Here is a 139,064-nt window from a genome sequence, read left to right on the forward strand (position 1 = left end):
AGTGCTTTGTTTATAAGAAGGAATACGTGATATCCTATCAGACTCTTTCTATTCACAGTGGCAGTTATATTATTGTATGACATTGGTGAAAGGGTCGTTATATATATATTTAAGTGCACAATAATTATATTAAAATAGGAGGGTTTTGGACCAATGATGAGGGTATATTTGTGAGGTTCTTCCATGTGTTCCTAATTGGGAACCATGAAAGCCAATGAGTTCTTTTTCCCTTGTCAAGTAGTAATGATAAATGTTTGTAAGTTAGCGGACATTTCTACAGAAAGTTAAACAGGTTTTATATTTTTGATTCTATGGTTACTATTTTAGTTTGTTTCCTGTATTTCCGTCATTTTTTGGATAGTATTTTAGTTCCTATATGAGACAGGCTTGAGGGTTTTATTTTGGTTGGTACTGGCATGAATTGCAAAAATAACCTGATGACATTTTAGTAATTCTCTCACATTAAGTCTCTGATTTTGCTGCTCTCTATCTGTTCTCTTAACTCCGTTTCCAGGGCTTCCTTTCCATGTATTTCCATCCACCCTCCTCTCCCCTCCAGCCACCCATGTCCAGCCACCCTCCTCTCCCCCTGCCCTCCCTCCCAGCACCAGGCAGCCTTCCCTCCCACCAAGCACCAGCCCTTCCACCAAGCACCAGGCCGCCCTCCAACCCAGCACCCAGCATCAGGCCGCCCGCCCTCCCACCCAGCAGCACCCAGCATCAGGCCGCCCTCCCACCCAGCACCAGGCCTCCCTCCCATCCAGCACCAGGCCTGCCTGCCTTCCTTCCTCCCAGCACCAGGTCTGCCCGCGCTCCCTCCCACCAACCAAAGCACCAGGCCGCCTGCCCTCACTCCCTCCAACCAACCAAGGAAACACCAGGCCGCCCGTGCTCCCTCCCTCCCAGCACCAGGGCCCCCCTCCTCCGAAATTTAAAAGGCGTACCTCCGGGTTAAGGTGGCGTTGGCAGCGAAAAGCGTGTTCACGTGTTCTTTGCTCGGCGCGCCTTCGGCCTTCCCTTCTGTCCCGCCGGCGGGACCAGAGCTTGAGAGACAGAAGGGAAGGCCGAAGGCGTGCCGAGCAAAGAACACATGAACACGCTTTTCACTGCCAACACCGCCTTAACCCGGAGGTACGCCTTTTAAATTTCAGAGGAGGGAGGGGGGGCCCTGGTGCTGGGAGGGAGGGAGCCCGGGCGGCCTGGTGTTTCCTTGGTTGGTTGGAGGGAGCGAGGGCGGGCGGCCTGGTGCTTGGTTGGTGGGAGGGAGGGAGGGAGGCCAGCCTGGTGCTCGGAGGGAGGGAGTGTGGGCGGACCAGTGACGGCGCGCGTGCCAACAGAGAGGGCTCTGCGTGCCCTCTCTGGCACGCGTGCCATAGGTTCGCCATCACTGTGCTAGGATTTTCATTTCTTTATTTGTGAATATTTTTCCATTAAAATCATCGTGAAAATGCACAACTAGATGTGTTGTTGTCTCTCTCAAGCCTTCATACCTTTTGGGCAGATAAAAATATACTTTTCCCTGTGTCCACTTTTTCCAGTGAGCAGAGTGAAACGTTTTCAGATAGCTTTAGATCCTGGGTAAATGTATCATGAAAAGTGGCCTCCCCACATTTTTCCAAAGCACATTTGCAGTCTGATGCTGTTTTGTATTGAATTACTTTAGATATCCACCATACTCTCCATGAAAGAACAAATTCAAATCTTTTTTTTTCAGGTTCTCCCCTTCTTAATTCCTTTGACATCCTGTTAATATTGAGCTTTTCATTCTTTTGAAAATACTACTTGTTTGTACCTTATTCAAAGCACATAAGTATTTGAAAACTTGCATTATATCTTCCTTTTGCTTTTCTTCTTCTGTCGAGTATTTCTTTACCTCCTTCAGCCCCTCTGTGTGTGATTTATTCTTCAGACTGTACAACACCTTGCTCATTTTTGTAGGAATGACCTCCATCCTGATCTCCTTTTGTACACAAACTTTACTTCTGCTGAGGTCGCCATTCCACCTACGGTGGATATCTGATCCTGAGCATCCTAGTAGCCACAGCACTGGATTTTCACTCTCACCAGAACGCCACAGCATTTTGTGGTTCCCTCTTTGTCTTCTGTTATCTGAAAAATGGTGGCACCTGACAGGAAGGGAAACATGTCCGATGCAGCAATCCGTAGAGTTCACTTTTTTTCTATCATTGTACATTTTCTAATACAGCAGTAGTTTGCTTGTCATTAGTTTATTGCATCGACTAAAGTTCTGCATGTACATTAGAGCATTTTGTTCTGAAGCTCAGTGCAATGTTCTAATGCACAGATTATTACATCCGACGCTTGACAGCACATAACCAGTAAGATTTTTGGAAATTTAATTGTATGAAGAGTTTTCAGGCACTGAGGTAGTAACCTAAGGGGTTTCCTGTGAGTTGTCTGCCATTTTGCACAAAAGTCAACTACAACTACCCATAAAAATGAATTGGATAGTGAACATTTGCATGAAACTCTAAAATAGTCAATTTCATTGAGGTTTAGTGATCGCTCACCTCCCTTCCTCTTCCTCCTTGCTCTTAGCCCTTTCCTTTCTCTTTCCTCCCCTCCTCCTCCTCCCCTTCCTCTCATTTCTTTCTACTCGCAATCTGGGACACATCACCTGTGGTGGATGTGAATTTCCACTATAATGTGGAATGATAGAAAAATTACGGATTGCTGCATCGTGCGTGTTTGTTTTCCTTCCTGTCAGGTGTCACCATTTTTTAGGTAACAGTAGACACTTAGTAATTCATACTTCCAGCTGTTCCATCATGGGTCTGGCCTCATTTTTGTTGCAGGGCATTGGGTATTTCCACCTGTACTTCAAACCATGCCATGTCCCCTGATAGCATTTCTTCATCCTACCTCCTTTGGCTCCTGAATAATCTTGGGTGGGGAGTTTATATTGTTGGTTCTGATGTCCAGTGGCGTAGCCAGACTGCCAATTTTGGGTGGGCCTGAACCCAAAGTGGGTGGGCACAAAATTTTCTCTCTATCTTCCTTCCCCAGCAAAATTTAGTCACACTAATCAGATGCATTTGTCACACAGGGTAAAGTGCTGCTTTTCAGTGCATCAGATTTTAGAAAATTTATTTAATAACCTAATCCTTTTCAGTGAGCTTTCAGAGGCCAAAACCTCCTGCCTCAGGTCAGTATAATGCTGTTACGGTATCCTCGCCTGACCTAAGGAAGGAAGTATTGGTCTCTGAAACTTTATTAACACCATATTACTTTATCCTAAATTAAAAATAAAATTATTTTCTTTACCTTTGTTGTATGGCCATTTACTTTTTCTCATTGTGTCGCTCCCAGTCTCTAGATTCTGCTTTCCTTCGTTTTCACTTAACTCTTCTGACACGGTTTCCTGGCCATTTCTCATTTTTCTCTCCTTTTTCTTTGCTTTCTTCAATATTTTTCTGCCTCTCTCTCTCTCTCTCTGCCCTGATTTAATTCATTCTTACTATCCATTCTTTAATTTCCTTCATCTACTTATGGCTTTTCATCTTTTTCTCACCCTTGTTCTCCCCATGCCCCTTCCTCTTATTCTCCAGTCTTTCACTACTCCCCTTTTCCTTCCAGCAGCTCTCCTCTTTCTCTCCCCATCCTTCCAGTCTCCCCTCTCTCGCCCCATCCTTCCAGTAGTCTCCCCTCTTTCTTTCTGCATCCTTCCGTCCAGTGTCACCTCTTTCTCCCTACCCTTCCATCCAGCGTCTTCCCTCTTTCTCTCCCCATCCTTCCATCCATCTACCCTCTCTCCTGATCCTTCCATCTAATGTCTCTCTCTCCTTCTTTCTAACCAGTGTCTCTGTATCACTCTACCCTTTTCTGTTCAGTGTCCCTTCTCTCTCCACATCCTTCCAGTCTCTCCCCTTTCTCTCTGCATCCTTCCAGTGTCTCCCCTTTCTCTCCCCATCCTTCCATCCAGAGTCTCTCTCCCCATCCATCCGTTTTCCCTCTTTCTCTCCCCATCCTTCCGTTTCCCCTCTTTCTCTGCCATCCTTCCATCTATTTTCCCTCTTTCTCCCCATCCTTCCATGTTTTCCCTCTTTCTCTGCCATCCTTCCATGTTTTCCCTCTTCTTCTGGAGTTGTCTTCAGAAGAACCGTGGAGATCGGAGTGTTTTGCAACCCTCATCACTCAGAACGATCTGAAGTACTTGACCTGGAAGGTCATTTTCTTGGTGGCTGTTACTTCAGCTCGTAGAGTCAGTGAGCTTCAAGCTTTGGTAGCCCATGCTCCCTATACCAAATTCCATCATAACAGAGTAGTGCTCCGCACTCACCCTAAGTTCCTACTGAAGGTGGTGTCGGACTTGCATCTGAACCAGTCAATTGTCTTGCCAACATTTTTTCCCCATCCGCATACCCGCCCTGCTGAACATCAGTTGCACACATTGGACTGCAAGAGAGCATTGGCCTTCTATCTGGAGCGGACAAGCCCCCACAGACAGTCCGCCCAAATGTTTGTTTCTTTTGACCCCAATAGGAAGGGGGTTGCTGTCGTGAAACACACCATCTCAAATTGGCTAGCAGATTGCATTTCCTTCACTTATGCCCAAGCTGGGCTGACTCTGGAGGGTCAAGTCACAGCTCATAGTGTTCGAGCCATGGCAGCGTCAGTGGCCCACTTGAAGTCAGCCACTATTGAAGAGATTTGCAAGGCTGCGACGTGATCATCAGTCCACACATTCACATCTCATTACTGCCTCCAGCAGGATACCAGACATGACAGTCGGTTTGGGCAGTCGGTGCTGCAGAATCTGTTCAGGGGTTTAGAATCCAACTCCACCCCCCTAGGCCCTGTTTTATTCTGTTCAGGCTGCACTCTCAGTTAGTTGTTCTTCATAAGTCAATTATTGTTATGTCCTCGCCATTGCAAGGCCCAATTGACCATGTTTGTTGTTTTGAGTGAGCCTGGGTGCTAGGCATACCCCACATGTGAGAACAAGCAGCCTGCTTGTCCTTGGAGAAAGCGAAAGATACATACCTGTAGCAGGTATTCTCCGAGGACAGCAGGCTGATTATTCTCACCAACCCTCCCTCCTCCCCTTTGGAGTTGTACTTCTTCCTATAATTTTGCTATTCATTTAACTGAGCGGTCACGCACGGGCGGGAAGACAGCCACAAATGCGCAGTGGGCGTGCCCCACGCGCGGGACCTCCCGCGAGACTTTTGAAGTTTGCTAGGGAAACTCTTCCGGTTGGAGGGGGCTGCCGTGGACGTCACCCACATGTGAGAACAATCAGCCAGCTGTCCTCGGAGAATACCTGCTACAGGTATGTATCTTTCGCTTTATCCAATATCACAATTCCTCCTGTACAGCCACATAACAACTTTTTAGGGTGAATAGTGTTCACAATTATCGAAGATAGAGATAAGAGATTTCTGTTTTGGTACAGTATAAGTCATGACAAGAACAGAACATAAGAAAACCTATGGACTGCATTAGGGGCTTCTAGCTCATTTAGGCCCTCATGATCCAAAGCCCCGCGCTGTTCCGAACAGCGCTCTAAAAATAGCGCTGGAACAGCGCAGGGCTTTACTGCATAGATGGTCAAAGATAATGCATGCAAATCTAAGCAGCGCAATTATTTTTGATTATCATGTAGAAGTGCGGGCGAATTGTGCCGAGCATGCGCTCAGCACAATCCTCCCGCACTTGTTTGACAGGTCTGGGCTGTCAAAAGCCCAAACCTGTCAAACAGCCTGCCCCGAGGCCCAAACAACGGGGGCTGGAGGTCCAGTGGGTCCCCAGCCCCTCCCCAAACCCCCAGAAAACATCGTGGCCGCCGGCGGCCAAACCCTCTTCCACCCAGCGACAGGGGGGGCTGGAGGTCCGGTGGGTCCCACCCCCTCCATGTTCAGGGAGGGCTGGAGATCTGGTGGGTCCCCAGCCCCCCCCCCCCCAAACCCCCAGAAAACGTCGTGGAGGTCCGGACGATCCCACCCCCTCCATGCTCAGGGAGGGCTGGAGATCTGGTGGGTCCCCAGCCCCCCCCCCCAAACCCCCAGAAAACGTCGTGGCCGCCGGCGGCCAAACCCTCTCCCACCCTCCCACCCAGCGACGGGGGGAGGGGGGACTGGAGATCTGGTGGACCTCCAGCCCACCCCAACTCCTCCCCCCCCCCCAGCGTTCTTCTTTCAATCCCTGGTGGTTTGTGGTGACAACCCCCCTCCCGGCCCCCCTACCTTTCATTGGAGGAGGGACGCAGCCTGCCTCCCTCCTCTTCCAGTTGACTCCACCGCCACAAAATGGCGACGCCCAGCCCTGCTCATTGCATCCTGGGATGCGCTGGGCGGGGCAACAGGCCATGTAAGGAAATCGCTCCTGTAAATGGTCTGTAGCCCCGCCCATCGCATCCCAGGATGTAGTGGGCGGAGCTGGGTGCCGCCATTTTGCGACGGCAGCGTCGACTGGAAGAGGAGGGAGGCAGGCTGTATCCCTCCTCCAATGAAAGTTAGGGGGGCCAGGAGGGGGGTTGTCACCAGGGACCACCAGGGATTGAAAGGAGAATGCTGGGGGGGGGAGAAGTTGGGGTGGGCTGGAGGTCCACCGGACCTCCAGCCCCCACCCCCACCCCCGTCGCTGGGTGGGAGAGCGTTTGGCCAGAGGCAGCTACTTCACAATTTCTGGGGGTTTGGGGGGGATCTCCAGCCCTCCCTGAACATGGGGGTGGATTGTCGGGGGGACCGGAGGTCCACCGGACCTCCAGCCCCTTTCGCGTTTGCTTTGGGGGGGAAAGGGGGCCTGCCAGCATGCAACTGCATGCTGGACAGGGCTCACCATTCCTCCCTAATGATCCGCAAAATCTAACACCAGCTCGGAGCTGGCGTTGATTTTTCTGTGGCCAGCGATCCAATCTTTAGCGCGCTGGACGCTGATCATTGGGGGATGAATGCATTAAGCTCTGATTAGCATGCAGTTGCAAGCTACTTGCGCCACGGGCGTATCTGCGTGGGGCCACAGGGGCCTGGGCCCCCGCAGATTTCGCCCTGGCCCCCCTCCCCGCCGTCAACCCTCCCCTGCTGCTTACTTTTGCTGGCAGGGGTCCCAACCCCCGCCAGCCGAGGTCCGACCCGAAGTCTTCATATTTCGTCTTCCTCCGACTCTTCCGTGGCCATGCTGTAACACTGCTGATTCGTTGAATCCAGTTTGGAGTCTGATGTCACAGCACGTTGTACGCGCGTACAATGTGCTGCGACGTCAGACTCCGAACTGGATTCAACGAATCAGCAGCGTTACTTACAGCATGGCCACGGAGGAGTCGGAGGAAGACGAAATATGAAGACTGCGGGTCGGACCTCGGCTGGCGGGGGTTGGGGCCCCCCGCCAGCAAAGGTAAGTAGCGGGGGAGGGTTGACGGCGGGGGGGGGGGAGGTGGAGAGTGGCGGCGGCGGTGGGGGGGGGGAGAGGGAGGCAAAAATGTGCTCCCTCTCTCTGGCTCTGGCCCCCCCCCTACCGTCGGATTCCAGATACGCCCCTGACTTGCGATAAGAGCCCTCGAGTGCGTTGTTTCAGGCGCTCGAGGGCTCTGATCATGGGTCGGCAGCAAACTCCGGCGCTAGTATGGCGTTAACAGCATCTAGTGCCGGAGTTTGCTTTTGATCATGAGAGTCTTAGTTATGTTTAAGCAAAAGAGATCTGCATGAAATAAAATATTTATTTTTCTTTTGAGTTATAAAACCACTTGTCCCTGAAATATGCCTAAAAATAGAATAATCCATTTGTATATCTAAAATGTCAACATCTCCGTGACAGATGAGATGAAGATGTGATTCCATGTGCTCCAATTAAAGGAGAGTTTTTTTATTCCATCTTTATAACACCAGGCTTCCCAAGGCAGATTCCAACAACAATTAAGATGAACCAATCAGGAAACAGGAGTTCTATGAAATTTGGCCATCTGTATCCAACTGGATTAGGTTTAGACTATACAGATGGACCACGCATAAGCATAACCAGTCCGTTATTTCTAATAATCTTTATTTATTTATTTGTTGCATTTGTATCCCACATTTTCCCACCTCTTTGCAGGCTCAATGTGGCTTATAATACGTCATGAGTAGTGGAAATGCATGAGAAAGTATACATTTTGCAAGTGTTGTCAATTGCTATTGTTTTGGTGAACTAAAACGGCGGCATGCTCAGTGTAGTACAGGCAAGCTCCACCTACTGGCTTTAGTGGTCTACATAGGAAGAACCCGTGTCCTGTTTTATTCAACCTCCGAGAAAAACAGATCCTGCTAAGTCCCGCCCCCTGTGACGTGACGTTACCTTCCTGCGGAGAGGAACCAGTACGGAGGCTCGCCCCTTTTAAGGTGGACGAGATTGTGCGCAAATGGCAGGGTCAGGGAGAATAATCAATAATCTCTAGCGCTAAATACAATCAACAGAGAAAACAAAAAAAGATTCGTTGAATAGATGTAAAATGTCCGTATCTAAACGACTGCCCCCCCAAAAATGAACTTTTAAAAGCTTTCTGATCAAATCCAGGAAGATCCTGAGGATCCCGCGTTATCCGTTTTTTACCTTTTGCTGGTTCGGGCAAAGGGTAAAAAACTGATAAAACGGGATCCTCGAGATCTTCCCGGATTCGATCAAAAAACTTTTAAAAGTTCATTTTTTTTTGCCAGTCGTTTAGATACGGACATTTTACATCTATTCACCAAATTTTTTTTGTTTTCTCTGTTGATTGTATTTAGCGCTGGACATTATGGATTATTCTCCCTGACCCTCCCATTTGTGCACAATCTCGTCCACCTTAAAAGGGGCGAGCCGACCCTCCCATTTGTGCACAATCTCGTCCACCTTAAAAGGAGCGAGCCCCCGTACTGCCGTAAATTTGATTGGTTCCTCTCCAGAGTTTTTACCTTTTGCCGGTTCGGGAGGGTCAGGGAGAATAATCAATAATGTCCAGCGCTAAATACAATCAACAGAGAAAACAAAAACAAAATTCGGCGAATAGATGTAAAATGTCCGTATCTAAACGATGGCAAAAAAAATGAACTTTTAAAAGTTTTCTGATCGAATCCGGGAAGATCCCGAGAATCCCGCGTTATCCGTTTTTTACCTTTTGCCGGTTCTTCGTATAAAAGTATATGAAGATTTCCACTGAATAAATATGCAGGAAAGTAAAGGTTAAATTATTTGAATATATATACAAAGAACCTCCATAATACCTGCACTAGATACAGACATTTTACAGCTGCTTTGTTCAACATATTTTCTGTTTAAGCTGCAACTTTTAAATGCCTTACAAGGTGGAGGAGAAAAGACAAAATTGAATATCACAAAAACAACTTCAAAAATTATTGTAGCTAGTAGAAACATGAATTATAAATTCTGTAGTTTGTGATAATTTTTATTCAGTGTTCTATACCATACAGATGTCAGATTTCAGTGAGAATATTCGTTTTCCTGATCGGTTCATCTTAACTGATTGTAATATGCCTTGTGAAGCCTGATGTTTATGAAGACGCTGGAACATATCGATAAGTGACGCCCCCTGGCCACGCCCCCTGTGATGCAACGTTATCATCATCTGGAGAGGAACCAATCACATTTGCCCCCTGGCCACGCCCCCTGTGACGTAACGTTATCGTCCTCTGGAGAGGAACCAATCACATTTACGGCAGTACGGGGGCTTGCCCCTTTTAAGATGGACGAGATTGTGTGCAAATGGGAGGGTCAGGGAGAATAATCATTAATGTCCAGAGTTAAAAACAATCAACAGAGAAAACAAAACAAAATTAGGAGGATAGATGTAAAATGTTGATATGTATACGACTACCAAAAGAAAAATGACGTTTTGAAATGTTGACGATCGAATCCGGGAAGATCCCGAGGATCCCGCTGTATCCGGTTTTTACACCGTCCCCCATTTTAGGGTGAGAGAGGCTCTGATTTGTGGTGGGAATTGTACTACATGAGAAAGCCTATAAGGGTGTCAGGAAAAAGTGTGTAAGGATTTTAAGTGTGACACAGGGGAAGGACTGAGAAGTGAAGTTGATATTTGGAAAAAGAAGCCATTAAGCTGTGTCTGTGGGAAAGGTGTGTTGTTGGTGAGAGTTCTGAGTTCAGTACAGGGTTTGGAATCAGACTGCAGATTAAAGAAAATCCAGCACTGTTTTTGTATGAGTATGCTGTATTCTCCAGATTGATCTGATAGCTGTGCAGGGAAATGTTATGTTTATATGTGAAGTATGTGAGATGCAATGTTGAATCACCATTTGAATATGGAATGGGTTACTGTGTGAGATCTCTGAATGCAGTGTGAAGCCTGCTGGATTTTAGAACAGGGAATCAACAGTGAGAAATAGGTTTTGTAGTGAGAAAACCTTTAACTTATTTTATTTCAATTAGAAAGTTTGGCCACAGTATTGAGAACTGATTAATAGTCACCAGAGCCTGGACAAACAGGGAGTTTTAAGGTTTTACTTCCCTGATTATTTTCTTTATAAGTGAGGTTTAGGGAGAAGAGATGGGTGAATTATCCTCTGCCGGATTTCCAGCTGAGCTCCAACGCAAGAAAGACCTCACCTAAATCAATTCAAACACAGCTAAGTGACATATGCAAAGGGTTATTGAAGGACATATAAGTTTTTTTGGTTTACAACATTTTAAGGGAAAACTAAAGAACAGAACAACATCAAATATAAAAAATCCATGTTTTCCGGACTTGCTTAAGTGTTCTGGGTTCACCATAATACCCATAAAGATTCAAATTCTGACATCAATAGCAAGGAAAGAGTATAACAACAAATATCTGATTTTGATTAAAAAGACAATTTAAATATTTATCTGAAAAGGTTCTTTTATGCCTTTTTAGGTGATTTTGTTGAAAGAAACAGACCAAGTTAAGGGTATACATGTAAAACTACATTTGAATGTTGAATATGTTATTGCAGTTCTATTAAGCCTCACACTAATTGTGAATTTGAGTTTATTTGAATGAAAATTTGTTTGCATTTGTATTCAATAAAGAAAAAGATAATTTGTAAATCTGAAGGTGCGGTTCTTCCAGTTCAGGAACAAATCCTAAATTTAGCTTCTTTTCCTCCTTTATTCTTTGAGAGTAAAGGACAAGGTTAGTTTATTTGTTCTACTCCCTCGGCTGTGAGTGTGTGTTCCCTGGATATTCGCCACGACTACAACCATCAGGTATCTGGGAGCACATCACTACAGTCCAGCCGAGAGGGGTGGTAACACAAGCACCTCCGGTACCAGAACAGACGGTCACAGCAGCCTTTTCAGGATCCCTGGAAGAATGGCATTGAGGCGCTTGTCAAGAGTGACAAGAAAAGCTGTGGCATCGGTACAGGAGTCAAGGCTAGAATCTGCTGAGGAGGAGGAGGCGGTACCGGGCTGTCCGGAGACCGGCGCATCGATACCTCTTGTATAGAGGGTGAGCGGTCCTCCCGGCGTCGACACCGCCGCCACCGACCTCAGTACCACTGTTGACGCCAAAGTACCAGGCAAAGCTCCAAACAGGCGTTCCCGTTGAGCTTGTCTCGACACTTGTGTCCGCTTTTTAAGGCTAAGACACAACTTACATGCGTCTGGGCGATGGTTGGGCCCAAGGCACTGGATACACCACACATGAGGGTCGGTGCCTGAGGTTGCCCGGTTGCACCGAGTGCACTTCTTGAAGGTACTGGCGAGTCTCGATGTCATTGATGGAAAAATAGCGGCGGCGAAATCAAAATTCGCGATGGTGCCAAGGGAAGGGCACAAAAAAGGGAGAAAACACATACGGGCGGCCAAGGAAATTTGAGGACAAAAACCAAAGAAACTAATGGAAAACCTCTTTTTTTTTTTTTTTAGAAAAACTAAACAGCTCGTGCACGACGAAGAAGAAAAAACCAGCAAAAAACTGACTAAAAACGAAGGCTCTTCTTTTCTGGGGCACAGAACCGCCGTAAACAGCCACTCTTGACTGCGGAAAAAAGAAGACTGAAGCGGGACTCTCGCGCGAAGGGCTGGAAGATGGCCTCGCATGCGTGGTGCGTGCACCAGCGCGCTCGAAGGCTTTAGCAACCTTTGTTGCTAGAAAGATTTTCCGGACCTGGGGCTGCCGTGGACATCACCCATATGTGAGAACTAGCAGCCTGCTTGTCCTCGGAGAAATGATTCTACATGTGCCCAAAACACTCATCTACACTACCGCAGGCCATTTTTCAGCGCGCCTTTGTAAAATGGCCCCTACATGAAAATTCAGCACTGGCTGGTTAAGTTAATAGCCGGTAAAGATAGAACTGCTATTTATGCTGTCTGATTTACCTGCTAAATTTAGCCAGCCAGTGCTTGGATATTCATGGATAGCAGGCTATATCATGCAATATAGCTGGTTAGCTGCTATGCGCTAAGGGGGGATTCTATATATGGTGCCTGAAAATCCACGTGAAAATCATATCCACCTAAATGTGTTCTATAAGATTTAGGCACGGTATAGAGGATACACTTAGTTGATATCCTAGTGCCTAAAACTATGTGCATCCATTTACACCAACGAAAGTGTGGTATAAATCACTGCGTGTAGATTTACGTGGACTGGACCATATTCTATAACTTGCTATAAATCCCAGGGTAAGCAGTTGCTTCCCCTTGTCTGTCTCAGTAGCAGACTATGTTTAAGTTATCACTCATTTGTCCCCTCATTCCTGTTTGATTTTATGTATCCTTTTTTGTAAATATTTTATTTTGATTATCAGAAAACAATTTTAGTTCCCGTTATAAATATATTATATGTTATATGAAAAAAAGGTTTAAAGATTTATCTAAAGTTCCATAAAAAGCTGTTATATGGGTGTCCTGTCTTTTCATCTCAATGCCTATGGCTACTCTATCTGATAGGAATGCTTTAAGCTTACCACACAGGTTTCAAGAGCACTGTGAAGAGCTGAAGAGAGAGCTAATGAGGGTTGTCATCATGTCCTGTCACATGTATATGTCACCTGCAAGACTAGCTATGGGGTTGTCTTATGGAAGATATATCTAAGTACTGTACTGCTAAAGGCTATTTTCTCTTGGGGGGGGGGGGGGGGGAAACTAATCCTGTTCTTGATTATCATAAACATTAAAAAGAAATGAACGGTGCTGGAGAATATAGATACATGATAAGACTGATCCACACATCAAGCAGAAGATCTGCACTATGAAATCTGACATTCTCATATTAAAAGAAACCAACAGTAAGAATATCAGGAATAGTTGAACCAGGAAGAAAAAGGTACAAATCCCAGAGTTTCCTGTTGACCAAGGGAGGGAAGTTTTACTAAAATCCATGAAGTTCCCATGTGTTTGAACCATTTGTATATAGCATATAGGGAATGAAAATTACAATGCAGTAGTTAATGGTGTGCTAGCTCACTGAAAGCAGTGGCGTACCAAGGGCGGGGCAGTGGGGGCGGTCCACCCTGGGTGCACGCTGCTGGAGGGGTGCAGAGAGCAGCCGCGCGCCTGTCGGCTCCGCTGGTTCCCTGCTTCCTCTGCCGCGGAACAGGTTACTTCCTGTTTCGGGGCAGAGGGAGCAGGGAGCCGACAGCCACACGGCTGCTCCTAGCAGCTAAGAATGCACCCGGAAGGGGTGTCATTGCACCGGGGGGGGGGGGGGGGGGGGTGTTGTGCTGCATCCTGGGGGGACGGACGCTGCTGCACCCAGGTAGCAGCTGACCTAGAATCGCCACTGACTGAAAGTAGGCAGGAAGAGTGACAGAAACCAGACAAAACAGTTTGATCACATTTACTAAGTCTATGTATTCCTATTATGATCTGATTTTGTACTTCCCACCACTAAAAAATGCCAATCAGAGAAAAAAGTGCCCAGCCCAATTTACCTTTTTTGATTAAAATTCAAGTGAACAGTTCTGGGTTCTCACGTTGATGCCTATAACTGTCCAATCTGACATCAAGTTTCAGAGCTCAATATGCAGGTTTCAGGATCGCAGTGAAGAGCAAGCGAAGGAGTGATGATACAATGTCTCTGAGCAGGCCTTCCTACATAGGGTTACCACATTTTGTCCTCTGAAAAAAAGGACACATGTCACGCCCCCTACCCCACCTCCTGCTTTGCCCACACCACGCCCCTGCCCCACCCACACCATGTCCCTTTTGGATCCTCGCCCCGCCATTTCTCGCTGTCACCCTGCCCCCTGTCACATATTCCTCTCCCCCCGGTCACATATTCCCCTCCCCTGCCCCCCTGTCACCTCCCCTCCACCTTGTCACATATTCCCCTCCCCTCCCCTTACTTACTATCTACTGCCCTGGTGGTCTAGTGTCCTCTTCGGGGCAGGAAAGAGCCCCCTCTTTCCTGCCCGGAGCGCTGCCTTGCCCTGCATCCTTCTCGGTCTCAGCTCAGGATTCAAAATGGCTGCCGAGAGTTGAAGTCTTGCGAGGCCGCTTCAACTCTCGGTGACCATTTTGAATCCCGAGCCGAGACTGTGAAGGATGCAGGGCAAGGACTGGCAGTGCTCCAAGTAGGAAAGAGGGGGCTCTTTCCTGCCCGAAAGAGGTCACTAGACCACCAGGGCAGATAGTAAGTAAGAGGAGGGGAGACCCATGACGCCTCTTGCCTACCCGTCCGTTTGTCCAGAAATCCGGACAAATAGGCGGGTGGGCAAAACCCGCCGGACGCCCCTGACATGTCCTCAAAAAGAGGACATGTCTGGGGAAATCCGGACATATGGTAACCCTATTCCTACAGCATATGATAGAATGAGGAAGAGGTTATGAAGCCTTTATAGGCCTCCAGCAATCACATCTAAGAAAATATGCCTTCATACAAGACTACAGATTCAGTGCAGTTCAGCCAATGTTAAAAGGCAGATAACAATACAGTCCAACACATACACGAACAAAAGTCCAGCTTGAAATATGACAAATGATGCAGCCAGCCCACTGCCCTGTATCCCCTCTATCACTTGTTTAATATTACAGTAATCCTGGGAGACTCAGGGCCTATACCTACACACCCTTTTCCCCACAATTGTAAGGCAGTTTCTACACTAGAATCTTCTTTTAGGCATTTTAAAACTGCATCATGGCTTTTTCAGCTTGACACTACCCTGTATTATTTGTTTGCTGGGATGAATGTTTGACTTCCCTACTTTTAAACTGTAGTTCCTTTTATTTATATTTTAGTGTGTACATCACTTCCCCCTACTTGTTAGTTAAAGCGGTATAGCACGTCTCAAATAAATAAATAAATTAACTAATTACAGTATACTAGCGTAAGTCTGTTTACATGTCTAAATATAGGCATGGTCCCTTCTGCTAGCTCAATGACTGGAATGGAGGAGTAGCCTAAGCAACCTGGGTTCAATTCCCACTGCAGCTCCTTGTGACCTTGGGCTTATCTTCGGAAAAACGCGATTTGAAAGTGCAAAACCCTTACGCGAAAAACTACACTGGCTCCCAATCAAAGAATGCATTGCTTTCAAAATCTGCTCTCTGGTCCACAAAATTATCTACGGTGAAGCCCTGGGACACATGACAGACCTGATCGACCTTCGAACCAGAAACACATCCGAATCTACACGGACGTACTTAAATCTGCACTATCCAAGCTGCAAAGGACTCAAATACAAATCAACCTATGCATCCAATTTCTCCTACATAAGCACACAACTGTGGAACGCATTACCAAAAGCCTTGAAAACCACGTTCGACCACCTACACTTCCGGAAAAAACTAAAAACTTACCTGTTTACAAAAGCATACCCAACTAATCCATCATAAATGCCTGATCTCTGCAACACAGCAAACCTAAAGTACGAAATGGACATAACACAACCCAGGCCTCCTTCTTCTCCTCTTTTCCTGATATCACCGAAGAGGAAACCGCCCATCTCCTCTCCTCCTCAAAATCCACCACCTGTTCCTCAGACCCCATCCCCACCAACCTACTTAACACCATCGCTCCTACTATCACCCCCACCATCTGTCATATCCTCAACCTCTCTCTCTCCACTGCAACTGTCCCGGACACCTTCAAGCATGCTGTGGTCACACCACTCCTCAAAAAACCATCTCTTGACCCCACCTGTTCCTCCAACTACTGCCCCATTTCCCTCCTACCTTTCCTCTCCAAGATACTTAAACGCGCCGTTCACAGCCGCTGCATTGATTTTCTCTCCTCTCATACCATCTTCGATCCGTTTCAATCCAGCTTTCGCCCCCTACACTCGACAGAAAGGGCACTATCTAAAGTCTGCAATGACCTGTTCCTCACCAAATCCCAAGGTCACTACTCCATCCTCATCCTCCTTGACCTATCCGCTGCTTTTGACACTGTCAATCACAACCTACTTCTTGACACACTGTCCTCCTTTGGGTTCCAGGGCTCTGTCCTCTCCTGGTTCTCCTCTTATCTCTCCCATCGTACCTTTAGAGTACACTCTCATGGTTCATCCTCCTCCCCTATCCCGCTCTCTGTTGGAGTTCCTCAGGGATCTGTCCTTGGGCCCCTTCTTTTTTCAATCTACACCTATTCCTTTGGCTCCCTGATCTCATCTCATGGTTTCCACTATCATCTTTATGCTGACGACACCCAGCTTTATCTCTCCACACCAGACATCACTGCGGAAACCCAGGCCAAAGTATCGGCCTGCTTATCCGACATTGCTGCCTGGATGTCCAACCGCCACCTGAAACTGAACATGGCCAAGACTGAACTTATTGTTTTCCCACCCAAACCCACTTCTCCTCTCCCTTCACTCTCTATCTCAGTTGATAACACCCTCATCATCCCCGTCTCATCTGCCCGCAACCTCGGTGTCATCTTCGACTCCTCCCTCTCCTTCTCTGCGCATATCCAGCAGATAGCCAAGACCTGTCGCTTCTTCCTCTACAACATTAGCAAAATTCGCCCCTTCCTCTCTGAGCACACCACCCGAACTCTCATCCACTCTCTCATTACCTCTCGCCTTGACTACTGCAACCTACTCCTCACCGGCCTCCCACTTAGCCACCTATCCCCCCTTCAGTCCATCCAGAACTCTGCCGCACGTCTTATCTTCCGCCTTGACCGATATACTCATATCACCCCTCTCCTCAAGTCACTTTACTGGCTTCCGATCAGATACCGCATACAGTTCAAGCTTCTCCTACTAACCTACAAATGCACTCGATCTGCAGCCCCTCCTTACCTCTCTACCCTCATCTCCCCTTACGTCCCTACCCGTAACCTCCGCTCTCAAGACAAATCCCTCCTTTCAGTACCCTTCTCCACCACCGCCAACTCTAGGCTCCGCCCTTTCTGCCTCGCCTCACCCCATGCTTGGAACAAACTCCCTGAGCCCATACGCCAGGCCCCCTCCCTACCCATCTTCAAATCATTGCTCAAAGCCCACCTCTTCAATGTCGCTTTCGGCACCTAATCACAACACCTCTACTCAGGAATTCTAGACTACCCCAACTTGACATTTCGTCCTTTAGATTGTAAGCTCTTCTGAGCAGGGACCATCCTTATTCGTTAATTTGTACAGCGCTGCGTAACCCTAGTAGTGCTCTAGAATTGTTAAGTAGTAGTAGTAGTAATAGTATAAAGCATTTAGTCAGCTAAGCGCTAATATTCAGTGTAAGATAGCCGGTTATCTCCGTTGAATATTAGCACATAGCAGGTATCCAGCCACATCACACGATATAGCTGCTATCCATGAATATTCAAGCACTGGCTGGCTAAGTTTAGCGGGCAAATCGGACCACCTAAGTAGCAGTCCTATTTTTGGCCACTGTAAACTAAACTGGCCAGCGTGGAATATTAACTTGGCCAGCCAAAAAAACATGGATATTCCATGCTGGTCACTGGAAATGGGCTGGCATTGAATATCCAGGCCAGCTTGATTTTTTTTAACCTAATAACAGATATTGCACCCTTACAATTTATAGCATAAAGAGGCAACTTTCAAATAAAACCTTAGCCGGCTCCATTTCTTTTGGATAACCTGTCATCCTATCACCTGGGTCACTTTTTTTTATGTTCCATTTTTTCTGTTTTGAAATATACAATACTATACTGTACAAACTAAAGCTAAAGACTGGAGGAAGAGAGGTCTATGGGAAGGAGGACTTCTGGAGACTGAGCTATGGAAACTTGAGATACGGGAGAATTGTTGAGTATAGCTAATGTCCAGTCTATGTAGAGGAGGAAAGCTTGGCAGGAAGTGACATCATACAGCATTCTGGTTAGAGCAGAGGTGTACAATCCTGGTCCCTAAGATTTTTTTTATTTTAGATTATTTTATTTATTATTTATTTCAATTTAATTAAATGCCTTAAATCAAAACAATTATCAAGTATGGCACATGAAAATAACAATGTAAAAAGAAAGCATTATTCACATTAAAAAAAAAAAAAAAAAACCAACCATCCTAAACCTAATAAAAAGTAATCGGAAATTCTCCTAATATCCTCCTGGACTGGCCACCTCCCTTTCCCAACAGTTTTATCAACCACTTTAAGTTTGAAATAACCATCTGTTGACCTGTTTATGAAAATTCAAATATTTCTTCCCTCAACATATGGTAAAATGTGGTAAAAGCAGTTAGCTCAGCAGGGTTTAAATAAGGTTTGATAATTTCCTGAAAGAAAAATCCATAAGCCATTATTAAGATGGACTTCCAAATATCCACTGCTTATTTCTAGGATAAGCAGAATAAAATCTGTTTTTTACTCTTTTGGGATCTTGCTAAGAACTTATAACCTAGATTGGCCACTTTAGGAATAGGATACTGGTCTTGATGGATCTTTGGTCTGACCCAGTATGACAATTCTTATGTTCTTATGTTTTTACCAGAAGATAATTGTTGAAATGAATGTACAATAGCAGCTTATTAATTTATATGTCAACAGCTAATGACACTTACCTCTGAATTCTACGAATAAAGGCCACCAAAAATTGTGTGCTCTTAATGTGCATGGTAACTGATACCGCACCGCCACGTTAAAGGGTTTTGTGGTATTTTTGCAATTAATGCACTGTAAACAATGAGTTACGTATTTGTTTGCGTTAGGGGACAATTGATGAGTGGAGAATGGCCATGAAAGGCATTTTTGCAATTAGCACAGTGCAAATAAGATGCTAAGTGGCTCTGTGCAAATTTAACATGGCCCCTGTAACGCCCCCAATATATGTCACCCTAAGAAGCAGTAAATGCAGATTTTACTGGAATTTAGTAGAAAGGCCCCTTAATATATAGGAGGAAATATTTTTTTCACTCAACAAATAGTTAAATGAAAATTTGTTGCCAGAGGATGTAGTAACAGCGCTTAGTGTAACTGGATTTAAAAAAAAGGTTTGGACAAGTTCCTGGAGGAAGCTATTGAGATTAAGATGGACATGGAGAAGCCACTGCTTGCCCTGGGATTGGTAGCACAGAATCTTGCTACTATTTGGGATTCTGTCAGGTACTTGTGACCTGGATTGGCCACTGTTGGAAGCAGGATACTGGGCTAGATGTGAAACTGAGTATGACCTCGGCCAGAGATCTACTTTCTAGGAAAAGAACATATAATTGGACATGGAGTTATTTAACATTCTAGCTACTTGTTGGACATCATTTGCACAAATATTAATGATTCAAGTTTTTTGTTAGGTATTTCCTGCTGTTCCTTTCAGGTCTCAGCAGAATAATGTAGCACTTAGGGAAAAAGATACAGCTCAGAAGTCCAGCACTGGAGGCCAGAATAGCAAATATCTCCACTGCCACCATGTATTTGCCCTTGGTGCTCAGATATGTTGGGATGAAGGAGACCCAGACGCTGCAGAACACCAGCATGCTGAAGGTGATGTACTTGGCTTCATTGAAACTGTAAGGTAGATTTCTTGCTAGGAAAGCTACTATGAAACTGATACCAGCCAGAAATCCTAGATATCCCAGAACACAGTAAAATGCAACTATTGACCCTTCATTACATTCAATTAATATTGTTCCAACTTCTGATTTCATATTCAGATATGGGAACGGGGGAGCAGTGAATAACCAGACAAGACACAGAACAGTTTGAATAAGGGAACAGGAAAGGACTATAGAGTTTGAGACCCTGGAACCCATCCATTTCTGAAGCTTGCTTCCTGGTTTGGTGGCTTGGAAGGCCATCACCACAGTGAAGGTTTTTGCCAATACAGAAGAGAGGGAAATGGAGAAAATGATCCCAAAGACAGTCTGTCTGAGAATACAGGTCACCTTTTCAGGACGGCCAATGAATATCAAGGAACAGAGGAAGCAGAGCATGAGGGAGATGAGAAGAATGTAACTAAGGTCTCGGTTGTTGGCTTTCACTATAGGAGTGTCTTGGTAATGAATAAAGATTCCCAAAATAGAAGCAGTGATGAGAAAGAAGAAAATGCTGATCAAAGTCAAAGTTATCCCCAAAGACTCTTCATTGGATAGGAAAGTTATCACTTTTGGGATGCAGGCGTCTCTCTTCTGGTTGGGCCATTGGTCCTCCAGGCATCTTGTACAGGTATCCATTTCTGAGAATGAAAAATATTATCTCACAAATAGCATCATTTACAAAACAGTTAATGAACACTTTTCTCTTATAATTCATTTTGAAACATGTATTTAATATTTAACAGGCTATGCCAAATACTAAACAAGTAATGTACAAAGAGCTTAAAATGCAAATCAAATCATATATTATGTTAGATGTGCTTGCACCTGAAATGTAAGCTTTTTATGGATTCCGTATCTCTCACAAAATAGAGGTGTGATTAGGTTTGCAGGTAGCGTTCAGTTCATAGTCATGGATTATACATTAGGCTGTACCACTAGAACATGTGAAAACCCATTTTAAACAGAACAATGAGATTGCAACTTTGATGTCCAGGTTGGGACTTGCTCAATTCCAGCAGCGTTTTTGTTTTTTTTGTTTTTTACAAAAGGCTCTGCCAAATGTGGAGGCTTTTGGAAAATACCTATATGCATACGCAGGAGTGCATGCATATTTGCTGGCCAAAATGAGCATTTTTAAAAAAAAATGTGTGCATGTCTTTGAGCTGTTGTAAAACTCAACAGAGAAATGTCCCCATGTGTAGGTGCATGTGTATATATATATGTACATATTGTATAGTGTGTTTCTCCAGATGTAACTAGTGTAGGGTTACCATATGGCTCCAGAAAAAGGAGGACACATTGATACAGTCCGGGTTCTGCTTCCATTGAAAGCAATGGAAGTAAAACCCAGACTGGCTCAATCTGTCCTCCTTTTTCTGGAGCCATATGATAACCCTAAAATAGTGGCTCTCTAAATTCACCATTTACACGTGTCTGTAATCTATTCATGCAAATACCACTTTTTTATATGTGGAGATGTTTCTACAACAACCCTTGAATTGTATCTCTTCACAATTTTCCCAATTGTTAATTATTTATTTAGAAATTTCTATTCCGCCTACAACTAAGCAAATCACATGATTACATACATAATAAAATCACAAAAACAGAAAATACTCTTAACAAGTCCTTAACAAGGGAATCAACCCCATGTCTTTACAAACACGTGTGTTTTCAAATCCTTGCAGAATAGTTCCATACTTCTGCACAGTCTTAAAAAAACAGGTAAATTGTTACAAACCTATGGACCAGCACTTGAGAATGCCGCTTCTTGAGTGGAGGCATATTTCACAGTACTCATAGAAACATGATGACAGATAAGGGCCAACTGGCCCATCCAGTCTGTCCTTCCTCAGTAACCACTAACTCCTCCTTTTCCTAAGGGATCCTATGTGCCTGCCCCGTGCTTTCTTAAATTCTGACATAGTCCTTGTCTCTACGACCTCCACCGGGTGGCCATTCCATGCATCCACTACCCTTTCCATGAAAGAATATTATCCTAGATTCCTCCTAAGCCTATTTCCTCTTAAGTTCATCCTATATCCTCCCATTCCAGAGTTTTCCTTCATTTGAAAAAGGCTCACCTCCTGTACATTAATGCCACTGAGGTATTTTTTCTGAAAAGAAAGAACAAAATTGTTCATATGAGTTGTGCTGCAGTTAGATCTGATGATCCCCAAATAAAATAATAAATACATTGTGCAGTCTATTGCAGTTACATGGTATCTGATATAAAGTTTTTGATGTTTGGGACACTGAATGAAGTTGTATAATTGGCAGTCCCCACATTGGTCATTTTGGTGGGTTTCAATTTGAATGCTTCTTGAGAGGAGGCATATTTCACAGTACTCATAGAAACATGATGACAGATAAGGGCCAAATGTCCCATCCAGTCTGTCCTTCCTCAGTAACCACTAACTCCACCTTTTCCTAAGGGATCCTATGTGCCTGCCTCCAGAAGCGTAGCCAGGTGGGGCACAGGGGGAGCGGTCGCTCCCCTAAACAGCTGTTTAAAAAAGTGGCGCCTATGCGCCTCAACTCAATATTTTTTTTCTGCTCCCTCCCGAGTCTTGTTTAATCTTCTTTTCCTACCTCTTCTTCTGCCCACGCTCTCCCGTCCGCGAGGTCACTTTTACTTCCCGAAGCGTTCTCCCTCCAGCACCGGCGATTATCAGTGAGCCTGCCAGTGTCGGGGCTTCTGCTTCTCCTCCTCAGGCGCATCCCGCCCACTCTAAGCAACTTCCTGTTTTGCGCAGAGGTGGGACGCGCGCCTGAGGAGGAGAAGCAGAAGCCCCGACACTGGCAGGCTCACTGATAATCGCCGGTGCCGGAGGGAGAACGCTTCGGGAAGTAAAAAGTGACCACAGACGGGAGAGACGGGCAGAAGAGAGGGTGAAGCCAATCGGAAGATGGCAGAGGGGACAGGAGCTGGATGGGAGGGTCAGAGTGAGAAAGGGAAGGGACACGTGCTGGTTGGAAGGAGGAAGAGAGGGGCTGGATGGGATCTTGAAAGAAAGAGTCAGAAAGAAGGGGAGGAGAAAGATCTGGAAGAGACAGTTACTGAATGGAGAGTGGGAAGGGACAGGTGCTGGTTGGAAGGAGGAATAGAGGGGACAAATACTAGAAGGAATGGTCAGAGAGAAGGGGCAGGTGCTGGAAGGAAGAGTCAGTGAGATGGGTTAGAAAGGGGACAGATGGTGAAAGGAAAGTGGAAGAGAAGGGGTAGACTCTGGAAAATAGGGAGAGAGAAGGGAGAAAGGGGACAGACATTGGATGGAAGGGGAACGAGTATAGGCTGTAAAAAGTAGAGGAGGCACACACTAGGTGGAAGAGGGTTAGGGGCAGACACTAGATGGAAGGGGGGAGAGAGGGGCATCCTATTATTTCACAGGTTTTTTTTTTTTGCTAACTCTCCCCCCTTTTCCAGCACCTCTTTCCTCCCTACTGTACAGCACCCTCTTTCTATTTTCACTCCTCTGCCCAGTATATTCTCTCTTGTTTTCTCTCACCCCCCTCCAACATCTCTCCCTAACACTCCATCCAGCTGGATGGAAGGGGATAGGCCTCTAAAGGGGTTGAGTGAGGGCAATTGCTGGCTTGGTTGGAAGAGGGAGGGAATATTGGAGGATGCTAGACATGAGGTGAGTAGGAAGACGGGGGAGATGCTGGACAAGGGGGAATAAAAAAACAGAGGGGGGTACTGGACATTATTCAGGGATGAGGACCAAGAAGGGGTATGCTGGACAAGGGAGGAGTAGGGATATAGGGGAGATGCTGATATGGAAAGGAGAGAAGGACAAGGAGGAATGCTGCATACAAGGGGGGAGTAAGGTGTCAGGGAGAGATGCTGGATGGAAGTGAGGGAAAGAGGACATCCTGGATGGAGGGGGGTAAGAGAAAACAAAAGAGAATATATTGGTCAGAGGAGTGAAAATAGAAAAAGGGTGCTATACAGAAGAGAGGAAAGAGACAGTGATGGAAGAGAGGGGATAGCAAAAACAAACAAACTATGAAATAATAGGATGAAGAATAGGAGGGCTGGAGTAAGGGAGATAAAAACTGTAGGCAGATGTGGTTAAAAATAAAAAGGAAGATTGAAGACTGAGTAGTAAAAATGAATGAAGACTAAGAGGCAGAAAATGAAATGAAGGAAAGCTGAAAGGAAAAGATCAATTCAGAGGTGGATATAGGAGAGAAAGTGAAAAAGGCAGGAAGGGAGAGAAGTGGCAGATGAACTGGAGATCATGTGAAGAAAGTTAGGAAAAGCCAGAAACTGGAGACTGAGACAAACATGATGGGAAAAAGAAAACAAAATGACCAAACAACAAAGGTAGAAAGAAAAAATTTATTTTTAATTCACTGAATGGAAAATGTCAGTTTTACAGTAAGTTTACACTGCTTTCTTTATATTTTGCAGAGTGCTGTTTTGATTTCTCTTTCTCTAGTGTTGCAGTGTGGCTTCTTGTACATGAGATGAAATTGGTAACCAACGCAGCGATTGAATCACTGGCGACACATGTTTAGACCGAGATATTCCGGCCAACAACCTGGCTGTAGCATTCTGGATAGTCTGCAATGCCTGCATCCTACATTTCTTCATTCCCAGATACAGCGCATTGCAGAAATCTATCTGAGAAATTACCAGACTCTGGACCTAAAATCACAACTAGATAACGTAGGCTTCAATCTGATCAACTAGTGGAAGAGAAAGAAAGCAGACTTCACTATACTTAAAATCTGATCTTTCATAGACAACTGAGAATCCAAAATAACACCTAATGCACACATACCATCTCTCACAGGCAAGTCAACCTTACCCACCCGCACAGAGTGGCACTGAAGTAACTCTTCATCTTTTTTAAAAATCATCAGTTCAGACGTACTTACATTTAAAGCTACTCTATTACTTTTCTTCCAGTCCCCTACTGTGGTCATACATAACTTCAATTTACCTCTCAACCAATACAGTCCCCCTTGTAATTGAAAGTGAACTGAACATCATCCACATATATCCTATGTTCTGCTTGTAAATCTTTAAACACCTTACCCAATGAGGCCATATAGAAGTTAAACAACATACCTTGTGAAGCTGTGCCATCACTAAAAACCTGCACAGAATGGCCTTTCAAAAATGATGCAAACCAACTCCATTCCATCACCCATCCCAATCCTTTTCAACTTCTCAAGTAACAAATCAACATCTACAGTACGGAATGCTAATGAAACATCAAGTGAGACCAGACAAAAAGTCAGACCCTTGTCAATTCCCTGTATCTTCACATCCACTAATGACAACAACAATGTTTCAGCACCATGCCCTGTCCTGAAACCATATTGATGATCATCCAGACACCTCACATCATCAACAAAATCAATTGCTGTAAAACCACCTTTTCTATCACTTTCAAAACAGTAGGAACTACTGAAATCGGCCTATAATTATCTAAAGCCGAGCCATCCAAGGAACTGTTTTTTTTAAAGAGCAGCTTCACAGTTGAAATCTTACAGCTTGGAGAAGAGATGGCTGAGGGGAGATATAATAGAGGTCTATAAAATAATGAGTGGAGTGGAACAGATAGATGTGAATCACTTGTTTACTCTTTCCAAATATACTAGGACTAGGGGCATGCAAAGAAGCTACTAAGTAGTAAATTTAAAACAAATTGGAGAAAATATTTCTTTACTGAATATGTAATTAAACTCTGGAATTTCTTGCCAGAGAATGTGTTAAAAGCAGTTAGCTTTGCAGGGTTTAAAAAAGGTTTGGATAATTTCCTAAAAGAAAAGTCCATAAGCCATTATTAAGATGGACTTGGGAAAATCCACTGCTTACTTCTAGGATACAAAATATCAAAAAATATACACAGAATGTATAAATGCAAATATAATAGTCTTAAGGGCTGTTAGACTAAAGTGAGGAAGAGTCTCATATATAATACACGATGATATTTATTTCACTCAACAGGTGAATCAATTGCATGTGTTCATGTCTTAATCATTGACTCAGCCTCCACCTTCTAGGATAAGCAGCATAAAATCTTTTACCTGGATTGGCCACTGTTCAAAACAGGATACTGGGGTTTATTGACCTTCGGTCTATCCCAGTATGGCAACACTTATGTACTTATGTTCTTACACTACATGAGTCTAATGATTTACTAACAAAGTCAAAACAGGAACTGCAATAGAAGCCAAACCTCTAATCCAATTTGCTGTTGTACATTCAGAATGGAGGGAGGCGCCAAAGTTTATGCACTTGATAAGTGCGTAAATATTTTAAGAACATAAAAGTAGCCATACTGGGTCAGACCAATGGTCCATCTAGCTCAGTATCCTGTTTTCCAAACAGTGGTCAAGCAAGGTCACAAGTACCTGGCAGAAGCCCAAATCAAGGCAACACTCCATACTACAAATTCCAGGGCAAGCAGTTGCTTCCCATTTCTCTCTCAATAGCAGACTATAGACTTTTCCTCCAGGAATTTGTCCAAACCTTTTTTAAACCTTGGAGAAAAGGAGAAACAGGGGTGACATGATACAGACGTTCAAATATTTGAAAGGTATTAATCTGCAAGCAAACCTTTACCAGAAATGAGAAGGCGGTAGAACTAGAGGACATGAATTGAGGTTGAAGGCGGCAGACTCAGGAGTAATGTCAGGAAATATTTTTTCACAGAAAGGTGGTGGATACATGGAATGCCCTCCTGCGGGAGGTGATGGAGATGAAATCGGTAATGGAATTCAAACATGCATGGGATAAACACAAGGAAGCCTGATTAGAAGGAACGGATCCAAGGAATCTTAGTGGAGATTGGGTGGCAACGCCAGTAATTGGGAAGCAAAACCAGAGCTGGGCAGACTTCTAGTCTGTGCCCTGAGAATGGCAAGGACAAATCAAATATAAAGTATCACATACCATGTAAAATGAGTTTATCTTGTTGGGCAGACTGCATGGACCATACAGGTCTTTATTTGCCGTCATTTACTAGATTAAAATGCAGCATCCAGGTAGGTCCCCCCAGGCCTACCTGTATCCTGGTGGTCCAGCAGTGGTCATTGGTGGCAGGAACACTGATATGAAATAGCAGTAGCTGGATAACTGCCCAGACTGGACCACCTTGGTACTAATGCAGACTGGCAAGGCACCGTCTGTAGGATTTTGAGTGGCACTATCCAGTTATGACCCAGTCAACCTCTCCTACTCCTCCCATAGTGTATATAATACATATAAATATATGTACTAACTTTATCTGCATGTTCTGATCTAATCTAACAGTTTATATACCGCATAATCCAAAGAGGTCCTTGACAGCACTGAACATCTGTAATTTTTATAGCCACAGTAGCCAGCATTTGAAAAAAATAATCACTGACTGATAGTGACTAACTATAACGGTATCATTCACTCACCAGTGTGGTTGGAGACCTCTCCCTCTGGACAGGGAATACAGTCATAGCAGCAGACAGCCTGTCCTTCCCTGGTTAATTTCCTAAACCCAGGAGGGCAACTTAGGCTGCATTTGGACTGTGGAGGTGTCTGAGGATTGAGAAAAAAAATCCGAATAACTTGAGATAACTCTGGATTATGTCTTGTCAAATGCAATGTTACTTTTTCTGTCTAAACATGAGTCAGTTCTGTCCATTTAGTTTTTTGAGCTCATTACTAAGCTATACAGTAGAACAGAGTAAGGAAGTTTTCCAAACCTGATCCTGGAGGCACCCAATGGGTGACGGTAAAAGCTCCCTCCCAAAATGGCCGCACAGCAAGTGGTTCACTTCCCATATGGTCATTTATTTAAGAAAAGAGAAACCCGCCTTTTACTCGCTGCGGTAAAAGGGGGCCTCAGCGTGCATCAAAAACATGCGCCGCCAGTGCAATCCCCCTTTTCCTGCAGCTTAGAAAAAAGACCCCTAAGTGATCCAGCGTTAATTCAGCTGTTATTTCATTACCGCGTGTCACCTAGAAGATGCTAACAGTATAATGTTTCCATGTCCATACCATGCATTCTCCAAGAAAAATTCACTAATGCACATGCTAATGCCTTAATACCATCATGTGGTAGCCCTTTTAACATAAATTAAGGGCTTAACACCTTTTAGTACACATATCTCTAAATCCCATTGCATAAAATGAGACCTGTGCTAAAATAGCACGAGTTGAAATAAAATAATCCATTTTAATGGGAGCCCACTTTGATAATTTCCCTCCTAAGGTTTTTAGGTGCCTAAATTTAGTTGAATTTGTACCTGAAGAGTGGGTTCCTAAGGGATCCTTTTACTAAGCTGCAGTAAAAGGAGGCTTGCGCTACTGTCAGCATGTTTTTGATGCGCACTGAAGCCTGGCTATGCAGTAAATGAACCACTTACCATGTGGCCATTTCGGGGGGGGGGGGAGGGGGCACTTACCACCATCCACTGAGGTAGACCAGGCAACGTGCAGTGCTGCCCAACTACTGCAGGGTAAGCACCAACACTACAAAAATAGACAATATTTTTGTAGTACCAGAAATAGCGCACGCTGGGGGCGGTAGTTACGGATTGGCACGCGCCAACCCTTTAGTAAAAGGGCCCCTAAGTTTGGCTACAATTAAGCACCTAACATGGGGGCCTAAATTTGAGTATTGTTTTTTTTTTTTAATATTGGCTTTTTTATTGTTATACTAGTAAAAAAGGCCCGTTTCTGACACAAATGAAACGGGCGCTAGCAAGGTTTTCCTCGGAGTGTGTATGTTTGGGAGAGTGACTGTGAGAGTGACTGTGAGAGTCAGAGTGAAAGTGTGAGTGTGTGAGAGAGAGAGTGTGTTTGTGAGAGAGTGTGTGTGTGAGAATGAGAGTGTGTGCAAGTGTGTATGTGAGACACAGTGTGATAGAGAGTGTGTGTGTGTGTGCCCATCCATGCTCCTCTGTCCCCTGCCCCCTCCATTCATCCCTATCCAGCATTTTCCCTCTCTGCCTGAGGCCTGCCCTGCAATCCATATCCATCCATGCCCATCTGTCCCCTCCATTCATCCCTATCCAGCAATTCCCCTCTCCATGAGTCCTGCCCTTCCAATCCATGCCCATCCATGCTCATCTGTCACCTGGCCCCTCCATTTTTCCCTATCCAGCATTTCCCCTCTCTGCCTGAGGCCTGCTCTGCAATCCATATCCATCCATGCCCATCTGTCCCCTCCATTCATCCCTTTCCAGCAATTCCCCTCTCCCTGAGTCCTGCCCTTCCAATCCATGCCCATCCATGCTCCTCTGTCACCTGGCCCCTCCATTTTTCCCTATCCAGCATTTCCCCTCTCTGCCTGAGGCCTGCTCTGCAATCCATATCCATCCATGCCCATCTGTCCCCTCCATTCATCCCTATCCAGCAATTCCCTTCTCCCTGAGTCCTGCCCTTCCAATCCATGCCCATCCATGCTCATCTGTCACCTGGCCCCTCCATTTTTCCCTATCCAGCAATTGCCCTCTCTCCCTGAGGCCTGCCCTGCAATCCATTTCCATCCATGCCCATCTGTCCCCTCTATTCATCCCTATCCAGCAATTTCCCTCTCTCCCTGAGTCCTGCCCTCCCAATCCATGCCCATCCATGCTCCTCTGTCCCCTGCCCCCTCCATTCATCCCTTTCCAGCAATTGCCCTCTCTTCCTGAGCCCTGCCATCCCAATCCATGCCCATCCATGCTCCTCTGTCCCCTGCCGCCTCCATTCATCCTTTTGCAGCAAGTCCCCTGTCTCCCTTTCATGACCCCCCCTTGCATCCATGCTCCTCTCTCTCCCATGTCCCAGCCTGGGCCGCCCTCTTCTTCCCCCCCCCCCCCCCCCCCCCCCCCCCTTCGCATCCATGCTGTCGTTTCTCCCCTGCCCTCCCGCTCCCATTGTTGTTCTTTAGTGGCCACCCTCTTCTCTCCCCCCAACATGGTTGTTTTGTTTTTTTTTTTTCTTGTTTTCAAATTTACCTCCGTGCCGGTTACGGCAGCGAAGCGTCAGGGAAGGAGGCGGCGCTCCCGACGTCTAGGTTTCCCTTCGCTGTGTTCCGCCTTCTTTTGACGTCATCCTTGACGTCAGAAGAAGGCGGAACACAGCGAAGGGAAGGCTAGACGTCGGGAGCGCCGCCTCCTTCCCTGACGCTTCGCTGCCGAGCGTTGCGATTGGTTGAGTGTCATTGCTCCGCCCTCGACGTCATCACGTTTGACGCGTGGGCGGGGCAGACACAATGCGATCTCACCCCCTTCACTTTAGAATGTTGGCTAACAGAGGCTTCATTAGAACGTTGGAGGTGCGTTTTATATAGAGAGATATTTCATAACAATGGGCCAAATTTTAGAAATGATACCGAAACCTCAGTGCCAAAAAAAACCCCATGCTAAGTGCCCTTTATAGAATAGCGCTTAACACTGGGATCCTTACCTAACTTTAGGTACGAGGACTTACACCAACTAACACCAGTAGAAATCCTCACACCTAAATTAGACACAGATAACAATGCATGCCCCGATCTGCCCATGACCCTCCAGTGGCCACATCCTCTTTTTCAAGCTGCAAGTAAAATTTATGCACAGATCCCAGTGCATAAATATGTGCGTGTACATTTAAATTAATCACAATTAGCACCAATAATTGATTAGGGCCCAATTATCAGCGCTAACTGGCTAGGGTTCTAGATCAGTTCCCACCTGGGCAGTTACCACCCACCAATTTCCATCTGGACAATTCCCACCTAGGACAATTCCCACTGAACCAATTCCCACCACACCATGGAGGACAATTCCCACCCATAACCCAAAAAACACACTAGGACAAATAATATCCCTCCCTTTTCTCTTCCACATCATTTGGGAGGCCGCTACACCCTCACCCCCTCCACAACATTACCTTTTACACATCCCTTTCCCCTTCCAGACATGCAGTTCATGTGGGGGCAATGCCCCCCACACCTCCCAAACTAGGTTTGAACCTAATTCATGTTTAATCTGGGATCTAAATGTCATAAATAAATAAGTAAATAAATAAATACAAAGTGCAGTTCATGTGGGGGGGGGGGGGGGGGGGAGGCAATGCCCCCCCCCCCACACCCCAAACTAGGTTTCAACCTAATGAGGCACGCTGATTACAATTTATAAGAAATTACTACTCTACCTATGAAAAGTTATTCCATTGTTATATGTCCTCTGTGTACATCCGTATGCTGCTCTAGCCTTGTTTCAGACGCTGTTAAAAAAAAAAAACACTGCCAGGACTTATGGGACCTGATACAAGAAAGAAGCTACAGGCTAGAGAGGGTGGAAAATGTCCGGAGGGGAAAAGTCCTTGATGAGAATTGTCGCCTTAAGTGGAAATTGTCCCGGTGGGAATTGTCCCTGGGGGAATTGATGGGTGGGAACTGTCCGGGTGGGAACTTGCTCGCCCAAATTTGTGTGTGCAATTCTGAATGCCATATATAGAATTTGGGAAAAGATGTGCATGGTTCAGGGCCTTTTATCTTGGTTTTTGTGTTACTTAAATCTGACCTCGGTGAATGAGCTCTCCCACACGATCACCTCCTCATAGATGATAAATTCCTGCCCTGGTGGAGCATAAGGGTTATAACTTCCAACAATGTCATTACTCCTCGTCCCATCAGGTAGATAGGTTAAGCTTATAATGTCGTATCCAATAGCGAAGTCACCGTTATCAAAAAAGACTTCCTCACCCAGAGCGTTCTGAAAGTGGAGGTTCTTCATATAATGATGAAATTAATGAAAAAAGGGAAACATTTTTTAGTGAAACTAAGAGATACACTCCTAATGTCAAGCACATGGAATCAGCTCCTGATTGTACGAAGGGCTTTCATTTTGAAGCAGCTCCCAAACAGTGACATTTGTTTAATGTAACTTTGAAATGAAACAACAGAGAAAACCTACGTAGGACAAGGTGGTCAATATGCATTTAATTTCCTAATATGTACAAATATGAGGAATGTGCACAGCAAAAATTTTCAATTTAATTCCTCTTTGGACTTTTAATCATTTGCATTATTAAAGTAACTAGGAAAGTAATTTTTGCACTCTACTAGTGAGATTTTCCATTTTTTTTTTTCAAATTCCTTTCTACTTGTTGCTCATCTTTCATAGATGCAACACTATTTTAAGGGGCCCTTTTACAAAGCATTCGTAAGCTTATCGCATGCTAACTCAGGACTACCACTGGCCCAATGCAGCCGGCGGTGGTAGTTTTTGTTTGATCGTGCGCCATTTCTGGCGCTCTAGACAATTATTTTTTTTATAGTGTGGCGCTAACCCAGCAGTAATTGTACACTGCCCAGTTACCGCAGGAGCGTTTACCACCACCCATTAAGGTGACGGTAAGTGCAAGAGTTATCTTGCCGCATGGCCATTTTTTTGTGAGGGGGGGGGGGAAGCTTTTTACCCACTGCAGTAAAAAGGGCCCTGGTGTGCAGGAAAAATGGGCCCCACCACTACCGCAGGGCCTTTTTTCCCACAGCTTAGTAAAACAACCCCTATCAGGCTCATTTTCGAAAGAGAAAGACACCCATCTTTCGACACAGTTGTGGGTAGTGGGGTTTGTGGGGGGTTGGGGGGCTCAGCAGACAAGGTAAGGGAGCTATGTTCCTGGGAGCATTTTATGAAGTCCACTGCAGTGCCCCCTAGGGTGCCTGGTTGGTGTCCTGGCATGTCAGGGGGACCAGTGCACTACAAATGCTGGCTCCTCCCACGACCAAAGGGCTTGCATTTGGTCATTTCTGAGATGGGTGTCCTTGGCTTCCATTGTCGCCAAAAATCAGAAACGACCAAGTCTAGGGATGATCATCTCTAAGGACAACCAAAATTTCAAGATTTGGGCGTCCCCAATCGTATTATTGAAACGACAGATGGACATCCATCTTGTTTCGATAATACGGGTTTCTCCACCCATCCAACAGGATGTTTTGCGAGGACGTCCTCAAAACTTGGGCGTCTCTTTCGATTATGCCCCTCCAAGTCTTTAAGATGATCCCATGGAACAAGAAATGGGGCAAAGGGCAGTAACAATTGCACGAAGCCCCTATCAAAGGGGCAAAGAGGCAGAAAGAGTGAAATGAAGAACCCAAGGCACAGAAACAGGGTCAGGGCAACACCAACGACAGCAGGCCACTGGAAGAGGGTTAACGTGTCACCAGCACTGGCAGTGCTTCTGATATACTTGGAACATGTGATTTATTCCAATAGATGTTTAAATCAAAATGCCTCCATAGATCTGATGTTTTGTGATACTTCCTCTCTGCCTTTCTTTTTTTTTTGGGGGGGGGGGGGTGGCTTCCAGATGCATCATTCTTATTTCTCCAATACTTGTTCTACCTGTGGTAGGTTCTACTTTAACACTTAACACTTAAGCAGCCACATTTTGTAGACCATCGTCAACTAAGGCATTTGCAAATCGGCTGACATACATACTGGCTACAAATTTTTATCGTCATTATATTACACATCAGTGTTATATTTCGTAAAAGCCTATATAGTTCTATGCGGATAATAAAAACAATAGACTGAATCACAACTCGAGAATTACAGCTTTAGCAACATTAATTAGAAAAATCAGCTCACATGTTTACTAAATAAGAACGCTTTTAATTATTTTATAAACTGTAAATAATCATGCAATGCCCAAATTGAAGTAGGAAGGGAATTCCAAATTGAAGCAGCCTAATAAGACAAGGATGTAGACAACTGTCTAATAGATTTAACTACAACCATCTTCTGTATTGAGGTGGTTGTTGTATTGCTACCTTGATTGGTTGTATGTTCTTTGCAATTTACTTCCTTTCTGGTTTGGTGATGAGTGGTCTTGTGTGAATTGTTTTGTGTATCTGAAATTTTGGCGCTCTTTTCTTCCCTTTGATTTAGTCTGTATGTTGTTTTGGCCTGCCTACCAGTAATGGCGATATAGAAAGTAAAAAAAAAACTTTAAATATCTGATGCTTCTAATGGAAATCCCTGAAATAGGAATCAATCAGAATCTGTATCAGCCAGAAGCTGCTCCATACCATTCTCAGCAGGGAATAGAGGGCCTCTTATTCTGCTCTGTTGGCTTTACTGTAAACTCTATTGTCTCCTGTACCCTGACCCTAACTTGCTTCTTCCTTCCTTCACCTCTCTGTAGAGATTGGAGAGAAAACTCATCTTTCATAGCTGTACTAGATTTTTCAGATGTGGATACTTTCTTCTTCAGAACAATCTCTTAGGCTTGACTAGTCATCTGCTGTAGATTGTAGACCATTTTCTTTGTTCTTCACTGCTAAGTCTGCTGCTTACCTTAGATCTCTCGTTAATAGTATCAGCTGAGTTTCCTCCTCTACTTCTACTGCCATTTTCATGCTTAACCTTCTCGAGCACTGCAATTTAATCAGATTAGATTGAAGGCTCTTTGGAGTAAGGATGTGTCTGACAGCACTGTGCACTAACTTTAGGTCTGTACTACAGTGTGTGATCACTCCCTTGTTTGATTACTGTAACGCATTGTATGTTGGGTTACCTCTAGGTAAGATCCATCCTTTACAATTTACTTGTTTGCTCATAGATACTTCTCACTTGGTTTAATGAGCTGCACAGGTCACCCATCCACTGGAGAATCAAGTTTAAAATCTTGTTGCTAATTTTTAAGGCTTTAATCAACGATGTGCCAGTTTCTGTGGCTAGTTCTTTGAAGTTTTATCAGCCTGCTCACGCATTGCATTCTTCAGATAAACTTTTGCTTGACATTCTTTCCTTTCATTATATTAAGCTGAGTACCATTCAACTATTTTTTATATTGAGGGTATGAGGCAGTGAACTTTGTTGCCCTTTAATTTAAGAGGTATGACTTTACTTCTTCGATTCCGTAAACATTTGAAGGCTTTCCTTTTTGCTCAAGCTTTTTTGGTAGTTTAAAGCTGTGTGTTTAAGCTCCTTATTGTTTTAGAGACGGATTTGTTTTGGTCAAGAAACTTCTATTGCATATGTGTGTTTATGTCTTCCTTTAAAATTATATTATGTATGTTCTGCTGTGATCTGCTGAGAGTTGTACAATCGTGTGGACTAGACATTTTTAAAATAAATTAAATAAATCAATTATTGGTAGATCTTCAGCAATAATGTATAGTACTAGTAATACCAGATGACTGGTATTACTAGCATTCTCGAAAGAGAAGGACGCACATCTTTCGACACAAATCGCAAGATGGGCATCCTTCTCACAGGGTCACCCAAATCGGCATAATCGAAAGCCGATTTTGGGCATCCCCAACTGCTTTCCGTCGCAAGGATGACCAAAGTTCACGGGGGCGTGTTGGAGGCATAGCAAAGGTGTGACTTGGGCGTGCCCAACATATGGGTGTCCTCGACCCATAATGGAAAAAAAAGGGTGTCCCTGATGAGCACTTGCACAACTTTACCTGGTCCTGTTTTTCTTATGACCAAGGCACAAAAAGGTGCCTGAACTGACCAGATGACCACCAGAGGGAATCGGGGATGACCTCCCCTTACTCCTCTAGTGGTCACTAACCCCCTCAAAAACAGCTTTAAAAATATTTTTTGCCAGCCTCAAATTTCATACTCAGGTCCATCGCAGCAGTTTGCAGGTCCCTGGAGCTGTTTTAGTGGGTGCAGTGCACTTCAGGCAGGCGGACCCAGGCCCATCCCTCCCCCCCCCCACCTGTTACACTTGTGGTGGTAAATGCAAGCCCTCCAAAACCCACCTGAAACCCACTGTACTCGCATCTAGGTGCCCCCCTTCACTCGTAAGGGCTTTGGTAGTGGTGCACAGTTGGGGGTAGTGGGTTTTGGGGGGGGGTTGGAGGGGTTCAGCACTCAAGGTAAGGGAGCTATGTACCTGGGAGCAATTTCTGAAGTCCATGCAGGCTACTCCCACAACCAAAGGGCTTGCATTTGGTCATTTCTGAGATGGGTGTCCTTGGTTTCCATTATTGCCGAAAATCAGAAATGACCAAGTCTAGGGACCACCATCTCTAAGGATGACCTAAATGTCAAGATTTGGGCGTCCCCGACCATATTATCGAAACAAAAGATGGACGTCCATCTTGTTTTGATAATACGGGTTTCCCCACCCCTTCACCAGGACATTTTGCGAGGACGTCCTCAGCAAAACTTGGGCGTCCTTTTCGATTATGCCCCTCGGTGTGTCCTATTTATAGTGTAGTTGAGTTTCCTTTCTCTATGTTGTCTCTTCAGTCTCTGGATCCAGGAAGTAAGATATTTTTAAAATAGTTCTTTGTTTCTGGCACGTATGTTCGCCACTTGATCTTTGGACTCTTTCAGCAAACGTCCAAAAGTGGATTTAGATATCATATCGAAAATGCCCTCTCCCATGTCTGTTTGAAAGACAGCTTTCACCAGGTGGATCATCGGTGAGACACAAGCAGAGCTTTCACTTACAGTACATACGTAGCTTAAAGAATACTTTGTAAATTACATAGGGTGTCTTTTACTAAGGTGCACTCATGTTTTTGGCATGCACTAAAATTGTGGGCGCACTAAACATTAGAGATGCCTATGCATTCCTATGGGCGTTTCCAACATTTAGCGCGCCTACAATTTTAGCACACACTTAAAACGTGAGCACGCCTTAGTAAGATGCCCATAGTTTCCTCTTGTACTTAAGTGTCTGCACTTGCAGAAGCTCTATGGCTGGTATAAATGTGAGCAACTAAATTTTAGGCATGTTGATAGCTGGTTATGATCATATTCTACAATGGAACCTAGGTTCCTTACCACACACCCTTTCAGCTTCTAATTGGAAGCTCCCAGTTATAGAATTGATCCCATTGGCACATTTATTACATCTTATAAATTACCAACTAGTGGAGAAGATGCCACATACGCGGGTGGAATTAGCACTCATTTCGGTTCACAATTAGACACCTGGGCTAGCAATCTTTAAAACACCATAAAACCTTACAGAGAAGTGCATAACCATGGGTAGGACTGAACACGGGCCGTGTTCTAGCAGCAATGGCTGCTTCAGGAGTCCACAGTATACAGATCTCAGGAAAAACTAAATTAGATCTTTCCCTTAATGAAATGTATAATTGTAACATACATCAAAAAAGTCAAGCAGCATTTGTCTTCCACTGACTGGGCAGAAGAATCTGATGCCTAAACACAGGCCGTGTCGAGTCCTGCCCATGGTTATGCACTTCTCCATATGGTTTTATATATATATATTTTATTAAAGTCTTTTAAGAAACATTTTGGCTATACCCTGGTCTCTGGCCATCTCCACTGTTGGTTTGCTGCTGTTTCATTTGTGGGGATTGCTCCCTCTTCCTTATGTTTTGTTATTTCCCATTGAGGGTCATGTCAAGGCTCATAATGTTAGAGCCATGGCTACCTCAGTAGCCCACTTGAGGTCACATCTCATTACTGCCGTTTCGAGCAGGCAGTCCTGAAGAATTTGTTCGGTGTCTAGAATTCAACTCCACCCCTCTTAGACCCAGTTTTCTTTAGTTCAGGGCTATACTTTGATAGCTAGCATATAAATATTTTCAGGTTAATTGACTTCCAGACTTCAATGTTTCAAGTACCTATTGTCCTAGAATTGTTGTTTTCAGTGAGCCTGGTAGTTAGGGATTCCCAGTTGTGAGAATATGAAGGCTTGCTTGTCCTTGGAGAAAGTAGTTACTTACCTGTAGCAAGTGTTCTCTGTGGACAGCAGGTCAAGTAATCTCACATACCCTCCCACCTCCCCTTGGAATTGAATTCTTTAGCTATTGTATATGACTGAGGGACCCGCGCTTATGTGACTGGCGGAAAAGCACCAGAGCATGCACAGTGGAATGCTACTAGAAAGTTCTTAGATTCACTAGCGTTCCTACTGGGCTCTGTTGGACCCAGTAGTAAGAATACTTGGCCTACTGTCCTTGGAGAACACCTGCTATAGGTGATTAACTTTGCTGTCTCAGATCAGCCCTGGAACTCTTTTCAAAAATCAGCATTACATTGGCCACCATCCAATCTTCAGGTACTACAGACGATTCTAACAACAGGTTACTGTGGATCGGCAATTTCATGTTTTTCTTTCAGTGCCCAGGGTGTATACAGTCCAGGTGGTTTTCTACTTTGCCATGGGCTGCTTCACAAGCTTTCTTTGTGATGTACCTGAAAATATTATTACTATGAGTTTTTGCCTCTGTTGCAAATTTCTCATCATATTCTCTTTTAGCCTTCTTTATCAATGTTTTGCATCTAAATTGCCAGAGTTTATGTTCCTTCTTACTTTCTTCAGATCCTTTCTCCATTTTTTGAAAGATATTCTTTTGATTCTAATAGCATCTTTCACTTTATTTTTTAATTATACTGGCTGTCATTGCCTCTTCTTTCTGCCTTTTAAATACATCTCCTATACATATATTGTGCTGCCTAGTTGAGTAGCTGCCATTGAGAGCTCGTTCTTGATCATTAGCTGATTTCTATATATGTTTCTTTTATTTTTTTTTTCCAAAAGATTTTGGACTTCTGCAAAGTAATTTTGAAATCTAGCATCTTTCTCTCTGATCCTCTCTGTCTCAGTGCAAAAAAGTAATGGTGGCCGGCGCTGCTTTCTTTTTCTTTCCTAATTAGGCGCTGGTGACATCATTATCCGTGGAGTGGTGTAGAATGGGTATATGTGAATTGATTTTTCAATCTTTCAAAAGGTGCAAAGACCAGGGGACACTCAATAAAATTACATGCAAATACTTTTCAAACAAATAGAAGGAAATATTTTATCACTCAATGAATAGTTAAGCTCTGGAACTCAGTGCCAGAGGATGTGGTAACAGTGGTTAGCATATCCTAGTTTAAAAAAGGTTTGGAAAGCTTCTGGAGAAAAAGTCTATAGCCTTTTATCGAGACAGACATGGGGGAAGCCACAGCTTGCCCTGGGATTGGTAGCATGGAATGTTGCTACTATTTGGGTTTCTGCCAGGTACTTATAACTTGGATTGGCCACTGTTGGAAACAGGATACTAGGCTAGATGGACTATTGGTCTGACCCAGTATAACTATCAGTGGCGTAGCCGAGGGTGGGCCTGGATGGGCCCAAGCCTACCCACTTTGGACTCAGGCCCACCCAATAACAGCACACCTATGATGTGGCTGGCAGGGATCCCCAAGCCCCACCAGCCAAAAACTCCCAACAACTGTCCCTCTTGCATACCTTGTATATAGCAGATCTTCACCTGCAGCGAGCAGCGACTAATACATACTGCTCACACCAGCCCCACAGCCTTCCCTCTGATGTATTCTCATCTATGCGGAAATAGGAAGTTGCATCAGAGGGAAGGGTGTGGGGCCAACATGAGCAGTGTGTATTAGTTGCTGCTCGCTGCCGGTGAAAATCTGCTATTTAAAAGGTATGCGGGGGGAGAATGTATGACAGACCATATGGTATGCAGGTGAGAAAGAGAGAGACCAAATCACTTGTGGGACAAACTGGAGTTCTTATGCCCACCCATCTTGGGCCCAGGCCCACCCAAAATTGTGTGTCTGGCTACTCCCTGATAACTATTCTTATGAAATTTGAGGGAAAGATCATGGGCATAGGCTTACTTAGCTGCTTATCAAATAGGGGTTTTTTTTGTTTTGTTTTTTCATGATTGCTGAAGTGCCTTGTTCTCCTGTCTTCTCCTTCTCACAAACAGGCTCCAATTTGTCTGGCTCTCTCCTGTCATGTTCCCTGCTTGCACGGGGTATGGGCATCTGAGGATATAGTGGCCATCTTGGATTTGGGCAGGGCAGCCATCTCAGAGGTGGGCGTCTTAGGACAGGGCTGCCATCTTGGAGTTGGGCAGCCTCAGGAAGGAAGCCCATATTTGGGCTTGAGGGCGTCTCCGGTTGGGGCAGCCATCTTGAAGACAGCTGTGCATGTTTGGGCCTGATTCCTGTCCTATTTAAAGCCCTGCCACCAGTCCTTTCATGCTTCAGCTTCTATTCAGTTTCCTGGGTAGTTGTAGTGCTTCTGGTTTTGCTACTATTTGCTGCCTGGTATTGACCTCTGCCTGATCCTGGACTTGCTACTGCTTGCTGCCTGGTATTGACCTCTGCCTGGTCCTGGACTTGCTACAGTTTGCTGCCTGGTATTGACCTCTGCCCGATCCTGGACTTTATTATTATTATTAGCAGACTTGCTACAGTTTGCTGCCTGGTATTGACCTCTGCCTGATCCTGGACTTGCTACTGTTTGCTGCCTGGTATTGACCTCTGCCTGATCCTGGACTTGCTACTGCTTGCTGCCTGGTATTGACCTCTGCCTGATTCTGGACTTGCTACTGTTTGCTGCCTGGTAGTGACCTCTGCCTGATCCTGGATTTGCTACTGTTTGCAGGTGGAGGGGGCGCGACGCAATGCGACCTTGGGTGGGGGGGGCCAGGGGCGGGCCTTGTCCCGGGCCCGGCCTCGGCGGCCCTGGATGGGGCTGCCATCATGGCATTGGGCAGCCTCAGGAAGGAAGCCCATATTTGGGCTTGAGGGCTTCTCCGGTTGGAGCAGTTTCCTGGGTAGTTGCAGTGCTTCTGGTTTTGCTACTATTTGCTTCCTGGTATTGCCCTCTGCCTGATCCTGGACTTGCTACTGCTTGCTGCCTGGTATTGACCTCTGCCTGGTCCTGAACATGCTACTGTTTGCTGCCTGGTATTAACCTCTGCCTGATCCTGGACTTGCTACTGTTTGCTGCCTGGTATTGACCTCTGCCTGATCCTGGACTTGCTACTGTTTGCTGCCTGGTATTGACCTCTGTCTGATCCTGGATTTGCTACTGTTTGCTGCCTGGCCCTGCTGTTGCCCATTGCTTGGCTGTGCCCCGTGGACTTTGTTCTGGACTCAGTTCTCTGCTGTTTGCTTCCCACACCTGGGGGCTCAACCCCTGGGGAACGGAGGGGGGCACAGGGGGAACTCGGATTTGGCCGACAACCCGGCGAGGAATCCTCCTCCCTCGCGCACAAGGGCTCACATCTCCGCTGGGCAAGCCTGACACTCTCCCATCCTCTGGCCTGTGTTTGAGCTGAAAATAAGTGCAACAGATAAGGATTTGGTTCAAACTAGCGCCTCAGTATCTAGATCGTTTAAAGGTATAGAAAGTGAAAATGACCTAATTTCTTTCATTTTAACAGTTGTCCAAAAAGTAAAGGCACGTTCTGAACAAATTAACTAGAGCTGCAGATTTATTACAGTTTTGCACTGCGATTGAAGTGTTATTTTAGTCGTAATTAAAAAAATAATAATCATGGCTATGAAAATTAATCATCCCATGTATCTCCGCTAGGGATCATAATCTTCTACTCGCTTAAATCGCTTTGAATATCAGGCTCTCATTTTTAAAAAGACATACACCTAAGCCTTGAAGCCTATTTTGAAATGTAAAAAATTATATCAACATTTTCCCTGCAGAGGAAGCCAAATTATCAAAGTTTTCTTGTGTAAGATCCTCATATTTGAAAAGCAGGTAGGTGTCAACATTCAACATTATTTACCTGGGTGACTTTGCATATCAACTCTGATGGCAATATCTGGTTAGTGCCAGGTCAGTCCAGGAGCAGAATCGAGACAGACCTGGAAGTTATCCAGTCACCTGTAATATTTGGTTCTTGTACCCAGATAACTAACTGATCACGCTTAACCACATATAATACTGTCTTAACTATGCCTGGTTAGTTATCGGAGCACCACCCTCCTCCGAGCAAGAGGGTGCACAGAGCAGATGTGAGGCTGTCACTGTGCCGGTCCCCTGCCCTGGAACAGGAAGTTGACATCAGAGGAGGCAGGAGATGGGCAGAGTCGACAGCTGTGCGCCTGCTCCATGCATCCCCTTTCTGCCCGCCCCACCACCCCACCCTTGGTATGTTACAGGACACATAAAACTTCTGGCAGCCTACAAACTCCTGGAAATTCAATGCTAGATTGCCTGGCACTGAATACCCATGTCTAGTTCAGGCACAACAGTCAACATTAAAATAAAACAACCCTGACAGCTGCGGATAAATACTACTCCTATAGTTTTTCTATGTGCTTTACATTTCACTTTTATCTTTGCAATTAGGTGCATATCTCTGAGGGTGAGCAGGAAGCATCTGTGTGAGTATACAGACTTCACTGCATCCTGCTTCCTTGTTTCTGAAAAGAACATTACTCTAACAAAGGATATTACCTTCCATGGCAAAAATTCCAAAATGCTCTCACTTTCTCCACTCCCCAGGATGGTATTTCCAGAACCAGAGGTAAACACATCATGCAGTGCATGTGCCAGGCCATACACAGCGTTATATACATTATAACTGTTCCCAGAGTTTATGATGTCACAGTGTAGGAGGTAGGCAGATGTTTCATTATTGCTACAGGATCTTTGGATGCTCTTGGGGCACTGGTTGTTACACAGGTCTTTCCACCACATTGCTATGAATGAATCGTTTGGAAAAATGTCAGGATTCACCTCACGGACAAATTTGTGAAAGCTTGGAATAGTCTTCGTTGTGACAGCAAAAGCTAAGGTGTTTTTCCTATCAATATTGTATGAGGGTAAGACAAATAACCATTTGGCTGTGATGATCCAGACTTTTCCAAGTGGTTCCAAAATGGCTGTATATTTTATCAGCTCTGTGTTATCTGTATTACAATACAAAATAATCACTTTAGTTGAAGATGTACGGATGGTTTTGGAAATAGCCTCCAAATCATGAAGTAGTATCGATTTGAACTGACTGAAGGTTTCTATAAATTCAATGCAACCTCCACTCTCCTCAATCCCTTCTTTCAGGATCTGCACACCCTTCATACTGTTTTCATCATCAGATGCAAAGATACCAACCCAAGTCCAGTCAAAATGTTTCAGTAACCTGACTATTCCAGCACAGAGGTGCAGTTCAGTGGGGACAGTTCGATAGAAATAAGGAAACTTAATGGTGTCGCTCATGACAAGATTCCCTGAGGAGTAGCTGATCTGTTGAGAATAAAATATTGAATTCATCACCATTTTGTCATGAAAAGTTCACATCCATTCACATATCAAATGTTTTGAACATAATTATACTATAGAGAGTGGAGGAGAAAAAGCACTGGTGACAAAGCTAACTGGTATGACATATCAGAAAAGCTGTACTAAGCTTTCAGGGAGAGATGGCAGAGAAAAAGGTGGCTGTACACAGGAAATATTTCTGGTTTTTTTTTCTTTTTCATTCATTTTCATTTCATATTACAGTTGCTTCTTTTCCTTAAAGCCAATCCAAGAAAACAAACAACAACAACAATAATAAAAGAATAATGAAACAGAAGGAAAGAAAATCTCTGACTTCACCTAAGTGACCTCTGTCACTGGGGTCAATGAAATTCTTAACAAAAGCCCCACCCTGAGATCTTCCTCCAGCCCCTCTATTTATTCATTTCTTGTAAATATAGGCGCGATCAGAGTGTAACAAGAGCCACGATGACGTCGTGAGTGGATGCTCGAGTAGGAGCTCCATCTGTGACCGCATTTAGGGGCCCTGCTGCAGATAACTTGAGCTAAGCCTTAGTAAAGACCCCCCCTTACCCGACTTATGATAGGGAAAAGGAGAGGGAAGACTAAGCAGTTGCCCCCACTGCCGGGTGAACCCTGCTGGATTATTTCAGAGTACCTGAATACTCAGGGTTACTTTCTTCTTTGACAGTGCCACTGAAAACTGGCAGCGATGCAAGCAGGGTTTCTCTCAGCCCTGCTTCCAGGCCACACCACCACAACCTGGAAATTCTCTGCTAGCTGGTATTAAGGTGGACCTGGAGGAAGGAGCTTTTCCGTCTGGCATAGGCGCCCGGTATAAGAAGCTTGGGGAGGCTATGCCTCCCCAGCCACAGCAGGATGGATCAGCTGTTTCTATAGAAATGCTAAATAGTAGTAGCAGTAGTTCTCCAGCGAGTCCCTGCTCTGGGGGGTTTAAATAGCAGCAGCTGTGTTTAACCAGTTGTAATTTGATTACCTTACTGCTGGGAGAGCAGAGCAGGGAGGTTGGCTGGAGGTGTCCTGGGTTGCCAGGGAGATATTTAACTAGGATGAATTCCTGCACATGAGCACTTCATACCAAAGAGACTTGCACTGACCCCTGAAATTTTAAAACTGCTAAAAATAAGTTTTAAAAGTATTTGCATTAAATCTAATTGCAGAATTTAGGTGCTAGGAAGTGGGATTGGTATGCTATGTACTCAAATTTGCTCAAGCCATATGCAAATTAGTCTGTTTTTGGGAGGTTCTCATTTGCATATTTATGGGTAAAAATTGTTGGAAATGTTTACAGCCTTAATGTTAGGGCATGGCTCTGATCAAACTTGTGAAGTTTGATCCAAAAACGAAGGGTTTAGCTAGTGTTTTTGACTAAAAATTCCCATTAGAGTGTCTGTATGTTAATCTGCATTCAAATAGAGCTCTCTGATTGGATGAGCAGCTCCTGTTAGAAAATCTGCCTGGGAACAGAGAGGAGAAGAGAGGAGAGAATCAATGGGTGGGTGTGGATGGTTGGAGGGGGGCATGGGAGAGGAGAGAATCAATGGGTGGGTATGGATGGCTGGAAGAGGGGGGCAGGGGAGTGAAGAGAATCGCTGGGTGGGTGTGGATGGCTGGAGGGGGGGCAGGGGAGATGAGAGTTGCTGGACATGGATGGAGGAGAGAGAAGGGAGAGAGAAGAAATGCTGGACATGGATGGAGGGGAGGGAAGCGTGAGGAAGGAGATGAGATGAGGGAAAAGGAAGAGAGAAAAACTGCACATGGATGAAGAAAATAGGCAGAAGTTGGATCCACTGGACAGTCAAGTCTGCGGAGGACCCAGCTTTTACTTACAGATGTAGGACAAGAAGTGAAGAAGAAAGGCAGAAAGTAAAGAAATAAATGGAAAGGAAGCCCTGGAAACAGAGTTAAGAGGACAGATAGCAGCAGAATTGGATGCTGGGCCAGCATGATCAGAAAAACAAAGTCACCAGACAACAAAGGTAGAAAAGATCATTTTATTTTATTTATAGTGTTTGGAATATGTCCTCTTTGAGAATCAGGTGCTCAACATTAAATGTTTATATTTATTTATTTACTTATGTATGGCATTTTATCCCACATTAAACATGAATTAGGATGTTTTGTGGCTCTACATGAGAATTGTGATATTATTATCCTTGTTTCATATTGTTGACAGTCTGCATTTTCCGTATGGGTGGTATATTGGTGTATTAGGTTCTGCCCAGTGTAATATTTATGGTACAGTAAGGTTCTGAGTGTGTTTTTGCACAAAGTTGTGCATAGTGTTTTGTAGTTGAGCGATTGTGGTTAGTATATGCTTTGAGCAACCACTTTATTCTTTGACATATGATGCATATCTAATATCTAAATTTAATAAAAGGTATTAATTGTGACTTTTATTTTTATTTATTTATTTTTTCTGTGTGTTATCAGACAATTATGGATTTAAGCTCCACCCCTGGCCCCAACCCATAACCCTGCCCCCTTTAGCCTCCCCAAACAGTTGGGCCACTGACCGCCTATGCCGTCTGGGATTCCGCAGGAGGGCTTCCTCCCCTGGTGTAATTTCTGGCTCTTTCTCATTGCAGCAGCAATTACAACAACAAACTGTGAGTAGGGAGCCTGATGTGGGGGAAGGAGCATGTATTGAAATGTCTATACGCAAATGCCAGGAGCCTGAGACATAAGATGAGAGAGCTGGAGTACATTGCACACAATGAAAAATTGGATATTATTGGCATCTCTGAGAACTGGTGGAAGGAAAATAACCAATGGGACACAGTCATACCGGGCTACAAATTATATCGTAGTGATAGGGTGGATAGGATAGGAGGAAGGGTAGCACTGTATGTAAATGAGAACCTTGTCTCAGATAGGCTGCAGGAGACAAAACCCCTATTGGAATCTTTGTGGATTGAAATTCCACGTGAAAAGGGGAAAAGGACGTTGATAGGAATGTACTACCGACCGCCTGGCCAGGACGAGCGGCCGGACACAGCAATGTCAAAGGAAATTAGGGAAGCGAATAAATTGGGCAATGTAATATTAATAGGTGACTTCAATTATCCACATATAGACTGGGTTAATGTAACATCGGTACATGCTAGGGAGGTGAAATTTCTTGATGAAATCATGGACAGCTTCATGGAACAGCTGGTTCAGGAGCCCACAAGAGAAGGAAAAATACTAGATTTAGTCATTACTGGAGCTCATGATCTGGTGCGGGGGGTAGCGGTGTGAGGGCCGCTTGATAACAGTGATCATAATATGATCAGTTTTGATATTGGCATTGAAGTAAGTGAACTTAGGAAATCAAATACACTAGCGTTTAACTTTAGAAAAGGTGATTACGACAAAATGAGAAAAACGGTGAAAAAAAGACTGAAAGGTGCAGCTCGCAGGGTAAAAAACTTGCATCAGGCGTGGATGCTGTTTAAAAACACCATCCTGGAAGTACAGGGCAAATATATTCTGCGTATTAGAAAAAGGGGAAAAAAGACCAAACGTCAGCCGGCGTGGCTAAACAGTAAGGTAAAGGAAGTCATTAGAACCAAAAAACAATCATTCAGAAAGTGGAGAAGAGAACCGACTAAAGGTAACAAGATAAAACATAAGGAATGCCAAGCCAAATGGAAAGCGGAGATAAGGAGGGCAAAAAAGGACTTTGAGAAAAACTTAGCGTTAGAAGCGAAAATACATAGTAAAACTTTTTTTAGATACATTAAAAGCAGGAAGCCGGCTAAAGAATTGGTTGGGCCACTGGATGAAAATGGTGTTAAAGGGGCGATCAGGGACGACCGAGCCGTAGCGGAGAAATTAAATGAATTCTTTACCTCGGTCTTCACCGAGGAGGATTTGGGAGGGACACCGGTGCCGGCGAGTCAGAGAAACTAAATGAATTCTCTATAAACTTGGAGGATGTAATGGGTCAGTTCTGCAAACTGAAGAGTAGTAAATCACCAGGACCTGATGGTATTCATCCCAGAGTATTAATAGAACTGAAGAATGAACTTGTAGAGCTACTGTTAGTAATATGCAATCTATCCCTAAAATTAAGTGTGGTACCAGAAGACTGGAGGGTAGCCAATGTTACACCGATTTTTAAAAAAGGTTCCAGAGGAGATCCGGGAAATTACAGACCGGTGAGTCTGACGTCGGTACCGGGCAAAATGGTAGAGGCTATTATCAAGAATAAAATTACAGAGCACGTACAAAAACATGGGCTGATGAGAAAACGTCAGCACGGATTTAGTGAAGGGAAGTCTTGCCTCACCAATCTACTGCATTTTTTTGAGGGAGTGAGCAAACAGAAACGTTCAAATCGGTATAATCGAAAGCTGATTTTAGACGTCCCCAACTGCTTTCCGTCACAGGGACGGCCAAAATTCACGGGGCCGTGTCTGAGGTGTAGCGAAGGCGGGACTTGGGCGTGCCTAGATGTCCTTGACCCATAATCGAAAAAAAAACAAGGACGTCCCTGACGAACACATGCGTGACTTTACCTGGTCATGTTTTTCTTAAGAGCAAGGCACAAAAAGGTGCCCAAAATGACCAGATGACCACCGGAGGGAATCGAGGATGACCTCCCCTTACTCCCCCAGTGGTCACTAACCCACTCCCACCCTCAAAAAACATCTTTCAAAATATGTCCTTCCAACCTCTATGCCAGCCTCAGATGTCATACTCAGGTCCATCACAGCAGTATGCGGGTCCCAGGGGCAGTTTTAGTGGAGGAAACAGCAAGCCCTCCAAAACCCACCACAAACCCACTGTACCCACATCTAGGTGCCCCCCCTTCACTGGTAAGGGCTATGGTAGTGGTGTACAGTTGGGGGTAGTGGGTTTTGGGGGGGGGGTTGGGGGGCTCAGCATACACGGTAAGGGAGCTAAGTACCTGGGAGCAATTTGTGAAGTCCACTGCAGTGTCCCCTAGGGTGCCCGGTTCGTGTCCTGGCATGTGAGGGGGACCAGTGCTCTACAAATGCTGGCTCCTCCCATGACCAAATGGTTTGCATTTAGTTGTTAGTGAGACAGACGTCCTTGGTTTCGATTATCGCTGAAAATCAGAAACGACCAAGTCTAGGGACGACCATCTCTAAGGACGACCAAATTTCAGGATTGGGTGTCCCTGACTGTATTATCGAAACAAAAGATGACTGTCCATCTTGTTTCGAAAATACGGGTTTCCCCGCCCCTGGATGGGGACGTTTTGCGAGGACGTCCTCATCAAAAGTTGGATGTCCCTTTCAAAAATGCCCCTCACTGTCACCTTTAGCTAACTACTTGATGATACCTGGAGTCATACAAAGAGAAGATAATCAAAATGCTAATTTAACAGATTTCTTGGAGTCATCATCTTTGGAATTTGTTACTCAACATACCACTTTACTAGCAATTTTTGCCTTGGAACCAAACAGATAGAACTGAAAAATGAACTTGCAGAGTTATTGTTAGTAATATGTAATTTATCCTTAAAATTGAACGTGGTACCAGAAAATTGGAGGGTGGCCAATGTAACGCCGAATTTTAAAAAAGGTTCCAGAGGAGATCTAGGAAATTATAGACCGGTGAGTCTGACATCGGTGCCGGGCAAAATGGTAGAGACCAGGGGCATAGCTACGTGGGGCCATGGGAGCCTGGGCGCCCATAGATTTGCCCCTGGACCCCCCTGCCGATGACTCTCTCGACCCCCCCCCCCCCGCTTCGTTCTGTTTCTGTGAGTCTGATGTCCTGCACATACAACGTGCAGGATGTCAAACTAGAATGACGCCTTGCATGGGATTGAGAAGAAGAGGACCTCGGCTAGTGGGGGTCCCCTGCCAGCAAAGGTAGGCAACGGGTTGCCGGCGGGAAGGGGGGTCGAGAGGGTCGGCAGCGGGGAGGGGTAAAAGTTGGTGGCGGGGGGTTCGGCAATGGCAGGGGGGTCAAAGTTGGTGGGGGGGGGGTTCGGCAATGGCAGGGGGGTCAAAGTTGGTGGGGGGGGTTCGGCAATGGCAGGGGGGTCAAAGTTGGTGGGGAGGGTTCAGCAATGGTGGGGGGTTGGCGGCACCGGGGGGGGGGGGGACTAAAATGTGCCCCCTCATCTCAGGCTCTGGACCCCCCTCCCGCTGAAGTCTGGCTACGCCCCTGGTAGAGACTACTATAAAGAACAAAATTACAGAGCATATTCAAAAGCATGGATTAATGAGACAAAGTCATCATGGATTTAGTGAAGGGAAATCTTGCCTCACCAATCTACTACATTTCTTTGAAGGGGTGAACAAACATGTGGATAAAGGTGAGCCGGTTGATATTATGTATCTGGATTTTCAGAAGGCATTTGACAAAGTACCTCATGAAAGACTCCAGAAGATATTGGAGAGTCATGGGATAGGAGGTAGTGTTCTACTGTGGATTATAAACTGTTTAAAAGATAGAAAACAGAGTAGGGTTAAATGGTCAGTATTCTCAATGGAGAAGGGTAGTTAGTGGGGTCTGTGCTGGGACCGCTGCTTTTTAACATATTTATAAATGACCTAGATATGGGAGTAACTAGTGAAGTAATTACATTTGCTGATGCCACAAAGTTATTCAAAGTTGTAATTTTTCACAATCCTAACGCGATTTAAGTCGTTAAATCGCGGGAGGATTGTGAAAAATTACAAGAGGACCTTACAAGACTGGGAGACTGAGCGTCTAAATGGCAGATGACATTTAATGTGAGCAAGTGCAAAGTGATGTATGTGGGAAAGAGGAACCCGAATTATAGCTACGTCATGCAAGGTTCCATGCTGCGGCTAAGAAAGCAAATAGAATGCAGTGGCGTTCCTAGGTCGGCTGCCACCAGGGGCAGGTCGCCGCTGCACACACTCCCAGGTGCCGCAGTGTCCGTCCCCCCAGGGTGCAGCATGACACCTCCCCCGGTGCAATGACACACCCCAGCGCATCAACCCCACCCCAGCCCCCCCCCCCCCCCCCGGTGCATTCTTAGCTGCTGGGAGCAGCTGCATGGCTGTCGGCTCCACTGGCTCCCTCTGCCCCGGAACAGGAAATAACCTGTTTCGGGGCAGAGGGAGCAGGGAACCAGCGGAGTCGACAGGCGTGCGGCTTCTCTCTGCACCCCTCCAGCAGCGTGCACCTGGGACGGACCGCCCCCACCGCCCCGTCCTTGCTATGCCACTGATAGAATGTTAGGTATTATTAGGAAAGGAATGGAAAATAAAAATGAGGATGTCATAATGCCTTTGTATTGCACCATGGTGTGACCGCACCTCGAATATTGTGTTCCATTCTTTTCGCCGCATCTAAAAAAAGATATAGTGGAATTAAAAAAGGTGCAGAGGAGGGCGACGAAAATGATAAAGGGAATGGGGCGACTTCCCTATAAGGAAAGGCTAAAGCAGCTAGGACTCTTCAGCTTGAAGAAAAGGCGGCTTAAGGGAGATATGATAGAGGTCTATAAAATAATGAGTGGAATGGAACGGGTAGATGTGGAGAGTCTGTTTACACTTTCCAAAAATACTGGGACTAGGGGGCATGCGATGAAGCTACAATGTAGTAAATTTAAAACGAATCGGAGAAAATATTTCTTCACTCAACGTGTAATTAAACTTTGGAATTCGTTGCCAGAGAATGTGGTAATGACGGTTAGCTTAGCGGAATTTAAAAAAGGTTTGGACAGCTTCCTAAAGGAAAAGTCCATAGACCATTATTAAATGATCTTGGGGAAAATCCACTATTTCTGGGATAAGCAGTATAGAATGTTTTGTACTTTTTTGGGATCTTGCCAGGTATTTGTGACCTAGACAGGCCACTGTTGGAAACAGGATGCTGGGCTTGATGGACCTTTGGTCTTTCCCAGTATGGCAATACTTATGTACTTTTATTCTGAAGTTATATTTTCGATATATGAATTGTGATTTCTTGGGGTCAAAGTTAAGAATGTTTCCTGATTTATCTAGGAATACCCAGAGGAGATGCAAGGTCTGGGTATGTGTTTTTTGTTTTGGTTTCCTTGTGCTTGCTGTTTCACTTTTCAAAATAATTCCTGTCTTTACTGACCCTAAGCAATTATTAGAATTTATGTTTTCTAAAGCGGAAACAAAGGTTCAGACATAAATCCCACAGTTCTAGGTGCATTGTTATGCCGAATGAGGATTGTTCCTGATATTGGCATATATTCTGGTAATTAATTTTTTTTCCTTTATCTTAATTTCTTGGCTCAGTTACCTAATAATTGTGGACTAAAGATTACAAAGTTTTCATGATATATGATGATATATATTTTTCCTTTTCTGTTGTTTTCCTTTATTTCCTTAGTTGCATTGTTATAATGTGATTATAATATTTTGAAAATTGATAAATAATTTGTTTTTTAAATGAAGGAATGATCTAGATTTTCTATCTCAAAATTGCCAGAGAACTTGAAGGTGGATGGAAGTTTTATATACAGTAGGTCGGCTAACTCCTGCTTTGATCTAGGAAACAGGGCTGCTGAGATGTGCACCTGTGTTTTATAACTATTGCAGCAGGAATTACACCTGTCTCAGTCCATCCCCAACATATGCTTGACCAGGCAAAACATACATTCATAGAAATTTAGAGGTCCTGTTACTCGACTACATTGATACCAGTAGAGGGTGGTGCTTCAATATTATGTTTTCAATCACTAGTGACAGGCAGGCTTTCTGGACGTCTGCAGAACTTTCCTGTTCCTCTTTATTGAAAATGTGATAGTGAAACAGCACCCCCCACTGGCAGGACTGTAGATGGAGGACTCCCGCTCAGCTTAGAGGGAACTGTGTGCTTTTACTAAGCTATGGGAATACATGGGCTTAGCTGGCCATAGCTAGGTTTTTCCCATGAGTGAAGATCATTTTCACCACAGCCGTAAAAATGGGCTTTAAGTATTTTTTGTATTAATGGCCATGTGCCATTAGACCACGGCTATTAAACATTTCTTACCACATGAGCTCTTATCACCCAGGGGCATAGCCAGACTTCACAGAAACAGAACAAAGCCTTGCAGATCAGCAACGCAGCCGCGCCGGAGAAGAGGACCTCGGCTGGCGGGGGTTGGGGTCCCCTGCCAGCAAAGGTACCCGATGGCAGCGGGTTGGCAGTGGGAGGAGGGTCGAGAGGGTCGTCGGCAGGGGGGGCCAGGGCCAAATCTAGGGGCGCCCATGGCCCTACATAGCTACGCCCCTGTTATTGCCACCTGTGTTCCTGTACGAACTAGTTAGCACACGGTAATGTAGCTACGTTAACTGATTAGTGCAGGAATGCCCACTGTCTACCCCCTTGCACACCCCCTCAAAAAATGTTTAAATAGTTTTTGCGCATTGTTAGTATACGCAAATTTGGCAGTTACCACAGGACGCCTGAGCACATCACGTGGTACAACATTTTAAGCTACATTACTGCCAAACACAGTTTAATAAAAGGGTGTCTTAGGCACAGAGATTTGTATTTGTACATTTCCAATCTTTGGGAGTAATTCTACAAGGCATCACCAATTGATTACATCAAGGTCTGTAAATAATTGTAGTCTAGTCATTGACGCAAATGAATGACTTCTTATAGAATAGCGACTAACAGAAATGTACAAGCTGTGATTTTTTAGTGCATTTATTGTAGTGGGTATGCGCATGGTGCAATCAGGTGCAAATCGTCATTGATCCTGTGAAGTGTATTTTTTTACCATATTAACAGGATCAATGACGATTTGCACCTGATTGCTAGAAAACTAGTGATCAAACAGTTTTGTTGCATTAATTCTGAAAATCCTTCACAACATAAAATAATATGTACAAAGAGTGGATTTGTGCTTGGGATGGGTTTAGAGGTATAGACATATGAATATTCCCGCACAGCTATAAATACAACTGTCCCGATCTATTTGAACATCCATACATAGGCATCTATACCAGCTAGAGGGCTGGCATTAGTGATTGCGTCTTAAGGGCTATATTCTATAAATGGCGCCTAAAAATCAGCACCAAACTCCCCCCACCCCCCGGATAAGTGGTATACTATAAGCCGCACCTAAAGTTCAGCGCAGTTTATAGAATAACGCATAAGCGGAGAGGTTGCATGTAAACTTAGGCACCACCATTTGAACCAATGAAAACACAGTGCAAATGCACATGCCTAAATTTACCCATATTTTATAATTATGCATAAAACTCCTCCCCAAAATGTCCATGCTCTTCCCATTTCTGTGTCCCCTTTTTCAGGCGGTGTGTAAATTTTAGGCACGGATCCTGCACCAAAATTTACGCATGTAAGCCCCAATTAAATCTAATTAGTGCCGGCTCATTATTCTATTAAATTGCGTGCACAGATCGGGGGCACGCCTAAATTTGCATTCACTATTTTAGCAGCTTTTATTGAATCAGGGGATAAATGTGTGCATATTGTAAGCTATATAACTATAAGTAGAATATCTGAATATCAGGGAATTTTTGATGGCGGTCACTTAAGCTCAAAGAGTCAGAGAGTTTCAGGCTCTAGTAACTGATCCACCCTATATAAGTTTCTTCGCACCCATCTAACTTTCTTCCTAAGGTCGTGTTGGAGTTCCATCTTATTCAGTCAATCGTTCTACCAACATTTTTCCCAAAGCCTCATGCCCATCCTAGTGAAAGTACACTAGTCTAGACACCTTGGAGTGCAAGTGAGCCTTGGCCTTCTATCTGGAGCAGAATAAAGCCCATAAACAGTCCACCAAGCTTTTTGTTTCTTTTGACCCAAACATGATGGGGGCAGTCATCGGTAAATGCACTTTATTCACTTACCCCCAGACTGGGCTGACTCTGGAGGGTTATGTCATGGATCGCGGTGTCACAGCCATGGCTACATCGGTAGACCAATTAAGATCAGCCTCCACTGAGGATATTTGCAAGACAGTGATGTAGTCTTCAGTCCACACATTCACATCTCATTACTGCTTTGAACAGAAAACCTGACATGATGGTAGGTTGGTCAGACGGTCCTGCAAAATTTGTTTGGTGTCTAGCATTCAACTCCACCCTTTTAGGCCCATTTGCCTCTGTTTCTTACTGCACCTTCACAACAGCTAAGTTAAGTTAAGGTTGATTGTTTTTTTTTTTGAGTTAACCTTGCCATTGCAAATCTCTATTCTCTTATTGTTGATGTTTTCGGTGAGTCCAAGAAAAACAGCAGATGCTGCTGCAATATAGAGGACCATCCACCATCAGATGGAGATTATATATAGACTTATGTTCAATTGGGCAAATATTGAAAAGTGTTATAACCCCTGATGAAAGCTAATGCTGAAACGTGGCCAAAGAGGGTTATTCTTCAACAAAAATGTGTTTGAGAACTCTCAGTTGTTTCCTTCTTTCCTGGACCACCTCTGCTATTTCTCTTGGACTTGACGTTTGTGCAGATGTTTTTAGTGAGCCTGGTAGCTAGGGATTCCCACATGTGAGAATGGATATCCTGTTTGTCCTTGGAGAAAGCGAAGATACTCATCTGTAGCAAGTATTCTCCGAGGTCAGCAGGACATGTATTCTCACATACCCTCCCTCCTCCCCAAAAGTTGTATTCTTTTAGCTATATTACAGTACTGATGATCCTGTGCTTGCAAATGAGCGGTGGGGCACTGCCAAAAGCATCTTAAAGTCATATTATGGTGGGCAGCATCTGCACCTGGGCTCCGTCGGAGAATACGTGTCCTGCTTTCCTCAGAGGACACCTTCTACAGGTGAGTAACTTTGCTTTTCACCAGAGGCAATGAAGTGTGAAGTGAATTACTGAAAGTCACAAGTATTGTTGTGGGGGGAGGATAGGATTTGAACCCTGACTTCCCTGGCACTCAGCCCACTGCTCTAATGAGTAAATATTTGCCCCAGTGATTATTTTCTTCCATGCGTTTCTTTTTACAACTTTTTGACTGTAAATCACCATTTGAATTCTGTAGCTTGTCACACTTAAGGGTGAGGGGTTAATAATTTGGTTTAATTTTTCTGCTTAAGGAAAGTTTATAGAAGAGGGTATGAAGTAAAATCAAGATATTCCCTGACCTGTGGGTAGTGGTATATCCTGGACAGGCTGGAAAACTCACTCGATTTCTCAGCTGGAAGACCTTCAATGACAGCACCAGTGGTCCAGATGTTTTGCAGCTGTAATTTGGGATCCCAGCATCCATTCATGACAATATATTCATGGCAGCTCTATACATGAAGAATAAATTGTTGCAGTGCTGTAGCGAGGGTGGCTAACAACCGGGGTGGTTTGCCGCTGCGCACCCCCCCCCCCCCCGGGTGCAGCACGGCGCACCCCACCCTCGGCATGCGCACTCCCCCTGGAGCGCATTCTTAACACTAGAGTAGGAAAGGGGGCGGGCGGGAGGGCTGGCCCGTCCCAAGTGCACGTCGCTGGGAGCTGCGTCAGCCGACACCCCCCCAGCGGCGTGCACCCGGGGCAGACCGCCCCACCGCCCCCCCTTCCTACGCCACTGAATTGTTGTAAGGGTCATAAATGTGGAACCCCAGTGTGAGTTTGGGTAAGAGCTCCGAGCTGTTGTTAATCTCCTCCACCGCAGACACAAAGGCCAAGAAGTTGTAATAATTCAAGGATACAGGATTTTAAGAACAACAATAACACATAATATGAAATTAGCATCAAACTATAAGATACAGAGATGTACATAAATACATAAGCATAAGTACATAAGCACTGCCACGCTAGGAAAAGACTAAAGGTCCATCAAGCCCAGCACTCCGTCTCCGACAGTGGCCAATCCAGGCCCCAAGAACCTGGCAAAAACCCAGAATTTAATAATGATCAATGGACTTTTCCTTCTGGAATCTGTCCAGACCCCCTTTAAATTCAGCAAAGCCAGTTGCCGTCACTACCTTCTCCGGGAATGAGTTCCAGAGTCTAACTACGCGCTGAGTAAAGAAAATCTTTCTCTGATTTGTTATAAACCTACCACATTCTAATTTCATCTTGTGTCCCCTGGATCTATTATTGTTAGAAAGTGTAAACAAATGCGTTCTACCCCACTCATTATTTTGTAGACATCTATCATATCACCCCTCAGCCGCCTTTTCTCCAGGCTAAAGAGTCCTAGCCGTCTTAACCTCTCCTCATAGGGTAGTTGTCCCATCCCTTTTATCATTTTTGTCGCCCTTCTCTGCACCTTCTCCAATTCCTTTATATCTTTTTTGAGATGAGGCGACCAGAACTGAACACAATACTCCAGGTGCGGTCACCCCATGGAGCGATATAACGTCATTATAACATCCTCATGCTTGTTTTTCATCCCTTTTCTAATAATACTCAACATTCTGTTTGCCTTCTTAGCTGCCGCAGCACATTGAGCTGAAGATTTCAATGTCCTATCCACGATGACTCCCAGATCCCTTTTTTGGTCCGTAACTCCTAAAGCGGAACCTTGCATGACATAGCTGTAATTCGGGTTCCTCCTTCCCACATGCATCACTTTGCACTTGTCAACATTGAACTTCATCTGCCATTTGGACGCCCAATCCCCCAGTCTCATGAGGTCTTCTTGTAATCTTTCACACTCCTCCCGCGATGAGACGACCCTGGATAACTTTGTGTCATCTGCAAATTTAATTACCTCACTAGTTACTCCCATCTCTAGGTCATTTATAAGTATGTTAAAAAGCAGCGGTCCCAGCACAGACCCCTGAGGGACCCCACTAACTACCCTTCTCCATCGAGAATAATGACCATTCAACCCTACTCTCTGCTTCCTATCTTTTAACCAGCTCTTAATCCATAATAATACACTGCCTCCGATCCCATGACTCTCCAGTTTCCTTTGGAGTCTTTCATGAGGCACTTTGTCAAACGCCTTCTGAAAATCTAGATATACAATATCCACCGGCTCCCCTTTGTCCACGTGTTTGTTCACCCCCTTGAAAAAATGCAGTAGATTTGTGAGACAAGATTTCCCTTCACTAAATCCGTGCTGACTTTGTCTCAGTAGCCCATGCTTTTGTATGTGCTCTGTAATTTTATTCTTAATAATAGCCTCCACCATTTTTCCCGGCACCGACGTCAGACAAAAATGATAAAAGGGATGGGACGACTACCCTATGAGGAGAGGTTAAGACGGCTAGGACTCTTTAGCCTGGAGAGAAGGCGGCTGAGAGGTGATATGATAGAGGTTTACAAAATAATGAGCGGGATAGAGCGGACAGATGTGACGCGTTTGTTTACGCTTTCTAACAATAATAGAACCAGGAGACACAAGATGAAATTAGAATGTGGTAGGTTTAAAACAAATTGGAGAAAGTTTTTCTTTACTCAGCGCGTAGTTAGACTCTGGAACTCATTGCTGGAGAAGGTAGTGACGGCAGCTGGCCTTGCTGAGTTTAAAGGGGGTCTGGACAGATTTCTGAAGGAAAAGTCCATTGATCGTTATTAAATTTTGGGTTTTTTGCCAGATTCTTGGGGCCTGGATTGGCCGCTGTCGGAGACAGAGTACTGGGCTTGATGGACCTTTGGTCTTTTCCCAGCGTGGCGGTGCTTATGCTTATGTTTATGACATTGGTAGTAGACATGAGCAAAATAGGGTTAGGACGAGGGTTAGAAACAATGTTCTTCTCATATATATTTTTTCAAAAAACAAGATAGAAAAGGGCATATTCCAGGTTTAGCACAAATTACATGCATTTCTTTCATCTCTCTCCCTATCTTCCCATATTTGTTCTGTCCTTCAACAAAGGGAGGTGGCATGGGGGGAAGTTCCCAATCCCTACCAACAAAAATGAGGCCATACCCATGGGGGAACAGTTGAAAGTGTTAGTGGACATTCCTATCCACCACAGGTGAAGACATGTCCCAGACAGCAAGGAGAAGAGACAGGTAGTGAGAAGAGCAGACACAAGGGACTAACCAAGGAAGAGACGGGAAAAGAAAGGAATGACAAATTGGCCCCCCTCAGACCCCTCTGCAATAGTCCCCTTGAATGCCGACCCTTCTTATACTCACACTACCTCCATAGCATACCACTCACATAACATGCAGAAAATGCACAACTGCAGAAAAATGTTTTGACCTTTGTCGTTTATATCACTTTTCTTGGACTTCTGTTCCGATCGCGTAGTATTCCGGCCAGTTCCTTCCTATCTCTCCAAGTGGTATTTTGCTTTTATGCTTCTTAGCTGGTGGTCTTGCCTGGGTTACGTTCCTTTTTCGGCTCAGAGAAACAGCGGCATTTGAAGTGTTTGGATGTCAAATGGGGGTTCATCCACTATTTTGATTTTTTTTTCTGGTTACATTCTGGGCCGGTCCGGAGGGACGCTAAGGAAGGGTAAATTAGACCTTACCTGCTAATTTTCTTTCCTTTAGTCCCTCCGGACCGGCCCAGATCCCTCCCTTCAGATATCTGTGTTTGTTCGGAACCTTGTTGTTAGTTTCTTGGTCTATATTAAAATAAATAAATAAATAACAAAGAAAGAATCTTACTGAAATGTCCTGTATGAAGGACCATGATGTGTTTGAAGGCACTCACCCGTTGTTGGCAATGTGCCGGTAGCTGCTCAGGTTTTTGGATGCACAGGTTTTCTATTTCTTCTATGCCTTTCCTTCTGCTTTGGTACCTTATTACTGGATCTTTCTCTAGCTGGCAAGGGCTCTTATTGGCTGGCTAGAGTCACAGTATTTTTCTCAGTCTCCACCTGCTGGAAGGCGTGCACAACCTCTCAATGAGCAGGGACTGCCAATTTGTATATGTTGTACAGCGCTGCGTATGCCTTGCAGCGCTATAGCAATGATAAGCAGTAGTGGCATTGCAGAGAGAGCAATGCAAAGCGCTGCATGACCTGCTAGGTCTTGACCACCTTTACTCAACTGGTAAATACCTTATGGGAGGCCCATATAAGAAACATAAGCAGATACAAGGGACTAACCAAAGAAGGGACGGGAAAAGAAATAAAGGAAAGGGGAAAAGAGGTGAGTGGAGAAGAGAGGGGAATAAATGTTAGGAGGGGGAAGGAAGAAAGAAGGAAGGAAGAGAAGGAAAGTAGGGAGGGACAAATTGGGCCCCCTCAGACCCCTCTGCAATAGTCCCCTTGAATGCTGACCCTTCTTATACTCACACTATCTCTGTAGCACACCATTCACATAACATGCAGAAAACGCACAACTGCAGAAAAATGTTTTGACCTTTGTAAACTTTTGCAAATTTCAAGAGGTGGCCAATCTCTGTAGAAAGCTTTCATATCTATTTCACCACAAGTGAAAGGTGATTTAAATTCAGAATTCATGAATTTCTGCGATAGAAAAATAAATAAAGTAGCTCAATGTCTATGAAGTTTTGGAAAACCAGCAGATGCTATAGTCGGGAGAAAGAGACTCCACAGCTAAGTATTTAATAATATGATCAGATTTGATATTAGCTTTGAAGTAAGTATACATAGAAAATCAAATACTCAAAACTCAAAGTCCTGGATTTCAAGCGTGCTGACTTTAGTAAAATGGGGGAATACCTAAGGAGGGAGCTGATGGGCTGGGAGGACGTACGAGAGGTGGAAGGACAGTGGTCCAGGCTGAAAGAAGCTATAAATAGGGCCACAAACCTTTATGTAAGGAAAGTAAATAAAAGCAAGAGAAAAAGGAAACCGCTATGGTTCTCCAAGAAAGTGGCTGAGAAAATAAAGGCTAAAGAGTTCGCATTCCAGAAATACAAAAAAACTCAAGACGAGGAACACGGGGAGGAATACCGGAGGAAACTGAAAGAAGCCAAGAGAGAGGTACGTCTGGCGAAAGCGCAAGCGGAAGAACAAATGGCTAGAAAGGTAAGGAGGGGTGACAAAAATTTCTTCAGGTATATTAGTGAAAGGAGAGTGACTAAAAAGGGAATTGTGAGACTAAAAGATACTGCAAATCGCTATGTAGATAATGATGAAGAAAAGGCAAATTTGCTAAATAGATACTTTTGTTCTGTTTTTACTGAAGAGAATCCGGGAGAAGGACCACGATGGACTGGCAAAAGTTCATTTGAGAATGGAGTGGATATAGCACCGTTCACGGAAGAGAGTGTGTATCAACAACTAGAAAAACTAAAGGTGGACAAAGCCATGGGACCGGATGGAATCCACCCCAGGATACTGAGGGAGCTCAGAGAGGTTCTGGCGGGTCTTCTTAAAGATTTGTTTAATAAATCCTTGGAGACAGGAGAGGTTCCATGGGATTGGAGTACAGTGAATATGGTCCCTCTTCACAAAAGTGGTGATAGGGAAGAAGCTGGAAACTACGGGCCGGTACGCCTCACTTCGATTATTGGAAAAGTAATGGAAGAGATGCTGAAGGAAAGGATAGTGAATTTCCTGGAAGAAAATGAGTTGCAAGATCCGAGACAACATGGTTTTACCAAAGGGAAATCGTGCCAAATGAATCTCATTGAATTCTTTGATTGGGTGACTGGAGAATTGAACCGTGGACGTGCTATAGACGTAATCTACTTAGATTTCAGCAAGGCTTTTGACACGGTTCCCCACAGGAGGCTCTTAAATAAACTGGATGGGCTGAAGATAGGACCCAAAGTGGAGAACTGGATTAGGAACTGGTTGACGGACGGGCGCCAGAGGGTGGTGGTGAATGGAGTTCGCTCGGAGGAGGGAAAGGTGAGTAGTGGAGTGCCTCAGGGATCGGTGCTGGGGCCGATTCTGTTCAATATATTTGTGAGTGACATTGCCGAAGGGTTAGAAGGTAAAGTTTGCCTATTTGCGGATGATACTAAGATTTGTAACACAGTGGACACCCCGGAGGGAGTGGAAAACATAAAAAAGGATCTGAAAAAGTTAGAAGAATGGTCTAAGGTTTGGCAATTAAAATTCAATGCGAAGAAATGCAAAGTGATGCACTTAGGGAGTAGAAATCCAAGAGAGGCGTATGTGTTAGGCGGTGAGAGTCTGCTAGGTACGGATGGGGAGAGGGATCTTGGGGTGATAGTATCTGAGGATCTGAAGGCGATGAAACAGTGTGACAAGGCGGTGGCCGTAGCTAGAAGGTTACTAGGCTGTATAGAGAGAGGTGTGAACAGCAGAAGAAAAGAGGTGTTGATGCCCCTGTACAAGTCGTTGGTGAGGCCCCACCTGGAGTATTGTGTTCAGTTTTGGAGGCCGTATCTTGCTAAGGATGTAAAAAGAATTGAAGCGGTGCAAAGAAAAGCTACGAGGATGGTATGGGATTTGCGTTACAAGATGTATGAGGAGAGACTTGTGGACCTGAACATGTATACCCTGGAGGAAAGGAGGAACAGGGGTGATATGATACAGGCGTTCAAATATTTGAAAGGTATTAATCCGCAAACAAACCTTTTCCAGAGATGGGAAGGCGGTAGAACGAGAGGGCATGAAATGAGATTGAGGGGGGGCAGACTCAAGAAGAATATCAGGAAGTATTTTTTCACGGAGAGGGTGGTGGATGCTTGGAATGCCCTCCCGCGGGAGGTGGTGAAGATGAAAACGGTAACGGAATTCAAACATGCGTGGGATAAACATAAAGGAATCCTGTGCAGAAGAAAGGGATCCTCAGGAGCTTAGCCTAGAATGGGTGGCAGAGCTGGTGGTAGGGAGGCGGGGCTAGTGTGGGCAGACATATACGGTCTGTGCTGGGGCTGGTGGTTGGGAGGCGGGACTAGTGCTGGGCAGACTTATACGTCTGTGCCGGGGCTGGTGGTTGGGAGGCGGGGATAGTGCTGGGCAGACTTATAAGGTCTGTGCCAGAGCCGGTGGTGGGTGGCAGGGATAGTGCTGGGCAGACTTATACGGTCTGTGCCAGAGCTGGTGGTTGGGAGGCGGGGTTGGTGGTTGGGAGGCGGGGATAGGGCTGGCCAGACTTATACGGTCTGTGCACTGAAGAGGACAGTACAAATAAAAAAGTAGCACATATGAATTTATCTTCTTGGGCAGACTGGATGGACCGTGCAGGTCTTTTTCTGCTGTCATCTACTATGTTTTACTATGTAAATAGATTAGCGTTTAACTTTAAAAAAGAAGACTATGATAAAATGAGAAGAACGGTGAAAAAAAAACTTAGAGGAGCAGCTGAGAGGGCCAAAAATTTACATCAGGTGTGGATGCTGTTCAAAAACACCATCCTGGAAGCCCAAGCCAAATCTATTCCGCGTATTAAAAAAGGAGGATGGAAGACCAAACGACAGCCGGCATGGTTAAAAAGTGAGGTGAAGGAAGCTATTAGAGCTAAAAGAAAATCCTTCAGAAAATGGAAGAAGGAACTGACTGAAAATAATAAGAAACAGCATAAGGAATGTCAAGTCAAATGCAAAGCGCTGATAAGGAAGGCTAAGAGGGACTTTGAAAAAAAGATTGCATTGGAGGCAAAAACACATAGTAAAATTTTTTTTTTAGGTATATTAAAAGCAGAAAGCTGGCAAAAGAATTGGTTGGACTGCTAGATGACCGAGGGGTAAAAGGGGTGATAGGAAAGACAAAACCGTAGCGGAGAGATTAAATTAATTTTTTGCTTCGGTCTTCACTGAGGTAGATTTGGGTGGGATACCATTGACAGAAATGGTATTCAAAGCTGACGAGCTGGAGAAACTTAATGAAATGTCTGTAAACCTGGAGGATGTAATGGGGCAGTTCGACAAACTGAAGAGTAGCAAATCTCCTGGACAGGATGGTACTCATCCCAGAGTACTGATAGAACTGAAAAATGAACTTGTGGAGCTATTGTTAGTAATATGTAATTTATCCTTAAAATCGAGCGTGGTACTGGAAGATTTGAGGGTGGCCAATGTAACACTGATTTTTAAAAAAGGTTCCAGAGAAGATCCGGGAAATTATAGACCAGTGAGTCTGACATCAGCACCAGGCAAAATGTTAGAGACTATTATAAAGAACAAAATTACAGAGCATATTCAAAAGCATGGATTAATGAGACATGGAGGGGCATTTTCGAATGGGGATGCCCATCTCTAAGGGCGGCCATCTCTGAGGACATCCCCGTGAAGGGGCGGGGCATCCCGTATTATCAAAACAAGATGGGTGTCCATCTTTCGTTTCGCTAATATGGTCGGGGACGTCCAAATCTCAACATTTAGGTTGACCCAAGAGATGGTAGTGAAGATGAAGCAGGGTCTGAAAAATTGGTAAAGTTGGTAAAAGTGCTGAATACTAAGGTACTAAGGAAGAAAATTCCTTGGAGCAAAGGGAAAAAAAAAATGGATATGACTACAGGTCAAAAGCAAGGCCGGAAGGAATTGATGACCAGAAAAGAGGAGTAAATATCAAGTCTGCATTTTCTCTTAAGGGAATCTCTATAAGAAGGGTAATGAAGTTGCTGAGAGGAGGATTGGATCATGGTTGTTGGAATTTTAAGAAAAGAAAGAAGGAACCAGCAGATGAAACAGAGGCCAGTTACCCACAACATATACCACGATTGGCTATGAGAGATGAAGCTCTCAACTGGAAAAATAATGAAAATTGAAACTGATATTTACCAAGGGAAAAAAAAGGTTTCATTCCAGATGGGAAGTGGGTCATCTGGAGGCGAATTTGGTTCCCTTTGCTTTTGCTTGAGATAAATATAAAAAATTGGAAATGGAAAAAAAGTGAGGAGATGATATTAGTGAATGTGTCTGAGTTAGTACGGGAGTGGTGGTACAATATTGGGGACAATATTGATTTTCAGCAAGGACGAATTTAACCCAAGGGGTTAATAAAATAAATAAAATTACCCAAATTGTCCCAGAGTTCCATTGTGGCCAGCAGCGCAAGTCTTTAGAATTAGCTGAGAGCTGAGCTTCTGTTGGCTTAGCAACAGCTTTGCTGACTGTTACAGAGAGGATCTCTGGCTGGCAGTTGGAAGAGAGAAGGTTGCAGTTTGGATGGAGAGAGGATGTGTTTGATTGAGCTCTGATTGAAAGGGAAAATAGAAGTAAAATTAATTGGAGGAAATAGGATTTCTGGAGCTGCAGTGAGTAATTGGGTATAGCAAGTGTGGGATTTAGTGGGAGAAATGAGTGAAAGGTCTATTTGAGTAATGAGTAAGTGAAATTGGTGAGTAGCACAGTAAAGCATGGGAGTGTGAGATTGGATGAGACTGAGAATAGGGTGAAGGGGGTTCAGATGTGAGAAGAGGGAAATTTGGTTTTAAAATTGAGTGGCTGTTTAGTAAACAGAACACTGAATTCAAGTCTGAGGGAGAGAGATTGCTAAGCAGCATAGTCCAAAACAGGGCAAAGGTTATGCACACAGAAGAGAGAGCAGGAATAAAATTAAGAATTTTTGAGTAGATTTAGTCAGGTTCTCTTGATTTTAAACTGACAAAAGAAAAGTTTTATATAATTTCACATATAGTCAGGGAATAGAATGCTGATCAACTGGTGCAGGGTGGAATGTTGAGTGAAGTGAGTGACAGCAAAGCAGTGCAGCGCTTTAGTTTAGGGAACTTCAGTGCAAGATAGGATGCTAGAAAGGAGCCTTTACTTAATTTTATTTTAATTAGAAAAGCTGACCACAGTATTTAAAACCTGATTAAAAATCTCATTGAGGTTTCGGAGAACTTGTAGGAAGAGAAGGTTTTGCTTCCAGTAATTTTTTTTTAAAGTGAGAGGTTTAGGAGGAAGATTTCGGAGGAGAAGAGGAAAACCGCTGTGATCCAGGAAACAGAAGTTATGGGCCCCCACGCATGAGAGCGATCGTTTCACCTAAATTGGTAGCACAGCTAAGTGACTAAGAAGAGTTTGTTCAAACAAATTTGAGAATCTAAAGGAGAAAAACATTTACATACTTACCTGTGAGATCCTGTTCTGGAAAAAAGTGGGAACTGAAAAAGATGAATTAAAACACAAAGTATCAAATTCTAATATTTGACCTACTCTAATAGAAATTCATTAACTGAAGTGAAAAAGAATAAGTTGATATTGATAGAGATGTAAGATACTTATCTGAAAATTATCTGTTTTAGTTGAAGAGGGATGAACCTGTAAGGAAAAACAAAGAAATCCTAGGTTAAACAAAGTATATGTTGTTTAAGAGAAAACAGTAGTATATATTAATAGAAGGTGTATTTGAAGCTAGAAAGAGGTATAATTCTCCCGATTATTTAGTGCTTATTTAAATCAATATTTGTTTTAAAAATTTAAGTTTGGTTCTTTCTAACCGGTATAAATCCAAAAATTTAGTTTTTTTCCTTCCTATTCCTGATCAAGGTTTGGGACGAGGTTAGTTTGATTTAACTTGTTTCCCCCTGTTCCGGAGTTTGGTGATAGCTCTCTTGGTGCGACTACAGATAAAGGGAGTCCTGTATCACCTACTAACTAAAGAAAACATCTCTTCAGAACAGGGGGCAGGTTACATAAAGATGGGAGGATGACCCATTATGAATTGAAGTCTACTGATGGAAGGAGATGTTTAAGAAAGATTAATCTGATGTGAAGAGAGCTGGCACAATAAAGAACTTTGATTGCTTTTAACTGCTTGAGTTTGTCAGAGTTTCTTAAAAATCAACAAGGAAGCAAGAGAGAGAGGAAAGTGCGGTGGCTGGCTAGCAAGGCTCATGGAAGGAGGTGGAAGCTAAGCAGGGATGACCTTGGCCACACCTGGAAGGGCGACCTGGTTATAGTGGGTATTGTGACAACCATGGTTGCATAGTGGTTAGGTTGACTGGGGAGGGGGCTTTATATCTGTTAATGGTCTTACAGTTGGGTGGCAGGCTTGTCAGTGTCAGTGGCTTTCTTTGTGCACTTGTTGGCGGGATGTGGGGCCCCGCAAGTGAATCTGCAGTTTGGCAGGGAGCAGGCGGATCGGTTAAAACACCAACACCAACAAATCCCCTCCTGCGCCCCCGTTGTTCTCCCCGTGCCATTGAACCCCCCTGGTCAAAAGGGTCTGCCCTGTGCTGTCCCTCTGTTGGTCATGGTGTACAACCACAGGTCGAGGTCGACATCCTTTGACCCCCCCCATCCCAGCGAGGCATCCTCCTCCATCCTGTCCCTGTATTCCTCATCGTATTTCAACCATCTGTAACCCTCATAGTCCTTGTATGTCTGCATTATGCTGTGAGTGTACGCCAGCATAGGGCTGTATTGCGTTGGGTCAGCATTACCGGATGCATCTATGACCCTGAGGAAGGCTCAAAGCCAGTTAAATAGGGATCTAGGCGCCCCTTTAGCCCGTATAACTGCATTCTCCTTTCTTTACTACTACTACTATTTAGCATTTCTATAGCACTACAAGGCATACGCAGCGCTGCACAAACATAGAAGAAAGACAGTCCCTGCTCAAAGAGCTTACAATTTCTTTCTTTATTCCTTTTCTTACCCCTTTTCCTTCCTTCCAGTACCTGAAACATGTCAAAAAACCTTCTCCTCTTTATCTTTTTTCTGGTCAATTTGGGGACCATCCTCCATAGGCGAGGCAGGGCAGCGAGCGGCGGGGGACATTCATCCCTGGCACCGACAGCCGTCCCACCTGCGCCCTGCGTTTCCTCCTCCTCATCCGATGAGGAAGAGGAGGATGAGGAATCGGAACTGCTCTCACTGCTAGAGTCTCTCCGCTTACTCTTCTTCTCCCCCTTTTTCTTCTTCTCTTTCTTGTCTTTCGCAGGCCTCGCATTGTCATTAGTGGGCATGACCTGACCCCCACTGTCGCCCTCTCTCCTTGAGTGTGGGCCCTCTCCCCCCCACGATCGCAGCGCTACATCCTTCAATCCATCCCACCCCCTCCCCAACATTTACATCAACGTTTGCATTGTATTGTGTGTGTAATCCGCTGGACGTACCTGCGGTATCTGTCATCGGGGGATATCTCCACTTTGTGTTGTCTGCCATGCCTCGCGGCTCCTCCTTGCTCGGTAGCATTGGGTTCAGCCCTAGGGTGCTGCCGTGCTGACTGCCCCTGAGTGCGGGTTCCCGTCCTGCAATAGGCGGTTTAGGGCATAGGTAACCAGGGTCTGGGGTGGCCAAGGCCGTTGTGGGTGACGGGAGCAGGGCAGTGCCTTTTGTGAAGGCTGGTTGCCGGGGTTGGTAAGGGGTGGCACCGTAGCCTGGTCATGCGCCATAGTATGGGGATTGCTGGGGGTAGACCCAGCTCTGGCCATATGGTAATAGGGCTGGACTCAGATGTGGCCATTGTCCAGCCATTGGCCTCGGGTATTCCGTCACCTGTGCTACAGTACTTTGCATCATTGGGTGCAGTGTTATCCATCCTGGGAATGGCGGGGGATTCGGCCAAAGGCCTGGTGTGTCCGGTCTCAGAAGTATCGGCTGTATCACTCGTCGACTCGGGGGGAACCATGTCTGCCTTTGCCTGCTGGGGTGCTGCTTGTGCTTGCAGTCCTATGGCATTCTTCTTGTGTCCCCTCTTCTTATTTGTTCTCGCCTGCACTGCTGTAGAAGCGGCTTGGCTGGTAGCATTTATGTTTGCTTTCTTTTTGTGGCCTTTTCCTTTGCCCGATGTGACCACCGCTCGTGCCGTCACTGCTGAGATGTTGGTTGTGCCCTCGGCATTCAGCGGTGCTGCGTCTGGCAGCTTGTGGGGTACGCTCTATCCTTCCTCCACTCTGCATTCTGGGACGTGGTATGCTCCTTTGATGTCGGTGCCCGTTGCCGCTTCCATTCTGCTCGAGGAAGGGGGAGGGTAATAAGGTCGAGAGACAGAAGGATCTAAATAGACTTAAAAGATAATAAGTTAGTACCATATCTCAGAAATTCTGGTTTTATAATTTTTTTTTTACCTTTCCCAATATGGATGCTCTGGGGAACTCCCATAATTCCATGTCCTGCCTTACCAAGATGGCCACTATCAGTTTGCCCTCCCCAATATGGTTGCTGAGGGAAGTCCCCATAATTTTGTGCAGCAGCATCTCCTGGAATTGAACTCGTGACCTCCTGTTCCTAAACTTCTACTCTAATCACTAGGCCACCATGGGGTTGGGTTTTTTTTTTTTTTTTTAAATCTAGGCAAAGGAGGGAAGTAGTGACAGAAGAGGACAAGGCTGGGATCAAACTCCTGACCACATGGTCCCAAGTTGGCCATTTAACCGGTCACCCACTAGTTGGGTAGGGTTTTTTGCAGGGCCGTGCCAACACGGTAAGCGAGGTAAGCATGGCAGGGGGGCGCTTCCCTCTGGGGGGCACTGCCGCACCATGCTCACCTCGCTCGCCCTCCCCCCAACATCCCTTTTCTTTTTTTTTCCTTTTTAAATGTACCTCCGTAGCGGTTCCGGCAGCGCAGCGTCAGTGAAGGAGGCGGCGCTCCCGACGTCGCTAGCCTTCCCTTCGCTGTGTTCCACCTTCTACTGATGTCATTTCCTTGACGTCAGAAGAAGGCGAAACACAGCGAAGGGAAGGCTAGCGATGTCGGGAGCGCCGCCTCCTTCACTGACGCTGCGCTGCCGGAACCGCCACAGAGGTAAATTTAAAAAGAAAAAAAAAGAAAAGGGATGTTGGGGGGAGAGATGAGAGCATGGATGTGAAGGGGGAGGGGAGAAGAGGGCGGGCCAGGCCAGGCCAACTGGGACATGGGAGCGAGAGGAGAGAGAGGAGCATGGATGCGAGGGGGGGTCATGGAAGGGAGAGAGGGGAATTGCTGGATAGGGATTAATGGAGGGTGACAGAGGAGCATGGATGGGAGGGGCAGGGCTCAGGGAGAGAGGGGAATTGCTGGAAAAGGATGAATGGAGGGGGCAGGGGACAGAGGAGAATGGATGGGCATGGATTGGGAGGGCAGGGCTCAGGGAGAGAGGGGAATTTCTGGATAGGGATGAATGGAGGGGGCAGGGGACAGAGGAGCATGGATGGGCATGGATTGGGAGGGCAGGGCTCAGGGAGAGAGGGGAATTGCTGGATAGGGATGAATGGAGGGGACAGAGGAGCATGGATGGGCATGGATTGGGAGGGCAGGGCTCAGGGAGAGAGGGGAATTGCTGGAAAAGGATGAATGGAGGGGGCAGGGGACAGAGGAGCATGGATGGGAGGGCAGGGCTCAGGGAGAGAGGAGAAATTGCTGGACATAGAGGGGAGGGAAGAGAGATGAAGGAGATGAAATGAGGGAAAAGGAAGAGAGGAGAAAAACTGCACATGGATGAAGAAAATAGGCAGAAGCTGAGGACCAGAAATGAAGAAGAAAGGAGGAAAGGAAAGAAATAAATGGAAAGGAAGCCCTGGAAACGGAGTTAAGAGGACAGATAGCAGCAGAATCAGATACTGGGCCAGCATGATCAGAAAAAGAAAGTCACCAGACAACAAAGGTAGAAAAAAAATCATTTTATTTTCATTTTAGTGTTTGGAATATGTCCACTTTGAGAATTTACATCTGCTATCTTATTTTGCAATGTATAGCAATTTGTTTCTAAGAATATTGCTGACAATTCCTGTCAGTGTGGCAAGTGGTGAGCGATCATTTTCACGGGGGAGGGGGAGGGCCACCGCCGCCGCCAACTGATAGTCTGCAGGGGGGCGCCAGAGACCCTAGGCACAGCCCTGGTTTTTTGTTTTTTTAAAAATATATCCTACCTTGATGAGGCCCTGCCAGGAAACCCTAATCACACTGCCGGCCTTCCACGTCTTGTATAGAATTGTGCAGCAACGCCGGCTGCACTCGGATCAGGCAGTGTGTAGCAGTTGGCGAGGCGCACTCACGGCCATGGGAGGAGGTCGCTCAAATGAACGACTATTGTTCAGAGCTCGCACAGCACCGAGTGGTGGGCCTGGGCTGCGCCTGCTTGGCTTGCCACTTATCTGGGGGTCGGGACTTTGTGCAGAGATGTTGAGCGTATCCGCGCGGCCTCAAGCAGGGCTTTCTCGCGGCTCAGGTGATGTTGCTGCAGGCTGATGCCCGGACGCCAGAAGAGGACGACCAGGCTCTGCTTCGGGGTTATAAACCCCTTTTGCTCCCCACCCTCCTCAGCAGGATGCTGCTGTGCGGTGGGAAAATCCCGCCGCACCCAGCTCGCACCCCGCTGGGATCTTCATGCATGCCCGTCGGGGCACGGCGCCATGTTAGTGGCGGCTCCGTCCACCCGGGGGCACTGCACCTTGCTTTTTTCTACATGTGACCATTCCATTCTGTACCCTCCAGGAGTTCATTGCTGTGTGTGTTGTGCTCCCTCACTGCTCCCCATTCTCTCTCTCCTTTGTTGAAGCAGGCAGCCTCTGGTCCCTTGGAGCCAACAGATTCTTGCACCACAAGTTCAAGGTAAGCTCATACCTCTCAGTCACCTCTTCCCTTTCTGCTATGTAGGTGCTAAACAAACACTTCTTGCATCTTGCAGGACACCTGGTCAAGAGGATTGCAAGAGACAGCAGTGGACTATAATACACTGGACTCTGAGAGCCATGATTGTTTCTACCCAATTCATTGTACAGATGTCTTCTTCTCTATTGGACACACTCAGTTGTGGCTGCCTGTGGTGAGGGGGGGGGGGGGGGGGGGTGGGGGGGGGGGGGGGGGGGGGGGGGGGGGGGGGGGGGGGGGGGGGGGGGGGGGGGGGGGGGGGGGGGGAGAGGCCCTGAGAATGGATGTGTGCATCCCTCATGGTCAAGGGTTCCCCATTCTCTGTATATTCTCTGCATTCCAATCTTACCTCTATTTTCACCAGGTTCACGGGTATCCACAGCTGGTAGTTTTTCTCCTGCTTTGCACCTCATGTGTCTCCCCGCTAGGTTCCATCCTTCTTTATTTAGTGAACCCCAGTCCCCTGTTCAGAAGTGCGCACCATTCTCAGTGTTGTTGGGAGTGGGGAGCAGGGGAAGCATATATGCCCTGAATGTCTTTTCCACATTATTCAACACAGTCCTACAATCCTCCATAGTTATGGAACAACATTTCTCTATTCTATCTTGCAAACTATTTTCAAGGTGACCACAGGTGCGTGCCTACCATGTCCTTGAGCCCTTAAGTCATGGTGAGAGAGAGGGATTCTGGTTACAGTTCATATTTAAATTACCTGCAGGTGGCTACAACCCGGTGCCTATATAATCTTCCTAGCCTATGCCCTTCTGTACCTGATGTATTATACTGCAATTGTGATGAAGTAAGCATCCATCTAATGCTTTTACCCTTGGTTTCCCTTTTCTCCTCAGCACTATATACTATTGCTGATACCTTCAATGTGAAAAGATGACCCAGCTGTTTGTAGCTCCTTCCTGGCCCTCACCAATGAGGTTTGGTTGTGGGTAAGGGTGTCTGGCGATCAGAGAGCAAACATCGTCTATGCGCTACCTATGGTTATCTGCAAGTTTCTACTTGGCAGATCACTAGTGCTAGACAACATGCCTATTATTTACACACCTCAGTGCTGTGGGACTGTATGGTAAGGGGGGAGAGGCTGGATGGGCATTTGTGTTCCTCAACAGCAATGCCCACCGAGCCTCCTCCCCCTTACCATGCAGCCATGCAATTTGGAAGGAACAGATGGCTTCTGTATGGCTACCCTTATCACACATATATACCAAAATTTCTCTGTCACAGGTTAGCTGTCATGCAACCCAGATTGCTGCCTCCCCTCAAATCAACCCCAGCATTTGATAATATGTAGTGCACAAAGTAGAGACACACACCCTGTTATATATAAAAATATAAAATGTGTACTTAAGAACAATATAAAACGTGTATTTAACAATAAAATAAACAATTTACAATTTTGGGGGGATGAGTTATTCTCCCCGCTGAAGGGCCCCCTGCAGCAGGCTAACGAGCAGCACCAGGAGCAGGCTCTGCACCCTGAAGTGCTGCTTGTTAGCCTGCCGCATCGCTCCCACCTCCTGCTGCATTGCTGCCACCTCCTGCAGCAACTGGTTTTGAGTATCAACCAGTTGCTGTAGGAGGCGCAGTGCTGGGGGTGGGGCTGAGGCTGGGGGTGGGGATAAGGTGGAAAAGGCAGGGGTGTGGACCCATCATCATCCCCCTCAAGGGGAGGCATGTCTTCCCATGCCTCCTCCTCCTGGGCCTCCTCCTCCTCCTCCCGGGCCTCCTCCTCCTCCTGGTCCTCCTCCTCCTCCTAGGCTTCCTCCTGCCGCTGCTGGCGCCCTGTGTATGTAACAGGATTGTCTTTGAGATCAGCACATCCAACATGGCTTACATAGTGCAGGAGCTGGCTGGCCTGAGGCGGGGGATGGGGTGTGAGATGCAAGAGATGAGATGGCAGGGAACCCTGGATGCTGGTCTGATTCAGAGTACACAGGCAGACCACACTCATTGCTCAGCAGCATGTTTGCATAATGATTTGTGACTATGCTTGGCTGACCATTTTGAGTTTTTGTTTTTTTTGGGGGGAAGCACTTAACTTTAATATGAGGCAATGACATCCACTAAGAGTAGGACCTCAGGCAGGAATACCATGACAGAGTATCCACCCCAGAAAGGGGGATACAGAAGTGAGGCATGTCATCTCATTCATCTCAGAGGAGGTTAGTTAGAAGTTGCAGCCACACTCATAGGAGGGTAGCTGCAACCTCAAGCCTTGATCTGGGACAGAGGTGTTATGACTAGGGTTACCATATTTTTGTCCTCTGAAAAAGAGGACACATGTCATGCCCATGCCACACCCCTGTCCTGCCCATGCCCCACCCCTTTCTCACACTCACTCCGCCCCTGTCACATATTCCCCTCCCATCCCCCCGGGTCACCTCCCTCCCCTCCCCCCGGGTCACATATTCACCTCCCCTCCCCTTACTTACTATCTACTGCCCTGGTGGTCTAGTGACCTCTTCGGGGCAGAAAAGAGCCCCCTCTTTCCTGCCCGGAGCTCTGTCCTTGCCCTGCATCCTGTTGCTGTGACGGTCTCGGGATTCAAAATGACCGCCAAGAGTTAAAGTCTCTAGACCACCAGGGCAGTAGATAGTAAGTAAGGGAAGGCCGGAAGGGGCGGCTAGGATAGGCCCGCCGCCTGCCTGCCCATTTGTCCAGAAATCCGGACAAACGGGCGGACTGGCAAAATCCATCCGGACGCCCGGACATGCCCTCAAAAAGAGGACATGTCCGGGTAAATCCGTACATATGGTAACCCTAGTTATGACTTACTAGTTGCCTATTAGCCACATGGAAACTGATATTGTACAGGACATTTGCATTATTAAATACATTTACAAATGAGTACAGGTGCCCTGTTTATAATACTTACATTGATCCCTGAGGCGCCTTCTTACTGCCCTGATCATGTCAGGGTTGTGGCTCCTAATTCGGCGGAACCTCCATCGGAGGGACTCGAGGTCCCTCCGAATGCCAAATCTTCTGCAAGATATGTTTGTACACCAGGAGTGAGGGGATGGCCCTTCTTGCCTTCAGCACACAAATTCATTTGGAAATCAAATAGGAGAGACTCACAACTCTAATTGGGGAGGGGGGGACAGTTTGTGCTTACAGTACTGAGGGAGCTCTTATGTGTGTAGCATAGGCGGTCGGTGGCCCAACTGTTTGGGGAGGCTAAAGGGGGCGGAGTTAGGGGTGGTGCCAAGGGTGGGGCTTATATCCAAAATTGTCTGACAACACACAGAAAAAAATAAATACATAAAAGTAAAATAGTCACAATTACTACCTTTTATTACATTTGGATATTAGATATATATCTTATGTCAAAGAAGAAAGTGGTTGTTCAAAGCATATATTAACCAATGTATACTATTCAAAAATGTTATCAATTATTAAACACTGCTATTTCCATCCATGGAAAATCCCAAAATGAAATGGTCACATTAGTGAAGTAACATTATGCATGAAAAAGCATTACACTGGGCAAACTCTAATACACCAAAATACCACCCATACGGAAAACACAGACCGTCAACAATATGAAACAAGGATCATAATATCACAATTCCTAATGTACAGCCACAAAACAGGGTGGATAGTGTTCAGAATGAACTCCTTTTATTAACAACCAGATAGAGATAAGAGTTTTCAATTTTGGTACAGTATAAGTCATCACAACAACAAAATATAAGAAAACCAATGGACTGCATTAGGTGCTTATAGCCCATTTAGTTATGTCTAAACAAAGGAGATCTGCATGAAACAATATTTTTATTTTAACTTATAGAACCTCTCTCTCTCTCTGCTCCAATCCAACATTGCCCCTTTGTCTTGCCCCTCACCACTATCCAACATTGCCCCTATGTCCTCCCCATCTCCCTTCAACATCCAGCCCCAAGGTCTTACAAAAGGTCTGCAACTCATTCTCTCCAGTAGTGGGGGTAGGGGATACACCAGACGAATGGTCATGAGACGGATCCATGACCATGTTCATATCTCCTGGGATAATTAGTGGCAAGCCTGGAAAACGACAACTTTCCTGTAATACTACTTTACTATAAAAAGAGGGCTCCCTGGGAACAGGGCCATAAATTCTCACAAGTATTAAATCTTTCCTACGTAAATACAATTGCATCCCCACATTGTGACCACGATCATCATGAAAGATGTGCCGCGCAGTGCAGTGGACCGTCTTGTGGATTAAAATTGCCACCTCACCCCTGCGCCCCACAGAGTGTGAGCAAAAAACCTCCCCCATTTATCTACATTTCAGCTTCTAGTGCTTTCATTCCAACAAACTGGTCTCTTGGAGGCATATGATGTCAGCATTATGGCAGTTTAAAGCTCCTAATAGTTTTGTTCTTTTAATTGGAAAATGATGCAAATCTCAAACTACCAATAGCTGGTACATTCAGTGCTCATATCCATGCAACCTCTGTGCAAACATTAAAGAGGCATATTTTCAAAGCACTTAGCCTTCCAAAGTTCCATAGGTTTCTATGGAACTTTGGAAGGCGACTATCAAATCCTCCTGAGAGCCCAGCCTCCCTTAGGAGTTCCATAGCGAAGCACTCCCACTGCCACTTTAATTGCAGACTATTTCTGCATTGTATCACCATTCTGCTTGAAACTACGTTTATGAAAAACTAGCCTTCTCCTCGCCCACCCAAGAACCTGCCCTCCACAACCTATCCCCTCCACTCCTCCCTCCCCCCGACTTTACCGCATGCTGCAACACTCAGACTCCGCCGCTGCTCGCTTCTCTTCTTCCTGGCACCCCCCCCCCCCCACACCAGCCCTTTAAAAAGAAACATCCGACGTGGTGGTGAGGCGCAGCGCCTCGCATTTGCATGTAAAAGAAGCGGATCGTCTCATCGGGCCTTCCCTCACTGTCCCGCCCTTGCGGAAATAGGAAGTTGCGTCAGAGGAGGGCGGGACAGAGTGAGGGAAGGCCCAATGAGATGATCCGCTTCTTTTACTTGCAGACACGAGGCGCTGCTCCTCGCCACCACGTCGGACATTTCTTTTTAAAGGGCTGGTGCGGGGGGGTGCCAGGAAGAAGAGGAGTGAGCAGCAGGAGCGGCGGAGCACCCCCCCCCCCCTTGTGCTGACACCCTGCAGCCAGTAAGAAAAGAAATTAGTGGAGTGGGGCAGGCACCGGTGCTGTCGGGGAGAGGAAAATACAATTTTGTTCCTGCCCTGAATTCAAGAAGGCAGGGGAAGCGATAGATAGGTCACGGTTGGGCTGGGGAGGCTTAGCCTCCCCAAGCCTCTTATACGAGGCGCCTATGGTGTGTAGCTACAGCATAGACCCTTATCTCACCCCAGGCTTCGATGGAGAGAGTCCTGGGGGGCAGGTGGTGGTGGGGGGGGGGGGGGAAAGAAATACGCCTGTGCTTCAAGCGCAGGTATACTAATAACAGATTCTCTCCAAAGGAGAAGTTCAGCTCCCTCCGCAGTGCCATGTTTCTCAGTGAATAACCGTTGGAAAGCGTGCATCGCTTTATATGGATGCCCATGCGTGATGGACGTCCTTACATGTACAGCTCCATATATGGACGACCATCCCATTTATGGACAGGTCAGTACTTGCACGTCTTGGCATCTCTAATGGCTCCACACATGGATGGCCGTGACGCATGGACGTGCATGGCCATGGACGTTCATGGACTGTCACGCGTGCGGGGCCTACGTGTGGAGTTTTCTTTTTATGGAAGTTTTCCTTATATGGATCATTATCAAGTGTGCGAACTTCAAATGTATGCTCCTTATATTCCCCATACCTGCATGTTCCACAGTGCATGTAGTTGCGGGGAAAAAATAAGGAACATTGAGACAAGTATAAAGTACAGTAACGCGTTTCTCACATAAGTGCTGTATTTTTCGTATATGTTGCCTGCCCCTGATTTGGCCGTTTTCAACTGCGATAATGGAATAAAGCCAGCCATTTTCCTATACTTTGACCACCCACGATTTGGCCGGCGTCAACCGCGATAGTGGAATGTCTATGGCCGGCCATATTATTTTCCGATTATACCTACCTGATTGTGGCCGCCTTCGTGAGGCCGGCCAAATTCATATTTAGCCGACCTTTCAATTATGCCCCTCCATATATCACACCTCAATTTCTGAGAGGAAATCGAAGCGTATTCTATAACAATGTGCGTAAGTTTATTGTTTAACTAGCTAATCAGCGCTGTTTATTGGATGTTAGCAAGGAATTAGTACCAATTGGTATTTATGTTTATGTGCACATCTCAATAAGTGTATTCTGTAACATGATGCATGTAAATTCTATGCTGCATAGTTGAAAAGGGGGCATGTCCCTGGGTGGGGTGTGAGCTTTTCTAAAATCTATGCATGTTGCTATAGAATACATCCGCTCTGCACCTAGTTTAGGTATCAGGATTTATGCCAAGTAAAACATGGTGTAAATGGCTGCAACTAAACTTGGTCTTGTGGAGAGGTGCTTGGCCTAATCCTATATACTGTGCGGAAACTTAAGCCTATTCTATAAAATTTAGGTGTACTATAGAGAATATGCCTAGGTGTATGATTTTCTATGCGGAATTTTCAGACGCCATACATCGAATCCAACCTTGTGTTTTTATTTTTTTTGGACCATTCTTGAAAATAAAGTCCAAGTAAAAAAACACACAAATTCAAGCCATTGGGATGTAGGAGGAGCCAGCATTTTTAGTAGACTGGCCACATAGACATCCCAGCGAGCAGTGGGGCACACTAGGGGACACTGCAAAGAACTTAACATAAAAGGTCCCAGGTAAACATCTTAACGTTACCCCCTTATATTATATGGGAAGTCCTCCAAAACCCACCAAAAACCTATTGTACCCAACTGTACACCACTATAATAGCCCTTATTCCTGCAAGTGTCAAATATATTTGGGTACAATAGGTTTTGGTGGATTTTGGAGGCTTACACTTTCCATCAGAAATGTAATAGAGTGGATTATGAGTCTGGATCCCCTTCTGCACAGTGAACTGCACTGACCACTAGGCTACTCCAGGGACTTGTTTGCTGCTCTAATAGGACTGGCCATAACATCTGAAGCTGCCATAGAGGGTGGTATGTTCTGTTTCTTTCATATCTTTGGGGGATGGGGTGGGAGGGGGTTCATACCTTAATCCCTCCCGTGGTCATCTGGGGCACTTTTTTGTGACTTAGTCATTATAAAAACAAGTCTAGCCCAAAACATCAAGGTTTTAGCTCTGAATGTTTTTGTTTTGCTCCATTATGACAGAAAAATATCGAAGCCTTAGGAACACCCAAATCCCACCTCCAACATGCTCACGATACACTCCATTGTGATTCTGATGCTCTGCAGACAAACTGTTTAGAAAAATGTCTTAAAATGGATTTTGAAAATAGTGATTTGGGTGTTTGGGGGGAAATGTCATTTTGTGCCACTTTTTGGATGTTTTTTTGTTTAGAAAATGAGCACTTAACTAGATATTCAGGCTCACAGTTCACTGGTTATGTGCTGTCAAGCCATGGATGTAATAATCTGTGAGGCAGAGTGGTACAAAGAGCTTCAGCACAGTTCAGATGCACGTGTGTCCAATCTCTGTAGTAAATTTTCATGTCACTCCCCTGGTGGCGCAAAAACAAGGAAAGCGGCTCGTTATCTATGATATTTTTTAAAACCAGCACATGCAAATGTGTTTTCACAAGCAAGATCACTAAACCTCAGTGTTTCATGCAAATTTTCATTATCCAGCTCATTCTTATAACCAGCTAGAACTGACTTTTGTGCAAGATGGCAGACAACTCACAGGAAACCCCACAAGTTAGAACGCTGGTGCCTGAAAACTACATTCACACAACTACTTTTCCTAAATCTTACTGCATAGATTGTGTGTTTTTAGTTTTCACTGGTTTAGGGCTAAATTCAAGACCTCACTGAATGCATTTCTTTTTACCCGAGCGTTTGCTGAGCAGAACACCTTTAGCCAGCCTTAGAGATTCCATGTTTTATAACTTTGGTTCTCTTTTCTTCACATATTCTCCCTATTTCTTTTCTGTCTACATTATGGAGTTCTTTTCCTTTTAGCACTTTTACAATTGTTGTAAACTGTTTTGCAGGCACCCACCTCACTGCTTATCAAGGTACAAGTGTAATAATCTGTATGTTAAAGCGGAGCACACAGGCTTCTAATGCATGTGCAGAAAAGAACTTTTACTCCCTAATCGAATGCACAAGTACTGCTGTATTTTAAACAATATGCAATGACAGAAAAATAGTGTCACCATTTTTCCAGATGGAGACAAAAAAAAAGAGCATATTGCAGAATGCCTCCCCAAGCCAGTTAAGTATTGGTCCAGAGGGTTCCCTGTCTCGGGCCAGTTGGGGGGACTAGCTACCTCAATTGAAGTAAAGATTGTGTACTGATAGAAGCCAAAATAATAATAATAACAATAATAGCAAAACCTGGTCATCCAGCTAGGTCTGGATCGAAGTTCCCTCCACTATCCAATCATTCTAATAACCATGATTAGTGTCATTTCAACGTAGTTGTCAGTTAACTGCAATCACTCCATTGAAAGACGCCTTTGTTTCATATCTACCCATTCTAATATTAATGCCAGATCAGTTATCAATAAAACTGAAACTATTAAAGACTGGATTGAGGAGTCACATCCTCGTTTTATACTAATAATAGAAACTTGGTTACAATCTAAGATTGACCCTATCCTCAATGACATGTCTTCCAGGTTAAAACATCGCACATCTCACAAGAGAAAAGAAAAGAGGATGTGGCATTGCTTTAATATATGTCTTTCTTCAAGTCACCATCACTTCTGAACTCCTATCACCCTATCTAGAAATCATTGCATATAATATCTCTAATGACTCACTAGCAAATCATTTCAATGTGTTGTTGTTTTTCTGTCCTCCAGGTAATTGGAATGCGGTTGAAGAGGAACTCAACTGAGTTCATCTCTAACTCATGTGTCAAATCAGATAACCTATTACTGATGGGTGACATTAATCTCCATTTAGACAAACCTGAAGACCAACATACTAAACATTTCCTAGATTTCATTAAAACTTGGCAATTCTCTAATCCCTTTGGAAATCCTTCCCACAACAAAGGCCATCCCATCGGCAGATGAACTTGCCAAATACTTCAATGAAAAAATTGTAAAACTACGAAACAATCTTCCTCAGAACATGCTCCAACAAGGTCTCTTCCCCAAGGAAAATGGCAACATCCTACTCACACCCATACCAAAAGATACCAAGAAAAAAACAAATGAACTCACCAATTACCGCCCAGTAGCATCTATCCCACTAGCAGTCAAGCTGATGGAAAGTATGGCAATCAAACAGCTTACTGATTACATACACAAATTCTCTATACTACATGAATCACAATCGGGATTTTGCCCCTGCCACAGGACTGAAACAGTGTTAACCACCCTCCTGGCCAAATTCAAGCAGGAAATAGCAACAGGCAATAGCATACTTCTCCTCCAATTCGACATATCTAGTGCATTCGACATGGTAAACCATAATATACTACTAAGACTCCTAGACTACTTCGGGATTGGTGGAAATATACCCAGTTGGATCAAGGGTTTCCTAACCACCAGAACATACCAAGTGAAATCAAACTCGAATATATCATCGCCATGGAAAGCAGACTGTGAAGTACCTCAAGGATCACCACTATCACCGATCCTTTTCAACCTAATGATGACCCCATTAGCCAAGTCCTTATCCACCCAGGGCCTCAACCCATTCATCTATGCAGATGACAATACAATATACATTCCTTTCAAACATGATTTGACAGAAATCACCAACGAAATCAACCTCGGCTTGCATACCATGAACTCATGGGCAAATGCATTCCAACTAAAACTCAATACAGAAAAAACACACTGACTCATCCTCTCATCCCAATACAATACGAACATACCCACAAACTTAGTCACCCCAGATTACACCCGCCCTATTTCAGATAACCTGAAAATCCTCGGTGTCACAATCGATAGGAACCTTACACTCGAGAGCCAAGTTAAATGTACAATCAAGAAAATGTTCCACTCAATGTGGAAACTTAAACGCATGAAACCATTCTTCCCGAGGGCAACATTCCGCAACCTGATACAATCAATGGTACTAAACCATGCTGACTACTGCAATGGAATTTATGTGGGATGCAAAGAGCAACTCATAAAGAAGCTACAGACCACTCAAAACACAGCAGCCACGCTTATATTTGGAAAATCGCGATTCGAAAACGCCAAATCCCTTCGAGAAAAACTGCTTTGGCTCCCAATCAAAGAATGTATTACTTTCAAAATATGCACCCTGGTCCACAAAATTATCTATGGCGATGCCCCGGGATATATGATTGACCTCATACACCTGCCAACCAGAAACTCAACCAGATCATCACGAACATACTTAAATCTTCACCACCCTAACTGCAAATGACTCAAGTACAAATCAAATTATGGATCCAGCTTCTCCTATATAAGCACGCAACTCTGGAATGCACTACCAAAAGCCGTAAAAACAACGTACGACCACCTCAACTTCCGGAAATCACTAAAGACCAACCTGTTCGAAAAGGCATACCCTACTGACCCAACTTAAGTGCCTGAACCCAGCAACACAAAGAAACCAAAATTTGTAATGAACGCTATGAACACTGTATAACTCCTCTTCTCTACGATTCCCTAATGTGTCTGTAACACATTTATCTCATTGACAATAACATCACTCTGTATTTGTTTCATCACCGGAGGTGGCTAACACCTGATGGTGCTATGTAAGCCACATTGAGCCTGCAAATAGGTGGGAAAATGAGGGGTACAAATGTAACAAATAAATAAACTCTTATCATATATACATTCTAACATCCATATATAGACATTTATACCAACAATAGGGCTGGTGTTAGTGAAGGGCTAGATTGTATACGTGGTGCTTAAACAATTGGTGCCAAAATAATAACGTTTAGTGTAAACAGAGGGCTCATGTATGAATTTAGGCACTAAATATCCAAAAAAGGTTTGAAATTATGGATGGTGTCAGTTTTGCAGACTAAACAGTGCGGAGGCCTCCCCAGCTATATTACCATCAGCCTAGATCTAAACAACTATTGAACCCTGGAGTTACGGGGAAGAAGATAAAAGATAAGTGAAGGAGATTTTTGAAAGATATTGAAAGACATTGAATATATTCCTTTCACATTTTTTTGGCGATACTTAGTAACTTTGGGTACTAGGGATTTAGGCTTGAAAGTGATATATAGGTTTGGGGTAGTATGACACCGGGTTTATTTCCAGTGTTGGTGGTTTTGAGGGGAGGTGTTTCATTTTGTTTTTGTTCTTTATTAGTGAAGGAGAGGAGAGTTTTTATACTATTCTGTTTTTCTCATATATGCATGAGTTTTTTCGTTTGGTTTTTTTTTCTCTCACTCTCCTCACTGGAACCAATGATAGTACTTTACTCCTTTTGTAAAATAGTGGATGGTGCATTGTTTGTGCAGCATTTTCCCTATTGGGAGATTTGAGGTTCCTGGTTGATTTATTAATAAAGATCTCGATTGTGTGATCTGGGAACAACAAATTGAGACACCTGCATACCCATAATTTCAAACCTTTTTTGGATATTTAGAGTTTTAGCTGAACGGTTTGAATTTCCCTGTGTTTATTAGAGTGAATTTAGGCACTGCCATTTCCACCAATGAAAACATGGTGCAAATTCCCATGCCTAAATTTATATGTGAGCACCAATTTTCTAGTATGAGTCACATAATATTAATGGCTCTCACATCCTTCCTGTCTCCTCGGCTCGTAACCTTGGAGTCATCTTTGATTCCTCTCTCTTCTTCTCTGCACATATTCAGCAGATCGCCAAAACCTGTCTTTTCTTTATCTACAACATTAGCAAAATCCACCCCTTCCTTTCTGAATACGCTACCAGAACCCTTATCCAAACCCTTGTCACCTCTCGTTTGGATTATTGCAATTTACTTCTCACTGGCAGTGGCGTTCCTGGGGGGGCTGGCACCCGGGGCGGATCGCCGATGCGCCCCGCCCCCCGGGTGCAGTGCCCCCCCCGATGTAGCGTGGACCCCCCCCCCCCCGGCGAAAGGACACCCTCGTGAAGGAACCCCCCAGCCGGGTGCACGCCACTGGGGGGGTGCCGCGCGCCTGTCCTCCGTTCTTTCATGCTTCTTCTCTGCCCCAGAACAGGAAGTAACCTGTTCTGGGGCAGAGAAGAAGCATGGAACAACGGAGGACAGGCGCGCACGGCACCCCCCCAGCGGTGTGCACCCGGGGCGGACCGCACCCACCACCCCCCCTAGGAATGCCACTGCTCACTGGTCTTCCTCTCAGCCATCTCTCTCCTCTCCAGTCTGTCCAAAATTCTGCAGCATGACTTATTTTCCACCAAAATCATTATACCCACACTAGCCCACTCCTCAAGTCACTTCACTGGCTCCCTGTCCGCTTCCGCATACAATTCAAACTTCTCTTACTGACCTTTAAATGCATCCATTCTGCAGCTCCCCACTACCTCTCCACTCTCATCTCTCCCTACATTCCTCCCCGTGAACTCCGCTCATTGGACAAATCTCTCTTGTCGTCCCCCTTCTCCTCCACCGCTAACTCCAGGCTTCGTCCCTTTTCCCTCGCGGCACCTTATGCCTGGAATAGACTTCCTGAGCCTGTACGTCTAGCTCCATCTATACCTGTTTTCAAATCTATGCTGAAAACCCACCTTTTCACCACTACTTTTGGCTCCTAGCTACTACTCAATTACCTCCCCTTGTTCCTTCTCACCCAGTACTTCCCTCGCCCTTAATTGTCTTGTCTGTCTGTATTATTTTTAGATTGTAAGCTCTATTGAGCAGTGACTGTCTCTCTATGTCAGGTGTTCAGTGCTGCGTGCATCTGGTAGCGCTATACAAATGTTAATAATAATAATAACTCAAAACTACGCTCTTGATGTGCTACAAAAGGCCCAAGACTGTCCCATTTATACTTCCCCTTTTTCAGACTGTGCATAATTTTTTAGGTGCAGATCCCATACCTAAATTTATACAATTCCCAATTAAATCTAATTTGTGCCAACAACTGCTTGTTAAAAAGCCAATTATTGGCACTAATTGGCTCATTATTCTTAAAAATTGTGTGTGCATATTGAGGGTACACCTAAATTTCCAAGCACAATTTTTGGTGACTTTTATAGAATCAGGGGGTAAATGTGTGCATATGTCCAACCATATAATTATAAGTAGAATATCTAAATATCAGGAAATTTCTGATGATGGTCACTTCAGCTTCAGAGTCAGTGAGATTCAGGCTCTCTATACAAGATTTCATCATATCAGAGTAGTTCACACCCATCTAACTTTCTTCCAGAGTTCCATCTTAATCAGTCAGTCGTTCTACCAGCATTCTTCGACAAGGCCTCTTGCCCATCCTGGTGAAAGTACACTGCACACCTTGGACTGCAAGCAAGCCTTGGCCTTCTATCTGGAACGGACTAAAGCCCATAGACAGTCAACCAAGCTTGTAGGCATAGCCTAGTGGTTAGTTTTTGGTGAGTTCAAGAAAACAGCAGATGCCACTGCAGTAGAGAGGGCCATCCAACATGAGAAGGAGATTTTATATGGATTTGTGTTCAATTGGGAAAATACTGAAAAGTGTGATGACCCCTGATGAAGGTTACTGCTGAAACTTGGCCAAAAGGGTCACTCTTCAATAAAAATTTGTTTGAAGAACTCTCTGTTGTTTCCTTCTTTCCTGGACCACCTCTGCTGTTTTTCTTGGACTTGTTATTTATGTGGATATTTTCAGTGAGCCTGGTAGCTAGGGTTTCCCGCATGTGAGAATGGATATCCTGCTTGTCCTTGGAGAAAGCAAAGTTACTCACCTGTAGCAGGTGTTCTCTGAGTACAGCAGGACATGTATTCTCACATACCCTCCCTCCTCCCCAGGAGTTGTGTTCTTTTAGCTATATTATAGTACCGATGGTCCAGTGCCCACATGTAGGGCTGGAAAGCATCTGTATATACATGGTGGGGTGCTGCCAAAAGCTTCTTAAAGTCATATTATGCTGGGCAGCATCTGCACTGGAGCTCCATCAGATAATGTCACCTACATGTGAGAATGTGTATCCTGCTGTCCTCGGAGAACATCTGCTACAGATAAGTAACGTTGTTTTTCTACCAGAAGCAATGAAGTGTGAAGTAAATTACTGAGAGTCATAATTACTGTCAGTGGCAATGGGGGAATAGGACTTGAACCATGGCTTCCCTGGCTCTTAGCCCACTGCTTTAATGACTAAATATTTGACTCGGTGGTTATTTTTTCCATGCATTTTTTTTACAACTCTTTGACTGTAAATCACCATTTGAATTCTGCAGTTTGTCACAGTTAAGGGTGAGGGTTTAATAATTTGGTTTAATTTTGCTGAAGGATGATGTTCCTTAAGGAAAGTTTATAGAAAAGGTTGTTGTAATACAAGTGAATTTTAAAGATTTGTTTTTCAGCTCTGTCTTGACTGACCAGTGCACTCAGGGTAAAAATAATTGTTTAACTTTGATTGTGTGAAAATAAGTTGGAATGCAGAAGATAAGACACAGCTCTAATTAATTTAGTATGTGAAGGGGAGGATGGTTCTTATTTTCCAGGTTCAGGTTAGCCACCTGGACTTGGAAAGCATGTGACCACGTTCCCACAGTATGGCTTGTTTACCTAAGCAGAGAAGCATTCTGTAATTTTCCTTGGCTTTGAACATGAGCTCTAAGCCTAATAAAAAGGGGGGCTTGTTACCAGGGGCGTAGCTACGGGTGGGCCTGGGTGGGCCCAGGCCCACCCAGTTTTGCCTCAGGCCCGCCCCACCCAGAAGCAGAGTCCATCATCTCCGGACCCCAAACAGTTTGCCACCGCCAATCGCGATTCTGACTCCACCCCTCTCTTCCTCCCTCCCTCGGCACTGCAGTAATGTACCTGGGATCCCGGCAGCATTAGCGTTGTATCCACGCTGCCTTCGCACTGCCCCGGAAGCTTTAAGGCTTCCGGGGCAGTGCGAAGGCAGCGTGGATACAACGCTAATGCTGCCGGGATCCCAGTTACATCACTCAATTACTGCAGCGCCGAGGGAGGGAGGAAGAGAGGGGTAGAGTCGAAATCGCGCGATTCTGGACCTCGCGGGTGGGCGCCTTCGCACTGCCCCGGAAGCCTTCTCTTAAAGAGAGGGCTTCTGGGGCAGTGCGAAGGCAGCGTGGATACTTAGCTAATGCTGCCGGCCTGGGATCCCAGATAGAAGCGCCGGACAGAGGAAGAGAGGGGTAGACGGTCACGGACTCGGCGATCCTGGACCTCGTGGGCGTGCGGGGCGTAACTTGATCTGGGAGAAGTGGGGCACAGCAGAGGGAGGGATGGTGAACAGAGTGAGGGAAGGAGCAGGAGATGAATGGGATTGGGAGGGGTGGTGAGCAGAGGGAAGGATGAGACTGGTAAATGCTAAGTAGTAGTAGACTGGGAGGGGTGATAAGTAGAGGGTGGATAGGACTGGGAGAAATGGGGCACAGCAGAGGGAAGGAGCAGGAGATGGATGGGAGGACAGGGCCCAGGGAGAGAGGAGAAATTGCTGGACATGGAGGGAAGGGTAGGGGAGAGAGAATTGCTGGGAATGGATGAATGGAGGGAAGGGCAGGGGAGAGAGGAGAATTGCTGGGTATGGATGAATGGAGGGGGGCAGGGGAGAGAAGAGAATTGCTGGGTATGGATGGAGGGGATGGGAGAGAAGAGAATTGCTGGGTATGGATGGAGGGGAGAGGAGAGTTGCTGGACATGGGTGGATGGAGCGGAGGGAAGAGGAGAGAGGAAGGTTGCTGGACATGGGTGGATGGAGGGGAGGGCAGGGGAGAGGAGGGTTGCTGGACATGGATGGAGGGAAGGGCGGGAGAGAAGAGGGTTGCTGGACATGGATGGAGGGAAGGGCGGGAGAGAGGAGGGTTGCTGGACATGGATGGAGGAGAGGGAAGGGAGAGAGAAGAAATGCTGGACATGGATGGAGGGAATGCAAGAGTGAGGAAGGAGATAAGATGAGGGAAAAGGAAGAGGAGAAAATCTGCACATGGATGAAGAAAATAGGCAGAAGCTGGATCCACTGGACAGTCAAGTCTGCGGAGGACCCAGCTTTTACTTATGGATATAGAGCAAGAAATGAAGAAGAAAGGAGGAAAGTAAAGAAATAAATGGAAAGGAAGCCCTGGAAACGGAGTTAAGAGGACAGATAGCAGCAGAATCGGATACTGGGCCAGCATGATCAGAAAAACAAAGTCACCAGACAACAAAGGTAGAAAAAAATCATTTTATTTTCATTATAGTGTTTGAAATATGTCCACTTTGAGAATCAGGTGCTCAACATTAAAAGTTTATATTTATTTACTTATTTATGGCATTTTATCCCACATTAAACATGAATTAGATTGGAACCTGGGATCATTTAATGTTTTTTTTTCCTGGAGAGAGTAATGCATTGCCTGCTCTCTCCCCGGCTATAGCCAGCTCTGCAATTTTGAGGGGAGGTGGACGGGAGGGGGGGCGCAGAGGTGGACCGGGGAGAGAGCCTGTTAAACATTTACCAGCACACCACTGTCTAGTGCCCACCCTTCCAACCTGTTGGCCCACCCAAAAATTGACTTCTGGCTACGCCACTGCTTGTTACAGCAGAGTGGGGGCTCATCTGTGAGTGGACACGCTGCGCAGAGGATCTGTTCCTGGTCAAAGAAGCTCCTGGCTCTCACTCTGAACTGGGCCCCCCCAGCTGATGTTAAGAGCCTGGATGGTGTAAGGACCAGTGATGTTGTAATTATATAATGTATTATTGCTTCTTTTCCTGGTCTAAGAACTCTTAGCATTGCTTAGATGTAGACACCAGTGATGTAATGATTGTTTATATAGCTAATCATTGTGTGTATATAGCTAATCATTGTCTATATCTTAATAATCATTATAGCTTTTAGCACCTCTAATAAAGGTTTCATTTATCTAATACGAATCCAAAAGAATCCACAGTAATTATTGAGTAGTCTGTGTCAGTAAGACAGGCTGTAAATCCATAGCAGTACAGTTGTGAAGTAAAATCAAGATATTTCCTGACCTGTGGGTACTGGTATATCCTGGAAAGACTGGAAAAGTCACTCGATTTCTCAGGTGGAAGACCTTCAATGATAGCAGCCAGTGGTCCAGATGTTTTGCAGCTGTAGTTTGGGATTCCAGTGTCCATTCCTGACAATATATTCATGGCAGCTCTATACATTAAGAATACATTGTTGCAAGGGTCATAAATGTGTAACCCCAGTGTGAGGTTGGGTAAGAGCTCCGAGCTGTTGTTAATTTCCTCCACCGCAGACACAAAGGCCAAGAAGTTGTAATAATTCAAGGATATATAACTTTAAGAACAATAAATGATAAAAAATATTAAATTAGCATCAAACTATAAGATACAGAGATGTAGACATTGGTGGTAGACATGAGTGAAATAGGGTTAGGATGAGGGTTAGAAAAGGTGCTCTTCTCATATATGTTTGCCCCCCCCCAAAAAAGATGGAAAGTGTATGTTCCAGGTTTAGCACAAATTTGAATGCATTTCTTTACTCTCTCTCCTTTTCATCCCTGAGGGGAGGTGGCATGGGTGGAAGTTCCAAATTCCCAGTCCCTACCAACAAAAATGAGGCCAGACCTATGATGGAACAGCTGGAAGTGTTAGCGGAAGTTTATATCCACCACAGGTGAAGATGTGACCCAGACTGTAAGGAAAAGAGACAGGTGGTGAAAAGAGCAGACACAAGGGAATAGCAAAAAAAAGGAATGGGAAAAGAAGGAAAGTGAAGGGGAAAGGAGGTGAAATTAAAGAAGAATAGGGAGTAAATGTTAGAAGGAGGAGAATGGAGAAAGAGGAAAGAGAAGGAAAGCAGGGAGAAGCAGATTGGCACTCTCAAACCCCTCTACAATAATCTCCTTGAATGCTGACTAGAGAATGACATGGGGACAAAGTTTGTCTCCATCCCCATGAGTTTTGCCACTACCTTTCCAACCCCAACAATAACTGATTTCTACTACCCCAACGAATCCTAATCCACCCTGTTAAAATGTCCACAGGTACAAAATACAACCCATTCTGTATGCCTTAGAGGGGAGAAATATGCCCTATGTAGCACTGTTATGATTTTTTAATCTGTGGATGAATAAGAAGTCATCAGCAATCTCAGGATTCAGTCTAGCTCTCCTGCCTTCCACAGTTCTTCCTGCAATAGAAGATGTCTTCTTAGAAGATGTGCTGGTAGCAGGATGTACAGGATCCCCCATGCAAATTTTGCTAGTTGTGGCCAGCATGTTTGCTTGTTTTTCCAAAAAATCAAAATATCATTGTCTGCATCACTCAAACATAAATAACAGTCCAGTTCATTAACAGGCTTCAAAGTAGAAAACGACACAGGGACAAAGTATTTCCCCATCCTCGTGGGCTCTGTCCCCGTCCCCACCTTGTCCCCGTGGGATCTGTCCCCACCCTGTCCTGTAAGCTCTGTCACCATCCCCATCCCTGCAGTTACTGCTGATCCCCATCCCCGTGTCATTCTCTAATGCCGACCCCTCTTATAATCATACTACCTCCATACTCAGACAAGGCATAACATGCAGAAAACATACTACCACAGAAAAATATGGTTTTAGCTTTGTAAACTTCAGTAAATTTCAAAAGGTGACCAGTGTCTGTTGTGAGCTTTCATACCTACTTCACGGCAAGAGATAGGTGATTTCAATTCAGAATGTATGAATGTTTACAATACAAAAAAATGTAAAGTTGCTCGATATCTATGAAGCTGTGGAAAACCATCAGATGAGAATGAGTCAGTGATCAGGTTTTCACAAATAAGATCATTAAACTTCTTTAAAGGTTCATGCAAAATTTGTTATCCAACTCAATTTTATGGGTAGCTATAGCTGACTTTTCTGTTAAAAGGCAGAAAACTCATGGGTGAATACATCAGTACCAGAAAACTTAGGTTGCACAACTAACTTTCCTAAATTTTACTGCATAGATTGTGTTTTTAAATGTGGATGGGCATTTTCGAAATGAAGTCTAAATCTGACTTTAGTATTTTATGGAAAACATCCAAAAATCCTGTAGGGAACATAGCCATTTTCAAACCTGAAAAATATATCTCTTTTTGTTTTGAAAATGGCCATTTGCTAGATGTTTTTGTGCTCACTACATCTTTCTTTTTGGATCATATTCGAAAAAAAAAAAAATGTCCAAGTGAAAAATGTACAAAATTAAGCCATTGGGATGTATGAGGAGCCAGCATACTTAGTAAGCTGGCCACACAGACATCCCAGCAGAGCAGTGGGGTACCTGAGGGACAATGCAGTGTACTTCACATAAAAGGTCCCAGCTGCACATCTCATGGTTGCCCCCTTATATTGTATATAAAAGTTCAAACATGCAGTTCACAGATCCCACTCATTTTCTCCACAAAAAACACAAAACCAATTTTTATGTTGGAACATCAAGGCCACTGCTTTATTATTCATAAATGTTCACAAAACATAATAATTCAATCTTGCCCTTCCAGCCAATCATATACCTTGTACAACTAGTCAATATTGAGCTAGTCAGTTAGTTCTTATGACATTAGCCATCAAATACCCCTGCAGTAATGCTAAGGGCTGTCACAGACCAAATATCTTCATAAATTATTCAGAAAGCACACCAATCATTCTCAAGCGGTGACACAAGAGAAGATGTATTACCCATGCTCAAAATTGATGAATTAAACATCTCAGGCTGGAGTATTTCAGGGCATACCTTTTTTCCACTGCCACAAGCAAAGACAGCGACTCGTTTGTCTTCATCTCCCACAAACAGCTGAGACTTTGATAAAGGAACCCACTACTTCCAAAATATCTCAAAAATCACTCAATAAATTACTAACAGCAATATCAGAGAGATGGACCCCATCAGACCTATAAAGACCAGGGCAATCCACAGAAATCAAATCATGACTTGCTACGTATCCCCCAGTCAACAATATGAAATTGGCCATCCCTGAATTCACCCTTTTCCTTAAGTGCTCAATAGCTTTCACCTTGCGAGTGCCTCTCCATACTCTCCTCGGGATAATATTAGACCAAATAACCTTTGTCCCAGGGAATAAATTATAAATTTCCCAAACATCCTGCTTCATCTCTCTTCACATTACACAAATAATTATCCCTGAAGTGCAACACCAAAATATTAGGCTCAGCCAACCATCTTCAGGCCTGAATTACAGATGAATTTGTTTAAATTTACCTTCCTCTTTTTAAGGTACAACGCCCAAATGGAGAAACAACAAAATCCCTAAATGGGGGAATACAAAAAGGCCCTGCAATATGCCCCAAATCCAATTCCTTGGACAACTTTTCTGCCATATTATCCTCATGCAAAATAACAGACAAAACATTATAAAACTTATGCACCAAAACAGGACCACAAAAAGAATCCTAAAACACTCACAAAACCCCCTAAGAAACAATTCCTCATCACTTTTTTTAGGATAATTTACAAGCCAATGCTCAAAAGTTTCCACCTTAATTGGAAATGGGGTCTTGCAAAACACCTCCAGGGGGCAAGAGCTGGGGTCCATTGCTCTTGGAAGCCATACCGCCTTACTCTTGGCAATGGAAGGCTGCATGACCTCCACCACAAATGGAACACCTGTGCCAAAACTTAAAGAATTGACGGAAACACTGCCCCGAATTGAAGTGAAAGAGATGATGCCAAACGCCACCTTTTCCCCAACACCTTCTCCAAACAAACTAATGCCTCCATTTGTTGACCCTGTCTGCCAGCTTCCCCCAGCATTACTTCTCCACTGACTTCCTGTGACCCCAGACTCTGCAACCTCAACTGTTGATCATAATCCCGAAAGGACCAAGGTCGCAAAAGAGTCATCTCTGTCAGCCAAATATCTACATCTCTAAATCCCCAAGCATCTGACTTATCCTTCTACGTTTTCTGAAATTAACATCACAGTTTAACCATGACCATCCACCATAAGTGCAATATATATGTAAAATTATATCAGAATACTGCAAAAATGAGGGATACAATTCAGGTTTTGCTTCCCCAAGAATCACTGCATTAATATTAAATCCCAGCAGCCAATTATAAATAGAGCTAGGCAGGGGTGTGCTGGTAAATTTTTAACAACAGGCTCTTTCTAAGGACGTAGCCAGCTCTGCAGTTGGAAGGGCCAGGGGTGGCCGGGGGGAGGGGGGAACAATACTTGCCTCTCTCTCCTCCCTCCCTTCGTGCAGGCATGCAAGGCATACCTTTGCTGGCAGCCAATAAATGGACTGCCACCCAGGGCCGGTCTTAGGGCGAGGCGACCGAGGCGGCCGCATAGGGCCCCGCGCTCAAGGGGGCCCCGCGCGGCGCGCCTTGGGTCGCCCCGCCCTCCGCTCCCACCCCCCCTGACGATCGATCGCTGCCTTTTCTGTAACAAAAATTGAGAAGCACCGAGTACCAGGCCGCGCCTCGCGTCTGCCCTGCTAGTAAAAATCTCCTGCACGTCGTTGGGCCGGCCTTCCCGCATTAAGTCCCGCCCTCCTCTGAGGTAATAGGCTATTACCTCAGAGGAGGGCGGGGCTTAATGCGGGAAGAGCCTATTACCTCAGAGGAGGCCGGGACTTAATGTGGGAAGGCCGGCCCAACGACGTGCAGGAGATTTTTACTAGCAGGGCAGACGCTGCCTGCTACTCGGCGCTTCTCAATGTTTTTCTTTAAGTTAGTGGGTGCAGCAGAAGAACAAAGTTGGTAGGGGGACTCGGATGGGAGAAGGGTGTGGGATGGGGGTTCTCAGTTGGGGGGAGGGGTAAGGGGGACTCAGATGGGAAAGGGTGTGGGATGGGGGTTCTCAGATGGGGGAGGGGGTAAGGGGAACTCAGATGGGAGAAGGGTGTGGGATGGGGGTTCTCAGATGGGGGGAGGGGTAAGGGGGACTCAGATGGGAGAAGGTTGCAGGGTGGGGGTTCTCAGATGGGGGGGGGTAAGGGGGACTCAGATGGGAGAAGGGTGTGGGATGGGGGTTCTCAGATGGGAGAAGGGGGCTGGAACTGGGGTTTGAGAAGGGGCCATATGGGAAATGGGGGCCATGCATGGGGCTGGTAGGAAAATGGGGCATGCATGGGTCAGGTGGGAGAATGGTTTTGGGGCTGAAAAGGGGGGCTCTAATACAAGGCATGTGGATGAAGGGGGCTGGAACTGGGGGCTGAAAAGGAGGGTAGGTGGGATAAGGGGGCTAGTACTGGGACTGGAGGCTGAAAAGGGGCAGGGGCTGAAACTGTGGGTACTGGGGGCTGAAAAGGAGATAGGGAGAAGTGGCTGGGGCTGAAGCTTGGGACTGGTGAGAGAAAAGGGCTGGGGACTGGGGTTGAAACTGGGGGCTGAAAGAGGACAGGGAGGAGTGGCTGGGGGCTGAAGCTCGGGACTGATGGCAGAAAAGGGCTGGGGCTGAAACGGGGAACTGGTAGGATAGTGGGGCTGGAACTGGGGGCTGAAAAAAAGGGGCAGAGAGAGGGGCAAATCCTGGATGGAAGGGGGAGCGAGAGGGAGGGCAGACCCGGATGGATGTGAGAGGGAGGGCAAATGGTGGATTGAAGGGGCAGAGAGAAAGGGCAAACAGTGGATGGAAGGGATAGAAAGGGCAGACAGTGAATGGAAGGGGCAGAGATAGAGGGCAGATGTGCACGGAAGGGGCAGGGAGAGAGGGCAGACATTGGATGGAGGGGACAGCAGAGAGGGCAGACACTGGATGGCAGAGAAAGAACGAAGACAGATACTGGATGGAAGGAAGACAGTGAAAAGAAGATGAGGAAAGCAGAAACCAGAGACGACAAACTGTAAATAAAATATATATATTTATAATTATTAAGTAGTATTGTAGATGTGTTAATAAATGTTTATAATAGAACATGTAAATAAGGTAATCTTTTTATTGGACTAATTTTAATACATTTTGACAAACTTTCGGAGAACAAAGCCCCCTTCCTCAGGTCAGGATAGGATACTGTAATCTCTATACTGTATTGACCTGAGCATGGAGGTTTTGGCCTGTCAAAGCTAAATGTATTAGTCCAATAAAATGGTATTGTTTTATTTTCTATATTTGTTTTATTTCTATTTGTTAATTTGTAAAGTGGTGATTGGTATTTGTTAGTTTTTATTCAAATTTACATCTGTTGTCTTTATATTTTGCACAGTACTAGGGGACATTTTCTGTTTCTGTGGTGTTGCATTGTATGCAGAGTCTGGCATCTTGGGGGTTCAGTTTAATTTTTGTCTAAATAGAAAGTTTAAATATTACTACTTATTCTATAGTGGATTAGGGTATATCTGTGTTTGTGAAAAAGACATGGTTTTCAGTTGGCATTGACTGTGCAGGATCGACAGGCCCTGGAGCTGGGGGCCTTGGAGCTCGGAGGGAAGGGTGGCCGGCCCTGGAGCTAGGGTGGGGGCGGAGCTAGGGTGGGGCGGGGCTAGGGTGGGGCCCCGTCAAATTGGTCTGCATAGGGCCCCGCACTTGCTAAGACCGGCCCTGCTGCCACCATTCCCAATGTCTTGCTCTGAGCAACATGCTGGAACTTCTCACACATGCTCGAGAAATCCCAGCCTGCTGCTCAGAGCTGGAAACAAGGAGCGGGGAACAGCAGCAGTCTATTTACTTGGCTGGCAGGGCTCAGCATCCCCACCAGCAAAGTAAAAGAGAATTCAGCAGGGGGCCCAAGCCCACATTTTGGGAGCCAGTTGTTAAAGTAGCCATGGAGGACCCTACTTTAACAACTGGCTCCCAAAATTCTTAAAAACTTAACAACCGGCTCTTGTGAGCCTGTGAGAGCCTGCTCCAGCACACCACTGGAGTTAGGTACTTTCACCCTTTCTTACTCTCCTCCTTCCCTTCATCAGTTATTCTAATTTCATAACCCTGTTCTTTAACTAACAAAGCAAATAGGTCAACAAATTTTCCTTTCAAAAATTTTCTCTTCAGCTTCAAAGAAGCATGAGTATGAAGTGGAGGGAAAGCATTAAAGGTATGCCCGGATTTACTTAGGGCACGATCAGCAACCTCATGCTCAGAAACCTGCAAGACGTCCCTAGGGTTTTCAGGTTTAACTTGCAAAGCACCCTCAGAATCACTAGAACATGAAGAGGATGATTCAGAAGACTTGGAAGACTCCCAAACATCAGCTAGATTGTTACCAACATCCCTGTGCTTATGCTTTTCACTATCCAATCTCTTCACAACATGACACAAGTTGTGTATACACTTTTTATCTTTAAAGCGCTTGCGTAATCCCTTCCTTCCTTCCTTTCTTACCAGACCTCCCTTTCCCACCATTACTAGAATAAGAAGGAGTAAAACAATCCTCACCATCAGACTGAGCAGACGTGTTCTCATTAACTACCCCAGATTCTTTTTGATGATCCAATCACTTCTGCCTCATCCCCATAGAGGGACCCAGATTAATCCTCTCAGCATTCTTCTTAGATCAGATTTTCTTCAGATTCACACCAGAACTTTTACTCTAATTCTGTGCAATTTTCTTTTTCAAAGAAACCACTCCATTTTTTACAAGTGCTCTTTTAGCAGTCTTAGTAGCCACAGACTCCAGACCAGTGGCGTTCCTAGGAGGGCTGACACCCGGGGCAGATCGCAGATGCGCCCCACCCCCGGGTGTAGCGCCCCCCCCCCCGGATGCAGCACGGACCCCCCGGGCAAAAGGACCCCCCCACGAAGGAAACCCCCCCCCCTCGGTGCACGCCGCTGGGGGGGGGGGGGTGCCGCACGTGCCTGTCCTCCATTGTTCCATGCTTCTTCTCTGCCCTGGAACAGGAAGTAACCTGTTCCAGGGCAGAGAAGAAGCATGGAACAACGGAGGACAGGCGCGCGCGGCACCCCCCCAGCGGCGTGCACCCGGGGCGGACCGCCCCCCTAGGAACGCCACTGCTCCAGACCTCTCTTCCCCACAACCCAACAACATTTTTCTAAGACTTCGCGTGGCTGAATCCATGCTGACTCTGTCCCATGAAACCATGTTTGTCTACGTGTTCCGAAATTTTATTCTTTATAATAGTTTCCCCCCTTCGAAGGGACACCACCTTGTATAGGTGGAGGGGCTTGTGTGTTTCAATGACTTAGAGGGCTATGCTGAAGGGAGAAACCAGACAAAGAGTGTCCCAAACTGGGAGAGTGGTAAGATGGTGACCTGAAGCTTGTATGCCCAACGGCTCAGCTGCCCTCTGAAGTTTCGTCTTCTTTACGTAAATTTCCTCTCTGCAATTGCAGTTACCTTAACTGAGAGGAAGGGGACAACCGGTGGTCAGCCGCCGATGGCCAGCGTTTTATCCCCTGAGCAGCAAATGCGGGACCGCTGCGCGATGAACTGTCCACAGATGAAAGGGTTGGTGAGTCCTTTGATTAGCGCTGGCGAAGGAGCGTCAACGCTCGAGGACCTGGAAAAAACAATTCCATTGCTCCCGAATTATTCAACCACCATGTCCAAAGGAGTGGAGGAGTGAGTTAGAGGTATATGCTGAAACAGAGGACGTTTACAGCAGAACATGAATCAGCGGAACCACTCCTAAATACCTATGAGAAATCAACTTGGAGTTTTTGGCTCCCGTGGAGGTTACATTGAATACCATCTGGAAAGTGCTTCGGGACCTAATGGTGGCAGTAAATAATTTTGTTTCAGATATAATTTTATTAGAGAGTTACATGGACAATTCAACTGAACCCTTTGAGAGTAAAAAATTGATATAACAAATGATTCTACATGAGCAAGAAGTGGTTATGATAATAGACCAGAAATTTTGAATAATATAGATGATTAATATCGAGATTATTGTTTTTCCCAGAGTTCCGGGTATGATCCTAAAGTTTTCCTCAGAAATATTTCCTCAAATTATTACTTTAAAAGGAGTGAAGCCTGTGAAAACTGGGATTACTTTAATCAGTGGGATTTGAATTAGAGACTTAAGTATATGTATTGTTAAATAACTTCTGGTTTTTAAAAGAGAAAGAATGTAATCAGATATATTATTACTAACTAATATTGGACAATAAGTATGATTTTCAATGAAATGATTTGACTATACACCGTATTGGCCTTGAAGAAGCCAACCAGATGAACAATGTGGAATAATGAATTAGACGAGTAATATCTGGGGATAATCAGGTTAATACCACGTTTTTTTTCTGTTTATTGTTTAATTGATCTCCTTATCTTGTTTCACTCTCCCTATTATGTGGTCTAAGGAAGAGAATAGAATTACCTGACTGAAATAATTCCTACATAATACTTTCTCTGTATTTCCAGCAAGTTGTTTTATCGCTTGTAAAAATTTAAATGGTTATAAATAAAAAATAATAAAAAAATAAAAATAAAAAAAATAAAAAAGAATAATAGTTTCCAACATTTTGTATTTTTTAAGTATGAATTGAGTATGTTCCTTGAATAATTGGGCTAATGTTTATAGGGTAAGTTAGTTTATTCTTTCTTGTCTACATATGTCATTCCTTTCTATTTCTACTTGTTTTTTTAAATTGTAAAACCACTTTAATTTGCAACTAAGCAGTATTGCGAGTTTAATAAACAATAAGCAATAAACGATAAAGCTAATTCTGGCTGCATTCTGAAAAAAAATATTTTAACAGATCAAAAGGCAGTTGTCTGTAATCAGTGAAAGCTCATTGATTAAAATCTCAGGAAATGAATGGGTTCAGAAGAAGTGCATGACAGTGCTTTCTTATCATTTGATAATGGCACAAAGAAATTCAGTGACAAGCAAAATCTGGAAACAGGGAGTGAGATTTTAAACTGAAGATAGTGTGTAGAATTCTATGATAAAGCCAACCCCTTGGGTACTAGATACCAGATTCACAAAAGAACATTGAGAAAGTGGAGATAATTCAGAGACTCAAATGGTTCATAATCTGTAGAATGTGTCATTCTGAAGAGGATGTCAAAGTAACTATGAAAGAAATGAAAAACAAAATAAAGCTTTTCTTTGAAAGAGAGTTTGGTGAATATTTAAATGAGTTCAGTACAAAACAGCATCAGAATTCAAATGTGCTTTGAACAGACTTGGGGAGGTTGCTTTTCAGAATCCATTTACCTAGGATCTAAGACTGCTAAGTAGTAGTAGTAGTAGTAGACTATCTGAAAACTTCATACTCTAAATATTGGGCAAACTGCACAGAGGGGAGAGGTGTATTTTTACATGCCAGAAAGGTATGAGGGTTTGAGAGAAGAAACAACACATGGACATTTTCGCCCATTTTCGCCCATTCCTCTCTGAACAGACCACCCGAACCCTCGTCCACTCGCTCGTCACCTCTCGTCTTGACTATTGCAACCTTCTTCTCACTGCCTCCCGCTTAACCATCTATCCCCCCTTCAATCTGTCAAAAATTCTGCCGCACATCTTATCTACCACGTGAACCGATACTCTCATATCACCCCTCTCCTCAAGTCACTTCACTGGCTCCCGATCCGCTACCGTATACAGTTCAAGCTTCTCCTTTTAACCTTCAAATGCACTCAATCTGCAGCCCCCCAGTACCTCTCTACACTCCTCTCCCCGTATGTTCCCACCCGTAACCTCCACTCTCAGGACAAATCACTCCTATCTGTACCCTTCTCCACCACCGCTAACTCCAGACTCCGCCCCTTCTGCCTCGCATCACCATATGCCTGGAACAGCCTTCCCGAGCCTATACGTCATGCGCCCTCCCTGCCCATCTTCAAGTCCTTACTCAAAGCCCATCTCTTCTCCCTTGCTTTTGGCACATAACCACCTTCCCCACTCATGATACCCACACTGACTACATAGTTTGTAACCTTTAGATTGTAAGCTCTTTTGAGCAGGGATGGTCCTTCCCCATGTTAAACTTGTACAGCGCTGCGTAACCCTGGCAGCGTTATAGAAATGCTAAGTAGTAGTAGTACATTTTCACAGTGATTTCAAGGGGGAAAGTATCCACAGAAAAAGAAGACTAAATTTTTTGCAGATAACCTTTCCTACACAGCAACACTCAAGGGGAAATCACTCATACTTTATCTGAAAGTGTCGGTAAAATTTCCACAGGTTATAACTGCACTTCATGTCATTGACCAATCAAAATAAGATCCACATGCCTGTCTTGCATAGGAGCTAAGCCAGGATGCTACTTACAAGGTACTTCCTTCAAATGAGGGAACAGTTGTGAAGGACAGATGAACAAGTGGATAAAATGTTTCTAGAGTTATGAGTCCCCCAATCATGATGTCCCCATCTCTGTGGTACGCTGGTTTGAGTTCTAATGGTAAGTAGTTTCTAAGTGTACACTGACACTCAGCCGTCTTCCACAGGATGTTACAGAGCACCAATACAATGAGAACCAGATGAGCTTCCATCTTTAACGCTATGAAACAGCTTCTCCTGTGAAGATGCTGGCTCTTCCTGCTCCAAATGTTGTACTTGGACATGGTGGGGGATGCTGTCTAGTTCCTGATGGTGGGAAATACATGTAAAGTCTTAAACTGCACTGAAGTAGACCTGTACATTTACCCTAGAGGAGAATGAGAAAATACTGCAAATTATAATGCTGACAATGACGCAACCACTCTATTTCTAGCTGAGCTCCAATACTTGTTTATTCTGTTGGGCCCTGCTGCTCAGAGGATCAGCCTTAAGGGATATCTTCTCCTGACAATGCCATTTACTATGAAATATATGTTGTTTCTTTTAAATATAACCTTATTTCCAGGCCTTCAATAACTAGAAACAAATATAAATTTGAATAGAATGTTGTGCAGGACATAATATAATAACATAACATTGTAATAGTTGATGATAACAGAAAAAACTCAAAAAATCCATCCACTTTGGGGTTTGAATCACAAGACATATGTTGAGAGACTTGAGGACCTGAAAATGTATACCTCTGAGGAAAGGAGAGACAAGAGTGATATGATACAGACGTTCAAGCATTTGAAAAGTATTAATCTACAAACAAACTTTTCCAGAGTTGGGAAGGTGGTAGAATTGGGGTTGCAGGGGGGCCGACTCAGGAATAATATCAAGAAGTACTTTTTTACAGAGAGGGTGTTAGAAACCTGGAATGCCCTCCCGCGGGAGGATGTAGAGATGAAAACAGTAATGGAATTCAAAAATGTGTGGGATAAACATATAGGAAGGCACAGAACCAAACAAACAAACTTAGATAGTGACATGAGTAATTGGGAAGCAAAGCCAGTGCCAGACAGACTTATTTATTTTTTTATTTTATTTTTTATCATTTTACATTATCATTTATGCACATACAGTACATAAAATCAGAAATACGGAAAAGAGGAGAGAATTCAATATTTACATCACTCAGGAAATTGAAAAAGAAAAGTATTTACTCCTCCTTTTTTCCTAAATTATTAGACCACAACACTGGATCCAAGTTCAAAGAAATATTTGAAGAATTATTTAAACTAATAAACAAAGACGGAAGAATTCTTTTTCAGCGCAGCCGATCTCAGCTTTTAATTCAAGGCATGAATCTCTACTCTTTACCAATAATAAATTCCTGAAGCTTCTCAGGCTCAAAGAAAACATAATTCTGAGAATTAAATCGTACTACACATCCACAGGGATATTTAAGGAGGAAGGAGCCTCCAATACTAATCAGCCTACGCTTCAAAGTTAGAAACGCCTTCCTCCTTTTTTGGGTATCCCTGGACAGGTCAGGAAACATTTGAATTTTTGCGCCTAAGAATTCTTCATTTATGTTACGAAAGTACAACTTAAAGACATTATTACAGTCTAGCTCGAATGCGAAGGACACTAACAAAGTGGTTCTCTCAGTTATTACTTCAAGTGAATCCTGGAGAAATTCTGTTAAGTTCATTTGTGGGGTTTCCCCCGCAGCCGAACGAATTCCCATTATATATTGAATTTTGGTCATTGGTGGTATATTTTCCTCCGGGATATGTAAAATCTCTTTCAAGTACTTCTTAAACATCTCCAATGGGGTAATTAATGGAGATTTTGGAAAGTTCAGTATCCGCAAATTATTCTTACGAAGCTGGTTCTCTAAATGTTCAAATTTCCTATTTTGAATATTTTTTTCTTTGGAAACTAAAGCAGTAAATGTTTTAAAAGTTTGTACCTCACTGTCCAAAGCCTCCATTTTAGTGTCCTGGGCTTCAAGCTTGATCTTGAAATTCTCCTGCTCCGTTTTAATCTCCAACAGTTCCACTTGTGTTGTCTTGGAAATTCTTTCTAGAGTAGCGTTCATGCCTTGAATGGCTTCCCATACCATCTCTAGGGTGACCACAGCCATTCTGTTTCGTTCTCCGATAATTCCTGCAGGCGACTCCTGCAACAGCAGACTCCCGGACCGAAGTCCTGACTGCTCTGATGTCTCCGCGGGAGAAGAAGTTGCGATAGGGCCTCCTACTACAGCCCCAGGGGTTAACCGATCTCCGGATCCCTCATGAGGCTGTTCCTCCGACGCCGCTTTTCCACCTGTAGGTCTCGGAGGGGCTGCGAAAGGGGGAGGACTCAGAGAGACTCCCTCCAAGCTGTGCTCTGGCAAAAGCGTTGGAGCCGTCGAAGCGCTCAACGAGGATCCCGGCGTGCGCACCACTATTGCGTCCAATGTTCCCTGCCGCTTGGTGGAAGATTCTCCCTGTCTCGAGGAGGTGAGCACAAGGGATTTCCCCTTTCTTTTTCCCATAATGGGTGTTAGAAAGGTCCAATGCTCAAGGGAATCACTTGGCGTTCAGGAGGTGTCCGCTCGCACATCCGTCTCAGGCTCCATCTTGGATCAGACTTATTTATTTATTATTATTATTTATTTACCGCCTTTTTGAAGGAATTCACTCAAGTTGGTGTACAGTAAGAATAGATTAAACATGAGCAATAGGCAATTACAGCAGTAAAAATATTTAAATAACAATACAAAGTATGGTATGGTATACTACTTACAATGGCAACACAATACTACTACTACTACTTAACATTTCTAGAGTGCTACTAGGGTTACGCAGCGCTGTACAGTTTAACAAAGAAGGACAGTCCCTGCTCGAAGGAGCTTACAATCTAAAGGACGAAATGTCATTGAAGAGGTGGGCTTTGAGCAAGGATTTGAAGATGGGCAGGGAGGGGGCCTGGCGTATGGGCTCAGGGAGTTTATTCCAAGCATGGGGTGAAGCAAGGCAGAAAGGGCGGAGCCTGGAGTTGGCGGTGGTGGAGAAGGGTACTGAGAGGAGGGATTTGTCTTGAGAGCGGAGGTTACGGGTAGGAACGTAAGGGGAGATGAGGATAGAGAGGTAAGGAGGGGCTGCAGATCGAGTGCATTTGTAGGTTAGTAGGAGAAGCTTGAACTGTATGCGGTACCTGATCAGAAGCCAGTGAAGTGACTTGAGGAGAGGGGTGATATGAGTATATTGGTCCAGGCGGAAGATAAAACGTGCAGCCGAGTTCTGAACGGACTGAAGGGGGGATAGATAGCTAAGTGGGAGGCCAGCAAGGAGTAGGTTGCAGTAGTCAAGGCGAGAGGTAATGAGAGAGTGGACGAGAGTTCGGGTGGTGTGCTCAGAGAGGAAAGGGCGAATTTTGCTGATGTTATAGAGGAAGAAGCGACAGGTCTTGGCTATCTGCTGGATATGCGCAGAGAAGGAGAGGGAGGAGTCGAAGACTCCGAGGTTGCGAGCAGATGAGACGGGGACGACGAGGGTGTTATCAACTGAGATAGAGAGTGGAGGGGTTTGGGTGGGAAGACAATAAGCTCGGTCTTGGCCATGTTCAGCTTCAGGTGGCGTAATACGTAATAGAACATTATAATATGTAATATAATTAATATAATAATATAATATTATTATTAATATAATAATAATACGTAATAGAACATTATAATTGATAGTGAAGGGTAAAACAAAGATGTGACATATAGATAGGTAAGAGAGTAGGAAGAGTTAGAAAGTAAGGTGATTGATTTAAAGAAAGTTGCACATGAGGTCAGAGAAATGGTTAAATATTATCTTAGCTAGGGTAGGAGCGGATAAACATGTCCCGCTGCAGTATGTGCAGCACGAGTCACTCTTTGTGTGTGTGATGAGACTAACAAGTTAATTACTTCTTCCATTAAATGCTTGGTTGAAGAGCCAAGCTTTCACCTGCTTTCTAAAGTACAGATAGTCTTGTGTTAAGTGGAGCCTTTCAGGCAGTGCATTCCAGAGTGTGGGGGCTACTCCGGAGAAGGCTCACTTGCGGGTATCACATCGTGTAATGTCTTTTGGAGAGGGTGTGGTTAGTGAAAGTCCATGGGAGGACCTTAGAGTCCTTGGCAGTGTGTGGAGGATCATCTTATTGTTCAGGTACTCAGGGCCATTTCCTTTCAGGGCCTTAAAGATCAGGCATAGAGTTTTAAATTTGGTTCTGTATTGTACTGGTAGCCAATGAAGTTTTTGCAAAAATGGTGTGATGTGGTCACATCGCTTGCAACCTTCTATGAATCATGCTGCTGCATTCTGAATCAACTGGAGCTGGTGCAGGTCCTTTGTAGTCAGACCATTGTATAGTGCATTGCAGTAATCCAGTCTTGATGTGGAGTGGAGGAGTGGCCTAGTGGTTAGAGCACTGTTCTTGCAATCCAGAGGTGGCTGGTTCAAACCCCACTGCTGCTCCTTGTGATCTTGGGCAAGTCACTTAAGTACAAACTTAGATTGTGAGCCCTCCTGGGACAGAGAAATATCCAGTGTATCTGAATGTAACTCACCTTGAGCTACTACTGAAAAAGGTGTGAGCAAAAATCTACATAAATAAATATTGTCATGGCATGTACAACTGGGATAAGATTTACTTCTGTGGTCTGTGCCCTGATTGTGGCTTTACAAATTTGGATGGATTGGAGTGGGGCTTCAATGACAGCTTCAGTAATGGGAGAACAAGGCCAGTGTCAGGCAGACTTCTACAGTCTGTGCCCTGACAAGGACCAATCAAGATCAGTTATACATATATAGTATCACATCATCCTTGATATTAGTTTATTTTGTTGGGCAGACTGGATGGACCATACAGGACTTTATGTGCCATCATCTACTATGTTAATATGATACCCTGCACAGTTATTGAGTTCCTTCTGCCTTGGATGCATCTGAGATTCTAGTCAGAGAGTGACTGATTCATGCTTCTTTTGACTCTAGGCAAGTCACTTAACCATCTCTATTTCCCCAGCTATAAAACAAGCATATAGACAAGTATATATAGACAAGCATATAGACAAGTAAAACTGCTTTGATTGCAACCACAGAAAAGCGATATATCAAATCCTATGCCTCTTTCCCTTTATCTAGGACAGTCCCTACCTTGGTAATCCATCAGCTTGGATAGCAGAGCACATCTGATCCCCCTTACTACCAACCTGCTCCCCCCCTGTATTATCTGCAATCTTAAGGCTTTATAAGTAAAATAAATGTGTTTGATATAGATTTATTCAGCAGGCCTAAGAAAAACAGATAATGCCAGTAAAGTCACCACATCATCAATACATTTAGTGTTGCTACCTATATGGATAGTGGTGCTGACTATCAGGTTTATTTTCGAAAGAGAAGGGCACCCATCTTTCGACACAAATCGGGAGATGGGCGTCCTTCTCTCAGGGTCGCCCAAATCGGCATAATCGAAAGTTCCCAGGGGTGTGTCAGAGGTGTAGCGAAGGCAGGACTGGGGCGTGCCTAACACATGGGCGTCCTCGAGCGATAATGGAAAAAGGGTGTCCCTGACGAGCACTTGGCCGACTTTACTTGGTCCATTTTTTTCTTACGACCAAGCTTCAAAAAGGTGCCCGAACCAGGGGCGTAGCCACGGGTGGGCCTGGGTGGGCCCAGGCCCACCCACTTTCCCTCCAGGCCCGTCCATCCATGATCCGACATCTTCTCCACCTTCGTGCCAAGTCTCCCGCATCCCGCTTTGGCGGGTCATCTCCCGGTCTCCCGCTGAACTCCACTGCTGCTGCAGCCGCTGCTGCCGCCGCTTCTCTCCTGAGCAGCAGCAGGAACAAAAACAGGTGCTTCGCCGAGCCACCACTTCAGTTCAGCCGGCATAAGAAGAAAAACAAGCGCGGGGCCGCCCACAGCAGCCTTCAGTCATGCGCTGTCGGCTCTGCCTGTCCTCTGCTCCCGGAACGGGAAATTGACGTCAGCGGGGGCAGAGGATGGGAGAGCTGAAAGCGCATGAGTGAAGGCTGCTGCGGGCGGCCCCGCGCTTGATTTTCTTCTTGTGTTGACGACGCTGCTCCTGCTTCAGAGGGCCAGAGTGAGAGAGGAAACGTGGCTGGTAGGGGAAGGGTGTCTGAGAGAGCAGAGGGGAGAGAAAAAAAGAAGAGGACGCTGGAGAGTACAGAGAGAGATAGTGAGAGATTGGGAGAGAGGGGACATGGAAAAGAGCAGGGGAGAGAAAGAGGGGAGAGCCATGTGGGAGATGGGGAGAGAAGGGACATGGAAAAGAGCAGGGGAGAGCCAGAGAAAAAGGGGACATGGAAAAGAGCAGGGGAGAGCCAGAGAGAGATGGGGAGAGAAAGAGGGGACATGGAAAAGAGCAGGGGAGAGACAGGCTGCTGGGGAGAAGGAAGGGGAACAAGGGGGATACCCTGACTGGTCAGATGGAGAGACAAAGAGGAGAAATGCTGGATGAAAGGAGGGTGAAAGAGGAAAAATGCTAGAAGGAGGGGCAGAAAGAGGGAAGATGCTAGATGGAAGAGGGGTACACAGAGAGAGAGATGAGTAGAAAGATGGGGAAGAGAAGGAGGGGACACGGAAAATGGCAGGAGAAAGAGAGAGAAGCTGCTGGAGAGAAACTGGGGGAGACCTTAGCTGGTCAAATGGAGAAATGCAGGATGAAAGGAGGGAGAAAGAGGGAAAATGCTGGAAGGAGGGAGCAGAAAGAGGGAAGACGCTGGATGGAAGGGTAGGAAGAGAAAGAGGAAAGCCACTGGTAGATGGGTGGGGGGGGGGGGGGAGAGAGAGAGGGCATGCTGAATGGAAAAGGGTAGAGAGATAACTGTCTAGAAGGAAGGGGAGATAGAGGGAGACGATGGATGGATGGATTGGGAGAGGGTAATAGGTGGAAGGATGGAGAGAGAAAGAGGGATGACACTGGATGGAAGGGTAGGAGAGAAAGAGGGAAGGTGCTGGATGGAAGGTTAGGGAGAGAAAGAGGAGACGCTGGATTCAGAGAGAGGGAGAGACACTGAAAGGATAGGGAGAGAAAGGGGGAGAGGATAGAGTTAATGAAAGACTGGAGAATAAGAGGAAGGGGCATGGGGAGAACAAAAGTGAGGAAAAGATGAAAAGGGATAGGTAGAAGAAGTAAAAAGAGGGAAATTAAAGAATGGATAGTAAGAATTAATTAAATCTGGACAGAGAGTGAGACAGAAAAATAAATTGAAGAAAACAAAGAAAAAGGAGAGAAAAATTACAAATGAACAGGAAACCCTGGCAAGAGAGTTAAGAGAAGACAAAGGAATGCAGAATCTTGACTGGGACCAACACAATTAGAAAAAGTAAATGGCTAGACAACAAAGGTACAGGGAATAATTTTATTTTTAATTTAGGATAAAGTAATATGGTGTTAATAAAGTTTCAGAGACCAATACTTCCTTCCTTAGGTCAGGAGAGGATACCGTAATAGCATTATACTGACCTGAGGCAGGAGGTTTTGGCCTCTGAAAGCTCACTGAAAAGGATTAGGCTATTAAATAAATTGTCTGAAATCTGATGCACTGAAAAGCAGCACTTTACCCTGTGTGACAAATGCATCTGAGTGTGACTAAATTTTGCTGGGGGGGTGGGGTAGAGAGAAAAGTTTGTGCCCACCCACTTTGGGTTCAGGCCCACCCAAAATTGGCAGTCTGGCTACGCCACTGGCCCGTACTGACCAGATGACCACCAGAGAGAATCGGGGATGACTCCCCTGACTCCCCCAGAGGTAGCTGGTTCAAATCCCACTGCTGCTACTTGTGATCCAAAATCCAAATAAATAAATAAAGGGGGTGTCAGAGGCATAGCAAAGGCATGGACATCCTTCTCACAGAAACATCCACATTTTGGACCTTAGCAAAGGCACCTAACACTTGGACATCCTTCACCCATACTAAAAAAAAAAAAAAACATCCCTGATGAGCACTTGGACGTTTTCACCTGTACTTGCATTTTTTTAAGGTTGTAGACGGCTATTATACACGCAGCTTGTCTGCCTGTATGAAGCCGTCTTTGGCATGCGCACAGCAGCCACGCATAACGCTTGGCTGCTCTGCACTGGCTTCCCCTCCTTAGGAAGGAAACCGTGTGCAAATGAGCTAACAGCGAGCAGCTCATTTGCATGCAATTTCCTTCTTGCATGCCCGTTCCTTTCCGAATCGCTAAGGGATCGGTAAGGGAAGGGTTTTTTCCATTCAGTTAGTCCACTGCAGTGCCCCCTAGGGTGCCCGGTTGGTGTCCTGGCATGTCAGGGGGACCAGTGCACTACGAATGCTGGCTCTTCCCACAACTCAATGAGTTGGATTTGGTCATTTTTGAGATGGGCGTCCTCGGTTTCCATTATCGCCGAAAATCGGGGACGACCATCTCTAAGGTTGACCATCTCAACATTTAGGTCGACCATCTCTAAGGTCGACCTAAATGTTGAGATTTGGGCGTCCCCAACCGTATTATCGAAACGAAAGATGGCCACCCATCTTGTTTTGATAATACAGGTTTCCCCGCCCCTTCGCGGGGACGCCCTGAGGAAAACTTGGGTGCCCCGTTCGATTATGCCCCTCCACATGGATTAAGTTAAACAATGTTGCCAGTCATACTCATTGAATACTGACCCCCCCCCCCCCCCCCCCAAGTTTTGGATGAGATAATAGAACAAAGATCAGGCTGCTTTTTTACCTGTACCATTGCTTCTAACAAGAACCTGAGTTCTATCATTCTCTTCCTTTCTTCCTCATTCATCTTTCTGTATTCAACTGCCTCCTCCAGTCATTGGCATCTCTCACCACTTCTTCGCAGCTTATGCCATGTGTTTCTAAACTCCCCCTTCATTCTGCACTGAAAAATATTTTTTTTATTTTTCAGCATGGGAGGCGTGCCCATAAGTGGAGAGTAGGTGTGCCTGCGCTAATCGAGTAGAGCAGGCACATTACTGCACAATGGTCGATTAGTGCAGGAGCCCTTCTAAATAGGTGGCAGTAAAATGTGGATATTTTTGGGAAGGATGTATGGCGTAAGATTACTGAAATTTTTACTATTAATTGCCCTTTCACATATAATAGCCTTAATACTGGATGGTTATAAATCTAAGTCCTTACCTTTATTAACAATTGCAATAAACCAAGTAGTAATTAATTAGGAAAACTGTAAAACTAGTTAATTTTCATTTTTGGTGGAATTCAGTTTGTTTGGTTTATTGTTATGAGAAACAGTTGGCTTCTAAGCGAAGACGTTTCAAGAAATTCATGGATATTTGGCAACCTATGGACGTAAATCCAAATTGGGGCCAGTTAGCGCCAATAATTGTTAGCGCCCAATTATTGGTGCTAATTGCCTTGTGGAGTGGAGGAGTAGCCAAGTGGTTAGTGCAACTGACTTTGATCCTGGAGAACTGGGTTTGATTCCCACTGCAGCTCCTCGGGACTCTGGGCAAGTCACTTAACCCTCCATTGCCCCAGGTACAAATAAGTACCTGTATATACTATATAAACCACTTTGAATGTAGTTGAAAAAATCATAGAAAGGCAGTATATCAAGTCTCATTCCCTTTCCCTTGTTAAGCAATTAGTTGTGCACACATCTCAGGACTGCGCCCAAATTTTGGCACACAAATTTGCGGGCCTTATGTAGAATCTGAGGGATACTGTCACTGTAAGACTGGTTCTCTATAAAGGAAAGTAGATGCCTAGACCTCTTTGTAAAATAGGTTCCTATCAGTTGCCCATTTATAGAAAACCCTTGGCCTGATGTTTTACCTTTCTTTTGTTTATCCTTCCCTAAGTAGTTAACCAACCCAACCACAGGCACCAGAAGGAAAGCGAGAAAGACCATACAATAGTCGGGCCACCGAAAAAATGTATCTGAAAAACAAATGAAACCAGGTGTTGTGAACTTTAAATTATTCTAGAATATCATGATCAATATTTGAGAATTCTTATTCTGAAAATGGAAATACGTCAGATGAACAAAATGTACACCTGGAAGAGAGAGAAGAGACGGTAACAGCCTTCTTTGGAGATGATTCAAGAAGGAGCTGCTGGTTCATGATAGGAAGTAGATCTCAGTTATATAAGCTTCTTTCTGTGACTGTAACTGACCTGCTATAAAAATTGCTGCTTCCCTTTCTCGGTTCAAAGCTATGTTTCTGATATGACAGGAAATCTTGGATATAGCAAAAGAGAGGGAACGAAGTACAAACTAAAGTCCAAACAAAAAAACAGCACCACGGGCCTTTAAAAATGGAACACAGTTCTTTAATGAATAAGCCTTGACAAAAAGACCCAACACGGGCCGTGTGCAGGTGCTAGTCACTGAAACATGGCTCGTGTCGGGTCTTTTTGTCAAGGCTTATTCATTAAAGAACTGTGTTCCATTTTTAAAGGCCCGTGGTGCTGTTTTTTTGTTATGACAGGAAATCTTGCCATACTGATTTGTTCTCATAAGAAGGGAAGTTTTGACGTTGAACAGACCATTCTGCCTTTGTGTTGCTGTTTCAGATAAGGACATCTGGATGTATCCATGTTCTTCCCTCCAGGTCACTTCAGGCTCTGGCTACCATCCTGCAGATTCACACAGGACCCTTATTCCTCCGTCCTGATCGTTATTCACAGAGATGCAAAGAGGACTGCCCAGACCTAAAGGCAAATATTGATGGAGTTTTGGCAAGTGCAACCCCATTTTATGCAGAATGCAGAGATCAGAATTGAGATGTTGCCCCCAAATAGCATCCATCTGTCATATTAGACATTTATTAAATATGACCCATTGAGTGAAAAGGTACCAAAAGTGAGATTACAAATAACAAAGATAAAGGCTATAAAAGTTTGGAGGGGTACATTTGGGCAACTTTCATTTTTGTGTACTATAGGATCAGTAGAAAAGAGCTATGCAAACTTTTATACATAACTTCCTATGGATTATAGAGATTTAGATGTTTTAAGTTTGCTATTCTTCAAATGTGTTTTTCTAAAAAAAAATGTACTCTTTTATTTATTTTTAAAAGTTTCTCATTTTTTAAAGATGCAATTAGTCCATACCTGGGGCTGAAATTTGACAGGATTTTGCAGCTGATATCCCTCTATCGTGGTATAAATAAGTTATATACCCCACATTTGGCACCTTTTCGCTCAATGAGTCACAAATTTTGCTTGTAACTGATGGTGTTCAAAATAACAAACTCACCAAGGAGAGGTAAAAAGATTAACCAAGAATTAAGAACCCATCCTTACTCAACACAATAGCCAGAGACTGGAGACCAAATGAGAAAACTTTTTTTGTGGTTAGTGAGGAAAATTCTGTATAGGCTGTGCCTGCAGCAGAGTCAATAAATGTGCCAAACTTTAACGTCTCATTTTGATTGCTTTATACATCATGTGGTGAACAACTGAATTTTCCTCGCTAACCACAAAACCTTTTTCTCATTTGGTCTCCAGCCGTTGGCTATTGTATTGAGTAAGGATTGGTTCTTAATACTTGCAGCTGATGGAGACCAGGCCCAGAAATCCCGATCGCAAGGAGACATTTAGAAATATAGAAAGTCCAGAGCACTGAAGTCAATCCAGACAGTACAGTAGATTCTCCCACCACTATCAGTAACTTGCCCCAGTAATTAATTGCCCTTAGCGTTGCAAGCCTCTAATATCTGATAATATTTAACAGCAGGGTCAGATATCAAAATCTTTATGCAAATAAAGAAACTCCATGATATTGGAAGCAAAATAACTTTTCTAAAGCTCATGCCTTACTTTTCAACACACAAGTATGAGCAGGGGCGTATCTCCTATGGGGCCACGGGGGCCAGGGCCCCCATAGATTTGGCCCTGGACCCCCCTACTGACGACCCTCACAACCCCCCCCCCCTCCCGCCGCCAACCTGCCATCGCCTACCTTTGCTGGCGGGGGACCCGAACCCCCGCCAGCCGAAGCCATCTTCCTTCGTTGTTTGATTCTTCTTTCTGAGTCTGAGTCTGACTCTGACGTCCTGCACGTTGTGTGCGTGCAGGACGTCAGAGTCAGACCATCTTCCTTCGTTGTTTGATTCTTCTTTCTGAGTCTGAGTCTGACGTCCTGCACGTTGTGTGCGTGCCGGATGTCAGAGTCAGACTCAGAAAGAAGAAACAATGAAGGAAGATGACTTCGGCTGGTGGGGGTTCGGGTCCCCCGCCAGCAAAGGTAGGCAACAGCGGGCGGAGGGTTGGCGGCAGTCGAGACGGTCATCGGGCGGGCCACGGAGGTGGTTCTGGTGGCGGCGGAGGGGGGTGGCAGCAATGGTGGCAATGGTGGCAGGGGGCGGTGGCGGGGGGGAGTCACCGGGGGGGGGGCTAAAATGTGCCCCCTCACCTCGGCTCTGGACCCCCCTACCGGCGAAGTCCAGATACGCCCCTGAGTATGAGACAGAGGTGCTGTGACAAGTGGAACCCATTTTACATAGAAGGTAGAAATCAGAATTGAGACATCCAGGTCAGGATGTGCTCAGTTCTGCTGGTGTTTTAGAAAAGGACATAGAGCCTTTTCTAAAATACATGCAAGAATGCAGATGTATATGTCAGCATCTACAGCAGGAGCAGCCATTTTACAAAGATATTAGTACAGGATTTCTGACCGCCTACAAAATAGGTGTCAGTAAGTGCTCACATGCTAATTTTTTTTAATGGTAGCATGTTAGTGGCAGCATTAGCACATGGCTATTAATAGGAAAAACAGAAAATTGCCCATTTCACTGCTGTGGAACGCTGCTAGAGGCTAGTGAGGTGTTTGGAATCCAATGGCTTGCAGGATTTCAGGCAGCAGGGGTTTGCTAGAGGCAGGTCATGTCAAAGGAATCTGATTCCATGTACTGGACCTGAACCATATATTTTCATTCCTAGGGCCCTGCAGCAGACAAGTCCTCTGGGATGACACAGGCACAAAGCAGAGGCGAGCCAGACGCTGAATCCAGACAAGACAAGGCAGATCAAGAACTGGATCCATACAATAAATGAACAACCCAAAACCAGGCACAAGACATGGCAAACAAGGAGTGCACACTCAAGGCAAGATAGAAACAGACCTTGGCTATAGCAGGAACCAGGAACGGAGCTTAACTATAACAGGAACCAGGAACAAAAGAAAGGACACTCATACTGGCCGCAAGGCCAAACTGGAACCCAAACAAACAGAAGGAAAGGGGAAAGAAACAGAACAATATCCCCTAAGCAAATACTAACCAAGCAGTGCACACAAGCTACGCAAAACACAGCCACAAGCAAGAGGTTAAAAGACCCTGCACACAGGCACAAAGACAACCCCACACAAAGAAATAGCTCATACTGTGGCAGAAAGCACAGTCGGACAAAAAAGCAACCCACACTGGCTCACATAGTAGAATCAACAAGTAAAATGTTAAAGGGAACCATACAGAGAGGTGGCTCAGGGCTGTGCTGGAAACCACAGCTATACGGAAGAGCAACCCTGTCAGACTCAAACAGAAAGCACACAGAGAGGTGCTAGAAGCCACAGCTAAATGAAAGAGCAATCCACTCGGACTCAAACAGATATAGCAAACAAAGGGTCAAGGGAACCACACAAAGAAGCAACTCAAGTCTATGCCACACAGCCACTCAGATACAAATATCAGATACAGCTATCAAAATGGTAAAGGGGAACCACACAAAGAACTAACTCAAAGCTGTGCTACGTGGAGGGGCATAATCAAATGGGGCGCCCAAGTTTTCCTGAGGGCATCCTCGCAGGACGTCCTGTGAAGGGGCGGGGAAACCTGTATTATAGAAACAAGATGGGTGTCTATCCTTCGTTTCGATAATATGGTCAGGGATGCCCAAATCTCAACATTTAGGTCGACCTTAGAGATGCTCGTTCTTAGGTTGACCTTAGAGATGGTCATCCCCGGTTTTCGGTGATAATGGAAACCGAGGACGCCCATCTCAAAAATGACCAAATCCAACTCATTTGGTCATGGGAGGAGCCAGCATTCGTAGTGCATTGTTCCTCCAACATGCCAGGACACCAACCGGGCACCCTAGGGGGCACTGCAGTGGACTTCACATATTGCTCCCAAGTGCATAGCACCCTTACCTTGTGTGCTGAGCCCCCCAACCCCCCACCAAACCCCACTCCCCCAACTGTACACCACTACCATAGCCCTTATGGGTGAAGGGGGGCACCTAGATGTGGGTACAGTGGGTTTCTGGTGGGTTTTGGAGGGCTCACATTTACCACCACAAGTGTAACGGGTAGGGGGGATGGGCCTGGGCTCGCCTGCTTGAAGTGCACTGCACCCACTAAAACTGCTCCAGGGACCTGCATACTGCTGCAATGGACCTGAGTATGACATTTGAGGCTGGCAGAAATTTTTTTAAGTTGTTTTTTGAGAGTGGGAGGGGTTGGTGACCACTGGGGGAGTAAGGGGAGGTCATCCCCAATTCCTTCTGGTGGTCCTCTGGTCAGTTCGGACACCTTTTCACGGCTTCCTCCAAATCATCATCCTTAAAAACTATTTCTGGTAAAGGCAGATCTCTTACATCTTCTTCCGTAAAGACAGAAGCAAAGAATTAATTCAGTTTCTCCGCTATGGCCTTGTCCTCCCTAAGCCTACAAGAGGCTATTTGTTAATGCTGTGGTACAAAGTTCAAGTTTTAAAACTAGGGGGAAAAGAGTATGGAGATTAGTTGATAAAGTTTGCTTTTTTAATATTTTTATTCTGCCTATCACTAACGTACAATTCCTCATTTAAACCCCGATCTTTAAGTTCCAAAGCACAAAGCAAAATAATGTCACTTACCAGAGAAATGCCCTCTTCTCTCAGAACTTCTTAGAAAGAAAGTTAAGTGGGACTTTTCCTCTTTATATAGTTTTGAATCTAAAGAGACTGGTTCAACCAGACCCTTTCAAGCTAACTCAGTAACCTTTGCAAATATTCTACTTCCTTACACCTTAAATAACACCTAATTCAGATCAGTAGCAGTGCTACCTCTCCAGCAAACAAAGAACAGAAAATAACTGTCTTTTAGAACAAGATTCGAGCCTTCCTACTATCCTTTTAAAGTTCTTTGGCTGCTAAGTATCTACTTTTAGAAAAAGTTTCAGTTTAAATCTATGGGAAAAGTATCCACTTCTAGAGAAAATTTCAGTTTAAAACTATTGGAAATGCTAGCTTTTCTCTCTCTCTCTCTCCCCCCCCCCCCCCCCCCCCCCCCCACAAGACTAAACTAGGTTTGCTGAGCCTGCTAGAGGCTATCTGTGAATGCTGTAGTACAAAGTTCAAGTTTTAAAACTAAGGGGAAAAGAGTATGGAGATTAGTTGATAAAGTTTGCTTTTACGATGCAGTGGTTGCTCAGGGGACATTCCTGGTGTTTGCCAATGAGGCCCTAATATGCTTAATTCCTAAGCCATGTAAGCCCCTGGATCATCCAGTTTCCTATCAGCCTATTTCATTATTGAACATTGATATGAAAATATTATCACGAATATTAGCTGAAGGTTGGTCTCTCATATTCTGGCTTTGATAGGTGCTCAGCTGGTGGGCTTTGTGTGTGGCCTGCAAGCGGTACTAAACATCCGGAAGGCTCTATTAGCTATAGCCCAGAGTACGGCCACAAACGTTCCCCACTTGTTAGTCAGTTTGGATCCTGAAAACTCATTTGACTGAGTTAAATGGTCATATCTGATGGCTCTGGTAAGTAGGACTGGGAGGGTGGCTTGGAAACACAATCCAGGCCCTGTACTTAACTCCCAAGCCAGATTGTTTGTGAATGGGACTATCACAACACCTTTTACAATCCAGAGAGGAATGCATCAGGGAAGTTAAGTGGGACCTTTCCTCTTTATATAGTTTTGAATCTAAGGAGACTGCTTCAAACAGACCCTTTCAAGCTAACTCGGTAACCTTTGCAAATATTCTACTTCCTCACACCTTAATTAACACCTAATTCAGGTCAGTAGCAGTGCTACCTCTCCAGCAATCAAAGAACAGAAAATAACTGTCTTTTAGAACAAGATTTGAGCCTTCTGCTATCCTTTTTAAAGATCTTTGGCTGTTAGGTTCTACTTCTAGAGAAAGTTTCAGTTTAAAACTATGGGAAATGCTTAGATTTCCCAGTGCTGCTCGGCTGTATTCAGACGACTCGAGGCGCACAGTACTGATTGCCAAAAAGATTATTCTTAATTTGTAGCTCCATCCGGAGATGCCCAAAATTCATCATTGGTGGTCATCAATGATAAAGCTCAGTGCATTGGAGCATAGAGGTATCTCGGACCTTGCTTTTCTGGCAGGAGACAGCTTTTTGTGTGCCTGGACCCCGTTTTGGGAGTCATTGACCCCAGTGGCCCTTAGCCATATTCCGAATGCTTAAGGGAGTGCTGAACAATAGCTCTTTCCCAGAGTTCCAGGTATGCCTCCTAAAGATTTCCTCAAAAAAATTTAATGTTTTTTTTCCTCTTTAAATTATTCCTCTTAGTAATATAAATTACTTAGTAATATTAGTTCAAAAGGAGTGAAGCCTGTGAAAACTGGGATTGCCTTAATCAGTGGGATTTGAATTGAGACTTAAGTGTTTGCATTGTTAAACAATTTCTGGTTTTAAAAGAGAAAGAATGGAATCAGATGTATTATTTCTACTAACATTGGACAATAAATGCATTTTCAATTAAATGAATTGACTATACACCATTTTGGCTTTGAAAGAGCCAACCAGACAATCAATGTGGAATAATGATTTAGACAAATAATAACTGGGGATAATCAGGTTAATACCACGTTTTTTCTTTGTTTAGTGTTGTTTAATTGACCTCCTTGTCTAGTTATTTTATCACTTGTAAATTTAAATTGCTATTTAAAAAAAAGAAATGGCGGATTTAGAAAAGGTACAGAGAAGCACGACAAAAATGATAAAGGGGATGGGACGATTTCCCTATGAAGAAAGGCTAAAGTGGCTAGGACTCTTCAGCTTGGAGAAAAGACGGCTGAGGGGAGATATGATAGAGGTCTATAAAATAATGAGTGGAGTGGAATGGGTAGATGTGAATAGCTTGCTTACTCTTTCCAAAAACACTAGGACTAGGGGGCATGCGATGAAGCTACAAAGTATTAAATTTAAAACAAATCAGAGAAAATATTTCTTCACTCAACGTAGAGTGATGTGGTAGCCGTTTTAGTTCACTTTTAAAGGTAATCAATAGAAATAAAATAAAACATAGAAAAGAAAATAAGATGATACCTTTAGTCCAATAAAAAAAGTATCATCTTATTTTCTTTTCTACATTTTATTTTATTTCTATTGATTACTGTCGCGTTCTCGAGGGCCTTGGCATACTGTCAAGTCCTCAAGACAGCACTGGGAATCGTGAGCCCTTGGGCCCCTGCCGCGGAGCGGCAGAGGCAGGCAAGACCATCTTGGAACTGGACGTCCGGAAGGACCGGACCGGAAACTCTGGACTGGAAGTAGGCAACTGAACCGACAGAACAGGAACCGCTTCACCTGTACTTAGCCACCTTTCCGCTAGAGTTGAGCTCTAGCGTGCGTGCGGCCGACAGGACTTGTAGGGCAAGGCCGGAACTGAAGATCCAGAGGACCCACCTCGGGGCTGCGAAACACAGGGGAACAATACTAGACTGCACTAAGCGCTGCACGCAGCCGCTAAGCCAGACACACCAGACAGACTAGACAGACAGAAGCTTATCAGGAGCAGGAACTAGGACAGACATGCAAGCAAGGAAGAAGGGGAGACTGGGAATACCCCCTGGGCAAACCCACTAGCTAGGTCGAGGCAGGTAACAGGATAAATCCCCCAGAAGATACACGCTAGCTAGACAGATACAGGAATCAGGATACATAAGCAGGGATCCGGATAAGCACACAGGATATACAAGCAAGGTATAAGGTAGACACAAGGGACAGAAGGTAGCTAGGCAGAGCGGGAAACCGGATAACACTAGCTAGCCAAAACCAGGACTCAGGATGAACAAGCAGGGACCAGCATGTGCACACAGGATATACAAGCAAGGTACAAGGTAGACACCTGGGACAGAAGGTAGCTAGGCAGAGCGGGAAACCGGATAACACTAGCTAGCCAAAACCAGGACTCAGGACGAACAAGCAGGGACCAGGATGAGCACACAGGATATACAAGGATCAGGATGTGCATACAGAATATACAAACAGGGAGTAGGGCAGGCTGCAAACACAGATGGGGAAACCAGGGCTGAACAACAGGCTCTAAACACAGACTAAAGGCAGAAGACTAGCAGCCAGGATGTGCACACAGGATATACAAGGTTCAGGATGTGCACACAGAATATACAAGCAGGGAGTGGGTCAGGCTGCAAACACAGATGGGGAAACCAGGCCTGAACAGCAGGCTCTAAACACAGACTAAAAGCCAGAAGGCTAGCAGCCCACGCAGAAGGGCAAGCAGCCCACAGGTACTGGGAACCGAAGGGCACTAGCCCACACAGAAGGGCAAGAAGCCCACAGGGACTAAGCAGAAGGGCACTAGCCCACACAGAAGGGCAAGAAGCCCACAGGTACTAAGCAGAAGGGCAAGCTCACACAGAAGGGCAAGAAACCCACAGGTACTGAGCAGAAGGGCAAGTCCACACAGAAAGGCAAGCAGCCCACAGGTACCAGACAGAAGAGCAAGCCCACACAGAAGTGCAAGGAAGCCCACACAGAAGACAGGCATAGAAGCAGCGCAGCAATACACTAACTAACCAGTCGGCCTCTGGGCATGACACCAGACAATGGCACCATGCGAAGGCACTGACTGCACTTCCTGGTCAGGAACTGGATGGGCAAAGTAGGGGACCAAAATCAGTGATGTAACCTTTTGCTGTATTGTCCATCTGAAAGTGATTGGAGGGCATGAAACTATCTCAAGAGCCCAATGGAGAGAAAGACCCCAACCCAATTGGATAATATATAATATATGAATGGGGTCAGTCTCTTTCTCTCTCTCCCCCCTCTCTGGAGGCAAATGCCTGGTGGAGGTATCTATCTCAGATTAGATAAATGGCAAGTTATGCCCTCCCTATGTGGGGCCACCCACATGGTGAAGGTGTATGTCACATGGCAAAAGCAGGAAGCTAAGCAGCTGCAACCCTGGTCAGGAACTGGATGGGCAAAGTAGGGGACCAAAATCAGTGGTGTAACCTTTTTGCTGTATTGTCCATCTGAAAGTGATTGGAGGGCATGAAACTATCTCAAGAGCCCAATGGAGAGAAAGACCCCAACCCAATTGGATAATATATAATATATGAATGGGGTCAGTCTCTTTCTCTCTCTCCCCCCTCTCTGGAGGCAAATGCCTGGTGGAGGTATCTATCTCAGATTAGATAAATGGCAAGTTATGCCCTCCCTATGTGAGGCCACCCACATGGTGAAGGTGTATGTCACATGGCAAAAGCAGGAAGCTAAGCAGGTGCAACCCTTGTCACAGAACTGGATGGGCAAAGTAGGGGACCAAAATCAGTGGTGTTACCTTTTTACTGTATTGTCCATCTGAAAGTGATTGGAGGGCATGAAACTATCTCAAGAGCCCAATGGAGAGAAGACCCCAACCCAATTGGATAATATATAATATATGAATGGGGTCAGTCTCTTTCTCTCTCTCCCCCCTCTCTGGAGGCAAATGCCTGGTGGAGGTATCTATCTCAGATTAGATAAATGGCAAGTTATGCCCTCCCTATGTGGGGCCACCCACATGGTGAAGGTGTATGTCACATGGCAAAAGCAGGAAGCTAAGCAGGTGCAACCCTGGTCAGGAACTGGATGGGCAAAGTAGGGGACCAAAATCAGTGGTGTAACCTTTTTGCTGTATTGTCCATCTGAAAGTGATTGGAGGGCATGAAACTATCTCAACAGCCCAATGGAGAGAAAGACCCCAACCCAATTGGATAATATATAATATATGAATGGGGTCAGTCTCTTTCTCTCTCTCCCCCCTCTCTGGAGGCAAATGCCTGGTGGAGGTATCTATCTCAGATTAGATAAATGGCAAGTTATGCCCTCCCTATGTGGGGCCACCCACATGGTGAAGGTGTATGTCACATGGCAAAAGCAGGAAGCTAAGCAGGTGCAACCCTGGTCAGGAACTGGATGGGCAAAGTAGGGGACCAAAATCAGTGGTGTAACCTTTTGCTGTATTGTCCATCTGAAAGTGATTGGAGGGCATGAAACTATCTCAAGAGCCCAATGGAGAGAAAGACCCCAACCCAATTGGATAATATATAATATATGAATGGGGTCAGTCTCTTTCTCTCTCTCCCCCCTCTCTGGAGGCAAATGCCTGGTGGAGGTATCTATCTCAGATTAGATAAATGGCAAGTTATGCCCTCCCTATGTGGGGCCACCCACATGGTGAAGGTGTATGTCACATGGCAAAGCAGGAAGCTAAGCAGGTGCAACCCTGGTCAGGAACTGGATGGGCAAAGTAGGGGACCAAAATCAGTGATGTAACCTTTTGCTGTATTGTCCATCTGAAAGTGATTGGAGGGCATGAAACTATCTCAAGAGCCCAATGGAGAGAAAGACCCCAACCCAACTGGATAATATTAATATATAATATATGAATGGGGTCAGTCTCTTTCTCTCTCTCTCCCCCCTCTCTGGAGGCAAATGCCTGGTGGAGGTATCTATCTCAGATTAGATAAATGGCAAGTTATGCCCTCCCTATGTGGGGCCACCCACATGGTGAAGGTGTATGTCACATGGCAAAAGCAGGAAGCTAAGCAGGTGCAACCCTGGTCAGGAACTGGATGGGCAAAGTAGGGGACCAAAATCAGTGGTGTACCTTTTTACTGTATTGTCCATCTGAAAGTGATTGGAGGGCATGAAACTATCTCAAGAGCCCAATGGAGAGAAAGACCCCAACCCAATTGGATAATATATAATATATGAATGGGGTCAGTCTCTTTCTCTCTCTCCCCCCTCTCTGGAGGCAAATGCCTGGTGGAGGTATCTATCTCAGATTAGATAAATGGCAAGTTATGCCCTCCCTATGTGGGGCCACCCACATGGTGAAGGTGTATGTCACATGGCAAAAGCAGGAAGCTAAGCAGGTGCAACCCTGGTCAGGAACTGGATGGGCAAAGTAGGGGACCAAAATCAGTGGTGTAACCTTTTGCTGTATTGTCCATCTGAAAGTGATTGGAGGGCATGAAACTATCTCAAGAGCCCAATGGAGAGAAAGACCCCAACCCAATTGGATAATATATAATATATGAATGGGGTCAGTCTCTTTCTCTCTCTCCCCCCTCTCTGGAGGCAAATGCCTGGTGGAGGTATCTATCTCAGATTAGATAAATGGCAAGTTATGCCCACCCTATGTGGGGCCACCCACATGGTGAAGGTGTATGTCACATGGCAAAAGCAGGAAGCCAAGCAGGTGCAACCCTGGTCAGGAACTGGATGGGCAAAGCAGGGGACCAAAATCAGTGGTATTACCTTTTTACTGTATTGTCCATCTGAAAGTGATTGGAGGGCATGAAACTATCTCAAGAGCCCAATGGAGAGAAAGACCCCAACCCAATTGGATAATATATAATATATGAATGGGGTCAGTCTCTTTCTCTCTCTCCCCCCTCTCTGGAGGCAAATGCCTGGTGGAGGTATCTATCTCAGATTAGATAAATGGCAAGTTATGCCCTCCCTATGTGGGGCCACTCACATGGTCAAGGTGTATATCACATGGCAAAAGCAGGAAGCTAAGCAGGTGCAACCCTGGTCAGGAACTGGATGGGCAAAGTAGGGGACCAAAGTCAGTGGTGTAACATTTTGTTGTATTGTCCATGTGAAAGTGATTGGAGGGCATGAAAAGAAACTATCTATAGAGCCCAATGGAGAGAAAGACCCCAAACCAATTGGATAATATATAATATATGAACGGGGTCAGTCTCTTTCTCTCTCTCCCCCCTCTTTGGACGCAAATGCCTGGTGAAGGTATCTATCTCAGATTAGATAAATGGCAAGTTATGCCCTCCCTATGTGGGGCCACCCACATGGTGAATGTGTATGTCACATGGCAAAAGCAGGAAGCTAAGCAGGTGCAACCCTGGTTAGGAACTGGATGGGCAAAGTAGGGGACCAAATTCAGTGGTGTAACCTTTTGTTGTATTGTCCATCTGAAAGTGATTGGAGGGCATGAAACGAAACTATCTATAGAGCCCAATGGAGAGAAAGACCCCAACCCAATTGGATAATATATAATATATGAATGGGGTCAGTCTCTTTCTCTCTCTCCCCCCTCTCTGGAGGCAAATGCCTGGTGGAGGTATCTATCTCAGATTAGATAAATGGCAAGTTATGCCCTCCCTATGTGGGGCCACCCACATGGTGAAGGTGTATGTCACATGGCAAAAGCAGGAAGCTAAGCAGGTGCAACCCTGGTCAAAAACTGGATGGGCAAAGTAGGGGACCAAAATCAGTGGTGTAACCTTTTGCTGTATTGTCCATCTGAAAGTGATTGGAGGGCATGAAACTATCTCAAGAGCCCAATGGAGAGAAAGACCCCAACCCAATTGGATAATATATAATATATGAATGGGGTCAGTCTCTTTCTCTCTCTCCCCCCTCTCTGGAGGCAAATGCCTGGTGGAGGTATCTATCTCAGATTAGATAAATGGCAAGTTATGCCCTCCCTATGTGGGGCCACCCACATGGTGAAGGTGTATGTCACATGGCAAAAGCAGGAAGCTAAGCAGGTGCAACCCTGGTCAGGAACTGGATGGGCAAAGTAGGGGACCAAAATCAGTGGTGTAACCTTTTGCTGTATTGTCCATGTGAAAGTGATTGGAGGGCATGAAAAGAAACTATCTATAGAGCCCAATGGAGAGAAAGACCCCAACCCAATTGGATAATATAGAATATATGAATGGGGTCAGTCTCTTTCTCTCTCTCCCCCCTCTCTGGAGGCAAATGCCTGGTGGAGGTATCTATCTCAGATTAGATAAATGGCAAGTTATGCCCTCCCTATGTGGGGCCACCCACATGGTGAAGGTGTATGTCACATGGCAAAAGCAGGAAGCTAAGCAGGTGCAACCCTGGTCAGGAACTGGATGGGCAAAGTAGGGGACCAAAATCAGTGGTGTTACCTTTTTACTGTATTGTCCATCTGAAAGTGATTGGAGGGCATGAAACTATCTCAAGAGCCCAATGGAGAGAAAGACCCCAACCCAATTGGATAATATATAATATATGAATGGGGTCAGTCTCTTTCTCTCTCTCCCCCCTCTCTGGAGGCAAATGCCTGGTGGAGGTATCTATCTCAGATTAGATAAATGGCAAGTTATGCCCTCCCTATGTGGGGCCACTCACATGGTGAAGGTGTATGTCACATGGCAAAAGCAGGAAGCTAAGCAGGTGCAACCCTGGTCAGGAACTGGAGGGGCAAAGTAGGGGACCAAAATCAGTGGTGTAACCTTTTGCTGTATTGTCCATGTGAAAGTGATTGGAGGGCATGAAAAAACTATCTCATAGAGCCCAATGGAGAGAAAGACCCCAACCCAATTGGATAATATATAATATATGAATGGGGTCAGTCTCTTTCTCTCTCTCCCCCCTCTCTGGAGGCAAATGCCTGGTGGAGGTATCTATCTCAGATTAGATAAATGGCAAGTTATGCCCTCCCTATGTGGGGCCACCCACATGGTGAAGGTGTATGTCACATGGCAAAAGCAGGAAGCTAAGCAGGTGCAACCCTGGTCAGGAACTGGATGGGCAAAGTAGGGGACCAAAATCAGTGGTGTAACTTTTTACTGTATTGTCCATCTGAAAGTGATTGGAGGGCATGAAACTATCTCAAGAGCCCAATGGAGAGAAAGACCCCAACCCAACTGGATAATATATAATATATGAATGGGGTCAGTCTCTTTCTCTCTCTCTCCCCCCTCTCTGGAGGCAAATGCCTGGTGGAGGTATCTATCTCAGATTAGATAAATGGCAAGTTATGCCCTCCCTATGTGGGGCCACCCACATGGTGAAGGTGTATGTCACATGGCAAAAGCAGGAAGCTAAGCAGGTGCAACCCTGGTCAGGAACTGGATGGGCAAAGTAGGGGACCAAAATCAGTGATGTAACCTTTTCCTGTATTGTCCATCTGAAAGTGATTGGAGGGCATGAAACTATCTCAAGAGCCCAATGGAGAGAAAGACCCCAACCCAATTGGATAATATATAATATATGAATGGGGTCAGTCTCTTTCTCTCTCTCCCCCCTCTCTGGAGGCAAATGCCTGGTGGAGGTATCTATCTCAGATTAGATAAATGGCAAGTTATGCCCTACCCTATGTGGGGCCACCCACATGGTGAAGGTGTATGTCACATGGCAAAAGCAGGAAGCTAAGCAGGTGCAACCCTGGTCAGGAACTGGATGGGCAAAGTAGGGGACCAAAATCAGTGGTGTAACCTTTTTGCTGTATTGTCCATCTGAAAGTGATTGGAGGGCATGAAACTATCTCAAGAGCCCAATGGAGAGAAAGACCCCAACCCAATTGGATAATATATAATATATGAATAGGGTCAGTCTCTTTCTCTCTCTCCCCCCTCTCTGGAGGCAAATGCCTGGTGGAGGTATCTATCTCAGATTAGATAAATGGCAAGTTATGCCCTCCCTATGCAGGGCCACCCACATGGTAAAGGTGTATGTCACATGGCAAAAGCAGGAAGCTAAGCAGGTGCAACCCTGGTCAGGAACAGGATGGGCTAAGTAGGGGACCAAAATCAGTGATGTAACCTTTTGCTGTATTGTCCATCTGAAAGTGATTGGAGGGCATGAAACTATCTCAAGAGCCCAATGGAGAGAAAGACCCCAACCCAATTGGATAATATAATATAGAATATATGAATGGGGTCAGTCTCTTTCTCTCTCTCCCCCCTCTCTGGAGGCAAATGCCTGGTGGAGGTATCTATCTCAGATTAGATAAATGGCAAGTTATGCCCTCCCTATGTGGGGCCACCCACATGGTCAAGGTGTATATCACATGGCAAAAGCAGGAAGCTAAGCAGGTGCAACCCTGGTCAGGAACTGGATGGGCAAAGTAGGGGACCAAAGTCAGTGGTGTAACCTTTTGCTGTATTGTCCATGTGAAAGTGATTGGAGGGCATGAAAAGAAACTATCTATAGAGCCCAATGGAGAGAAAGACCCCAACCCAATTGGATAATATATAATATATGAATGGGGTCAGTCTCTTTCTCTCTCTCCCCCCTCTCTGGAGGCAAATGCCTGGTGGAGGTATCTATCTCAGATTAGATAAATGGCAAGTTATGCCCTCCCTATGTGGGGCCACCCACATGGTGAAGGTGTATGTCACATGGCAAAAGCAGGAAGCTAAGCAGGTGCAACCCTGGTCAGGAACTGGATGGGCAAAGTAGGGGACCAAAATCAGTGGTGTTACCTTTTTACTGTATTGTCCATCTGAAAGTGATTGGAGGGCATGAAACTATCTCAAGAGCCCAATGGAGAGAAAGACCCCAACCCAATTGGATAATATATAATATATGAATGGGGTCAGTCTCTTTCTCTCTCTCCCCCCTCTCTGGAGGCAAATGCCTGGTGGAGGTATCTATCTCAGATTAGATAAATGGCAAGTTATGCCCTCCCTATGTGGGGCCACCCACATGGTGAATGTGTATGTCACATGGCAAAAGCAGGAAGCTAAGCAGGTGCAACCCTGGTCAGGAACTGGATGGCCAAAGTAGAGGACCAAAGTCAGTGGTGTAACCTTTTGCTGTATTGTCCATGTGAAAGTGATTGGAGGGCATGAAAAGAAACCATCTCAACAGCCCAATGGAGAGAAAGACCCCAACCCAATTGGATAATATATAATATATGAATGGGGTCAGTCTCTTTCTCTATCTCCCCCTCTCTGGAGGCAAATGCCTGGTGGAGGTATCTATCTCAGATTAGATAAATGGCAAGTTATGCCCTCCCTATGCAGGGCCACCCACATGGTGAAGGTGTATGTCACATGGCAAAAGCAGGAAGCTAAGCAGGTGCAACCCTGGTCAGGAACAGGATGGGCAAAGTAGGGGACCAAAATCAGTGATGTAACCTTTTGCTGTATTGTCCATCTGAAAGTGATTGGAGGGCATGAAACTATCTCAAGAGCCCAATGGAGAGAAAGACCCCAACCCAATTGGATAATATATAATATATAATATATGAATGGGGTCAGTCTCTTTCTCTCTCTCCCCCCTCTCTGGAGGCAAATGCCTGGTGGAGGTATCTATCTCAGATTAGATAAATGGCAAGTTATGCCCTCCCTATGCGGGGCCACCCACGTGGTGAAGGTGTATGTCACATGGCAAAAGCAGGAAGCCAAGCAGGTGCAACCCTGGTCAGGAACTGGAGGGGCAAAGTAGGGGACCAAAATCAGTGGTGTAACCTTTTCCTGTATTGTCCATGTGAAAGTGATTGGAGGGCATGAAAAGAAACTATCTATAGAGCCCAATGGAGAGAAAGACCCCAACCCAATTAGATAATATAGAATATATGAATGGGGTCAGTCTCTTTCTCTCTCTCCCCCCTCTCTGGAGGCAAATGCCTGGTGGAGGTATCTATCTCAGATTAGATAAATGGCAAGTTATGCCCACCCTATGTGGGGCCACCCACATGGTGAAGGTGTATGTCACATGGCAAAAGCAGGAAGCTAAGCAGGTGCAACCCTGGTCAGGAACTGGATGGGCAAAGTAGGGGACCAAAATCAGTGGTGTAACTTTTTACTGTATTGTCCATCTGAAAGTGATTGGAGGGCATGAAACTATCTCAAGAGCCCAATGGAGAGAAAGACCCCAACCCAATTGGATAATATATAATATATGAATGGGGTCAGTCTCTTTCTCTCTCTCTCCCCCCTCTCTGGAGGCAAATGCCTGGTGGAGGTATCTATCTCAGATTAGATAAATGGCAAGTTATGCCCTTCTTATGTGGGGCCACCCACGTGGTGAAGGTGTATGTCACATGGCAAAAGCAGGAAGCTAAGCAGGTGCAACCCTGGTCAGGAACTGGATGGGCAAAGTAGGGGACCAAAATCAGTGATGTAACCTTTTCCTGTATTGTCCATCTGAAAGTGATTGGAGGGCATGAAACTATCTCAAGAGCCCAATGGAGAGAAAGACCCCAACCCAATTGGATAATATATAATATATGAATGGGGTCAGTCTCTTTCTCTCTCTCCCCCCTCTCTGGAGGCAAATGCCTGGTGGAGGTATCTATCTCAGATTAGATAAATGGCAAGTTATGCCCTCCCTATGTGGGGCCACCCACATGGTGAAGGTGTATGTCACATGGCAAAAGCAGGAAGCTAAGCAGGTGCAACCCTGGTCAGGAACTGGATGGGCAAAGTAGGGGACCAAAATCAGTGGTGTAACCTTTTGCTGTATTGTCCATCTGAAAGTGATTGGAGGGCATGAAACTATCTCAAGAGCCCAATGGAGAGAAAGACCCCAACCCAATTGGATAATATATAATATATGAATGGGGTCAGTCTCTTTCTCTCTCTCCCCCCTCTCTGGAGGCAAATGCCTGGTGGAGGTATCTATCTCAGATTAGATAAATGGCAAGTTATGCCCTCCCTATGTGGGGCCACCCACATGGTGAAGGTGTATGTCACATGGCAAAAGCAGGAAGCTAAGCAGGTGCAACCCTGGTCAAGAACTGGATGGGCAAAGTAGGGGACCAAATCAGTGGTGTAACCTTTTGCTGTATTGTCCATCTGAAAGTGATTGGAGGGCATGAAACTATCTCAAGAGCCCAATGGAGAGAAAGACCCCAACCCAATTGGATAATATATAATATATGAATGGGGTCAGTCTCTTTCTCTCTCTCCCCCCTCTCTGGAGGCAAATGCCTGGTGGAGGTATCTATCTCAGATTAGATAAATGGCAAGTTATGCCCTCCCTATGTGGGGCCACCCACATGGTGAAGGTGTATGTCACATGGCAAAAGCAGGAAGCTAAGCAGGTGCAACCCTGGTCAGGAACTGGATGGGCAAAGTAGGGGACCAAATCAGTGGTGTAACCTTTTGCTGTATTGTCCATCTGAAAGTGATTGGAGGGCATGAAACTATCTCAAGAGCCCAATGGAGAGAAAGACCCCAACCCAATTGGATAATATATAATATATGAATGGGGTCAGTCTCTTTCTCTCTCTCCCCCCTCTCTGGAGGCAAATGCCTGGTGGAGGTATCTATCTCAGATTAGATAAATGGCAAGTTATGCCCTCCCTATGTGGGGCCACCCACATGGTGAAGGTGTATGTCACATGGCAAAAGCAGGAAGCTAAGCAGGTGCAACCCTGGTCAGGAACTGGATGGGCAAAGTAGGGGACCAAAATCAGTGGTGTACCTTTTACTGTATTGTCCATCTGAAAGTGATTGGAGGGCATGAAACTATCTCAAGAGCCCAATGGAGAGAAAGACCCCAACCCAATTGGATAATATATAATATATGAATGGGGTCAGTCTCTTTCTCTCTCTCCCCCCTCTCTGGAGGCAAATGCCTGGTGGAGGTATCTATCTCAGATTAGATAAATGGCAAGTTATGCCCTCCCTATGTGGGGCCACCCACATGGTGAAGGTGTATGTCACATGGCAAAAGCAGGAAGCTAAGCAGGTGCAACCCTGGTCAGGAACTGGATGGGCAAAGTAGGGGACCAAAATCAGTGGTGTTACCTTTTACTGTATTGTCCATCTGAAAGTGATTGGAGGGCATGAAACTATCTCAAGAGCCCAATGGAGAGAAAGACCCCAACCCAATTGGATAATATATAATATATGAATGGGGTCAGTCTCTTTCTCTCTCTCCCCCCTCTCTGGAGGCAAATGCCTGGTGGAGGTATCTATCTCAGATTAGATAAATGGCAAGTTATGCCCTCCCTATGTGGGGCCACCCACATGGTGAAGGTGTATGTCACATGGCAAAAGCAGGAAGCTAAGCAGGTGCAACCCTGGTCAGGAACAGGATGGGCAAAGTAGGGGACCAAAATCAGTGGTGTTACCTTTTGCTGTATTGTCCATCTGAAAGTGATTGGAGGGCATGAAACTATCTCAAGAGCCCAATGGAGAGAAAGACCCCAACCCAATTGGATAATATATAATATATGAATGGGGTCAGTCTCTTTCTCTCTCTCCCCCCTCTCTGGAGGCAAATGCCTGGTGGAGGTATCTATCTCAGATTAGATAAATGGCAAGTTATGCCCTCCCTATGTGGGGCCACCCACGTGGTGAAGGTGTATGTCACATGGCAAAAGCAGGAAGCTAAGCAGGTGCAACCCTGGTCAGGAACTGGATGGGCAAAGTAGGGGACCAAAATCAGTGGTGTTACTATTTTACTGTATTGTCCATCTGAAAGTGATTGGAGGGCATGAAAAGAAACTATCTATAGAGCCCAATGGAGAGAAAGACCCCAACCCAATTGGATAATATATAATATATGAATGGGGTCAGTCTCTTTCTCTCTCTCCCCCCTCTCTGGAGGCAAATGCCTGGTGGAGGTATCTATCTCAGATTAGATAAATGGCAAGTTATGCCCTCCCTATGTGGGGCCACCCACATGGTGAAGGTGTATGTCACATGGCAAAAGCAGGAAGCTAAGCAGGTGCAACCCTGGTCAGGAACTGGATGGGCAAAGTAGGGGACCAAAATCAGTGGTGTAACTTTTACTGTATTGTCCATCTGAAAGTGATTGGAGGGCATGAAACTATCTCAAGAGCCCAATGGAGAGAAAGACCCCAACCCAATTGGATAATATATAATATATGAATGGGGTCAGTCTCTTTCTCTCTCTCCCCCCTCTCTGGAGGCAAATGCCTGGTGGAGGTATCTATCTCAGATTAGATAAATGGCAAGTTATGCCCTCCCTATGTGGGGCCACCCACATGGTGAAGGTGTATGTCACATGGCAAAAGCAGGAAGCTAAGCAGGTGCAACCCTGGTCAGGAACTGGATGGGCAAAGTAGAGGACCAAAGTCAGTGGTGTAACCTTTTGCTGTATTGTCCATGTGAAAGTGATTGGAGGGCATGAAAAGAAACTATCTCAAGAGCCCAATGGAGAGAAAGACCCCAACCCAATTGGATAATATATAATATATGAATGGGGTCAGTCTCTTTCTCTCTCTCCCCCTCTCTGGAGGCAAATGCCTGGTGGAGGTATCTATCTCAGATTAGATAAATGGCAAGTTATGCCCTCCCTATGTAGGGCCACCCACATGGTGAAGGTGTATGTCACATGGCAAAAGCAGGAAGCTAAGCAGGTGCAACCCTGGTCAGGAACAGGATGGGCAAAGTAGGGGACCAAAATCAGTGATGTAACCTTTTGCTGTATTGTCCATCTGAAAGTGATTGGAGGGCATGAAACTATCTCAAGAGCCCAATGGAGAGAAAGACCCCAACCCAACTGGATAATATATAATATAGAATATATGAATGGGGTCAGTCTCTTTCTCTCTCTCCCCCCTCTCTGGAGGCAAATGCCTGGTGGAGGTATCTATCTCAGATTAGATAAATGGCAAGTTATGCCCTCCCTATGTGGGGCCACCCACGTGGTGAAGGTGTATGTCACATGGCAAAAGCAGGAAGCTAAGCAGGTGCAACCCTGGTCAGGAACTGGATGGGCAAAGTAGGGGACCAAAGTCAGTGGTGTAACCTTTTGCTGTATTGTCCATGTGAAAGTGATTGGAGGGCATGAAAAGAAACTATCTATAGAGCCCAATGGAGAGAAAGACCCCAACCCAATTGGATAATATATAATATATGAATGGGGTCAGTCTCTTTCTCTCTCTCCCCCCTCTCTGGAGGCAAATGCCTGGTGGAGGTATCTATCTCAGATTAGATAAATGGCAAGTTATGCCCTCCCTATGTGGGCCACCCACATGGTGAAGGTGTATGTCACATGGCAAAAGCAGGAAGCTAAGCAGGTGCAACCCTGGTCAGGAACTGGATGGGCAAAGTAGGGGACCAAAATCAGTGGTGTTACCTTTTTACTGTATTGTCCATCTGAAAGTGATTGGAGGGCATGAAACTATCTCAAGAGCCCAATGGAGAGAAAGACCCCAACCCAATTGGATAATATATAATATATGAATGGGGTCAGTCTCTTTCTCTCTCTCCCCCCTCTCTGGAGGCAAATGCCTGGTGGAGGTATCTATCTCAGATTAGATAAATGGCAAGTTATGCCCTCCCTATGTGGGGCCACCCACATGGTGAAGGTGTATGTCACATGGCAAAAGCAGGAAGCTAAGCAGGTGCAACCCTGGTCAGGAACTGGATGGGCAAAGTAGGGGACCAAAGTCAGTGGTGTAACCTTTTGCTGTATTGTCCATCTGAAAGTGATTGGAGGGCATGAAAACTATCTCAAGAGCCCAATGGAGAGAAAGACCCCAACCCAATTGGATAATATATAATATATGAATGGGGTCAGTCTCTTTCTCTCTCTCCCCCCTCTCTGGAGGCAAATGCCTGGTGGAGGTATCTATCTCAGATTAGATAAATGGCAAGTTATGCCCTCCCTATGTGGGGCCACCCACATGGTGAAGGTGTATGTCACATGGCAAAAGCAGGAAGCTAAGCAGGTGCAACCCTGGTCAGGAACTGGATGGGCAAAGTAGGGGACCAAAATCAGTGGTGTTACCTTTTTACTGTATTGTCCATCTGAAAGTGATTGGAGGGCATGAAACTATCTCAAGAGCCCAATGGAGAGAAAGACCCCAACCCAATTGGATAATATATAATATATGAATGGGGTCAGTCTCTTTCTCTCTCTCCCCCCTCTCTGGAGGCAAATGCCTGGTGGAGGTATCTATCTCAGATTAGATAAATGGCAAGTTATGCCCTCCCTATGTGGGGCCACCCACATGGTGAAGGTGTATGTCACATGGCAAAAGCAGGAAGCTAAGCAGGTGCAACCCTGGTCAGGAACTGGATGGGCAAAGTAGGGGACCAAAATCAGTGGTGTTACCTTTTTACTGTATTGTCCATCTGAAAGTGATTGGAGGGCATGAAACTATCTCAAGAGCCCAATGGAGAGAAAGACCCCAACCCAATTGGATAATATATAATATATGAATGGGGTCAGTCTCTTTCTCTCTCTCCCCCCTCTCTGGAGGCAAATGCCTGGTGGAGGTATCTATCTCAGATTAGATAAATGGCAAGTTATGCCCTCCCTATGTGGGGCCACCCACGTGGTGAAGGTGTATGTCACATGGCAAAAGCAGGAAGCTAAGCAGGTGCAACCCTGGTCAGGAACTGGATGGGCAAAGTAGGGGACCAAAATCAGTGGTGTAACCTTTTGCTGTATTGTCCATCTGAAAGTGATTGGAGGGCATGAAACTATCTCAAGAGCCCAATGGAGAGAAAGACCCCAACCCAATTGGATAATATATAATATATGAATGGGGTCAGTCTCTTTCTCTCTCTCCCCCCTCTCTGGAGGCAAATGCCTGGTGGAGGTATCTATCTCAGATTAGATAAATGGCAAGTTATGCCCTCCCTATGTGGGGCCACCCACATGGTGAAGGTGTATGTCACATGGCAAAAGCAGGAAGCTAAGCAGGTGCAACCCTGGTCAGGAACTGGATGGGCAAAGTAGGGGACCAAAATCAGTGATGTAACCTTTTGCTGTATTGTCCATCTGAAAGTGATTGGAGGGCATGAAACTATCTCAAGAGCCCAATGGAGAGAAAGACCCCAACCCAATTGGATAATATATAATATATGAATGGGGTCAGTCTCTTTCTCTCTCTCCCCCCTCTCTGGAGGCAAATGCCTGGTGGAGGTATCTATCTCAGATTAGATAAATGGCAAGTTATGCCCTCCCTATGTGGGCCACCCACATGGTCAAGGTGTATATCACATGGCAAAAGCAGGAAGCTAAGCAGGTGCAACCCTGGTCAAAAACTGGATGGGCAAAGTAGGGGACCAAAATCAGCAGTGTTACCCTTTTACTGTATTGTCCATCTGAAAGTGATTGGAGGGCATGAAACTATCTCAAGAGCCCAATGGAGAGAAAGACCCCAACCCAATTGGATAATATATAATATATGAATGGGGTCAGTCTCTTTCTCTCTCTCCCCCTCTCTGGAGGCAAATGCCTGGTGGAGGTATCTATCTCAGATTAGATAAATGGCAAGTTATGCCCTCCCTATGTGGGGCCACCCACATGGTGAAGGTGTATGTCACATGGCAAAAGCAGGAAGCTAAGCAGGTGCAACCCTGGTCAGGAACTGGATGGGCAAAGTAGGGGACCAAAGTCAGTGGTGTTACCTTTTTACTGTATTGTCCATCTGAAAGTGATTGGAGGGCATGAAACTATCTCAAGAGCCCAATGGAGAGAAAGACCCCAACCCAATTGGATAATATATAATATATGAATGGGGTCAGTCTCTTTCTCTCTCTCCCCCCTCTCTGGAGGCAAATGCCTGGTGGAGGTATCTATCTCAGATTAGATAAATGGCAAGTTATGCCCTCCCTATGTGGGGCCACCCACATGGTGAAGGTGTATGTCACATGGCAAAAGCAGGAAGCTAAGCAGGTGCAACCCTGGTCAGGAACTGGATGGGCAAAGTAGGGGACCAAAATCAGTGGTGTAACCTTTTGACTGTATTGTCCATCTGAAAGTGATTGGAGGGCATGAAACTATCTCAAGAGCCCAATGGAGAGAAAGACCCCAACCCAATTGGATAATATATAATATATGAATGGGGTCAGTCTCTTTCTCTCTCTCCCCCCTCTCTGGAGGCAAATGCCTGGTGGAGGTATCTATCTCAGATTAGATAAATGGCAAGTTATGCCCTCCCTATGTGGGGCCACCCACATGGTGAAGGTGTATGTCACATGGCAAAAGCAGGAAGCTAAGCAGGTGCAACCCTGGTCAGGAACTGGATGGGCAAAGTAGGGGACCAAAATCAGTGATGTAACCTTTTGCTGTATTGTCCATCTGAAAGTGATTGGAGGGCATGAAACTATCTCAAGAGCCCAATGGAGAGAAAGACCCCAACCCAATTGGATAATATAGAATATATGAATGGGGTCAGTCTCTTTCTCTCTCTCCCCCCTCTCTGGAGGCAAATGCCTGGTGGAGGTATCTATCTCAGATTAGATAAATGGCAAGTTATGCCCTCCCTATGTGGGGCCACCCACATGGTGAAGGTGTATGTCACATGGCAAAAGCAGGAAGCTAAGCAGGTGCAACCCTGGTCAGGAACTGGATGGGCAAAGTAGGGGACCAAAATCAGTGGTGTAACCTTTTGCTGTATTGTCCATCTGAAAGTGATTGGAGGGCATGAAACTATCTCAAGAGCCCAATGGAGAGAAAGACCCCAACCCAACTGGATAATATATAATATATGAATGGGGTCAGTCTCTTTCTCTCTCTCCCCCCTCTCTGGAGGCAAATGCCTGGTGGAGGTATCTATCTCAGATTAGATAAATGGCAAGTTATGCCCTCCCTATGTGGGGCCACCCACATGGTGAAGGTGTATGTCACATGGCAAAAGCAGGAAGCTAAGCAGGTGCAACCCTGGTCAGGAACTGGATGGGCAAAGTAGGGGACCAAAATCAGTGGTGTTACCTTTTGCTGTATTGTCCATCTGAAAGTGATTGGAGGGCATGAAACTATCTCAAGAGCCCAATGGAGAGAAAGACCCCAACCCAATTGGATAATATATAATATATGAATGGGGTCAGTCTCTTTCTCTCTCTCCCCCCTCTCTGGAGGCAAATGCCTGGTGGAGGTATCTATCTCAGATTAGATAAATGGCAAGTTATGCCCTCCCTATGTGGGGCCACCCACATGGTGAAGGTGTATGTCACATGGCAAAAGCAGGAAGCTAAGCAGGTGCAACCCTGGTCAGGAACTGGATGGGCAAAGTAGGGGACCAAAATCAGTGGTGTTACCTTTTTACTGTATTGTCCATCTGAAAGTGATTGGAGGGCATGAAACTATCTCAAGAGCCCAATGGAGAGAAAGACCCCAACCCAATTGGATAATATATAATATATGAATGGGGTCAGTCTCTTTCTCTCTCTCCCCCCTCTCTGGAGGCAAATGCCTGGTGGAGGTATCTATCTCAGATTAGTTAGATGGCAAGTTATGCCCTCCCACATAGGGCATACACCTTCCTTGTAAAGGAACTCACTGATGAGTCACCACCAGCAGGACAGAAGCAGGAAGTTCCTTGTCTCCAAACAGAGGCTTGACACACAGAGGAAGTGAGCCCACAGGAAGGACAAGCAGGAGCCATCTTGGATACTGGCATAGAGGAGGAGGCGGCAGCCATCTTGGAAGAGGCATAGCCCACACAGGTGAGGTCCAGTAAGGCAATCAGCACACAGAGCCAGAGAGAAACTAAGACAGACACAGAGACAAGCAGAAGCCAGCACAGCCACTGACTCCCAGAAACAGGGTAAGTCTGAGGGTGGTCACGGCCACAGACGTGACAATTACCTCCACTCAACGTGTAATTAAACTCTGGAATTTGTTGCCAGAGAATGTAGTAAAAGCAGTTAGCAGGGTTTAAAAAAGGTTTGGAGATCTTCCTTAAAAAAAAAATGTCCATAAGCCATTATTAAGATGGACTTGAGAAAATCCACTGCTCATATTCTTGGAAGAGGGTGTTTATGAACTTGAAAATCTAAAGGTGGACAAAGCCATGGGTCTGGACGGGATCCATCCCAGGATATTGAGGGAGCTCAGAGAGGTTCTGGTGGGTCCTCTTAAAGATTTGTTTAATAAATGCTTGGAGACGGGGGGGGGGGGGGGGGGGGGGTTCTGTGGGATTGGAGAAGAATGGCTGTGATCCCTCTTCACAAAAGTGGTGACAGAGAAGATGCTGGAAACTACAGGCCAGTAAGCCTCATGGGGAAGGGGAGAGGATGGGGACAGAGCCCCTGGGATAAGGGACAAACTTTTCCCCTGTGTCATTTTCTACTTTGAAGCCTCTTAATGACCTGGAATGTTATTCATATTTTAGTGATGCAGATGATATTTTGATTTTTTTGAAAAACAAGCAAACATGCTGGCCACAACTAGCAAAATTTGCTTGGGGGATCATGTACATCCTGCTACCAGCACATCTGAAAAGACAAGTTGCTTGTTTTTCTTATTGTTTTCTATTGGTGATTTATAAACAACAGTTGCACAGCATCTTGTTCCTTTTTATACTTTAATAAAAAGATTTAAATATAAAATCATAAGTGTTCGAGGCTTCTAACAGATGAGAGCCCACGGGGACGGGACAGGGACCGAGAAAGAACCTGCAGGGACGGGGACAAACTTTGCCTCCGTGTCATTCTCGACTAAGAAAGGAGTGGTTTAGCTTCAAGATAGTTGGCAAGTTGTAAAGAGGATTGAACAATCGATACAAGGAACTACTCCTTCATTGTGTAATTTCTCTCAAGAATGTTTGGTTAAAACGAAAGAGATGGATCAGAGACTTATAAAAGTTGAAACAGCATTTCGAAAGACTGAACAAACTGCTGTTACCTTGCAATCCACTGCAGCTTCTGCTGTTAAGAACAGTTGGCCGATTCATTCACACCTGGAAGCTCTGGAAAATAAAATCTCAGGGGTCCTTTTAACTAAAGGGTTGCCATGCGGCAATCTGGAATTACCCCTGGTGGCAGTTCCAACCCGAACACGCAGCATTTCCAGCGCTAGCAAAAATATTGGAAAAATATTTCCATAGGGGGTTATTGCTGAGTTAGTGACGGGAACCCTTACTCCCACCTAAATTCTTATTGCATGGCCATTTCGTTTTGGGGCTACGGTAAAACGTGGGACTCTGCAAGCATAAAAAATACGTGCTGATGCTAGCGCAGGCCTCTTTTTACAGCAGCTTATTAAAATGGCCCCTTAGGACCCTTAAATTTCCTAGCAACTCATTAGCTGGCTCCTTTACAGCTTCTGAAACTATGTAAAGAATATTGTTGGGTATCCTCACGCAGCTGTTCTAACTGTAGAGGGCATATTTTATGTTCAAAGAAGCTCAATTCAGATAAGAGGAGAGGGTGAAATGGACCAAGTACTGCCTAGTCCTGTAGAAAGTTTAGATTTATCTCAATTTTTTGGAGTCGTCACAGGACTTGATAGCAAAAAAGAGCTACTCTTCTGGTTAAATTTTCCTCTAAAATTGAACCCCCCCTCCCCCAATATTCTTAAATTATATTTCTCAAAAAATATGTACCTTTCTGTGGTCACCAAATTTATTTGTTTCCTGATGTCTCCAGGCAGAAGCAATTATGTAGAAAGCAGTTCCCACAGTTAAAAGTAAAGTTTTGGCTGTGGGAGCAACTTTTTTCCTTAAATTTCCCAGTAAATGCCTTCAAGAGGGAAGCAATAGTTATATTTTGGGGAATTGTTTCTTTCTGATAAACTGGTACTTGCTAATCAGGTTTCCTGAAATGTAATGGTTTTTGAGGTTTTGGAGTGATAGATGAATATATTTGCATCGCCTGCTCTGCTTTACTGTGCTTCCATTTTCCTCTTAAGTTTCCAGCTTCCTCGTTAGTCTATTGCACTTTCCTAGATGTGGACTAAGCCTATGTATCTTTTTCTTTATTATTATTTTTCTAATTTTTGAATTATTCTTCGGTGTTTCTCTACTTTGTATGGTAAAATTACAAATAAGAAAAAAAAATAGAATCAGGAAAGGAACTCCATAAAAATGATAGGAGAGATATCAAACACCCAAACGAGAAAACTTCCCTGTGGCTGCCTCCAAATGCTGTGTGAGTAATATCATGTCATTTCCGTTTAGCTTTTCTTTTGAAAGAGTTATCATATTTAGAACATTTCAATGGTTTATGTCACATATAACAATTACACAACAAGATGATGAAATGACCCCACAAAAAAAACTAGGAATAACCAAACACAAACCGGAGTGAGGAACACCTTCATTATCACCGTACTTTGAACATTACAAATCAAAATACATATGCACCCAAATCAACACACTTTATCTGTGCTAATGGGGAAAAAGACCTCACGATCGGTAGAAGCTCTGAAGATCAGTGGCTTAACACACCTTACAGACCAGCAGTACTTCCGAATTGCCACGCAGTGAGCCTGCAATAGGTTTTCTGCACTTCAGTAAAATGGTCCCTTTATACATTTGTTTTAAACCATTTTTCTCTCCAGTGAGACCCTGTAGGCCATTGCAACATCACTTCTAAAACATTTAGAATATTTTAACTGGTTTATTGTATAAGTCATTTCATGTTGTTGCAGCTCGATATGGCATTCAGGAACATTTAAATGGTTTCTCTTTTGTATGATTCATTATATGCCATTTGCATCTTGGCCTCCCTAACCAGCCCACCATACACTCACTGTGAGATTTAACCTCTTCACACCACCTCTGTGATGGGGAAGTCTTACCCAAAAAATTCTCACACAACCAGTTGTCAAATTCAGCAAGATTCTTTATTTTTCTTACTTCAACCAGCAGACAAAAATCATAAGCAAGGGCAGAGTGCAAGCAGCTACTGAAACATGAAAGAGAAAGATCAGGAGGGGGGGCTCAGCTAGGTAAGATAAGATTTCCCTTGAGCAAAGAGTGGATCCCCCTTATATAGGTCTTCTATCTGTGCTCTCCTCATTTGCATATCTGTCTTTTCCACCTATCCTATCTCACTTAGTTTCCATCCCTCCCATATTCCATAACCATCTTTCCCATCTTCTAACTTGTTTCTATGTCATGTCCAGCTACAGTTTTTTCTCTAAATTCCTAACATTGCAGAGGCAGTTTGCTCCTGGTACCTTCCTTATCTGCTTAGAATACAAGCGTAGAAGCTGTGGTAATAATGAACAGAATAACATATCTCCATACAGGCTTACCTCACATCCCACTTAAATTACATGCTTCAACATGGTCTCTTCCCTAAGGAAAATAGCAACATCCTACTCACCCCAATACCAAAAGATACCAAGAAATAAAACAGACAATATCACCAACTACCGCCCAGTAGCTTCAATCCCACTGGTAGTCAAACTGATGGAAAGCGTGGTAACCAAACAACTCACTGACTACATAAACAAATTCACAATACTACACGAATCACAATCAGGATTCTGTTCTAACCACAGCACCAAAACAGTACTAATTATCCTCTTAGCCAAATTCAAACAAGAAATTGCAACAGACAAAAGCGTACTTCTCCTACAATTTGACATCTAGTGCGTTTGACATGGTGAACCATAACATACTACTAAACATCCTAGAATACTTTGGGATTGGTGGAAGTGTACTTAACTGGATCAAGGGCTTCCTAACGACTAGAACATACCAAGTGAAATCGAAATCGACCATATCATCACCATGGAAAGCAAACTGTGGAGTACCTCAAGGATCGCCACTATCACCGCTCCTTTTCAACCTAATGATGACCCCCACTAGCCAAGTCCCTATCCAATTAAGGCCTTAACCCTTTCATATACGCTGATGACGTCACATTGTACATCCCTTACAAAAATGATTTAACAGAAATCACCAAAGAAATCAAACTCAGCTTGAACATCATGAACTAAATGGGCAAATGCATTTCAACTAAAACTTAACACAGAAAAAACACACTGTCTCATCCCAATATAACACAATCAAACCCACCAACATAATCATCCCAGATTACACCCTCCCTATCTCAGACAACCTGAAAATTCTCAGAGTTACAATCGACCGAAATCTCACACTAGAGAGCCAAGTGAAAGCTACAACAAAGAAAATGTTTCACTCAATGTGGAAGCTCAAACGAGTGAAACCTTTTTTCCCGAGGGAAATATTTCGCAACTTGGTACAATCCATGGTACTAAGCCATCTAGATTACTGTAATGGAATATATGCAGGATGTAAAGAACAAATCATTAAGAAACTCCAAACTGCTCAAAACACAGCAGCCAGGCTTATATTCGGAAAAACAAGATTTGAAAGCGCCACACCGCTACAAGAAAAATTACGCTGGCTCCCAATCAAAGAACATATTGCGTTCAAAATCTGCACCCTGGTTCATAAAATCATCTACGGCAATGCCCCGGGATACATGACAGACCTCATAGACCTACCAACGAGAAACATAAGATCAACACGAACATACCTAAAACTCCACCACCCAAGCAGCAAAGAACTCAAATAGAAATCAACCTATGCATCCAGCTTCTTTTATATAAGCACGCATCTATGGAACGCACTACCAATCACCGTGAAAACAACATACGACCACCTAAACTTCCAGAAACTCCTAAAGACTAACCTGTTTGAAAAGGCATACCCTAACGACCCAACCTAAATGCCTTAACCCCGCAACACAACAATATAAAAGTTCGTACCGAACATAACCTAACTCTTCCTCCTTATGACCCCCCCAATGTGTTTATCACACTTGATCATTACTCTGCCATAACCTCACTTTGTGTTTGTTCATACCGGTATTGGCGATCGCCTCTGCTGTAAGCCACATTGAGCCTGCAAATAGGTGGGAAAATGTGGGATACAAATGTAACAAATAAAAAAAAATAAGTAAAGCTAATATAATTCATATATGTAACTCCCTATCCAGAAGAGCTTATAATGTTACCATTTTTACAATGCTTAAAGTGCAATGAACTCCTGCACACTCTCTACTGAAGTGCCACACAGTTCACACATACTGGTGCATGATCTTTGTTCTTAAGCATGTCTTAATGCCTTAAACTATGTGACAGGCCTACGCAATCCCTCTTTT

The 139,064-nt window shown here is 44.9% G+C and overlaps 1 protein-coding gene across 1 annotated transcript; it reads right to left on the bottom strand.

Annotated features, from left to right (window-relative positions):
* Nucleotides 1-19,589: 19,589 nt before the first annotated feature.
* On the bottom strand, nucleotides 19,590-100,445 carry LOC115464740 (vomeronasal type-2 receptor 26-like). The gene is made up of 7 exons (XM_030195095.1): nucleotides 100,272-100,445; nucleotides 98,490-98,620; nucleotides 87,185-87,476; nucleotides 41,994-42,783; nucleotides 31,350-31,573; nucleotides 27,264-27,390; nucleotides 19,590-20,494 (listed from the first exon to the last, which is right to left on the bottom strand). The coding sequence occupies exons 1-7, from the start codon at nucleotides 100,443-100,445 to the stop codon at nucleotides 19,590-19,592; spliced, it is 2,643 nt and encodes an 880-aa protein (XP_030050955.1).
* Nucleotides 100,446-139,064: the final 38,619 nt, after the last annotated feature.

The sequence above is a fragment of the Microcaecilia unicolor genome, chromosome 3, assembly GCF_901765095.1.
Source record: "Microcaecilia unicolor chromosome 3, aMicUni1.1, whole genome shotgun sequence".
In the NCBI taxonomy this organism is placed as follows: domain Eukaryota; kingdom Metazoa; phylum Chordata; class Amphibia; order Gymnophiona; family Siphonopidae; genus Microcaecilia; species Microcaecilia unicolor.

Coding starts and splice junctions, on each gene's coding strand:
- LOC115464740 (XM_030195095.1), bottom strand. CDS start 100,445: ATGGCTGTGGTCACCCTAGAGATGGTATGGGAAGCCATTCAAGGCATG. Junction 27,391..31,349: donor GGGAGAGCTCATTCACCGAG/GTCAGATTTAAG, acceptor CTCAATCCTCAG/ACACCTCCACAGTCCAAATG. Junction 20,495..27,263: donor AGAGGTCTCCAACCACACTG/GTGAGTGAATGA, acceptor TTTCATTCTCAG/AAATGGATACCTGTACAAGA.